At 38.4% G+C, this 144179-nt stretch overlaps 2 protein-coding genes across 3 annotated transcripts in view; both read left to right on the top strand.

The window, feature by feature from the left end:
- LOC137249673 (transcription factor grauzone-like) overlaps window positions 1-5915 on the top strand; it is a 23319-nt gene extending 17404 nt beyond the window's left edge. The window contains exon 6 of one of the 2 annotated variants that reach the window (XM_067781404.1): window positions 3408-5915. In XM_067781404.1, the coding sequence (XP_067637505.1) occupies window positions 3408-3587 (180 nt within the window). In that variant the 3' untranslated portion in view covers window positions 3588-5915. The remainder of the gene's footprint in view (window positions 1-3407) is intronic. The other variant, XM_067781403.1, reaches the window with a different exon arrangement.
- Window positions 5916-59547: 53632 nt separating this feature from the next.
- On the top strand, window positions 59548-131876 carry LOC137249677 (zinc finger protein 501-like). The gene is made up of 7 exons (XM_067781409.1): window positions 59548-59561; window positions 59620-59738; window positions 123466-123829; window positions 123891-124326; window positions 130893-131093; window positions 131153-131531; window positions 131587-131876. The coding sequence occupies exons 3-7, from the start codon at window positions 123763-123765 to the stop codon at window positions 131782-131784; spliced, it is 1281 nt and encodes a 426-aa protein (XP_067637510.1). The 5' UTR covers window positions 59548-59561; window positions 59620-59738; window positions 123466-123762; the 3' UTR covers window positions 131785-131876.
- The last annotated feature ends 12303 nt before the right edge of the window (window positions 131877-144179 follow it).

Raw genomic sequence — 144179 nt, 5'->3', positions numbered from 1 at the left:
AAACGCCTATCCTCGCTTAGATAATGCTTAGAAGACCCATCTAGCGGCTGTGGTTAAACAACTAGCTACAGCAACAGGGTGTACCGAAAAGCGGAGACACAACCCTCTGTTGTATTTCTATGTATAGAATATAGCTGAATCAATTGTGATAAATAGTGGACGCGCATAGAATACATAGAATTAGTGCAGAGGGTGAAACATAGACACATATTTCAGTTACATCATAGTGTAATGCGTATTGAAATTTAGTAGTACTAATTTTATACGTAGCAATTTCAGAGGTGTATTTAAAGTTTTTCGCTTAGCAGTCCATATTAAGGTTAAGCGTAAACGTATATAGATAGAAAAAAAACACAGCTTATGTTTCCGTTGAGCTAGAAACGTGGAACTTGAGGTATAATACGGAACCAGTGGACAGTACAGCGCAAACAAAAAAACCATATTGCTTTGGCAGCGCAGTGGTCAAGCTATTGGAAAAACTCGTAATTAGGAATCGATCATATTCATGTATAAGCTATACCGGAAGAATAAAAATATCGAACCAAATTTCGCTCTTAGGTGTTGCTAGGATCAAGATATTGAGAAAACTCGATTCTCAAAAAGGGTCGACAAGAAAAGATTACCGCTAGATGATGTTGATTAATTATTATCAATGTTTTTAGATCAATTAACACATTTGTCGCACTGATTTTAAAATTTTACGCACTTAACACATATTTCCACTGGCTTCTGAACCGTCATTATTGATAACTCGCTTACAAAAAATGCACACTAGGTAAGCATGATGCTGAAGTTTTCGAAAGTGCAGTTAACTCAGTTTTGGTCAGATAGGCACTTAGCACAAGTATGTACTCATCCATCAATATATGCATTCTCAGTCATGCCGGTGGGGGGGGGGGGGGGGGGGGGTAGCGATTCGAATAACCGATTAGGAAGTCATCGAGTTGTGACATATTCGACTATTCGAATCGTTATTTTTTTTTTATTTTTTGTAATTTGAACTGAGTTCTGCCATTTTTTAAGGACGGTGTGAAAATATTGTAGCCATCTGCAGCTCAAAAATTTTGAACTTTACTTCTTTGGCTATCACGCAACTAGAAAAAACGTTCCATATCCAGCTACGTTTCCCGAAACTCATTCCGCAGCAAACTGACATAAGATTTAATTTCTCAAGGGCCGTTTTCTCATCCACCCAATAAAGCTCAATTAACTTACCAGGCAGATAAACTATTCCCCACTTTAAAGTCAACATTAACGATTTTCATTTTCTCATGTAAATAAAACCTTTCATTTGATGAAGATACGGCAACGTTACATGAAAACTGTAATAAGTTAACATTAAAAGTGTACTACTTTTTTGTTGCATACTTTTAAGCTTGACGTGATATGCTTTAGTTTAAACCTAAGAATAAATTTTAAGAGGGAGGTAATTTTTTCCGCCCGGTGATTTAAAAAGAACTCAAGCAAACGAAAATTCACTTATAGGCAGGATAAAGTGAGCGCTAAAATTAATTAGATTAAGAGAAAACGGCCCTAAATTTTAAAATTGAATTTTTTACCGACAAAAACTTGAGTTCATGGAACCTTCAGTATTCAAATAATAACAGTTAGAGCCGTTTTCTCATCAAGCCTTTAATTTTAGCGCTCACTTTATCCTGCCTATAAGTGAATTTTCGTTTGCTCAAGTTCTTTTTAAATTACCGGGCGGAAAAATTTAGTGTCAGCCCATCTGCCGTTTAGAAATTTTTCTTAGGTTTAAATTGAAGCATATGTCAAGCTTGAAGGCTCCATTACTGATACTTAGCATAGACTTGACTTGGCTTGCGAACTGTCACTTACAGTTCTGTTAAATTAACATTGAATGTTACTGATTACTCAAAACTTAACTTGACTTTGAAGTCTGTTGAATTTTGATTTTCTATGTAAGTTCTAAGTGACGTTTACATTTTGAAATGCCATTTGTTTGTTTCCATTTCATTTTGACATTTTGTCATACAAATTGACATTTATTTAAAAATAAATTTCAACGCTGATTATGATGCCAGATTTTATGCGCCAAGTGGAGTATAATCGTGGCTAAGTTGCCAAGTTTACGCCAAGTCAAGTCAAGTCTATGCTAAGTATCAGTAATGGAGCCTTAAAAGTATGCAACAAAAAAAAGTAGTACACTTTTAATGTGAACGTATTACAGTTTTCATGTGACGTTGCCGTATCTTCATCAAATGCAAGGTTTAATTTACAGAGCAGATGAGAAAATGAAAATCGTTAAAGTTGACTTTAAAGTGAGGAATAGTTTATCTACCCGGTGAGTTAATTGAGCTTTATTGACTGGGTGAGAAAACGGCCCTTAGTCGATTATGATGAAACCGAAACCAGTTAGGCGATTTTCATTCAATGCAAAAGTTGCCATTCGACTAATACACTGTAATAACCAAGAGCTCTAGGCACCAGCCCGACAACTTAGGGAACCATTCAACATGAGCACATTGAACCTTCTAAGCCATGACGCTCCCCTCCTTCTAGTTTGTTGAGGCACTTGTGGACGCCAGAACCTCGCCTGCTAAATATGTGTATGATACATTCATATTTGTAACAGGATTCTCCTTGGGTAGGTGTGGTAGACAATTGGGTTGCGTTGGCAGTGAAGCTATAAACCTTTGTATTACGCTTATAAAACCCTTGAATCCCTATGAATCAGTCTTCCTAATCTGAGCTTGCTGTTATTGTCAACTATAGTACTATCGATTTTGGGTATTAAAAATGAAAAAACAAAGTTTTAGATTTGAGTCTCTACAGAGCAATTTTAACTTTGACCTCTATGCGATACCATTCAACCGTCTCCAATCGAGAACACTGTCTGAAGGGTGAGACTGGGAAAAATCGATTATTTGATTTATAACACTGCGTTACAAAAACGAGCTTTAGTTCTGTCCTATGAACCAAATATACTTTTTCGGAAAGGGGAGAAAAAATAAAAATATACGTGTGTAAAGTATAAAACTCTTAGTGTCCGTTTGTCCGCCATAAACAGTTTAGTGTTAGCAAGTTACTATTGATAAACTACAAATATGTATATGAAGTAGGATGGGACGAAAAACATTTTTTTTCGGAACGCCTTAGTAGTTTAAAAATTCGATCACGGAAAAAGGGTTAAAATCGATCCAAAGTCTTTCACACAGGCGGATAGACGGACACTACGAGCTTTATACTTTATACATAAAAAAAAATTCTGACGTGTACATGAAAATCGCCGATACACGTGTATTTTTATTTTTTCTCCCCTTTCGGAAAAAGTATATTTGGTTCATAGGACAGAATGTGTGTAACGCGGTCTAAGGCCCTCCCAGGTCTACATACTACATATTTATTGTGTGCCATTTAATTTTTTTCATTTTGATTTTTTTCAGGAACATGAAACTATACACACTGGCACTCACCTGTACACATGCTCCTTTTGTCCTAAAACATTTCGATCGCATGGCAATATGCATAAGCATAAAGTCAATAATCATTCGCAAGAGTATGTACGTAAACGTTCGCAGCCAAATGATGTTACCAAAAGTTTACTCAATATATTACCAGAATAGATTTGGAAGAACAGCCCTAATTATGAGTTTGTTATTTAATATTATTAGCTGTGTTTTTTTACTTCTATATACGTTTACGCTTAAACTTTATATGGATGCTAAGCGACACACTTTAAATACACCTCTGAAATTGCTGCGCATAAAATTTGTCCTACTAAATTTCAATACGCATTATACTCAGATGTAACTGAAAAATGTGTTTATGTTTCACCCTCTACACTAATTCTATGTGTGTCCACAATTCATCGTAACCGATTAAGCTATATGTTATACCCTATAGCCATCAGTGGGTTGTGTCTCCGCTTTTCGGTACACCCTGTGATGTAGCTAGCTATTTAACCACTGCCGCTAGATGGGCCTCCTAAGCATTATCTAAGCGAGGATAAGCGTTTTTTTTATGTGCAAACGTAAACGTATACGCGTGTGTAAAAAAACACGGTTATTATTAATTTGGCGTGTATACAACTTAAGGAGTTCTGGGCCAAGCATGTCCTCTAATTTTGGCGTAGTAAAAATATACATTCTTCATTAGTGGCATGGAAGTAAAAGGGAACTCTGAAAATTCAATAGAAATCGTTTTGAAACATCGTTAAAGTAAAATTGGATGAAGTACAAAACTGCGTTCTCAAAGCATCTGAAATTACCAGCTCTTGGTCGGGAAAAATCCCGAGTCGCTCCGGTATAGAACCGGCTGCCTTGGGAATCAGGGGTGCTTGCAATGTGTCCCCACATTATACCAACCATCTTTTCAATTGTATTGTGGAACCAACGCCTCTAACACCCCTCTCATTGTGCTCCACCTCTGTTGAAACGGCAAGTTTCCTTGGACTCGCGTTAGAGGACATTGATGACAATTTGTGATTGGTCACACCTATTGGATTGGACGAAGCACTGATACAACAACAACATAACAGCTGTAAGAAGTGATGGTTGCCGGATGTAACGATCGATCACGTTCTGTGCTAGTGTCTCTAGGACTGTTTAATGTGAATTAGGATAATATAATACTTCTTTAAACTGCCAATGATGTCAATTGAACGGTCGGCAATAAAAAATTGATTTATTTTAAGAGTGATTGAAAAGTAAAACTATAAACATATCATGTTGCATTTTCATAAGGTTGTGAAATATTTTTCTTAGCTTCAATAAAGTAGCTCTACGGAAAGTTACTCAAATAGCAGTTGCAAGATTCAACTTGTTGTAAATAGACTTTTAATATCTCGATCCCTGTCCCATCGAGAAAACTTTTTTATTCTAGAAATTGCAACGTAGTAAAGCCCGAAGTACCTTTAAACTCGAAAGCAAAGTTCGGAAGATTTTTTGAAATTTAACGATCCGTGGACCACCTAGCAAAAATTGTTTTCACTCGTGTTGTATTCTAATCGGGTTCTGAAGTATGTATTTAGTTTAATAGCTAAGCTAAGCAGCTCTACGGGAAGTTAGCGATCACATGATTCCAAATTTTGTAAGAGGACTTTCCAAAGAGAATTTTTATCCTAAATATGACAACCTAGTAGAGCCAAAATCATCCTTCAAAGTTTCAGAGCTATGAGTTATCGGGAAGTTCCTTAAAAGTTTAAAGCAAAATTTTTCGAACATTTTTTTTAGAGTTTCCACGATCTCTGAACCACCTAGCAGTTTTTTTCTCTCACTTTAAAATGTCACCGGGTTCCAAGTTTCAGGACTCTAGCTCTCCGGGAAGTTACTCAAAAATGGATTGCCAAGAGTGTTGTATTCTGTATAGAAATTGGCGGAAAACATCAAACGAAACTAATATAAAGGAATTAAAAATACTTGATTCCTTTTTAATATGAGCAAAATTGTTTCAACGAAAGTAAAATTTTTTCCAAAAAAATGCTTTGAGTGTAACATTATGCGTAACATACGTTCGTATATAGTATTCGCTTGCGTTCCCAGCAAAAACTGGCATAAGCGATTGTAAACAATAAGGAACACTGGTTTGACTCCTGACACCGAACTACTACCAAGGAGTCACCTTGTATAAAAAACTAAAACAGTACTTTTAATGTTACTTGTCCCGTAGTTTGAATATTGTTATGGTCCGCTTGGGATTGTCACATTTGGAACGCACCTAGTGGCAAGTGATGGCAAATAAAAGGTGCCATGGGAATGTTGATCGAAATGGACACTAGAGGTCGCCACGGCCGCGTGAAGGATGACCTCTAGGTGGAGACACGCTGTTTCCGGAAAAAATTACTTTTTGGCTTAAGTCTGGGGCAATACCACCGTTCATAACTTAAGACATCACTTAAATCTTAAATGATTATAGCAGAATATTTGGCTTACAACAGTTCAATTATTTTTATTTCGGAGTACAATCCCATATCGATCGGTTATTGATAAGATGCTTCCTAAGTGGTAAAATATGCGAATGTTATAAACTGTATAAGCAACATTTGCAAATGATCGTGCAAATATGAAAATTCGCGCATGGAGGAACAAATTGCTGGCGCTAAAATGAACAACACAATCTCTGCTGCAAGATTTCTAACAAAATTATAACAAGTCAGGAAGGAATTTCATAGTATATGAAATATTACCGAAAATCCGCAATGAAATATATAACCCAAGAGAACGGTGGTAACCACAACCAGCAGGGCGACTCATATAGGCCGCTGCAATAACATCTACCTTGGTAGCAACAACCAGCAGGACGACTCATATAGGCCGCTGCAATAACATCTACTTTGGTAGCAACAACCAGCAGGGCCGACTCATATAGGCCGCTGCAACACCAACTCATTAACATCAACCAGCAGGGCCGCCGCATATAGGCCGGCTGCCACATCACCTACTTGGACCACAACAGCAGGGCCTCGAACACCGGCCTGCTGCAACGAACCCCGTATAGGCATGCTGCAACAGCGGCCACAACCACAAGAATAGCCCCTATGGCGCAGCGGTGAGTCTGTTCCAATTACGATAAAACCACAATTTTTTTTTTTTTTAAATAAATGAGTATATTTTGTTTTGGGTATTAAGGTTTTTGATTTGCTAAAACTAGAAAACAATAGCGAACATTTCATACCTACATAACAAAAATATGTCCTTTACAGTAAATTTGTATATCCGCCACTTTAAATTTTGATTATTTTATACGTATATACTTTTATACCTTTTTAATTTTATATACACCTGCGAGAAAGAAAAAAGCAGCAAAAAAATTATTTGCAAAATTCATTATCCATGTTCCTCATTTTGGTTTTGTCGTGAAATTGAGTAAATAAAACAAATTTAACAGTTATAATGTAACTCACCTTTGAAAAGAAAAAAAACTTTATAAACTTTACTTTTACCCTGATTTTTGTATTGTCTAATTCAGTTAGGCCCAAACCAGTATAGGAAATAATAAAACACAAAATGTGCTCATTAACGCATTCTACTTATATCTAATACTATATACGTTTGTAATTTAATGCATTCAACCAAATTCCTACTTTGTATGTAGTATACTTACTTTACATAAACATATTTATTTACCTATTTTTCTCATACAAAGTGTTTATACTGATTATCAAAAACATAAATATTTGTATAATTTGAAATATTACAAACAAAAAACCCCAACAGAGCGAGCTTAGCCAGACTTAAGTATTCATATTCCCATTTATCCCCACATACCTTCACGCATTAAATAATAAAAGTTAATATGCAATGGTCTTGTGAGTTATCATGTTATATTACCACACTTAACAATTTTTACGGTTTAGGAAGAACCAAAGGTTTCATTTTCACATTGAACCTTCTAAGCCATGACGCTCCCCTCCTTCTAGTTTGTTGAGGCACTTGTGGACGCCAGAACCTCGCCTGCTAAATATGTGTATGATACATTCATATTTGTAACAGGATTCTCCTTGGGTAGGTGTGGTAGACAATTGGGTTGCGTTGGCAGTGAAGCTATAAACCTTTGTATTACGCTTATAAAACCCTTGAATCCCTATGAATCAGTCTTCGTAATCTGAGCTTGCTGTTATTGTCAACTATAGTACTATCGATTTTGGGTATTAAAAATGAAAAAACAAAGTTTTAGATTTGAGTCTCTACAGAGCAATTTTAACTTTGACCTCCATGGGACACCATTCAACCGTCTCCAATCGAGAACACTGTCTGAAGCGTGAGACTGGGAAAAATCGATTATTTGATTTATAACACTGCGTTACAAAAACGAGCTTTAGTTCTGTCCTATGAACCAAATATACTTTTTCGGAAAGGGGAGACAAAATAACAAGTAAGGAAGGCTAAGTTCGGGTGTAACCGAACATTACATACTCAGTTGAGAGCTATGGAGACAAAGTAAGGGAAATCACCATGTTGTAAAAGGAACCTAGGGTAACCCTGGAATGTGTTTGTATGACATGTGTATCAAATGGAAAGTATTAAAGAATATTTTAAGAGGAAGTGGGCCATAGATCTATAGATGGACGCCATTTAGGGGTATCGCCATAAAGGTGGACCAGGCCTGACTCGAGAATTCGTTTGTACGATATGGGTATCAAATGAAATGTTTTAATGATAAAAACGATAAAAGGGAGTGGGCCTAAGTTCTATAGGTGGACGTCTTTTCGAGATATCGCCATAAAGGTGGAGCAGGGGTGACTCTAGAATTTATTTTGTACGATATGGGTATCAAATAAAAGGTATTAATGAGTATTTTAAAAGAGCGTGGGCCTAAGTTCTATAGATGTACGCCTTTTCGAGATATCGCCAAAAAGATGGACCAGGGGTGACTCTAGAATTTGTTTGTACGATATGAGTATCAAATGAAAGGTGTTAATGAGTATTTTAAGAGGGCGTGGGCCTTAGTTTTATATGTGGACGCCTTTTCGAGATATCGCCATAAACGTGGACCAGGGGTGACTCTAGAATTTGATTGTACTATATGGGTATCAAATGAAAGGTGTTAATGAGTATTTTAAAAGGGAGTGGGCCTAAGTTCTATAGGTGGACGCATTTCGGAATATCGTTATAAAAGTGGACCTGGGTTGACCCTAGAATGCGTTTGTACAATATGAGTGTCAAAGGAAGTGTAATAAGTGTTTTAAAAGGGAGTGGGCCTTTGTTCTATGGGTGGACGTCTTTTCGAGATATCGCCATAAAGGTGGACCAGGGGTGACTCTAGAATTTGTTTGTACGATATGGGTATCAAATGAAAGGCGTTAATGAGTATTTTAAAAGGGCGTGGGCCTTAGTTCTATAGGTGGACGCCTTTTCGAGATATCGACATAAAGGTGGACCAGGAGTGACTCTAGAATTTGTTTATACGAGATGAATATCAAATGAAAGGTGTTAATGAGTATTTTAAAAGGGAGTGGGCCTTAGTTCTATAGGTGGATGCCTTTTCGAGATATCGCCATAAAGGTGGGCCAGGGGTGACTCTAGAATTTGTTTGTACGATATGGGTATCAAATTAGAGGTATTAATGGGGGTTTTAAAAGGAAGTGGCCCTTAGTTGTATATGTGAAGGCGTTTTCGAGATATCTACCAAAATGTGCACCAGGGTGATCCAGAACATCATCTGTCGGGTACCGCTAATTTATTTATATATGTAATACCACGTACAGTATTCCTTCCAAGATTCCAAGGGCTTTTGATTTCGCCCTGTAATACTTTTTCATTTTCTTCTACTTAATATGGTAGGTGTCACACCCACTTTACCAAGTTTTTTTCTAAAGTTATATTTTGCGTCAATAGACCAATACAATTACCATGTTTCATTCCTTTTTTCGTATTTGGTATATAATTATGGCATTTTTTTTTTATTTTTCGTAATTTTCGATATCGAAAAAGTGGGCGTGGTACTAGTCGGATTTCGGCCATTTTTTACACCAATACAAAGTGAGTTCATATAAGTACGTGAACTGAGTTTAGTAAAGATATATTGATTTTTGCTCAAGTTATCGTGTTAACGGCCGAGCGGAAGGACAGACGGTCGACTGTGTATAAAAACTGGGCGTGGCTTCAACCGATTTCGATCTTCTTCACAGAAAACAGTTATCGTCCTAGGAGCTAAGCCTCTACCAAATTTCACAAGGATTGGTTAATTTTTGTTCGACTTATGGCATTACAAGCATCCCAGACAAATTAAATGAAAAAGGGCGGAGCCACGCCCATTTTGAAATTTTCTTTTATTTTTGTATTTTGTTGCACCATATCATTACTGGAGTTGAATGTTGGCATAATTTACTTATATGCTGTAAAGATATTAACTTTTCTTTTAAAATTTGAATTAAAAAATTTTTTTTTTAAAAAGTGGGCGTGGTCGTTCTCCGATTTTGCTAATTTTTATTAAGCAGACATAAAGTAATAAGAGTAACGTTCCTGCCAAATTTCATCATAATACCTTCAACGACTGCCAAATTACAGCTTGCAAAACTTCTAAATTACCTTCGTTTAAAAGTGGGCGGTGCCACGCCCATTGTCCAAAATTTTACTAGTTTTCTATTCTGCGTCATAAGCTCAACTCACCTACCAAGTTTCATCGCTTAATGCGTATTTGGTAATGAATTATCGCACTTTTTCGATTTTTCGAAATTTTCGATATCGAAAAAGTGGGCGTGGTTATTGTCCGATATCGTTCATTTTAAATAGCGACCTGAGATGAGTGCCCGGGAACCTACATACCAAATTTCATCAAGATACCTCAAAATTTACTCAAGTTATCGTGTTAACGGACGGACGGACGGACGGACATGGCTCAATCGAATTTTTTTTCGATACTGATGATTTTGATATATGGAAGTCTATATCTATCTCGATTCCTTTATACCTGTACAACCAACCGTTATGCAATCAAAGTTAATATACTCTGTGAGCTCTGCTCAACTGAGTATAAAAATATACGTGTATCGGCGATTTTCATGTACACGCCAGAATTTTTTTTTTGTGTGTAAAGTATAAAGCTCTTAGTGTCCGTTTGTCCGCCATAAACAGTTTAGTGTTAGAAAGTTACTATTGATAAACTACAAATATGTATATGAAGTAGGATGGGACGAAAAACATTTTTTTGTCGGAACGCCTTAGTAGTTTAAAAATTGGATCACGGAAAAAGGGTTAAAATCGATCCAAAGTCTTTCACACCGGCGGATAGACGGACACTACGAGCTTTATACTTTATACATAAAAAAAATTCTGACGTATATATGAAAATCGCCGATACACGTGTATTTTTATTTTTTCTCCCCTTTCGGAAAAAGTATATTTGGTTCATAGGACAGAATGTGTGTAACGCGGTGTAAGGCCCTCCCTAGTCTACATACTACATATTTATTGTGTGCCATTTAATTTTTTTCATTTTGATTTTTTTCAGGAACATGAAACTATACACACTGGCACTCACCTGTACACATGCTCCTTTTGTCCTAAAACATTTCGATCGCATGGCAATATGCATAAGCATAAAGTCAATAATCATTCGCAAGAGTATGTACGTAAACGTTCGCAGCCAAATGATGTTACCAAAAGTTTACTCAATATATTACCAGAGTAGATTTTTATTTTTTAGCTGTGTTTTTTACTTCTATATACGTTTACGCTTAAACTTTATATGGATGCTAAGCGACAAACTTTAAATACACCTCTGAAATTGCTGCGCATAAAATTTGTCCTACTAAATTTCAATACGCATTATACTCAGATTTAACTGAAAAATGTGTTTATGTTTCACCCTCTACACTAATTCTATGTGTGTCCACAATTCATCGTAACCGATTAAGCTATATGTTATACCCTATAGCCATCAGTGGGTTGTGTCTCCGCTTTTCGGTACACCCTGTGATGTAGCTAGTTATTTAACCACTGCCGCTAGATGGGCCTCCTAAGCATTATCTAAGCGAGGATAAGCGTTTTTTTTTATGCGCAAACGTAAACGTATACGCGTGTGTAAAAAACACGGCTATTATTAATTTGGCGTGTATACAACTTAAGGAGTTCTGGGCCAAGCATGTCCTCTAATTTTGGCGTAGTAAAAATATACATTCTTCATTAGTGGCATGGAAGTAAAAGGGAACTCTGAAAATTCAATAGAAATCGTTTTAAAACATCGTTAAAGTAAAATTGGATGAAGTACAAAACTGCGTCCTCAAAGCATCTGAAATTACCAGCTCTTGGTCGGGAAAAATCCCGAGTCGCTCCGGTATAGAACCGGCTGCCTTGGGAATCAGGGGTGCTTGCAATGTGTCCCCACATTATATCAACCATCTTTTCAATTGTATTGCGGAACCAACGCCTCTAACACCCCTCTCATTGTGCTCCACCTCTGTTGAAACAGCAAGTTTCCTTGGACTCGCGTTAGAGGACATTGATGACAATTTGTGATTGGTCGCACCTATTGGATTGGACGAAGCACTGATACAACAACAACATAACAGCTGTAAGAAGTGATGGTTGCCGGATGTAACGATCGATCACGTTCTGTGCTAGTGTCTCTAGGACTGTTTAATGTGAATTAGGATAATATAATACTTCTTTAAATTGCCAATGATGTCAATTGAACGGTCGGCAATAAAAAATTGATTTATTTTAAGAGTGATTGAAAAGTAAAACTATAAACATATCATGTTGCATTTTCATAAGGTTGTGAAATATTTTTCTTAGCTTCAATAAAGTAGCTCTACGGAAAGTTACTCAAATAGCGGTTGCAAGATTCAACTTGTTGTAAATAGACTTTTAATATCTCGATCCCTGTCCCATCGAGAAAACTTTTTTATTCTAGAAATTGCAACGTAGTAAAGCCCGAAGTACCTTTAAACTCGAAAGCAAAGTTCGGAAAATTTTTTGAAATTTAACGATCCGTGGACCACCTAGCAAAAATTGTTTTCACTCGTGTTGTATTGTAATCGGGTTCTGAAGTATGTATTTAGTTTAATAGCTAAGCTAAGCAGCTCTACGGGAAGTTAGCGATCACATGATTCCAAATTTTGTAAGAGGACTTTCCAAAGAGAGAATTTTTATCCTAAATATGACAACCTAGTAGAGCCAAAATCATCCTTCAAAGTTTCAGAGCTATGAGTTATCGGGAAGTTCCTTAAAAGTTTAAAGCAAAATTTTTCGAACATTTTTTTAGAGTTTCCACGATCTCTGAACCACCTAGCAGTTTTTTTCTCTCACTTTAAAATGTCACCGGGTTCCAAGTTTCAGGACTCTAGCTCTCCGGGAAGTTACTCAAAAATGGATTGCCAAGAGTGTTGTATTCTGTATAGAAATTGGCGGAAAACATCAAACGAAACTAATATAAAAGAAGTAAAAATACTTGATTCCTTTTTAATATGAGCAAAATTGTTTCAAGGAAAGTAACATTTTTTCCAAAAAAATGCTTTGAGTGTAACATTATGCGTAACATACGTTCGTATATAGTATTCGCTTGCGTTCCCAGCAAAAACTGGCATAAGCGATTGTAAACAATAAGGAACACTGGTTTGACTCCTGACACCGAACTACTACCAAGGATTCACCCTGTATAAAAAACTAAAACAGTACTTTTAATGTTACTTGTCCCGTAGTTTGAATATTGTTATTGTCCGCTTGGGATAGTCACATTTGGAACGCACATAGTGGCAAGTGATGGCAAATAAAAGGTGCCATGGCAATGTTGATCGAAATGGACACTAGAGGTCGCCACGGCCGCGTGAAGGATGATCTCTAGGACACGCTGTTTCCGGAAACAATTACTTTTTGGCTTAAGTCTGGGGCAATACCACCGTTCATAATTTAAGACATCACTTAAATCTTAAATGATTATAGCAGAATGTTTGGCTTACAACAGTTCAATTATTTTTATTTCGGAGTACAATCCCATATCGATCGGTTATTGATAAGATGCTTCCTAAGTGGTAAAATATGCGAAAGTTATAAACTGTATAAGCAACATTTGCAAATGATCGTGCAAATATGAAAATTCGCGCATGGAGGAACAAATTGCTGGCGCTAAAACGAACAACACAATCTCTGCTGCAAGATTTCTAACAAAATTATAACAAGTCAGGAAGGAATTTCATAGTATATGAAATATTACCGAAAATCCGCAATGAAATATATAACCCAAGAGAACGGTGGTAACCACAACCAGCAGGGCGACTCATATAGGCCGCTGCAATAACATCTACTTTGGTAGCAACAACCAGCAGGGCCGACTCATATAGGCCGCTGCAACACCAACTCATTAACATCAACCAGCAGGCCGCCGCATATAGGCCGGCTGCCACATCACCTACTTGGACCACAACAGCAGGGCCTCGAACACCGGCCTGCTGCAACGAACCCCGTATAGGCATGCTGCAACAGCGGCCACAACCACAAGAATAGCGCCTATGGCGCAGCGGTGAGTCTGTTCCAATTACGATAAAACCACAATTTTTTTTTTGAAAAAAATAAATGAGTATAGATATTTTGTTTTGGGTATTAATGTTTTTGATTTGTTAAAACTAGAAAACAATAGCGAACATTTCATATCTACATAACAAAAATATGTCCTTTACAGTAAATTTGTATATTCGCCACTCTAAATTTTGATGATTTTATACGTATATACTTTTATACCTTTTTAATTTTATATACACCTGCGAGAAAGAAAAAAGCAGCAAAAAAATTATTTGCAAAATTCATTATCCATGTTCCTCATTTTGGTTTTGTCGTGAAATTGAGTAAATAAAACAAATTTAACAGTTATAATGTAACTCACCTTTGAAAAGAAAAAAAACTTTATAAACTTTACTTTTACCCTGATTTTTGTATTGTCTAATTCAGTTAGGCCCAAACCAGTATAGGAAATAATAAAACACAAAATGTGCTCATTAACTCATTCTACTTATATCTAATACTATATACGTATGTAATTTAATGCATTCAACCAAATTCCTACTTTGTATGTAGTATACTTTACATAAACATATTTATTTACCTATTTTTCTCATACAAAGTGTTTATACTGATTATCAAAAACATAAATATATGTATAATTTGAAATATTACAAACAAAAAACCCCAACAGAGCGAGCTTAGCCAGACTTAAGTATTTATATTCCCATTTATCCCCACATACCTTCACGCATTAAATAATAAAAGTTAAAATACAAATGGCCACCGTGGTGTGATGGTAGCGTGCTCCGCCTATCACACCGTATGCCCTGGGTTCAACTCCCGGGCAAAGCAACATCAAAATTTTAGAAATAAGATTTTTCAATTAGAAGAAAATTTTTCTAAGCGGGGTCGCCCCTCGGCAGTGTCTGGCAAGCGCTCCGATTGTATTTCTGCCATGAAAAGCTCTCAGTGAAAACTCATCTGCCTTGCAGATGCCGTTCGGAGTCGGCATAAAATATGTAGGTCCCGTCCGGCCAATTTGTAGGGAAAAATCAAGAGGAGCACGACGCAAATTGGAAGAGAAGCTCGGCCTTAGATCTCTTCGGAGGTTATCGCGCCTTACATTTATTTTTTTTTTTTTAATATGCAATGGTCTTGTGAGTTATCATGTTATATTACCACACTTAACAATTTTTACGGTTTAGGAAGAACCAAAGGTTTCATTTTCAATTTATAGTCGATAAAGTGTGAACGGTTGAATTAGTTTTTCTCTCACTTATACACTATATACATATTCGTAGTGAAAATAGCTATTCCGCATACTATGAATATATTGGAATTATATTATTTACCCGTTTGCAAACAATACTACAAAGTAACGACTGAAAATGATATGAAACAAACACCCAAAATGAAACCAAGTTTAGCATTTAGTTATACCAGTTAGTTACTAAAAAAAAAACAACAGTCTAGTATACACACATATATACAAAATACAAAAAGATGAGAAACGACCATATTAACTTATAATTAACTTAACGCTATAGCGTTTTTTTTTTGGCAACACATTCATATACATACTTTAAAGCAAGCAAAAAAAAAACCTACATAACTAAATTACATAGTAATGCAGAATACAAAGCAACCAACACGTAATATTACAATTTATTATCTTACCACATACCTACAATGTACTACTTTTAAATTTATGTAAAATTAATCGTAATCGTAATGATAACTAATTTAAAAAAAAGCAACAAATTTACACATATTTGATAGAACGACTGCTAAATTACAATTACAATAAATATACAAATACAAATAAATTTAAATACATAAAATAAAGAAAATAAAAAGTAAAATCAAATCGAAGTTAAATTCTTATGTGTAATCAAATAAAATAAAATAAGTAAAGAAACTAAGTACATATAAGAACGCCTATTTAAAACAGGAAAAAGACAAATAAATTGAAATAATATGATATTAATAAAATAAAACGAAATAAAATAAAACGAAAAACATTAAATTAAATGAAATAAAACAAAAAAAAAACAAAAATGAGTATGTAATAAAACCAAGTTAAGTAAAATCGAACCGAAATAAAATAAAATTAAATAAGTATACCAAAATAAAATAGATTAGAATAAAACTAATAAATAATAAATGATTCTAATTCGAGCTAATTGAATATCTAATTGCATTAGCAGAAGTCAATTAGATTTCTAATTGTAAAGGTAAACGAATTTTTTTGCTAATGGCAACTAATTGCAATTAGATTTACCATTAGAAAAAAAATTTCAATTATCTAATGGGAATTAGTTGAACTATTTCTAATTGTTTAATGAATTGGAGATTTTCGCAAATGAAGGTTAATTAGCAATCATTAGCATTATCTAATCATTACTAAACATCTGTGGTTTGAACATCTTTCGATACGATTATCGAAGAAGCATCATTGTAGTTATTTGCGCGAATTTTTGTTCCCTCACGCTAAATTTTTTATATATATATATATATATATATAGATACATTTTTTTTTTGCAAACGAATCATCGTCTAGTATATAAGGTAAGGAGTGGTGAATTCTGACCTTATCCCTAACCCCTAACTGCCTTACGTGTTGCAGTATATAAAAGTTTTTTTAATACCAATATAAGGATTTACCAATTACATCTTTTTCCCTGATTATAATGTCGCGTGACCAGTCATTTGGGCACCCGGGCCGGAATACTCCGTTCGGGAGTGCGGGGAACTTTAGAGGGCACCAGAATTGGGGCGGAAATAATAGGGGGGCTTTTCCAAAGACCAAGCGTCCCCTGGTGATGCATACGCCAGTAGGTGGCCAGTATGGTGACCCCGCTAGGACGAATGAAGGCTCGGACCTAAACGACCCCCGCGAAAAATTGGATAGACCGGGAAGCACCAGTAATTTGAACGCGCCCCTACTAAACGCGCATGATATCTCGGGGCTAATGACCAATGTGTCGACCTACGCACCGGAGGGAGCTGGTGCTTTACCACCAAATCATGGAATCGGAAATTTTAGAGAAGCTGCAAGCGACAGGACGAATACGCCAGGGATCTATAACGAAGCTCCTCGTGAGGACTCGGAGGTGGAAGTGTTACACCAGCTGTTCAGGACCTCGCAGGAAGAGATGCGGAGGGAGATGGGGACGATCCGAAGCAATATGGACCAGCTCAACGCCACTCTCGAATCTGCGCAGCAATCCATGTATTTGAACCAGAACGCGAAAAGAAAGGAACGCAACCCACTTCCCGCAGTAGTACCACCAATGAACCCTGCTCCGAGCAGCATAGTAGTGAAACCTCAAGAGTGGAGATATCGTTCGACGGCACTGGAAGCGTGGGGGATTTTCTGTTTAAGCTAAATACCCTGTGTGAATGTACACAATGCACCGACGACCAGATAATGGCTAGCTTCCACCTATTCCTTTCTGGGCGGGCCGAAGACTGGTACTGGCTGTTCACGAAACAAAACCCAAATGCGACTTATGCCTTTTTGTGCTACTTCTTAAAAAGGGAGTTCGGTACTTTAAAAAGTGACCACGAGATCATGATGGAGATCTCCATGCGGAAGCAAAAAGCAAGTGAGTGCTATGACGTATTCCACACGGACATAATCTCCTTGAACGCGCGCTTAAGAGAACCCATGTCAGAGGTATTGCTGATTGACATCATAAAGAGGAACGTCAACAGTAGCCTTAAGCTGATGCTTTTCAACGCGGATGTAAGAACCCTTCATGATCTACGCGATGTAGCACGCAGAGGAGAACGAGTGCTGAAGGAAAGCAAGCTGTTGGGAGCCACTCACCTAGGACGGCATGTGAACGAAGCCCGTGTGACAACTCCGGACATGAGGATGGAAAACGAGGACTGCGAAGTGGATCCGCAGATAGAGGCGCTGGAATATCGACGCAACAGGAGACCGGACTATTCGGGAATCCAATGCTGGAATTGTCAGGCAATGGGCCACTCATATATATATTGTGAGGAACCCATTAGGAATACTTTTTGTTTTAAATGTGGGTATAAAGGAGTACTTACTCCTAAATGCCCTAGGGACCATCGCAGGCAGGGAAACCAGTACCCGAGCGAGAAGGCGGGGAACCTCGTTCGGCATCATAGCTCCCACACCAGCCGGTGCTCCAGGCGTCATCCCGTGCACCGAACCAGAGGGTGAATCTCTGCATGGAGGTGGTGAGCTGCCGAGGTGCAGTAGTACCCTGGCGAAAGAACACGCAAATGTAATCGGAACCTTCCTGAATCAGAGTCAAACGTCCTCATCCGCGATGGGCGAGCCGATCAAAATTCTGCGACGCCAGCATAGGGATGTCGCTTGCCAGACGCATTTTTCACCAAGTCTAGAAGAAAGGGAACATAGGTACGAACAAATAAGAAATGGTATTTTTGAACAATACCCGGTATCAGAAAGTATTTTGAAGTGCAGGAAAAGATACCACAGGAGAGTACAGGAGCGTAGACTGCTGCAAGCCACCACGTTAACGCTTACAGAGGATGAAAGGCCTCTCGTAAAGGCTAAAATAAAAGATAGTTTCATTGTAGGGTTGTTGGACTCGGGAGCCAACGACTCCATCTTGGGAAAAAATGGAGTAGAATTCCTAAGAGATAACGGCTTCGATTATCAGCCCTTACATGCATTCGTATATACCGCGGGTGGCAGCAAACAAAAAGTCTTAGGCTCAGTATCCCTACCGCTCACTTTCAAGAATACCACGAAGGTTATTCGTTTTTACCTTGTTCCTTCACTTCTCCAAGAAGCTTACTTCGGGGTAGATTTTTGGAGAGCATTTGCGTTAGCTCCCGAAATATTCCCAAGCGTAGAGTGCATAGAGGTTAGACTTGAAAAGGAAGAAGAAATTAACATCCATGAATTGTCACCAACCCGGAAAATAGAGTTGCAAAAGGTCATAGAGACGTTTCCTTCGTACGAAAAGTTATGCCTGGGGCAAACTAAAATAGTGGAGCATCACATTGACACCGGTGATGCCGTTCCTATAAAAAGCAAACATTTCCCTCTTTCGCCACCGAGGCATTCCGGAGCTTTTAGCAAATTAGACAGGTTACTCGAATTGGGAGTTATAGAAGAATCAAACTCTCCGTGGTGTAGTCCTGTGGTACTGGTCCGGAAACCAGGTAAAGTTAGGCTGTGCATAGATTCCAGGAAGGTCGACGCGGTGACTAAGAAGGACTCATACCCCCTGCCTCACATCAACGGCTTGTTGAGCAGACTGAAAGATACGCATTTTATTAGTGGCATTGATCTGAAGGACGCGTTCTTCCAGATCAAATTGACAGAGTCCTCCAAGGAAAAAACAGCATTTGCAGTTCCGGGGAGGCCTCTGTACCACTTCAAGGTAATGCCCTTTGGTCTGTGCAATGGACCGCAGACTATGAGTAGGCTGATGGACAAGGCAATCCCCTCGCGCCTGCGGAAAAATGTCTTCGTCTACCTGGACGACCTGATGGTATGTAGTACAAATTTTGAAGACCACCTGAAATTGCTGGCGGAAGTGGCAAAATGTTTGACAGACGCAGGTCTGACAAACGTAAGGAAAAGTAAATTTTGTCAGAAGGAAATACGATACTTAGGGTACTTGATAGGCAGCGGGCGTTTGAAAGTGGAACCAGGGAAAATAGAAGCGATGCAAAACTTCACGATCCCTAAATCCCCTCGGCAGGTGCGAAGGTTTTTGGGCATAGCGAATTGGTACAGGGCATTTATTACCAATTTTGCTGACTTGGCAGGTCCCTTGACCGACTGTCTCCGTAAATCATCAGGCCCGTTCAAGCTTACCTCTGAAGCTATTGAGGCCTTCGAAAAACTAAAAGTAGCTTTGAGTTCCGCTCCTGTCTTGGCCCAACCCGATTTTTCCAAAGAATTTGTAATCCAATGCGACGCTTCCAAAATAGGTGTTGGGGGAGTGTTGTTCCAGGTCGATGATGAGGGCGCTGAGCATCCAATCGCGTTCGTGTCGAAAAAGCTGAATAATGCTCAACGCATTTATACAGTAACCGAGCTGGAATGTCTCGCCGCCATAATCAGCGTAAAGCGCTTCCGACCCTATGTTGAGGGATTACCGTTTCAGATTATCACGGACCACTCCAGTCTCAAGTAGCTGATGACGCAAAAGGACTTGAGCGGGAGGTTGGCGAGGTGGTCGCTCCTGCTGCAAAGATACGATTTTAAAATGGAACATCGTAAAGGCACCCTGAATGTAGTACCCGATGCACTTTCGCGGTTTGATGCCGATGAGTTAACTTTCACTACCACACCCGGGGAAATAGATTTAGTCTCTCCCGAATTTAGCAGTAACGAATATTTAGACTTGATTCGGACCGTCACCGAAAACGAGGAATCGATTCCGGATTTAAGAGTGGTGGACGGTGTAATTTTGAAAAGAGTCAAATTTCTTAAGGGGGTGGAAGGGGAAGAAGACTCGCTGTGGCGTTTATGGTTGCCGAAAGGGTTGACTGAGGAAGCAGTGAGGTTAGCACATGACGCTAACCAGAGTTACCATGGCGGGTGGCAGAAGTACTGCTGGCCGCAGCAGGCTAAGGACGTCAGGGACTACGTCCAGCGTTGTGACACCTGCAAAGCAGTAAAACCCACCAATCAGCAGTCGAGACCGCCTATAGAGAACACCTTTGCATCCGAGAGACCATTTCAACGATTACATTGCGATTTTCTGGGGCCTTATCCAAGATCTAAACGACGCAATCAATTTCTTTTTATAGTACTACACCATCTGTCAAAATACTGTTACGATTATTAGCAAAACTAAGAGGTGCTGCTATCTCTAAGCCGATGCTAAGCAGTGACGCGAATTCACATCAATAATTCAATCATTATGTATCTACATAAACGGAACAATAATTGCGTCTACACATATGTACCATGTACGTATACGAGCAGCAGAGAGTCAATGCCTATAAGTATGCAATGAGAAAAACTATAAAATTGTGCAATTGTAGTTACAGCTGAGAAGTTTGAGAGCTGCTGGACTAGTAGAATCTGGAAGCGCCTAGAAGATGTATAAAATTGTGCAATTGTAGTTACAGCTGAGAAGTTTGAGAGCTGCTGGACTAGTAGATTATGGAAGCGCCTAGAAGATGCGAAGGTTGAAATCAAAGAGTATAAAAGGCGACAATTGTAGAGGCGCTGGAATTCAGTTTGATTTGAGTTGTCAAGCAGTTACGACTAAGACGATATCTAGCGAGCAATAGCAGTATTATTTTGAAAGTCAGTTTCATTTAAGCTATCAGTTTGGTTATTATTGAGTGTTATTGTGAAGTATTTTAATAAAGGCCATTTTTCCATTATTCAATATTGGAGTTATTTATTCAACAGTTTATCGATACGAACCTAGCAAAAGGGCAAATAAGAGGAATTGCAAGTAAAATCGTTACAATACGTTTGGCTCAAACCCACGCAAAGAGCCACCACTGTTAACGTCATAAATTACTTCGCTTCAGAAATTTTTCCAGCTGTAGGGGTCCCTGAGTTTATTCATAGTGACAATGGTAAACATTTTATCTCACGTGAGGACGGGATTATATTCTCCTCAAGCGAACGCATCCGAGCGCGTTAATAGAGAAATTGTTTCAAAGATTAGAATTTTCCTGAAAGATAAACCTGACCATACCTATTGGGATAAGCATATACCCAAGATTTTATCAGTTTTGAGAAGTGATTTTTATACGGCGATTCAGTGCTCTCCATACTTTGCATTATATGGCCAAAATATGGTCCAACACGCCCCCGCGTACAGTATTTTAGAGAAGCTCGGCAGCCTTCGGAAGACCAAGTTACGATAGTAGGCAGAGCTGACGAATTGACCAATATTCGTGAGCAAATTCGCAGGAAATTAGATCAGGCAAAAGATAGGGGGATAAGCACATATAACAAGCGCTCTAGGCAAGTCAACTACAAGGAAGGCCAAGAAGTTTTCCGGAAAAACTTTGCTTTAAGTAACTTCAAACAGGGCATTAACGCCAAATTCCTGCATAAATAGTTTAAGTGTCGAGTACTCCGAAAAATAGGCAATGCATTGTATGATCTCGAGGACGTAAACGGGAAATTGATAGGTCGCTTCCATGCTTCGGATATTCGTCCACAATGAACCAACAAAAACATTTTTTTTTTTCAAATTAAAAATTGACTTTTTTATAAACCTACCAATCGGACTTTCTTTTTTGTCTGGGCGTTTTGGCGGTCGGGGACATCTCGCCCTGTATTCTCCCCGAGCAATGACCTCATGGGATGTTCACACGCGTACTCACCGAGAACCGTGAACAGCCTGGCAGTCCAAGCTTGGGTTGGACTAGCCTTTAGGAGTTTGGACGAGTTCTCTTTATCAAAATATCTACACCCATATTTTTGTTTTTGCCTTTCGGTGGGGGCGATAACCACTAGAACCATACGGAGTTTTGACGAGTTCTCTATAACAAATGTCTAACTGCCGCAAAGCCTTTTAAACTAAGAAACAAAATTAATTCCCTACTAGACTCAACTTTTTGATGGACTATGTTGACCGGCTAGCTTCGCGGTAGAACTTTGAGACCCTTATCTTAGGGGTGAGTCGTGCCCCACGTTGCTTGTCATCGGAGGTTCCTGGCATTGCCTTCCCACAGATGATCCGGTTTCCTGTTCGCTTCATCGTCAGGTCTTCAAAGCGAAGCAGGTTTGTTATGGTCCGCTTGGGATAGTCACCTTTGGAACGCACCTAGTGGCTAGTGATGGCAAATAAAAGGTGCCATGGCAATGTTGATCGAAATGGACACTAGAGGTCGCCACGGCCGCGTGAAGGATGATCTCTAGGAGGAGACACGCTGTTTCCGGAAAAGTTACTTTTTGCTTACGTCTGGCGCAATACCACCGTTCGTAACTTAAGACATCACTTAAATCTTAAATGATTATAGCAGAATATTGGCTTACAACAGTTCAATTATTTTTATTTCGGGGTACAATCCCATATCGATCGGTTATTGATAAGATGCTTCCTAAGTGGTAAAATATGCGAAAGTTATAAACTGTATAAGCAACATTTGCAAATGATCGTGCAAATATAAAAATTCGCGCATGGAGGAACAAATGGCTGGCGCTAAAACGAACAACACAATCTCTGCTGCAAGATTTCTAACAAAATTATAACAAGTCAGGAAGGAATTTCATAAAAAAAAAAAAAATGTAAGGCGCGATAACCTCCGAAGAGATCTAAGGCCGAGCTTCTCTTCCAATTTGCGTCGTGCTCCTCTCGATTTTCCCTACAAATTGGACGGACGGGACCTACATGATTTTATGGCGATTCCGAACGGCATCTGCAAGGCAGTTGAGTTTTCACTGAGAGCTTTTCATGGCAGAAATACACCCGGAGCGCTTGCCAAACACTGCCCAGGGGCGACCCCGCTTAGAAAAATTTTCTTCTAATTGAAAAACCTTATTTCTAAAATTTTTGATGTTGCTTTGCCCGGGGTTTGAAGCCAGGGCATCCGGTGTGGTAGGCGGAGCACGCTACCATCACACCACGGTGGAATTTCATAGTATATGAAATATTACCGAAAAGCCGCAATGAAATATATAACCCAAGAGAACGGTGGTAACCACAACCAGCAGGGCGACTCATATAGGCCGCTGCAATAACATCTACCTTGGTAGTAACAACCAGCAGGGCCGACTCATATAGGTCGCTGCAATAACATCTACTTTGGTAGCAACAACCAGCAGGGCCGACTCATATAGGCCGCTGCAATAACATCTACTTTGGTAGCAACAACCAGCAGGGTCGACTCATATAGGCCGCTGCAACACCAACTCATTAACATCAACCAGCAGGGCCGCCGCATATAGGCGGGCTGCGACATCACCTACTTGGACCACAACAGCAGGGCCTCGAACACCGGCCTGCTGCAACGAACCCCGTATAGGCATGCTGCAAAAGCGGCCACAACCACAAGAATAGCCCCTATGGCGCAGTCTGTTCCAATTACGATAAAACCACAATTTTTTTTGAAAAAAATATGTGAGTATATTTTGTTTTAGGTATTAAGGTTTTTGATTTGGTAAAACTAGAAAACAATTTCATACCTACATAACAAAAATATGTCCTTTACAGCAAATTTGTATACCCGCCACTCTAAATTTTGATGATTTTATACGTATATACTTTTATACCTTTTTAATTTTATATACACCTGCGAGAAAGAAAAAAGCAGCAAAAAAATTATTTGCAAAATTCATTAGCCATGTTCCTCATTTTGGTTTTGTCGTGAAATTGAGTAAATAAAACAAATTTAACAGTTATAATGTAACTCACCTTTGAAAAGAAAAAAAAACTTTATAAACTTTACTTTTACCCTGATTTTTGTATTGTCTAATTCAGTTAAGCCCAAACCAGTATAGGAAATAATAAAACACAAAATGTGCTCATTAACTCATTCTACTTATATCTAATACTATATACGTATGTAATTTAATGCATTCAACCAAATTCCTACTTTGTATGTAGTATACTTACTATACATAAACATATTTATTTACCTATTTTTCTCACACAAAGTGTTTATACTGATTATCAAAAACATAAATATATGTATGTATAATTTGAAATGTTACGAACAAAAACCCCAACAGAGCGAGCTTAGCCAGACTTAAGTATTCATATTCCCATTTATCCCCGCATACCTTCACGCATTAAATAATAAAAGTTAATATGCAATGGTCTTGTGAGTTATCATGTTATATTACCACACTTAACAATTTTTACGGTTTAGGAAGAACCAAAGGTTTCATTTTCAATTTATAGTCGATAAAGTGTGAACGGCTGAATTAGTTTTTCTCTCACTTTATACACTATATACATATTCGTAGTGAAAATAGCTATTCCGCATACTATGAATATATTGGAATTATATTATTTACCCTTTTGCAAACTATACTACAAAGTAACGACTGAAAATGATATGAAACAAACACCCAAAATTAAACCAAGTTTAGCATTTAGTTATACCAGTTAGTTACTACAAAAAAAAATAACACTTAGTCTAGTATACATACATATATACAAAATACAAAAAGATGAGAAAATACAAAAAGATGATTAACTTATAATTAACTTAACGCTATAGCATTTTTTTTTTTTTGGCAACACATTCATATACATACTTTAAAGCAAGCAAAAAAAAACCTACATAACTAAATTACATAGTAATGCAGAATACAAAGCAACCAACACGTAATATTACAATTTATTATCTTACCACATACCTACAATGTACTACATTTAAATTTATGTAAAATTAATCGTAATCGTAATGATAACTAATTTAAAAAAAAGCAACAAATTTACACATATTTGATAGAAAGACTGCTAAATTACAATTACAATAAATATACAAATACAAATAAATTTAAATACATAAAATAAAGAAAATAAAAAGTAAAATCAAATCGAAGTTAAATTCTTATGTATAATCAAATAAAATAAAATAACTAAAGAAACTAAGTACATATAAGAACGCCTATTTAAAACAGGAAAAAGACAAATAAATTAAAATAATACGATATTAATAAAATAAAACGAAAAACATTAAATTAAATGAAATAAAACAAAACAAAACAAAAAGGAGAATGTAATAAAACCAAGTTAAGTAAACCGAAATAAAATAAAATTAAATTAAATATACCAAAATGAAATAGATTAGAATAAAACTACATAAATCAATTAAAGTAAATAAATACAGGCAGCAAATAAATAAAACAATAACTACGTAAATACCATTGTTACATAAGTTAATATCTATTGTATTGTATTCATTCGTAGATTAGGCAGGAATAAGGGAGATACAATTAGCGAATAGGTTAGTAATCGCCATGAATAAATAAATCTGTAATTTGAAATGGGAATGCTGGCGTCTATATTTATTTAGAAGGCACTTAGGTATTTCAGGTAAGGGGCCACCGAAATTCAGGTGCGTCGGTGGCCATGGTCTTGAGGGTGGGCTATGCACCGGGCGTCGCAACACCACCCGCGGCGCCCCCAAGTTATATTCAGCTCTTTTTGTTTATCCCCCTTGTGTATATATTTTTTTTCCAGCTTTTTTTTAATTTCTTTTATTTTTAGCGTTATAATCGGTCGTTTCCGGTTCGATTTTTTTTGCGGTTAGATTTTGTTTCGAATTTTAAATTTTGAATGGTTAGCGGTCTGTCCGTGGCATCCGGTTCGACCGGGTGTCGTTTTTATTTGAATTTCAAGCGTTTTGAGTCGGCTCTGCGCTTTTTTGTCAGTTTTTACGGTTATTTTAAAGGAATGATAGGAAATTTTTTCTGCTTATGGCGCAGGACAGTAAGGTTGGCAAGAACCCCGCCCAGCCGACATGACTAGCCACTGTGCACCACCAGATCATGCCGACTGCCTTCCTTACTGCTCCATTGTAGATGCGATTCCATAACAAGGTAGGAACTGAAAATTAATTTTCGATCTATACTTAAATAATAATTGATCACCAGACAGGTGAAATCATTAGCTGTGTTTTTTTCACGTCTATATGCGTTTACGCTTAAACTTTATATGGACTGCTAAACGACAAACTTTGAATACACCTCTGAAATTGCTACGCATAAAATTAGTACTACTAAATTTCAATACGCATTATACTCAGATGTAACTGAAATATGTGTCTATGTTTCACCCTCTGCACTAATTCCATGTATTCTATGCGCGTCCACTATCTATCACAACTGATTCAGGTATATGTTATACACAAAAATACAACAGAGGGTTGTGTCTCCGCTTTTCGGTACACCCTGTAGCTGTAGCTAGTTGTTTAACCACTGCCGCTAGATGGGTCTGCTACGCATTATCTAAGCGAGGATAGGCGTTTTTTTTTCACGCGCAAACGAAACGTATACGCGTGTAAAAAAAAACACGGCTATTATTACAAAATGGAGTCGCACTTGACAATACCCTCCCTCATAATTCTAATAGAGTTTCCTTTTCTGAAATAAATTGTTGCCTAGGTAAATGGTAAAGCCTTAATAGAGTTACTCCTACCCCAGACAATTTTAAACATTTATAGTGCATACAAAGAACATTTCAACTCACCATATTCACTCATATTAACAGAGTATATGTGGAACTTAAGAGCAAATTGAGAGTTTCACAGAGTTGCACTGCCACACCGCCATTTTATACAGGTTAAAAGTGTAACGCTTTTGCGTTGCGAGCAGGTACCAATTTTCACAAAAGAACGAAATACCCCGTAAATGCCTGTTTTTAGAATAGAACAACAACCCTTGCGCGGCGTCCAAAAAGCGTAACACTTTAGCCAGAAAAGAAAACGCTATAAGGAATATGAAAATAGACTTTTGACGTGAATGAGATAATGGACGATCTGGAACAATGTCATGAAATTGTGGATGAGTATCTGGGAGGCTTTTAATACGAAAGCTAGGGATCGGCGGTACGGGGTTCCGAGACCCAACATTTATGTATTTAAACGAAGCGTTAAGAGGTAGTTTCATTGGGCAGAGAAAGGTGGCTGGCATAAAAGTATAAAGCAGAGCTTATAGAAATTGAAAAAAAAGAAATATGTTGCTTATCAAAGCTTTATTTTAAACAGCTCTGGCTGACCCTGGAAACGTTTAGACAAACCTGAAACAAACGTATGATCAAACCCGACAGACATGGTTCCGCCTGCCTCCCCTCTGGCTAATCCCCTCTTATTTCCTCACCACTTTGCATTTTCTAGTTAACCTTAATCGGCCCATTCAACTTCATTCTTCCGCAAATCTTCCCGTTTTTCCTCTTACTCTTCCTGCTCTTGCTCTTATGCAAGTCTAACTATCACCATTAATCTTAATCTTATACTTATATTATTCTTACTCTTCCTGTAAAGTTCTTTTTACTACTTTATCTTAAAACATTACTTTTTCTAACTTTTAGTCTCACTCTCCCTCTTCCTCTTCTCTTTACTTTTCCCACTTCCCCGCAACTTCCTATAATTTTTCTTCCTATTTCCTCTGTGTTTCTCATCTCCTTTCTTTCATGTTCCCGTTTCTTATGTATGAGATATATCGAGTTTGACTCTTCCGCACATTAAATTGCTAAGGTACTAAAAAAGTACCAAAATAGTAACAAAAATTGTGAAGAAAGTGACATTCGCCAGAAAACAACATTCGAAAATAGTCACTAAGATATCAAACCAATTCAGATATCAAAAACAATCATATATATTATTTCTAATTGCTGTTTTTATGTACGGGTCCTTTTTTCGCTCTTATTTGGAATCCAAATCTAGAAATAAAGTTTTGGTTGTAAAGATGGAGATTCGGGCTATTAGCGAGCTTTGGGCAATTTTGGTCGTAGAGCTTTTGTTTAGCTATATTTTATTTATAAATGTATTTGGCGACCTTTATGTTACTAAACTTTGTTGTTAGGCTGGCTTTAGGTCAATTTTCGTAAAAAATAAAACAAAAGTGTTTTTCTTCTAACCAATATATTTCGGTTACTCCACGGTAACCGTCTTCAGGGTAAAAATTAATTTTCACGTCTGTCCTGTGTGACGCGGAGTTTGGTACTCAATTTTTATTTAAATAATTTGTTAAAAATAAACACACAAAGAAATCTATTTGTACTATGGCACTATTGTGAATATTTGAACTGCATTACTGGCAGTTGCTATCATACGCTAGATGGCAGCGCAAACTGTACGTTTTAGAACAGCTGATTTTTGTTGATATTTGATAAGAGACTTTTATATTGGTTGCACAAGATGCGCACGGGTCTGGCTCGTGAAAGATGTAATGACAGAAACCAAGATCAACAAGAAAGGAAAGTTCGAGGAGATTCCAGCACGCACGCGGTAGATGATCTAAGCGCGCAAAAATACACACTATACTTTTGCAACAATCCAATTTTATATTAAGTAAATAAAGCGTCACGCCAACATAGTAAATATTACAAAATCACTGTCGAGGGGCGAGCGACTCCGCTTAGAACAACTTTCTTCTCATTGAAAAAACCTGTTGCTAAAATTTTGATGTTGACTTGCGCGGGGTGTGAATCCAGGGCCTTCGGTGTGATATGCGGAGCACGCCACAATCACACCACGGCGGTCGCCAGACATATGTATGTATGTGCATATTTATGAGTGTTGCCAAGTTAATGCAACATAAATGGTTAAGAATGCATACATATTGAGAAATATTCTGCCATTAAAAATATTAAACGTTTCGTTAAAATTTTTAAACATAAGTCTACCGCCATATCTAAAGTAAGTTTATATTCAGAAATAAGCCGTATTTGTTCAATCTATTCACTGTGTTTGTCTTTAGATATATGTATACACATAAACAATTAAAACAATTTCATTATTGTAACTTTTTTATATTTCTTCACTGAAAGAAAAAGACTGGTAAAATCAACCGAAATACGGGTCAATTCAACTGAAATTTCTGTTAATTTTTATCCATCGCAACAAGATGTTGAATCAACTGCGCACAAATCGTTGATTCGTAATTGACCGTTTTAGTAGTCAAATGAACAAAAAAAGTTGTTGTGACAAAGTACCTATGTTGACATATACATAAATAAATAAATAAATGTAAGGCGCGATAACCTCCGAAGAGATCTAAGGCCGAGCTTCTCTTCCAATTTGCGTCGTGCTCCTCTTAATTTTCCCTACAAATTGGCCGGCGGGACCTACATGTTTTATGCCGACTCCGAATGGCATCTGCAAGGCAGATGAGTTTTCACTGAGAGCTTTTCATGGCAGAAGTACACTCGGAGCGCTTGTCAAACACTTCCGGGGGGCGACCCCGCTTAGAAAAATGTTCTTCTAATTGAAAAACCTTATTCTAAAATTTTGATGTTGCTTTGCCCGGGGTTCGAACCCAGGGCATACGGTGTGGCAGGCGGAGCAAGCTAACATCACACCACGGTGGCACTTACTAACCGAACGTCAATTGGGCTACATCAAATATGCTGGCACACATTAAACATTATACACTTTATTATTTTGTTTTATTAAACGCACTTTCACCAAATTTTATATTTTATAATTTATTTAATTTATAGTTCTGAACTTCGCTTTGCAAATAGAAATGAAAATAGTAGTCACAAAACTGATTCTCAATTCTTTCAGTTGCAGCTCAGCTCATTCTCAATTTCTTCTCTCGCATGTAGTTGCCACATTTGATTGTTTCGAACAAAACTTTAAAAAGAGAACTTGTAAGTTATAGAAAAGTAAAGAATCCAATCGTAATTCACCACTGGAGTAACTTTACATGTAATTCGGCAAGTTTAATTTTCATAACACTTTCAGTTGAAACGATTCCAAAACAACTCAAACTTTTATGTTGTAGGAAACATCAACATTAAAAAAGGATGTTTTTATTATCTTATTAAATTCGTTCGCATGAGTGAAAATTCGTAAAAACTTGAACAAAATGTTACCAACTTTGGAAAAATCCTGTGCGTTCAAACAAAACTTTTGCAATTAGAGGGCGCGATTTTGCATTTCGCTTGGACGAGAAGTTGCAAAATTTTACCCGATAGATAGGTGTCCCGGTATCTCATAATTTTTGCACAGTAAATTCAAAAAAGGGTTTTTCCTTTTGTATTGATAACTGAAAAACTAGTTTTTTGTTGTTTTCCCATTTTGTGTTTTTTCGATTTGATGGTTTTCTTATTTTGGTGTTTATTTTTAACAAGTGGCACCATACCCAAAAAGTACAAAGTAGAGAGCGCAGTGAGCGTAAAATTCTCTTTGAAATTTGTTCATGTATTGACAGTTGATCGCCGTTGAAATAACCTGTAAGATCAGTTGTGTTAATAGAAAAATCAGTTAGATTGACCAGGAATCTGTCAATTTTACAGAATTTTGTTAACTTAAGAGCGACAATTTCTCTTCTGTTGAAATGACTAAACTAATTTCTTTCAGTGTTGTTGTTTTTATTAACCCTAGAAGGGTAAGACAGTTTTAACCTACGATGTTGGTAATATACGTAAATTTTACGTACTACATCATTCTGAGTGTTATTTTAAATAAATGTTTAATAAAACACTTATTTGTCTTCAGTGTTGATTTAATTGAATGAAAATACAAAGTTTTTGGTTTCTTAAACTAGGTTATAGAACAATTTATGGGAAATTATTCATACATTATGACATATTTTAATTTGATGCTCACCACACAGGTCGAATTCATAGCCATACTTTTTCCGCTAATACGATGCACGGGATTGCTACTCCAAACATGACCATTATTTCCCAAAAGCGTATGAGCATTGCTTACATCTTTATTCTCGTTTCATTCTACTTGTTCTTTTGATGCTGATCGATTTTTTTTTTTCCTCTCCAAAAGCATTTTCCTCGCGAACTCAGGAGAATAGTCTGGACCATCCAAACTATAGTCACTATAAAAATCTCTTCAATTATGTCATTAGAAAACTTTTATCGCTGTCAATATTGTTCAAAAGAGCTTCTATTTCTGTATCCTCAAGCCAACGACTTGAGTTTTCCATTTTTTTCTTTTAATTTCAATTGAAATTCACGGAATTAAAATTTCATCCACAAATATTTAGAAATTATTAACAATCCCACGTCAAAGTTACGTTCAAAATTTTATAAGTTATTAGTAACACTACGTAAAATTTACGTGCACACTTTTTTTGTCACACCGATTAAAGGTAACCGTGAACTGATAATTGACTAATTATTCACTGGTTTATGCCACAATAAAACAAAGAAAGCACTGCCCAGCGCTGGCAGCCATAGGGCATAACGCTAAAATGTAACTGGACTTTTTATGCGACATACACGTAAAATTTACGTATATTACCTTTGTAGGGTTAATAAAATAAATATAATTTTACGCCCCAGATGATGCCAAGGAAATTTGGCAAAGCGTTGGGCCGTAAGGTGGAATAAACCTTGTTTTTATTCGCACTTTAACGTAATAGATCAGGATAGCTTAAAGAAACTTTATACATAAGTTCTTTTTTTGGTATGTTTGCATGTACATACATATATGCTAATGTTTGTGCACTAAGAAGATTTAATTCTTCAATATATTTTTTATACTAATTTGTATGCAGGTCGTAAAGACAAAATAACGGAGTTTCAATTTTTAATAATATTTCATGGAAGGCCTAAATGAGTTGTTTTAGAATAGTCTAAGGGCCCGTGACTGCCAGACCTTTGTCATTTTATAAAAGTTCAAATTTCGTCAGTGCATACTTCCAACTGAAGCAGGATCGTTGGTCTATTATAAAACTTGAGTCATAGTAGCTTTAACAGATATCGTGCAAAAATTTTGCAGAAAAATATACCTTTCTTAAGTCATTTTATAAAGACCGATTTTCATACATGGTCTTCGTCACGATATAAGAAGCAACTAGCCTCATTGCCAGACACTTTCCATAGTGGATTTGTCCAGCCACACACTTTTTATAATGCAAAACAGTACTTTTTCATAAAGCTAAATACTTTTTCATAAGCTGAAAATTTTTTACCGCAAGCAAACTTTCAAAAGTTTTTTTTTTTAATTTTGTATTCGAATTTCAATTTTATACTGCTTCGATGTTCTCTGAAGTTAGAAGGATTAAAAGTGTATGGCTAATCAAAGCCACTATGGAAAGTGTCTGGCAATGAGGCTAGTTGCATCTTATATCGTGACGAAGATCAGTCTTTATAAAATGACGAAAAAAAGGTCTATTTTTCTGCAAAATTTTTGCACGATATCTGTTAAAGCCACTATGACTCAAGTTTTATAATAGACCAACGATCCTGCTTCAGTTGGAAGTATGCACTAACGAAATTTCAACTTTTATAAAATGACGAAGGTCTGGCAGTCACGGGCTCTTGCTCTAGAAGGATTACTTACTTTTAACGAACTTTCTTATTAAAATTTGTACGTTAATTGTGTAAGGTGTGCTCATAGTGAATTAATTTAAAATAAAAACAAGTGTGGTATTTTAAACAAAAATAAATAGCCCGAACGAGCTGACTACTAATTGCAAATGTTTGTAATGAACTTTTCTTATAGGAAAAAGGACGGACAAGAAAGCGAAATAAAGGGATGAAAGGAACCGAAAGGAGAGGAAAGGAAATAAAAAAAAAACTGAGAAAGAAATTGAGTTATATGAAGATAGGGATAAATGGAGTGGGAGGGAGAAGGGGCGCATAGCCGACGAGAAGAGAGAACGGTTATATACTTCATTTGTGTTTTTATCATGATGTCAACTAGGTATCTTTGTTGTCGCTTCCGATGTATTTCATAACCAGTCCAGCATTCTTTTCAAAGTCGCTTGCAATTCTCGAGAATAACTTCAAAACAACCATTTTAAAACCGCTTTACACGCTATTAGTAAAATTTAATGAGTTTTATTTGCGAAAAATGTTAAAATGGCCACTTTGTAGAAAAGACACCACCCCGTGGCATAATTCTTCTGAGTATTGAGGCTTCGACCCTAAATTTAACCAACGCTTGCCGACCATTTAGATAATTTTCGGTCCATCTTTTGGACAAATGGGAAGGGGTTAAACCTTGGAGCCTTGGAATAATGTGCCGTGGTTGACTGTGTTAAAAGCTTTGAGAGGTCAAGTGCCATGAGCACTGTCCTATGAAGGGGTTTTGGCTGTTCATAAAGTTCGTAATTTATCTAGGTGTTTATGGCGTTTAGTGCGGTGGAAGTGCTATTCATATTGCGCACGCCATGCTGATTTGTGGCTAAGTGAAGGTTAGTTTAGGTTGAACTGGCTGGTCCGTGATGAGCTCACATTAACTGAATGAGTCCATAGTGTTACTAGAAGTTTGTTTAACGATCAAACTTAAAACCCCTATCATGTATGTAGGGATTCCGCTCGAAATTTAGCACTCAACTACTTTTTAGATGCTCTGGATTACTGTGCATGTCATTTCGATACGGTTTTTTTGAAATTTTATTTAATTCGCTGCTTTTTTTTATCCTTTTAGCTTTGCGTGTTAGCGTATAAGCAGTCTCTGGAGAGAATCGGGACAGGGAGAGGCATACATCTATATTGGGTACCAGGGCATATGGGAATAAATGGGAATGAAAAAGCGGATGAACTAGCTAAAAAGGGCGCACCCTTTGAAGCTTGCTGCGTAGACGTCCCAATTAGACTGGGCGAGATTAAGCGAAGGCGAGAGGTGCACATGATCGACCAAGCAGGAAAGGCGTGGTTTCAAGCGCGGTTCTGTAAAGTGTCTAAGATTATGTGTAGGTCTTACGACCTTAGACTAACAAAGCTCTCATTAAAAAGAGAGGACTGTAGGCTCATGACGGGTATTGTGACTGGACACTGCCTTCTGGCGTCACATGCCTTTAAATTTGGCTTGTCAGTGATAAGAGATGTAGAAAGTGCGGGCTGGAGGAGGAAAATTTCGAGCACGTTCTGTGCTCGTGCCCTGCGCTTGCCAGGCTAAGGCTCCAGCTATTAGGAGTGATACAGCTGTTAGATCTAGAAGCAGCGAGTGGCTTAAGTCCTAGGAAGCTTCTAGTATTTGCCAAGAGGACGGAGTAATTTTATAACATAGGTCCTGGTTTTTGATAGTTTTTTTCAGTTTCGTTGTTAAAATAAACTTCTGGTAACACTAAGCACTTATTCTGTCTATATGTGGTCCTCATGGGCCGGCCAGTTCAACCTAACCTAAATCATGATCCGCTTTTGGCTTCTATGAGTACTCCGCTTTTGGATTCTATGAGTACTCAAGTACAGGATTCGAGTCCGTGTATCCGAATACTAAACTTTGCATATTCGAGTACTGTGATTTTTGGAAAAGGAATTAATTGATTAATTAAATACAGTCGAAAAATTAACACAAATACCCCACGAAAATGTATAGAAGACATTTTATGCACATCTCGCCTAAAAAAAACACCAGCGACTACCTCAATGAAAACATTTAGCAAATGACTACGAGTAACGAGTGACGTCTCTTATTATATTTGTCCTCTTTGGTGTCACAACTTAATTCATTTAAATGCTTCACACTTTCATAACATAAAATAAAAAATATTTATTTTGTAAATTATGCTGCATTGCGGAAGGCATTAGTGGCTGAGTTTGATATAGCAGTATCAAGGCAGGAGGTTTACAAAATGCTTGCCCAAAGGCGATTGCAAAAGAGAGAGAGAGTCCTTACACTGCTATATCTTGAACATGCAGGCACTCGCAAAGCGTGCAAACATTACGGAAACTGAAGTAATCGATTTTATAATCGATGGTGTTGGTACTTCGGTCCCGAACGTTTATATTTTGTTGACGGCACGTACGCTAGACGAAATGAAGATGTTGATTGCAAGACATGAAAACAAATTCCTTTTAAATAACGTAATGGGAGCGAACCCGAGACTGTCATCAGCCGCAAAACAGCCGACAAAAAATCAGAAGTCTACTGGTGGCAAATCAAGAAACGAACAAATCCTATGCTTTAACTGTTCGCGTACCGGGCACAAGAAGCCCAGTTGTCCATACCCGCTGCGCCCAGATGGATCATGCTTTCGGTGTTGGCGAATGGGGCACGGCCATCGGTCATGTCCAAATCCAGCAAAAGTGCTCAAACCTCGGGAGGATGAGGCTTTCGTATCTGATGATGCCGAATATGATAACGCTTTAGGAGCATTTAATTACGTAAGTTTAGCATTTAAGATAGACAGGACAACATTAGTTAGTAATATATTGTAACGAATGTTAGCATGTCGCGTACGTAACCGTACTTTAGCTTATATCCAGCGTTTTAAAAAGAAATTTCAGATTTCGAAAATCTACGGGCATTGGGTCTTTATTTTATCTTATGTGTCTCATTTAAGGAACGTAAAATTTCCCCTTAGCTTCGTTAAGTGTTGCATACTTTCACAAGCATTAAAAAATTACTTCTCTTTCTTGTCGCTCCGAGCCTCATTATATATAGTCATACATATATATGTACTACCATTTTTGAGGTACTCATAATTTTTGCCTTAATATTGTAATATCCGCTCACGCCGCTGCTCATGTTGTTTTTTATGCAGGTGGAAATGCTTGCGAATGTCGCGTCCGTTACTATGGACTTGCCCACATGTATTTGCAAAGTTTAATTGCGTTATTAAGTTGACACGTGTATAAATAAATGTGTTTTTAATGAAAATTACAAAAGGTACACGTAATTAGTTTCTGTTTCCGAGCTGGTAATTTTCCATCGAACACCGCTACAAACCCAGTGCACTAAATTTTGAGCAACAACACTTACAACTTAAGTGGGCTGACATATTACGATATATGCTTAACGTGATTACCCGGCAGTGGATGAATCAATCCCACGGTGCAGACACGGATCTAATTGCATGATCAGTGGCCTAACTATTGTATCCATGTTGCCTTCTTCAACACTTCTTAGCCGAATCATTGGTGCCAACTTAGCTTCTAATTGGATGTTTCAATCACAAGTTTTTACTTTGGTATGATGTGAAGTCTATCAAGCTCCCGCCATTTTAAGGACAGTGGCATACGGTTGTAAGCAAACACACCTTGAATTCCACTACGATTCTATTCTACGAACAAGTATTTCGCTGCACATGTTCTGCGTCAGATAAATGATATCATAGGTTAGGTTAGTTTGAACTGGCCGGTCCATGAGGACCTCACATAGACTGATTGAGTCCGTAGTGTTACCAGAAGTTTGTTTTAACGACCAAACTGAAAAACCCTATCGAAAACCAATACCTATGTTATAAAATAACTCCGTCCTCTTGGCAAATACTAGAAGCTTTCTAGGACTTAAGCCACTTGCCACGAGCATAGAACGTGCTCGATTGTTTCCTCCTCCAACCCGCACTTCCTACATCTGCTATCACTGACCAAGCCTAATTTAAATGCATGTGACGCCAGAAGGCAGTGTCCAGTCAGAATGCAAAGTTCAATGGATTCATTATATTCGTAAATTTTTGGAACGCAAAATTATATATGGCCTCTCTAAAGTTTCGATTTACTTTGTACTTTTGTTCTATTTCTTCTATATTACTAACATTTGCTAATCGTTAGAAGCACAAGAACGCACTCTATTCAATGACCTAAAATTTATCGAAGAATAAACAGAGGGAAATTTATATACAATAATACGTCTCCGCTTATGAAAAGGGAGTTTTGACCCCTTAGCCCGGACTTTGAGGGCGTATTCGAAATTCCAGGTATGCACATTTTGTTTACTGTACTAGACCTAATAATAATTTTCAATGTCATATAGTGTTATTCGCTGAGAAAAAAATGTCGCGTACGTAACCGTACTTGAGCTTATATCCAGCGTTTTAAAAAGAAATTTCAGATTTCGAAAATCTACGGGCATTGGGTCTTTATTTTATCTTCTGTGTCTCATTTAAGGAACGTAAAATTTCCCCTTAGCTTCGCTAAGTGTTGCATACTTTCACAAGCATTAAAAAATTACTTCTCTTGTCGCTCCGAGCCTCATTATATATAGTCATATATATGTACTACCATTTTTGAGGTACCCATAATTTTTGCCTTAATATTGTAATATCCGCTAACGCTGCTGCTCATGTTGTTTTTTATGCAGGTGGAAATTTGCCACACTTTCGTTAGCTCCCATATAATTATACTCAGGTGAGCAAAGCTCACAGAGTATATTAACTTTGATTGGATAACGGTTGGTTGTACAGGTATGAAGGAATCGAGATAGATATAGACTTCCATATATCAAAATCATCAGGATCGAAAAAAAATTTGATTGAGCCATGTCCGTCCGTCCGTTAACACGATAATTTGAGTAAGTTGTGAGGTATCTTGATGAAATTTGATATGTAGGTTCCTGAGCACTCATCTCAGATCGCTATTTAAAATGAACGATATCGGACTATAACCACGCCCACTTTTTCGATATCGAAAATTTCGAAAAATCTAAAATTGCGATAATTCCTTACCAAAAACCGATAAAGCGATGAAACTTGGTAGGTGGGTTGAACTTATGATGCAGAAAGAAAATAAGTAAAATTTTGGACAATGGGCGTGGCACCGCCCACTTTTAAAAGAGGGTAATTTAAAGCTTTTGCAAGCTGTAATTTGGCATTCGTTGAAGATATCATGATGAAATTTGGCAGGAACGTTACTCCTATTACTATATGTATGCCTAATAAAAAATAGCAAAATCGGAGAACGACCACGCACACTTTAAAAAAAAATTTTTTTTAAGTCAAATTTTAACAAAAAATTTAATATCTTTACAGTATATAAGTAAATTATGTCAACATTCAACTCCAGTAATGATATGGTGCAACAAAATACAAAAATAAAAGAAAATTTCAAAACGGGCGTGGCTCAGCCCTTTTTCATTTAATTTGTCTAGGATACTTTTAATGCCATAAGTCGAACAAAAATTTACCAATCCTTGTTAAATTTGGTAGGGGCTTAGTTTCTAGGACGATAACTTATTTCTGTGAAAAAGGGCGAAATCGGTTGAAGCCACGCCCAGTTCTTATACACAGTCGACCGTCTGTCCTTCCGCTCGGCAGTTAACACGATAACTTGAGCAAAAATCGATATATCTTTACTAAACGTTGCCGATGAAGGAATTTAGCAGTTCCCGAAATGGATCTATACAACGAGCTTTGGCAGTTGTCTAAATTTTTTCTTTCTTCTATTCTAATTTAAAAAATTTTTCAATTAAGAAAAAATGTATCATAATAATAATGATAAAAAATTATTGTTAGGCCTTGAGCTCGATTCGAACCCGCGATCTTACAAATCAGTAGGCCGATATAACAACAAAATTTTTTTTTACTAAACTCAGTTCACGTACTTATCTGAACTCACTTTGTATTGGTATAAAAAATGGCCGAAAACCGACTATGACCACGCCCACTTTTTCGATATCGAAAATTACGAAAAATTAAAAAAATGCCATAATTCTATACCTAATACGAAAAAAGGGATTAAACATGGTAATTGGATTGGTTTATTGACGCAAAATATAACTTTAGAAAAAAACTCTGTAAAATGGGTGTGACACCTACCATATTAAGTAGAAGAAAATGAAAAAGATCTGCAAAGCGAAATAAAAAACCCTTGAAATCTTGGCAGGAATACTGTTCGTGGTATTACATATATAAATAAATTAGCGGTATCCAACAGATGATGTTCTGGGTCACCCTGGTCCACATTTTAGTCGGATCCGGAAAACGCCTTCACACATACAACTACCACCACTCCCTTTCAAAACCCTCATTAATACGCGCGTGAAAAAAACACGGCTATTACAATTTATATAGTACTACAATTAAAAATATTGTAAATTTGCAAAACAACCGAAAACTTTCTTTAAAATACACAGAAAAGGTATTTTAAAACCAAAAAAAATGGGAATTAGAACACGAAGTTATATTTTATAACCACCAAATACAAATACATTAACAAATTTTACTTTCCCAGTTTTCTTGGCGATAGTCGTATGCGAGCTCGTTTGCGAATCTTTTGCAGGAACCTATAGATACTTTTTTTTATTTATTTGTTGCAAGTAAACAATGTTGGTTTTAAAACAACATTTAGAGAAACTACTACCTTATACGAGGGCTATTCATTTGCACACCTAAATACAATCTTAATATAGTTTTCATTACATATAGTTTTTTTTCCATTACATAATTTGTAGTACATAATTATATATTATATCCATACTAGGCGTGTGAGGGATTTAATGAAATAATTAAACGTACAAAAAGAAATATAGATATATAAGCTAATACCCATACATATACAGGTATATATATAATAGTATTGGACATTTTCAAGAATGCGGTATACGTTTAACGACAATCGCAAATAGTTGAATCCATAGTCTATGAACTATTTTGAAATGAATTTTGAATAAACTTTTGTAATTACAATGGGAATGCTGGCATTCTTTTGATTTAGAAGGCTTAGGTAACACAGGTAAGAGGCCACCGAAAAATTAGGTGCCTCGGTGGCCATGGTTTTGAGGGTGGGGTCAGTACCGGGCGTCGCAACAACACCCGCGGCGCCCCCTATGTATATTCGGCATTTTTATTTTTATTTTCAGCTTTTTTTTTGTCATTTTGATTTTCAGCGTTAGCAACCGGTCATGTCCGGTTTGTTCCTTTTTTTATTCCGTTTAGTTCTTTTTTGAAGTTTTAGTTTGTTTTAAATTTTGAATGTTTAACGGTCTGTCCGTGGCATCCGGTTCTGCCGGATGTCGTTTTATTTTGAAATGTAAGCGTTTTGAATGAGTTCTGCGCATCTTCTTCATAAGTTATTTTGAGATCACTGGAAAAACATAAAGTGATTACATGATTGAAGTCAAGTTCAAGCATCCCAAAGAACAAGAACTTCGCAAGATATCCACTTTCTCAAAAGTGTTCGACACGCGTTTCCTGCAAAGCCGTGTCCGCCATGAATAAACTGCTGGCTAACATTACATTTTTTAGCCCATTCAGCAGCATCTTTTTCGAACTCCTTGCTCATATGCTTATAAAGTGTGTTGATGACTCCTAACATTAAATGAAGTTCAGGTGGAGGAATAATGTCTATTATTTGTGTATCTTTTTTACTAGAAATAATGGTTACATGCACACAATTTTCATGGTTTTTTGCTTGAACTTTCTTACTACCACTCTCCCGCCAAGCAGTATAATTTTTAGCCCAAGTTTCTACAGTTCTGTATTCTCCGCAAATATCTAGGTGGTCCTTGTGAGCAGAACACCATGTACACCTGAAAGAATAAGAATGGGACGCAATTCCTGTGAGAATGTTGGCTAATTTCAAATTCGTTGCTATAGTCGCCTCATATCCACCTATTTGTAGTAATGACCACAACATATCTACGTTTTCATAATTTTCTTCAGTATGAGCGACAATTCCAAGCAAAAACAATTTCTTTACGCCAATATCCTTAAAGTTGGATAGAATACCAGCTCCCTTGTACAAAGTTCTTCGTCCTTCATTGGTGAGATTTCTATTCGTCGCTTGGACCGAAAGACACATTTTCAAAAATCCACCTCCACCATCAATTCCAAATTTCAAGTGCGTTTCATTTACACTTCTCTTTTCACGAATCATAAAAGACATTCTAGGGGTACCCGGGTCCACGTTTTGGCCTATATCTCGAGACGCTACACTCAAAAAAAAAAGTGTCACTATTAATTTAATACACGATGTGCAAACATGAAACTATAAACGGTATCACTTCGTGGTATCAATGCAACGATAAATATTATAAAAAGTATAATTAAAAGTATCAATTTTGTATCTTGACTATTGATATGCCCATGAAAAATATTTGTTTCGCCCTTAAAATGTATCAAAAGATACCTGTATATGGGGTATTCCATCCCATTTCGACCAACTTTGAAACCGACCCCTTTATAATTGGCTGAAAGTTTTTCTTCTTTTTCTAGCTTACGAAAGACGTTTTTCAGAATTTTTTCAAATTTTTTCATCCAACTCAAAAAAAGTTATGAATTAAAAAAAAAAAACACCGTTTTTCTTTTCAAAATGTTATAACTTTTTCAAAAATTGACCGTTTGGGATCTTTTTTTTTTAAATTGTTTTTAAATGTACTTTTCGGAAAAAATACAAAAAAATTTTTAAAGTTTTTTTTTCAAATTTTTCAGTTTTTCGAGATTTTTCGAATTTCGCCATTTTGTTTTTTCTCATAAAAAACTTCAATCAATTCTCGTACATTTAAAAACAAATTTAAAAAAAAAAAAGATCCCAAACGGTCAATTTTTGAAAAAGTTATAGCATTTTCAAAACAAAAACGGTTTTTTTTTTTTAAAATTCATAACTTTTTTTGAGTTGGATGAAAAAATTTGAAAAAAATCTGAAAAACGTCTTTCATAAGCTAGAAAAAAAAAAACTTTCACCCAATTCTAATGGGGTCGGGTTCAAAATTGGTCGAAATGGGATGGAATACCCCATATATTTCCTAGTTTAATTATGATAACATTTAATACTAGATTGATTATAAAACGCATTACATTTGTATGTAGTCTATTAACTTGACAAATACAAGTATCAAACTAATATTTCGAAAATGTCAATAACATGAGATCATTGATGACGAAAAAAAGATAAGCAAAAATTGCACATTGATGCCTAGATGGCATCGCCTTGATGATAACTTTTTTTTGAGTGTAGTCACCCAGGAACGCGTCTTTTGATAGCACGATAATTTTTGATTAAAATTAGGTGGTGCAATAAAGGCTCTCGATCATTTAAACATGGAGATATATTTGTGTACGCTCATAGCCTGCATTTATATACATACATATTCTTTATGTTAACTCTCTAGCACTACATAGTACATTACTTTGTAAACTATTGGTTACAAGAGCTTGTTGAGATCGCCTCTGTTCCCACTCTTTCAAATGATTGGACGCCCTATGTTTGTGCAAGTTAATTTAGACTGCACTAAATTGTTTAAAAAAATATTTTTTTCTACGGCAGGAAGCCGTATGTTTTTATTTAATGTCAAAAATAGAACTGAATTACAATTTGAAATATGCTTAATTATATACCCTGATCTTCGCTGTCGCGTCACTTCTTGGTGAATATTCTTTGTTGCGCCGCAGCTCAGAAAATATGGCCTTGATTCAAGATATCTGGTGTCCAGACATGCAGTCAGCAGTTTTGGCGATTGCGCGTTAAGGCATCTTGTGTAGACATGCCGTCAGCACTTTTGGCGATTGCGCGTTTAGAATTGCAATATTTGCATCTGGATACTTTGTATCAGCGTGAGAGAATGAATTTCTGGTTCTTAAATGTTTGCTATGTTAACTCCTCCCTCCTTAAAAACGCTTGTCTCCAAGCGTCTGAAAAATTTGAAACGCTCTTGTTGAGGGTGTGGGAACTTCTGACATAGCCTCTTCTTCTTGATCTGCCTGTCCAGTAGTTTCCGATGACTGTTTTAACGGCTTACTTGTTTTGTGCCTTTTATAGCAATATTTGCCAAAACTAACCATCAGGACAATAATTAATATAAGGGTAAGCCCTGAAGAAAATCGGTTTATTACACTTTCTGTTTGGAGTGACTGGATTTCAATGGTATTGTTTATGTGTAGCTCACTGAGCGCTTCTAATGACAGAAGTTTAGTCAGGCTCTCTTCTATTGGATTTGGTTGTGCTATCGCTGGCAATATCCTTAAAGGGGGTGCTTCGAAATTCCTATATGTTCTCCCATTGACTACAATTGTCTCATTTTTAAAATTTACGATGTAGGTCCCATTCATGTATCTCACGTCGCTGCTTGTGGTAATATTGCCGTTGTAGTTGTTTAGGAAAAGCATTCCGGGCGCAACAAGTTCGTCCTTTGGGATGTGGTGGCAGTTGATGAAGTGACACGAAGAGTTGAGGCTTTTTATTAACTTAGGTATACAAGAATCATTACCTAAATCTATTAACTCATTTTGCTTACATATGCTTATTTTTTTATACTTTCTACAATCATTTGTTATGCCGTATATACGGTCTTTATTTTTTATGACATTATTATATTTTAGGTCAATTATAATATTATTCCTTATAACAGCTTTAATTATTAAATTTTCATATATATTCATGGTGGTTAACGGTATTTTAACAATATATAAAATTGATGAAATATTTCTAAGTACACTTACTTCAGCTAGTTCTAATGCCTCCTCGGCAGTATCAAATGGCATATGTTCTTTATTCATTTCTCCTATAGCTAAACCAATTTCCAATTTATTTAATATTATTGGGCTTACAATTCCAATTCTTGCCCATTGTATGGCGTACTTAACATTTACGATTTCTTCTTTGATTAATCTTAGCTTATTTTGGAGGCTTACTGCTACCTCATTTGTTATGACATTTTTCTTTTTTATAGCATTTAACAAACTATTAGTAATTTCAGTAATTTTATTTACTTGGTGTTTCAACACATTATTTATAATAATTTGTTTATTATTGTTTATAATCAATTTTCCCAAGTTAGAATTTATAATATTGAGGTCATCATGGTCGGGGCTTCCCGCTATGTACTTCCAAGCGGTACCGAGAAAATCTAGGGATCTTCGGGTTTTAGTATTTCGGATGGGTTCAATGAGTTCCAACATCTCAATAGCTTGTTGGGCCTCATGCTGCAGGGTAGGATATAAAGGATTCGATGGTGGTAAATTTTTTCCTATGGTCACCGTTATATTTTCCAAAAGGTTTCTGTATGTTTGGGTGTTAATAATGTGGATGAAGTTGAGGGTGCCATCTTTGATTTTTGAGAGGCCGTTATCTATAGTTATTAAGTGGGATGATGAATAATCGTGGATTTGGATATCCGCATGTGCCATGCAGGCAAGGAGACTGAAAAAGGGGTTTATTTTTTTTTAATGACCATGAACACTCAATTATTGCTTATATCTAAAATCGTACGCCTATGGCATATAGCTCGACTTGACTTAAATTATTGCTGGAATAGATCACGAGCCTATGGCATTTTTCTCGATTTGACTTAAATTTAAGAAGATTAATTGTATTGAACTTAAACTTCTCTATATTAAATATTTATCATTATTATTATCAGTAATTATGTTTCTTTGGTCATATAAGACCCGCATAATCAGAGCATTCCTTAAACCTTCCTGTACTATCCTTTTTATTATTATTATAATTTGTATTTTTTATTTTTATTCCTTTAACTGATTAATTTTTAGAAGACAAAAACTTTCTTCTTCCTTCTTCTTTTGTTTCTTTGCTTTTTGAAAAGTGTGTTTACTCTTTTTTAATTTTTTATTTATTTTTTTTTTTTGTTTTTTGTTTTTTTTTTTATTGGGCCTTAATATGGCTTTTACGTACCGACTTTCCCGACTGAGTCGTAATTGTATTTCCCTGGTCCTCAAGTACCATTTCCTTCCTGTAATGGGGTGACAATTTATTTCCTTTTCGCTTGTTTAATTTTACATAAACAACGCCATTGGCACTGTATGTCCTGAAATCTGTTCTTTTCTTATTGTGGACCTCTAAATCCCTTCCCTGTGTAATTCTCAAGTTTTGTATGTTTTCCTCTTTGTCCAGGTCGACTGGGTGCGGTCCAACTGTCCGTCCAAAAAATAATTCTATAGGCTTTCGTTTAGTAGTGGAATGAATTGAGAAATTGTATTTGTATAGGGATCTATCAAGGAGATCGCGGAAATCGGAGTGAACATTTTCTGCTTTGATACATCGCAATAACTCCGACAAGGTGGAGTGGAATCGCTCTATCTGTCCGTTCACTGTGCTTTTATATGGTGGGGTTCTGAATATTTCTATTCCAAATCGATTTTGCAGCATGAAGGTTATGGGAGCCGAATTCAGTGATTTTTCATTATCTATCACAATGTTTTCGGGAAATCCAAATATCTCCACCAAATCTCTTAAAGGGGTTTTTATATCTTCGGATGATCTGGACTTTACAATCTTTGCTTGGGCGTATTTTGAGAATTTGTCTATTGCTGTTAACACTATTTTATTGCTGGTATAATACAGGTCTACGTGAACAATATGTCCTGGGTAATTGGGGATTGGAGTGGCTTTTAGAATGGGGTTCACTGGGTGTCGCTCGTACTTATTTTCAAGGCAAATCCTACACTGCTTCGCAATTTTTTTTATTTTCGCGTTCATCTGGGGAAAATAGCATCTCTCCAAAAGTTGAGTTTTATTTTCTGTTGGGTTGCGATGAGCTCTGTTGTGTTCGCAGATAATTTCTCTTTCCTGTTCAGACTCGGTAAGGATATCCTCCACAAAATTTCGCGTGTAGCGCACCCTGTATCTACTGAAGTGGGTTTGGTAAATGGTTTGGATTCTTCCTAATATACTGTCTTCTGTCTTTATGCAATTTGTAACCGAGGGATTCAAATATCTTTTTAATAAAGCAATAATACTATCTTCCGTGAATTCCGTGGCATAATTCTTTTGAGTATTGAGGCTTCGACCCTAAATTTAACCAACGCTTGCCGACCATTTAGATAATTTTCGGTCCATCTTTTGGACAAATGGGAAGGGGTTAAACCTTGGAGCCTTGGAATAATGTGCCGTGGTTGACTGTGTTAAAAGCTTTGAGAGGTCAAGTGCCATGAGCACTGTCCTATGAAGGGGTTTTGGCTGTTCATAAAGTTCGTAATTTATCTAGGTGTTTATGGCGTTTAGTGCGGTGGAAGTGCTATTCATATTGCGGACGCCATGCTGATTTGTGGCTAAGTGAAGGTTAGTTTAGGTTGAACTGGCTGGTCCGTGATGAGCTCACATTAACTGAATGAGTCCATAGTGTTATTAGAAGTTTGTTTAACGATCAAACTTAAAACCCCTATCATGTATGTAGGGATTCCGCTCGAAATTTAGCACTCAACTACTTTTTAGATGCTCTGGATTACTGTGCATGTCATTTCGATACGGTTTTTTTGAAATTTTATTTAATTCGCTGCTTTTTTTTATCCTTTTAGCTTTGCGTGTTAGCGTATAAGCAGTCTCTGGAGAGAATCGGGACAGGGAGAGGCATACATCTATATTGGGTACCAGGGCATATGGGAATAAATGGGAATGAAAAAGCGGATGAACTAGCTAAAAAGGGCGCACCCTTTGAAGCTTGCTGCGTAGACGTCCCAATTAGACTGGGCGAGATTAAGCGAAGGCGAGAGGTGCACATGATCGACCAAGCAGGAAAGGCGTGGTTTCAAGCGCGGTGCTGTAAAGTGTCTAAGATTATGTGTAGGTCTTACAACCTTAGACTAACAAAGCTCTCATTAAAAAGAGAGGACTGTAGGCTCATGACGGGTATTGTGACTGGACACTGCCTTCTGGCGTCACATGCCTTTAAATTTGGCTTGTCAGTGATAAGAGATGTAGAAAGTGCGGGCTGGAGGAGGAAAATTTCGAGCACGTTCTGTGCTCGTGCCCTGCGCTTGCCAGGCTAAGGCTCCAGCTATTAGGAGTGATACAGCTGTTAGATCTAGAAGCAGCGAGTGGCTTAAGTCCTAGGAAGCTTCTAGTATTTGCCAAGAGGACGGAGTAATTTTATAACATAGGTCCTGGTTTTTGATAGTTTTTTTCAGTTTCGTCGTTAAAACAAACTTCTGGTAACACTACGCACTTATTCTGTCTATATGAGGTCCTCATGGGCCGGCCAGTTCAACCTAACCTAAATCATGATCCGCTTTTGGCTTCTACAGGATTCGAGTCCGTGTATCCGAATACTAAACTTTGCATATTCGAGTACTGTGATTTTTGGAAAAGGAATTAATTGATTAATTAAATACAGTCGAAAAATTAACACAAATACCCCACGAAAATGTATAGAAGACATTTTATGCACATCTCGCCTAAAAAAACACCAGCGACTACCTCAATGAAAACATTTAGCAAATGACTACAAGTAACAAGTGACGTCTCTTATTATATTTGTCCTCTTTGGTGTCACAACTTAATTCATTTAAATGCTTCACACTTTCATAACATAAAATAAAAAATATTTATTTTGTAAATTATGCTGCATTGCGGAAGGCATTAGTGGCTGAGTTTGATATAGCAGTATCAAGGCAGGAGGTTTACAAAATGCTTGCCCAAAGGCGATGGCAAAAGAGAGAGAGAGTCCTTACACTGCTATATCTTGAACATGCAGGCACTCGCAAAGCGTGCAAACATTACGGAAACTGAAGTAATCGATTTTATAATCGATGGTGTTGGTACTTCGGTCCCGAACGTTTATATTTTGTTGACGGCACGTACGCTAGACGAAATGAAGATGTTGATTGCAAGACATGAAAACAAATTCCTTTTAAATAACGTAATGGGAGCGAACCCGAGACTGTCATCAGCCGCAAAACAGCCGACAACAAATCAGAAGTCTACTGGTGGCAAATCAAGAAACGAACAAATCCTATGCTTTAACTGTTCGCGTACCGGGCACAAGAAGCCCAGTTGTCCATACCCGCTGCGCCCAGATGGATCATGCTTTCGGTGTTGGCGAATGGGGCACGGCCATCGGTCATGTCCAAATCCAGCAAAAGTGCTCAAACCTCGGGAGGATGAGGCTTTCGTATCTGATGATGCCGAATATGATAACGCTTTAGGAGCATTTAATTACGTAAGTTAAGCATTTAAGATAGACAGGACAACATTAGTTAGTAATATATTGTAACGAATGTTAGCATGTCGCGTACGTAACCGTACTTCAGCTTATATCCAGCGTTTTAAAAAGAAATTTCAGATTTCGAAAATCTACGGGCATTGGGTCTTTATTTTATCTTATGTGTCTCATTTAAGGAACGTAAAATTTCCCCTTAGCTTCGTTAAGTGTTGCATACTTTCACAAGCATTAAAAAATTACTTCTCTTTCTTGTCGCTCCGAGCCTCATTATATATAGTCATACATATATATGTACTACCATTTTTGAGGTACTCATAATTTTTGCCTTAATATTGTAATATCCGCTCACGCCGCTGCTCATGTTGTTTTTTATGCAGGTGGAAATGCTTGCGAATGTCGCGTCCGTTATCATGGACTTGCCCACATGTATTTGCAAAGTTTAATTGCGTTATTAAGTTGACACGTGTATAAATAAATGTGCTTTTAATGAAAAGTACAAAAGGTACACGTAATTAGTTTCTGTTTCCGAGCTGGTAATTTTCCATCGAACACCGCTACAAACCCAGTGCACTAAATTTTGAGCAACAACACTTACAACTTAAATGGGCTGACATTACGATATATGCTTAACGTGATTACCCGGCAGTGGATGAATCAAGCCCACGGTGCAGACACGGATCTAATTGCATGATCAGTGGCCTAACTATTGTATCCATGTTGCCTTCTTCAACACTTCTTAGCCGAATCATTGGTGCCAACTTAGCTTCTAATTGGATGTTTCAATCACAAGTTTTTACTTTGGTATGATGTGAAGTCTATCAAGCTCCCGCCATTTTAAGGACAATGGCATACGGTTGTAAGGCAAACACACCTTGAATTCCACTACGATTCTATTCTACGAACAAGTATTTCGCTGCACATGTTCTGCGTCAGATAAATGATATCATAGGTTAGGTTAGTTTGAACTGGCCGGTCCATGAGGGCCTCACATAGACTGATTGAGTCCGTAGTGTTACCAGAAGTTTGTTTTAACGACCAAACTGAAAAACCCTATCGAAAACCAATACCTATGTTATAAAATAACTCCGTCCTCTTGGCAAATACTAGAAGCTTCCTAGGACTTAAGCCACTTGCCACGAGCATAGAACGTGCTCGATTGTTTCCTCCTCCAACCCGCACTTCCTACATCTGCTATCACTGACCAAGCCTAATTTAAATGCATGTGACGCCAGAAGGCAGTGTCCAGTCAGAATGCAAAGTTCAATGGATTCATTATATTCGTAAATTTTTGGAACGCAAAATTATATATGGCCTCTCTAAAGTTTCGATTTACTTTGTACTTTTGTTCTATTTCTTCTATATTACTAACATTTGCTAATCGTTAGAAGCACAAGAACGCACTCTATTCAATGACCTAAAATTTATCGAAGAATAAACAGAGGGAAATTTATATACAATAATACGTCTCCGCTTATGAAAAGGGAGTTTTGACCCCTTAGCCCGGACTTTGAGGGCGTATTCGAAATTCCAGGTATGCACATTTTGTTTACTGTACTAGACCTAATAATAATTTTCAATGTCATATAGTGTTATTCGCTGAGAAAAAAATGTCGCGTACGTAACCGTACTTGAGCTTATATCCAGCGTTTTAAAAAGAAATTTCAGATTTCGAAAATCTACGGGCATTGGGTCTTTATTTTATCTTCTGTGTCTCATTTAAGGAACGTAAAATTTCCCCTTAGCTTCGTTAAGTGTTGCATACTTTCACAAGCATTAAAAAATTACTTCTCTTGTCGCTCCGAGCCTCATTATATATAGTCATATATATGTACTACCATTTTTGAGGTACCCATAATTTTTGCCTTAATATTGTAATATCCGCTCACGCCGCTGCTCATGTTGTTTTTTATGCAAGTGGAAATTTGCCACACTTTCGTTAGCCTCCATATAATTATACTCAGGTGAGCAGAGCTCACAGAGTATATTAACTTTGATTGGATAACGGTTGGTTGTACAGGTATAAAGGAATCGAGATAGATATAGACTTCCATATATCAAAATCATCATAATCGAAAAAAAATTTGATTGAGCCATGTCCGTCCGTCCGTCCGTCCGTTAACACGATAATTTGAGTAAGTTGTGAGGTATCTTGATGAAATTTGATATGTAGGTTCCTGAGCACTCATCTCAGATCGCTATTTAAAATGAACGATATCGGACTATAACCACGTTCACTTTTTCGATATCGAAAATTTCGAAAAATCAAAAATTGCGATAATTCCTTACCAAAAACCGATAAAGCGATGAAACTTGGTAGGTGGGTTGAACTTATGATGCAGAAAGAAAATAAGTAAAATTTTGGACAATGGGCGTGGCACCGCCCACTTTTAAAAGAGGGTAATTTAAAACTTTTGCAAGCTGTAATTTGGCATTCGTTGAAGATATCATGATGAAATTTGGCAGGAACGTTACTCCTATTACTATATGTATGCCTAATAAAAAATAGCAAAATCGGAGAACGACCACGCACACTTAAAAAAAAAAATTTTTTGAAGTCAAATTTTAACAAAAAATTTAATATCTTTACAGTATATAAGTAAATTATGTCAACATTCAACTCCAGTAATGATATGGTGCAACAAAATACAAAAATTAAAGAAAATTTCAAAACGGGCGTGGCTCCGCCCTTTTTCATTTAATTTGTCTAGGATACTTTTAATGCCATAAGTCGAACAAAAATTTACCAATCCTTGTTAAATTTGGTAGGGGCTTAGTTTCTAGGACGATAACTTATTTCTGTGAAAAAGGGCGAAATCGGTTGAAGCCACGCCCAGTTTTTATACACAGTCGACCGTCTGTCCTTCCGCTCGGCAGTTAACACGATAACTTGAGCAAAAATCGATATATCTTTACTAAACGTTGCCCATGAAGGAATTTAGCAGTTCCCGAAATGGATCTATACAACGAGCTTTGGCAGTTGTCTAAATTTTTTCTTTCTTCTATTCTAATTTAAAAAAATTTTCAATTAAGAAAAAATGTATCATAATAATAATGATAAAAAATTATTGTTAGGCCTTGAGCTCGATTCGAACCCGCGATCTAACAAATCAGTAGGCCGATATAACAACAAAATTTTTTTACTAAACTCAGTTCACGTACTTATCTGAACTCACTTTGTATTGGTATAAAAAATGGCCGAAAACCGACTGTGACCACGCCCACTTTTTCGATATCGAAAATTACGAAAAATTAAAAAAATGCCATAATTCTATACCTAATACGAAAAAAGGGATTAAACATGGTAATTGGATTGGTTTATTGACGCAAAATATAACTTTAGAAAAAACTCTGTAAAATGGGTGTGACACCTACCATATTAAGTAGAAGAAAATGAAAAAGATCTGCAGAGCGAAATAAAAAACCCTTGAAATATTGGCAGGAATACTGTTCGTGGTATTACATATATAAATAAATTAGCGGTATCCAACAGATGATGTTCTGGGTCACCCTGGTCCACATTTTAGTCGGATCCGGAAAACCCCTTCACACATACAACTACCACCACTCCCTTTCAAAACCCTCATTAATACGCGCGTGAAAAAAACACGGCTATTACAATTTATATAGTACTACAATTAAAAATATTGTAAATTTGCAAAACAACCGAAAACTTTCTTTAAAATACACAGAAAAGTTATTTTAAAACCAAAAAACAAGGGAATTAGAACACGAAGTTATATTTTATAACCACCAAATACAAATACATTAACAAATTTTACTTTCCCAGTTTTCCTGGCGATAGTCGTATGCGAGCTCGTTTGCGAATCTTTTGCAGGAACCTATAGGTACTTTTTTTTATTTATTTGTTGCAAGTAAACAATGTTGGTTTTAAAACAACATTTAGAGAAACTACTACCTTATACGAGGGCTATTCATTTGCACACCTAAATACAATCTTAATATAGTTTTCATTACATATAGTTTTTTTTCCATTACATAATTTGTAGTACATAATTATATATTATATCCATACTAGGCGTGTATGGGATTTAATGAAATAATTAAACGTACGAAAAGAAATATAGATATATAAGCTAATACCCATACATATACAGGCATATATATAATAGTATTGGACATTTTCAAGAATGCGGTATACGTTTAACGACAATCGCAAATAGTTGAATCCATAGTCTATGAACTATTTTGAAATGAATTGTGAATAAACTTTTGTAATTACAATGGGAATGCTGGCATTCTTTTGATTTAGAAGGCTTAGGTAACACAGGTAAGAGGCCACTGAAAAATTAGGTGCCTCGGTGGCCATGGTTTTGAGGGTGGGGTCAGTACTGGGCGTCGCAACAACACCCGCGGCGCCCCCTATGTATATTCGGAATTTTTATTTTTATTTTAAGCTTTTTTTTTGTCATTTTGATTTTCAGCGTTAGCAACCGGTCATGTCCGGTTTGTTCCTTTTTTTATTCCGTTTAGTTCTTTTTTGAAGTTTTAGTTTGTTTTAAATTTTGAATGTTTAACGGTCTGTCCGTGGCATCCGGTTCTGCCGGATGTCGTTTTATTTTGAAATGTAAGAGTTTTGAATGAGTTCTGCGCTTTTTGACAGTTCATGAAAAAAGACAGCATGAACCTTAGGAGTGACAGAAATCGCCAAATCTTTGTAGCTTTTTGCAAATTTTTTTATATCTTCTTCATAAGTTATTTTGAGATCACTGGAAAAACATAAAGTGATTACATTATTGAAGTCAAGTTCAAGCATCCCAAAGAACAAGAACTTCGCAAGATATCCACTTTCTCAAAAGTGTTCGACACGCGTTTCCTGCAAAGCCGTGTCCGCCATGAATAAACTGCTGGCTAACATTACATTTTTTAGCCCATTCAGCAGCATCTTTTTCGAACTCCTTGCTCATATGCTTATAAAGTGTGTTGATGACTCCTAACATTAAATGAAGTTCAGGTGGAGGAATAATGTCTATTATTTGTGTATCTTTTTTACTAGAAATAATGGTTACATGCACACAATTTTCATGGTTTTTTGCTTTAACTTTCTTACTACCACTCTCCCGCCAAGCAGTATAATTTTTAGCCCAAGTTTCTACAGTTCTGTATTCTCCGCAAATATCTAGGTGGTCCTTGTGAGCAGAACACCATGTACACCTGAAAGAATAAGAATGGGACGCAATTCCTGTGAGAATGTTGGCTAATTTCAAGTCCGTTTCTATAGTCGCCTCATATCCACCTATTTGTAGTAATGACCACAACATATCTACGTTTTCATAATTTTCTTCAGTATGAGCGACAATTCCAAGCAAAAACAATTTCTTTACGCCAGTATCCTTAAACTTGGATGGAATACCAGCTACAAAGTTCTTCGTCCTTCATTGGTGAGATTTCTATTCGTCGCTTGGACCGAAAGACAAATTTTCAAAAATCCACCTCCACCATCAAAACAAATTTAAAAAAAAAAAGATCCCAAACGGTCAATTTTTGAAAAAGCTATAGCGTTTTGAAAACAAAAACGGTGTTTTTTTAAAAATTCATAACTTTTTTTGAGTTGGATGAAAAAATTTGAAAAAAATCTGAAAAACGTCTTTCGTAAGCTAGAAAAAAAAAAACTTTCACCCAATTCTAAAGGGGTCGGGTTCAAAATTGGTCGAAATGGGATGGAATACCCCATATATTTCCTAGTTTAATTATGATAACATTTAATACTAGATTGATTATAAAACGCATTACATTTGTATGTAGTCTATTAACTTGACAAATACAAGTATCAAACTAATATTTCGAAAATGTCAATAACATGAGATCATTGATGACGAAAAAAAGATAAGCAAAAATTGCACATTGATGCCTAGATGGCATCGCCTTGATGATAACTTTTTTTTGAGTGTAGTCACCCAGGAATGCGTCTTTTGATAGCACGATAATTTTTGATTAAAATTAGGTGGTGCAATAAAGGCTCTCGATCATTTAAACATGGAGATATATTTGTGTACGCTCATAGCCTGCATTTATATACATACATATTCTTTATGTTAACTCTCTAGCACTACATAGTACATTACTTTGTAAACTATTGGTTACAAGAGCTTGTTGAGATCGCCTCTGTTCCCACTCTTTCAAATGATTGGACGCCCTATGTTTGTGCAAGTTAATTTAGACTGCACTAAATTGTTTAAAAAAAATATTTTTTTCTACGGCAGGAAGCCGTATGTTTTTATTTAATGTCAAAAATAGAACTGAATTACAATTTGGAAATATGCTTAATTATATACCCTGATCTTCGCTGTCGCGTCACTTCTTGGTGAATATTCGTTGTTGCGCCGCAGCTCAGAAAATATGGCCTTGATTCAAGATATCTGGTGTCCAGACATGCAGTCAGCAGTTTTGGCGATTGCGCGTTAAGGCATCTTGTGTAGACATGCCGTCAGCACTTTTGGCGATTGCGCGTTTAGAATTGCAATATTTGCATCTGGATACTTTGTATCAGCGTGAGAGAATGAATTTCTGGTTCTTAAATGTTTGCTATGTTAACTCCTCCCTCCTTAAAAACGCTTGTCTCCAAGCGTCTGAAAAATTTGAAACGCTCTTGTTGAGGGTGTGGGAACTTCTGACATAGCCTCTTCTTCTTGATCTGCCTGTCTAGTAGTTTCCGATGGCTGTTTTAACGGCTTACTTGTTTTGTGCCTTTTATAGCAATATTTGCCAAAACTAACTGTTCGTCCGGGGTGCGTGTGCTCCTGGAGGTAGGTGGGCGCACCGGGGTCGATCTCAGTGGGAATAAGCGGGTTGGAAATGAAAATAAGCAAATAGACGAGATTTCTCGTTATAATATATGTGATTTATTGGGTAAATGTAAAACTAGCAATAGTTACAATATTACCTGAATAAACGCAGAAATACGGCAGAGATCGCTGGCGGCAGATGTTAACTGGTTGGCTGTTGAAATCAAAGAGGCCGGTTGTATAGCAAGCTACAACCGTTGACCCGCAAAATCCTCCGTTTTGGAGGGGAAAGGCACCCACACATCAACCCCGACATGCATATGCATGAGTGCCGACAAAAAACACACATACACGTACATGTACATGCATGCACATGCATGTGGCGGTGATGGTGTGGGTGGTTACAAATTAATTCGAGTATCGAGTATCGATTCGCAGGGTTGCATTGGGGGGATCGCAGACAGATGCGGAAAAAGTTAGGCATCCTGCCTAAACATTCCGGCCCCCCTTGCGATGCGCAACATCGTTTTCCGCCAACGACCTCCACTGAAACGAGAAAAATGAATATAAATGAATATAAGACTTACACACTAAACTTAATCTAGATGAGGAGTTCGTCTGACGACGCAAAATGGCCGGGAATCCCTTCCGACTTGCTTCGCATGCCACCTGAGCTAAGATTTGTAAAATTAGCGGTTATGAACAGTTAACAGTGAATATTTCTTGCCATTGAATTATACATAAATATAGAAATTCAGAATGTAATATGTGTATAGTCGATGGCCAGTAAGGCTGGACGAAGAGGCCGAGGTCTCCGTTCCAGAGTGGCACCATTTTTTGTTATTCTTTGGTTTTTTGTCGTTCCGGATGGAGAGGCCGAGGTCTCCATTCCAGATTTGCGGTTTTTTTGGTGGTTGGACGAAGAAGCAGAGGTCTCCGTTCCAGACTCGAGGGTTTTGAGGTTTTTCTGGGCTGGACGAAGAGGTCGAGGTCTCCGTTCCAGCGTATAACGTGTCGTGTCGCTCTCAGGTCGACTGTGGCATTTTATGGATGTGCCAGGGCGAGTGGCCATGAGGTTGGTTGGGTGAAGCGAAGGTGTTTTATTGCAAAAACGTATATTAAAATAGATGAATAAAAGCCGACGAAGGTATGTATTTAATTTTGCGCGAAAGCTCATGACGAGCAGCGCAAATCGTAGTTAAATTGGAAAGTGTACCAACTGCCGGTGCTTGCATGCAGATTGGCGATGCGTTCTCAACGACGCGTTCTATCTGCACGTACCATTTTGAGATGGCGTGCAACCCTGTCGTGTATTTATTGGTCAGCGGACAGCTGGTATGGTGAATTTGTGGCGTGCGAATATATATACATATATGTATTTGCTTGCCCTTGAAAAAAAACTAGGTCACTGGGGCAGTAGCACACTAGGCCGGTAGAAACAGTTGACTTTTTTCCATTTCGGGATTTTGTCGTGTCGGGATTCTTTTATTTCGGGACCCGTATTGTTTTTGTACCGAGCCCTTATAATGACTGTTTGTGATGTTTGTTGTTGAAAAACAACAAGTCCTGCCCCCAGCCAGAAAAGAATAAGCAGTGCCGACGGCAAAAGAAATCAGGAAAAAAAAACTAAAAAAAACATTTTTTTGTTTTTTTCTTTTTGTTTTTTTTGAATGAGGGTGTAATTAATTTTGAATGAGATTTCTTCCTTCATTTTTGTGCGTAAGTATGTTTTCGGACTGCCCGATGTGTCAGTATGGGTCAAAAAGGCCGATCCCGATTTTGTGTTTTGCGGGCTTTCGGTACCTGCCTGCACATTTTGTGCAGCACTACATCGTGTGAGAGACAACGTATACAAACATACATACATAATTATGCCCACGGCGAAATACAAAAACAAAATCAACAATCATTTCTTGTAGAGACTGGAATTTTCAACTGAATTGAAGTAAACGGTAAACCTCTTTGCCGTTTCTTCATTCAATTAATTTTAATGCGTGGCTGGAGTACGGTGCTGGTGATTAGTGAGGAGGAAATATGGTAAGTAACTTTTAATATTTTCTTTTATTTCTTGTTATAAACAAATTTTCTTTCGTTTTCTTATTAGTAATTAATTTCCTTACATTTTCAGGTGCAGATGGGACAGGACATCGGGGTTATCGTTTGTTTGTTTTTTTTTTTGATTACCGGCATCGCAAAAGAGGTGCTCCAACTGCGGCGCCGGCCACGCTGTCAGTTGTCACATTTTTTCGATGCCCATTTGTGCACTTTATTAATGAATTTTTTCTTTGCAGGTTAGGGATGTTGGATATCCTATATATTTTATGCTACGTCACAGCATAGTTAATCATGTCAAGAAGACATACCATTGTTTTACCACATTGAAACTGGTGACTTGCATCCTAGCGGCTTTAATGCCTTTAACATTCTTCTATTTCTATGCATTCGAAAAATTTTTTTTTTATGTCCGATCGTACAATAGTACATACATCAGCGGTATTGGATTATGGACGTAAAGGGAATTTATATTTTGGCTGGTCAGAGAAAACCTGAACATTCGCCATGGTGTGATAAGACATTTCCATTCCCATATTCATATATACAGTCGCATTATTGGAATGTTGGTTTTTTACGTTAATATGAAGTAAACCAATTACCAGGTTTTATCTTAGCACTACCGGTGCTTGCGTTCCTTCTCTATCACTGCGTCAAATACTTTAAGAGTTTTCCTAAGCACATTATTGCCAAATTATCCTATTGTGCAACTTTTAAAGAATATAAATCGCTGACGTTGGTGCTGCGTGCGCTACTGCTTACGGTGTTTTTCACATTCTTCGTACAGTGCAGATATCGACGCTTTTATTGTGCTCACCTGCACCATGCCTTTATTGGTTTGCGGTGTATCAGTTGCCCAAGACATTTGATCAAAAAAAATTGCGTTCGAAGGCTGGTTCTGTATTAGTTTGCTTTACGCGTTATTACTTGATTGGTACAGCACTATTTTGCAATAATCTGCCGTGTACGTAAGGTAGGAAATGAAACTAACAACAAACTATAGACAAAATGCAATATACAGCGTGTTATTTGAAATATGTGAATTGGCGGTGGAAATGCTTTTTCATACCATCACTGGTTTACTAGAACATAATGACTTACAAGCTTTTGGCCTGCGAAATTCTTCATTTGATTGTCAGCACAAGTCCCATAAAATCATCAAGAAGAAGAAAAGCAAATACCAAAACTCAACCATTAAACTAAAATTAATTATTTACAAGGCATGTTTTTTTTTCGCTGATAAGGCAAAAAATGAACATTTATATAAAGTGGCTTCTGAATTACGTGAAGCTATCGACCGGTGGCTGAAAATGGGATAAAAACGGGAAAACTACGAAATCCAATCACTTAATGTTGCTAGCACTTGGATAAAATTAAATGATCTTTTAAGTACGCGCTTAGCATATGGTACAGCCGGCCTACGTGGTAAAATGCGAGCTGGCTTCAATGGTATGAAAATCTTGTCATAGCACAAACCGCGCAAGGCTTGGCCACTTATATGAAAGTTCAATTCAATGATAACGAACGAAAACACACGCGCTATGGGTTTTGGCTATGATGGACGTCATAATAGTAAACGATTTGCTGAGTTATCTGCAAATATATTTATAGACGCCGGCTTTACAGTTGACCTCTAAACGATTGGTAGCAACCCTTTAGTGCCCTTGCCAATACGTCATTTCAATTGTTTAGGTGGTGTAATGGTTACTGCGTCGCATAGTCCAAAAGATGGGAATGGTTATAAAGTGTATTGAATGATAGTGCACAAGTTATAATACCGCATGACAAAAATATAGTCAAATATAATAAGCAATTTAGAGCCAAGGGCAGACAGTTGGGGTACATCAAATGCGTATGAATCGGAACTTTTAATTGCTCCATAAGAGGCTATTGAGGCTTATGTTGTTAGAGTACGTGAGACTTTACCCTCGTCGATTATGGAGGTGAATAGTCAAAGCAATGTACTTGTGGGTTATAGGGCGATGCATGGCGTGGGATTATGCTGGAGCTACAGATTCACTTAAGCCATCATCAAGCACCGGTATGAGGTAGATGAAAAGTTTTCGATTCCCGACTGTTGTCACCGACTGACAAATTTGCAGTCTCTAGCCTTACAAGAGCATATTGATTTACCCCATTCCGACCACTCTACCGTCAAATAAAAAAAATGTTTGATTTTTCCACCGTTCAAACTAGGTAATATTATGGATCACTTACGCAGTGAGCACCCTGAAGCGTATCATAAAACCTTTTCCTCAGAAGAAACACCAGAGCATGAGTTAGTCAAGTCGACATCATGGCAGTGTGGCGTAGACGCGTTATTGGAATCCCGAGTGGACGGGTTCAGATATGCGACATCAGGGCGCGGGTACAAGCTTCAAAGCAAAAGATTATGTGACACGTGAGCATACAATAGCTTGATGGAAGAATGCGGTTGAAAGTGGCGCAGATATGGTAGAATTCGATGTACGGCTACGCAAAGATTCGGTGCCGGTAGTGTATCAAGAGTTTATGATTTATGTGTCGCTGAAAGCAAAAGGTAGCAAACTATTGGGCTATGATGAGACGCGCCCTATGGACAATGTGCGTGCATTTGGGATTGGTCTTAGGAGGCCAAATGTTTGAACTTAGATGAGTGCGTTCTGGAATCCAATTTGAGCGTGACGGTATGATCACCAGGCATGATGTTTTATATCGCAGTGAATCGGGGCAGCGTTATACGGTAAGATGTGGAAATATATACAGCTTTTATGTGAAACTTGGATGTGTTCCTTTTTTAGGATTTAGTTCATCGTTTATTGATCACACGTACATTCCCGTATTCCTCACCCGAAATGGAGCAAATTGCGCGCTCGTATCGGAAGTCTGCAATTGGAGGAAACAGCTTACGCCCGTTTCGGTGAGTGGTTGAGTTAGAATTATTGTATTTACTTTGAGCTATTTGACTCAAGTTCAAAACTGCGGTCGATTTTATAAAATCAGAAATAAGAAAAAAAGGGTGGGGGTTTTTTTTTTTTTTTTTTTTTTGGTGGTTCTTGTTCGGTGAAACGATAATTTGGAATCTGTCACTCCAGTCGTTCATATGAGTAGTCGCTATCTCACGTATTTCCTTAATCCGATTCACCATCTAAGAGCTATTGCCCACTCAGCACTTGGGTGCTTAACTTTTGATTACTCCTTCCGAATACATAATTAATTATCATACAAGTTAACAGAAGAAATAATCAAATATGAATACTTTTAATGATCAAAAAGGAAACTGAGTATCGCCTTCCAATCACAGTTGGGACTCATATTGGAATCAAATGTGTTTGCTTTTGGTGATCGAGGATTTCAAATCGTGTTTCCTTCAACTCTCTGAATATTTCCGCCCTATTTTGATTGACTGAATAATGGCTTTATACTTGTTAAAAATATGTTGACGAATATGATCAGAAAGGGACTGTCCACCCATTAACGTTAAATTTTGTAATGATATCCAGTAGGAAGGAAAGCGTTTTGACATATTGATCGTCAATGATCATTCAAGAATCCTCACAGGTACGGTCCATTTTCCTCCCGATGATACATGAATTTGCGAATTGAAAATACTTTTAAATGTGAACGTTTTGATCATCTTGAGGTAGGACATTTGGATGTATTCTGTGATCCCATTTTTCAAGGGGGGAAAAGTAGTGGATAAATCAGCGCCTTTTGAGCTTAGTGTTCATTTCTGGAAGGTTCCCCCCCTTTTTAATAGTTATTTCAAGATTTTGGGTGATGGGATGGATCTTGATACAGTCTGTTGGTCTCGCGCCTTTTGGTGATGCATAGGTGTTCTGTGTCAGATCTTGGGTCTGCGTTAGGTTTGCTATGGGCCTCGTTGCGCGCCATCGAGTGCAAAGGTTGTCTATGGCAGATCGGTTCGCCCTTCTGCGGTAGGCTTTCTAGTGTCCTCGTTATGGGATAACGAGTGAATTTGGGTTGACTTGTTGGAAGTTTGAAAATATGAAAGGCCGAAGGCCCTTAGCTTCTGTGGCAGATCGGTTCGCCCTTCTGCGGTAGGCTTTATGATGTCCTCGCTCTGGGTGAGCGAGTGAATTGGGGTTGTTTCTTGTGTCCTCGTTCGAGGTGAGAGAGTGAATTTGGGTTGGTTTTTTTTTTTTTTTTTTAATTAAAAACTAAGTGTTTGGTGGCAGATGGGCGATCTGATTAGGATAGTTGGTTGGCCTCGTTCCGGGTGAACGAGAGCTGGGTTTGATTTTTTTTTGAAAGTAGGGATATGGAGGAACGGAAGTGTTTGTTAGGAGCTCGTCACCTTCTCGCAATCCGTATCTTCCGGTGGAAGAAGGATCAGTTTGACCAAAGGTCGTCTGACTTGACCCTTCTCGGTTTTGAGGTCGACTACGCGTACTCGGTCATCTTCGCTGGGGTGTACGTTGACAACTCGACCTAACCTCCATTCGTTGGGAGATAAGTTGTCCTCTTTGAGGACAGCGAGATCTCCTACTTTTATATTCTGTCTGGGATGCTTCCACTTCACTCGTTTGTGAAGTTCGGATAGATATTCGGTTTTCCATCGCTTGCAGAAAGTGTGATGGAGGGCTTTGAGTTTCTGCCACCGATTGATCATCGAGGCAGAGCTCTCACTAGCATCCGGCTCCGGCGGAGCCAGTAGATGGCTGCCAGTGAGGAAATGGCCTGGGGTAAGTGGCTCTAGGTCCGTTGGGTCATTCGACCCTGGGTTGAGTGGGCGCGAGTTGAGGCACGCCTCAATCCTGCACAAAAGGGTTTGGAACTCCTCCATGGTGTACTTATGGGGAGACGCGATCTTTTTGAAGTGGCTTTTGAAGCTCTTCACTCCCGCCTCCCACAAGCCGCCCATATGTGGAGCAGCGGCGGGAATAAAATGCCAGCTTAATGCTTGATGGTTGTACTTTGAGACTGTTTTGTCTCGGCTTTCTGCCAGGAAGGCTTTAAACTCGGATCGTAAAGATCTTGACGCTCCGACAAAGTTTGTACCATTGTCGGAGTAGATGTTTTTCGGACATCCTCTTCTCGCGACAAAACGCGCAAAGGCTGCGAGAAAGCATGGAGTACTAAGGTCACTAGTGGCTTCTAAGTGGATAGCCTTAGTGGAGAAACAGACAAAAAAGCATACGTAGCCTTTTGACAGTCGACATCCCCTACCGCGGTAGCTTTTGATGTCGAAAGGCCCCGCAAAGTCTACCCCGGTATTGGTGAATGCGCGGGTAAAAGTAGTCCGTTCGCAGGGAAGGGTACCCATGAGTTGGGACTGCGCTTGTTTTCGGTGAATAGTGCAGGTTTTGCAATTATGAATGGTTGCCCTAATCATGGTTTTGATGTTAGGTATCCAGTATTGGGTGCGTATCAGACGCAACATGAGTTGATTTTCCCCATGCAGACTTTGTTGATGCAACATTAGGACTGTAAGACGGGATAACCTGCAGTTGTATGGGAGGAGGATTGGGTGGCGTTCGTTAAAGGCTAAGTCCTTTGACGCCCCGAGTCGCCCTCCTACCCGAATGATGCCATCTTGGTCTAAGTAGGGATTAAGTGAAAGTATTGCACTTTTCCCTGCAATTGGTTTTCCGGCCTTTAGATAATTATATTCGGAACTATAATGTTATTTCTGATAGATTTTAATTAAAAGTCGTGTAGTGGCCTTAATTTCATCAGGGGAGATTAGGTGCGACATGACCTGGAATGAATTTTTTGTTTCGGGGTGGGTTCTTCGGTAGAACCTCATAACGTATGATAAGACCCGTAGAGCCCTAGGTAGGTCGGAAAAGCGTTGAACAATATCGGTAGGATTGACGGTTGTTGTTGCGCAGGTCTTTGCCCTCTTTTCCTCTACGGAGGTGATGTAGTCACTTTCTTGTGCTGGCCATTGGGAAGTGTCTTCTTGCAGCCAAGAAGGTCGCTGCCACCACAACGAATTGTTGACCAATTCAGACGCAGGTAATCCTCTGCTACCTAAATCTGCTGGGTTGGACTCTGAGTTCACGTGCAGCCAGTCCCTATGTCCGACCATGTCGATGATCTTGGTGATCCGATGTGCGACGAAGGTTGACCAGGAACAGGGCGGTTTCCTTATCCATGCGAGGACGATCGTTGAATCCGTCCACAGGTGCACTTTCACTGGTCCCAACTTGAGATTCCTGAGAATTGATTCGGTGATTTCCGCTAACAGCACGGCTCCGCAAAGCTCCAATCGTGGAAGAGAAAGAGTTTTCATCTCTGGCTTTAATAGTCGATGTGATCGTATGTCCACCCGCTAACACGTCATCTACATACATGTATTCTCGTAGTATGTTAGCCGCTGTAGGGTGTGAGTTTGACACGTCGTCTGCCAGCTGTAGGAGCGTTCTTATCGCGAGATATGGAGCGCAATTCACTCCGAAGGTAACCGTCTTTAATTCGTAAAGACTAATAGGGTCATTCGGGGAAGTGCGATGCACAATACGCTGAAATTTGGTGTGATTTTCGTTCACCCAAATTTGTCGATACATCTTTTCGATGTCGCTATTGAAGACGAAACGGTATAGTCTCCATCGTAAGATAAGGATGGGTAGATCGGCTTGTAGAACTGGGCCTGGGAGTAGAATATCATTTAAGCTATTACCGTTGGCCGTAGGGCTCGAGGCATTGAATACGACGCGTACCTTTGTAGTGGTACTTTCCGCTTTAATAACGGCGTGGTGGGGCAGGAAGTAATTATCCGAATCGTCGGATGGGATATTCTTTTTTAATTTTCTCATATGTCCAAGCGTTTCATATTCTGACAACACTCGAGAATATTCTTTTCCTAAATCTGGGGTTTTTATTAGCCGCCCCTCATTCCGGAAGAATTGAGAGCATGCACGCTTCAGGGATGGTCCTAAGTTAATATTGTTAGGGTAATCCTGCCGGAATGGTAGTGACACGGTGTACCTTCCATTCTCACTTCGCTGCGTTGTTTCTTTAAATAGTTGTTCGCAGTACCTTTGATCCTCATTTAATATTTTATTTTTGGGTACATTTTCTACCTCCCAGAAAGCTTTGAGTTGATTGTCTAACGCAACCTCGTTGTAAAAAGACATAATGCTCTTCGTTGGATTCGGTGATTCGATACGACCGGTTAGTATCCAACCGAACACTGTCTCTTGGGCTAAGAGTGTGTTTAGTACATTCTTTTTCAGACCGCTCAGTATAATTTGGGGATATATGTCTCCTCCAAGTATGAGGTCTACGTCTTCGTTGATGTAGAACCTCTTGTCTGGCAACACCAAGTCTGGGAATGCCTGCATAGTCATGGCGTTGATATGGCAGGATGGAAGATTCCCAGTGAGTTTGGCTAGGACTAGAACGGGTGTAGTCAGGCTGAAGCAAGCATCCACTGGTGAACGTAATTCAATTTTGGATGCCTCTTTCACCTGAGCTGACACCGCATTTGTGATGCCTGAAACTTGGGCATGCATTTTCCTCGCTGGCAAATTGATTCTGCGTTTCAGTCTTTCAGTTATAAAGGAACATTCAGACCCTGAATCAATTAATGCCCGCGCGGAGAAGTCGGTACCATTATGGTGAATGTGTACGCGAGCAGTTCCTAATAGCACACCTGTGCTGGAATTCGTATGACAGGATGTCACATTTTTGTTCCCGTTTGAACCTGGTTTTTCTGTTTCCTGTCTCGCTAATGCCTGTCTAGAAGTAGAGGGCCTATTATCGTAGGAGTTTTGGGGCGGGTTGTAGGTGGTGTTTTTCTGCAGGGTATCCGCATGCAGGAGCGTATGGTGACGAGAGTGGCACGTATTGCAGTTGTAGGAACTGGTGCATCTGGTCACTGTGTGTCCTGGGGATAGACAATTCAGACAACCACTTGTAGATTTTATGAATTTAATCCTTTCTACCGGGTTTAAATCGCAAAAACGTGAACAGTTGCGTAATCTGTGCTCCGTAGATTTGCACATTTTACACATTGATTTTGTTGTTTGCTTGGTTACTTTGGTTTGAAAAGCACCAAGTCTTTTTGTAGGGTTTTCCGTCGACTGGCGCGACGTGTTTGATTTTTGCACCTTAGAAGTGGCATTCCCTGTAAAACCAGACACGGTTTCAAGTGTCTGGAAACGATTTGACAAGAATTTGTCTATATCCTCCCACTTGGATATGTCCGTCTTGTGGTCAATGCTCTGCTCCCATAGAGCCAACGTATTTTCAGGTAATTTCGTCGAACATAAATAGGTAATAATCGCATCCCAATTTGAAACATCGATCTGATGTGTTTTTAAAGATGCCAAGCGATTATTTATGTCGCGCTGTAAGGTTTTGATAGAGCTGCCGCACTCGCTACCTATCTTTTTTAGATTAAACAAAATTTGTAGTTGTGAGTTTACGAGAATCCGCTTATTCTCGTATCTCTCACATAGGTTTTTCCAGGCTGTTTCGAAGCCTTCATTTGTCAAGGGACATTTCTTGACGATGTCCTTTGCCTCACCTTGAGTTTTTTGATTGAGGTGGAACAACTTTTCTACCGGGCTTAGGCGACTGTTGTTTTTGTATATGGCCGTGAACAGGTCACGAAACGTTGGCTAAGATAGGTAGTCGCCCTTGAACACCTCAGTATCACAAGCTGGCAGGCGGATACTATGTTCGCGTGCACGTTCTCCCTCAGGTTTGACTGCCCTATCTTTTTCCTCCTTCAATTTGGCTTGAAGTTCAGCCATGTTCGACATGCATCTTAGGAATACGGCATATGCCGCTTTATGCTTGAACTTGACCGCTGCAATTTTCTTTGCGTCGAGCGTGTCAGAGCCAAGCAACTCCTCTAGGGCGTTCTCTGCTTTTTCCCACTTAGCTTGCAACTCTTTTTGCTGTATTGCAAGAGTGTGCACAGTGTGCAGAGCCGCATTGATGTCATTAAAATCGGCCTCGAATTCGATTATTCGATCGGCCAATCTAATATATGATTCCATGTTCATGGATTAAAATTTGTGATCAAATTAAAAAGGGGTTGTAAAACTGAAAAAACCTGTGCGAATCACCCAACCAACAATGATTAAAATATAGAAAAACTCTTTATTTAACGCTTTCAATTTGTTTATTTTTTCACTGACTTTGCAGCTTATTTGTGCCGTAAAACAGGGAGCAGGGGGAAGCAACACCAATGTGTTTTGTGTAAATAAAGGGGGCCACTCGCCACTTCCAAGTTAAATTGTATTGTATACTAAGTGCGCGCGTTGATATAAACTCGACGAAAAGTGTGAAACCGTGAAATAGATCTTATGCAACAGAGAACAAAAAACTGTGTAACAAGATTGATTAAGGAAATTAGTGAAAATAATAGTGACGCAAAAGAAATTAAATTTTGCCGCAGTCAAATGGCGTGAAATTTTTGTGAAAGTGAGGTTATGTGCACCTCTTCCCTGTGCTGTGTCTGGAGAGCCTTACCGCTGGTGGGGGGACAGACCAGATAGTCACAAGGAATCTTAACCGACGTTAATGCAACGCGTTTGCACTTATTTTCTTTTTTGGCACTACACAGTTTTTTCAAACTTTTCGCGGTTAACTACAATCACGTATGGCACTTTAAATGATTTTTCGCACTTTTTATTTATTGTTTTTAACCAACCAAAAAAAATGTGGCAAGAAATATTGCACTTACTCTGGCTTTTTATGGCGATTTGTATAGTGGTGCTTATGTGGTAAGATGGCTTGATGTCTTGCAGTGGCTTCCGCTCGCTGTCGATTGCTCAGTGATTGACGCTGATGTGAAAATAATACCTTTTTCCCGGATAAATTTTTTATGAGGAATTTTTAAGTGTGTGCGATCAGCTATGATTTTAATGTCACCAAAAGAATTTTACCACCAAAGTGTACCACCAAACGTGTATTTCAGCTTCTTAAAAGAATTTTACCATCAAAGTGTATATAGAAGATTTTGTGTGGATGTGGACTGTATATAGGCGCTCTGTTCTAATTCCTGGTGAGAAGGACCAAATGTTCGTCCGGGGTGCGTGTGCTCCTGGAGGTAGGTGGGCGCACCGGGGTCGATCTCAGTGGGAATAAGCGGGTTGGAAATGAAAATAAGCAAATAGGCGAGATTTCTCGTTATAATATATGTGATTTATTGGGTAAATGTAAAACTAGCAATAGTTACAATATTACCTGAATAAACGCAGAAATACGGCAGAGATCGCTGGCGGCAGATGTTAACTGGTTGGCTGTTGAAATCAAAGAGGCCGGTTGTATAGCAAGCTACAACCGTTGACCCGCAAAATCCTCCGTTTTGGAGGGGAAAGGCACCCACACATCAACCCCGACATGCATATGCATGAGTGCCGACAAAAAACGCACATACACGTACATGTACATGCATGCACATGCATGTGGCGGTGATGGTGTGGGTGGTTACAAATTAATTCGAGTATCGATTCGCAGGGTTGCATTGGGGGGATCGCAGACAGATGCGGAAAAAGTTAGGCATCCTGCCTAAACACTAACCATCAGGACAATAATTAATATAAGGGTAAGCCCTGAAGAAAATCGTTTTATTACTCTTTCTGTTTGGAGTGACTGGATTTCAATGGTATTGTTTATGTGTAGCTCACTGAGCGCTTCTAATGACAGAAGTTTAGTCAGGCTCTCTTCTATTGGATTTGGTTGTGCTATCGCTGGCAATATCCTTAAAGGGGGTGCTTGGAAATTCCTATATGTTCTCCCATTGACTACAATTGTCTCATTTTTTAAATTTACGATGTAGGTCCCATTCATGTATCTCACGTCGCTGCTTGTGGTAATATTGCCGTTGTAGTTGTTTAGGAAAAGCATTCCGGGCGCAACAAGTTCGTCCTTTGGGATGTGGTGGCAGTTGATGAAGTGACACGAAGAGTTGAGGCTTTTTATTAACTTAGGTATACAAGAATCATTACTTAAATCTGTTAACTCATTTTGCTTACATATGCTTATTTTTTTATACTTTCTACAATCATTTGTTATGCCGTATATACGGTCTTTATTTTTTATGACATTATTATATTTTAGGTCAATTATAATATTCCTTATAACAGCTTTAATTATTAAATTTTCATATATATCCATGGTGGTTAACGGTATTTTAACAATATATAAAATTGATGAAATATTTCTAAGTACACTTACTTCAGCTAGTTCTAATGCCTCCTCGGCAGTATCAAATGGCATATGTTCTTTATTCATTTCTCCTATAGCTAAACCAATTTCCAATTTATTTAATATTATTGGGCTTACAATTCCAATTCTTGCCCATTGTATGGCGTACTTAACATTTACGATTTCATCTTTGATTAATCTTAGCTTATTTTGGAGGCTTACTGCTACCTCATTTGTTATGACATTTTTCTTTTTTATAGCATTTAACAAACTATTAGTAATTTCAGTAATTTTATTTACTTGGTGTTTCAACACATTATTTATAATAATTTGTTTATTATTGTTTATAATCAATTTTCCCAAGTTAGAATTTATAATATTGAGGTCATCATGGTCGGGGCTTCCCGCTATGTACTTCCAAGCGGTACCGAGAAAATCTAGGGATCTTCGGATTTTAGTATTTCGGATGGGTTCAATGAGTTCCAACATCTCAATAGCTTGTTGGGCCTCATGCTGCAGGGTAGGATATAAAGGATTCGATGGTGGTAAATTTTTTCCTATGGTCACCGTTATATTTTCCAAAAGGTTTCTGTATGTTTGGGTGTTAATAATGTGGATGAAGTTGAGGGTGCCATCTTTGATTTTTGAGAGGCCGTTATCTATAGTTATTAAGTGGGATGATGAATAATCGTGGATTTGGATATCCGCATGTGCCATGCAGGCAAGGAGACTGAAAAAGGGGTTTATTTTTTTTAATGACCATGAACACTCAATTATTGCTTATATCTAAAATCGTACGCCTATGGCATATAGCTCGACTTGACTTAAATTATTGCTAGAATAGATCGCGAGCCTATGGCATTTTTCTCGATTTGACTTAAATTTAAGAAGATTAATTGTATTGAACTTAAACTTCTCTATATTAAATATTTATCATTATTATTATCAGTAATTATGTTTCTTTGGTCATATAAGACCCGCATAATCAGAGCATTCCTTAAACCTTCCTGTACTATCCTTTTTATTATTATTATAATTTGTATTTTTTATTTTTATTCCTTTAACTGATTAATGTTTAGAAGACAAAAACTTCCTTCTTCCTTCTTCTTTTGTTTCTTTGCTTTTTGAAAAGTGTGTTTACTCTTTTTTAATTTTTTATTTATTTTTTTTTTTTGTTTTTTTTTTTTTTATTGGGCCTTAATATGGCTTTTATGTACCGACTTTCCCGACTGAGTCGTAATTGTATTTCCCTGGTCCTCAAGTACCATTTCCTTCCTGTAATGGGGTGACAATTTATTTCCTTTTCGCTTGTTTAATTTTACATAAACAACGCCATTGGCACTGTATGTCCTGAAATCTGTTCTTTTCTTATTGTGGACCTCTAAATCCCTTCCCTGTGTAATTCTCAAGTTTTGTATGTTTTCCTCTTTGTCCAGGTCGACTGGGTGCGGTCCAACTGTCCGTCCAAAAAATAATTCTATAGGCTTTCGTTTAGTAGTGGAATGAATTGAGAAATTGTATTTGTATAGGGATCTATCAAGGAGATCGCGGAAATCGGAGTGAACATTTTCTGCTTTGATACATCGCAATAACTCCGACAAGGTGGAGTGGAATCGCTCTATCTGTCCGTTCACTGTGCTTTTATATGGTGGGGTTCTGAATATTTCTATTCCAAATCGATTTTGCAGCATGAAGGTTATGGGAGCCGAATTCAGTGATTTTTCATTATCTATCACAATGTTTTCGGGAAATCCAAATATCTCCACCAAATCTCTTAAAGGGGTTTTTATATCTTCGGATGATCTGGACTTTACAATCTTTGCTTGGGCGTATTTTGAGAATTTGTCTATTGCTGTTAACACTATTTTATTGCTGGTATAATACAGGTCTACGTGAACAATATGTCCTAGGTAATTGGGGATTGGAGTGGCTTTTAGAATGGGGTTCACTGGGTGTCGCTCGTACTTATTTTCAAGGCAAATCCTACACTGCTTCGCAATTTTTTTTATTTTCGCGTTCATCTGGGGAAAATAGCATCTCTCCAAAAGTTGAGTTTTATTTTCTGTTGGGTTGCGATGAGCTCTGTTGTGTTCGCAGATAATTTCTCTTTCCTGTTCAGACTCGGTAAGGATATCCTCCACAAAATTTCGCGTGTAGCGCACCCTGTATCTACTGAAGTGGGTTTGGTAAATGGTTTGGATTCTTCCTAATATACTGTCTTCTGTCTTTATGCAATTTGTAACCGAGGGATTCAAATATCTTTTTAATAAAGCAATAATACTATCTTCCGTGAATTCTCTCTCCACCACAGTGTGCCAATGATAGGTTGGGAAAATTATTTGAAACTTGTATGAGGAGGTTTCACCTATGGAAATGAAAAGTTGGTTCTTGAATGCGTTGATGGGTGCGTCTGTATAGGGTATCAACGTTTGAACTGAGCTGTCGTCGCTATGACGGGTTGCTGTTAGGGAATTTATCTGTTCTTGTTGCGGTGGTCTAGATAGTCCATCCTCAACTACGTTCATTTTGCCAGGTTTGTAATTCAATTAGTAATCATATTCCTCAAGTATAGCTTTCCAGCGTTTCATTTTATTGTTGTTATTTTTGTTGCTTAGAGCATAAGTTAAGGGCTTTTGCCGAACCGTAAAGATAGTTACGCAGAGATTTCAATGCCCATATAATGGCAAGCATTTCCTTCTCGTTGGCTGCGTAATTTTCTTCTGTTTTTGAAAGGGTCCTGGATATGAATGTGATGGGTCTGTCTTCCTGCGACAGGACTGCGCCTATTGCGTAATTGGAGGCATCGGTTGTCAACTCAAAGCCTGTGCTCAAGTTGGGGTAGGTCAGCATTACTTCTTCTGAGACAAGAACATTTTTAAGTTTCGTAAACGCCACCATTGCGTCCTCATCAAGGGTAATCTGTTTTTTTGCCGATTGATTTTTGGACACGCGTCCCTCCTCCCCTCTTAAAAGGGCTGTAAGGGGTTTAGCTAGCTTCGCATAATCTTTAACGAAGCGCCGGTAATAACCCGACAGACCCAAAAAGGATCTGAGCTCTTTGAGGTTCCGTGGAACTGGGAAATTTTGAATAGCCTCTATTTTTGAAGGATTTGTTTTGATTCCTTCTGGCGTTACAATGAATCCCAGAAATTCGACCTCCTTTTGAAAGAACTTGCACTTATCCAGTTGTACCTTCATGTTCGCATCTTCGAGTGTGCCGAAAATACTCTTTAGATGAGCTGTGTGATCCGCATCAGTTTTGCTGAATATTATGATGTCATCTATGTAAACGTAGCAGCAATGTCCTATGTAGTCTCGTAAAATGTCGTCCAGCGTTCTCTGGAAAATTGAAGGGGCATTCTTTAAGCCAAATGGTCGCCTGGTGAACTCATACTTCCCGTTATTTATGGAGAAAGCGTTCTTTTCTATATCTGAATTTTTTTAAAGGAATTTGATGAAAGCCGCTCTTCAGGTCAATGACCGAGAAAAGTTTATTGCTCCCCAGTTGGGAAAGGACCTCGTTAATTTCGGGAATAGGGTAACGGTCTGCTATTGTTACAGAGTTCAACTTCCGATAATCTATAACCAGTCTGTATTGCTTGTTGCCCAAGGAATCTGGTTTTTTATCCACTATCCAGACAGGCGAATTATAGGGTGATCGTGATGGCCTTATGATGCCGTCCTCCAGGAGTTTATTAATTTGTCTTTCGACCTCTGATTTTAGGAACATTGGGTATGGATAACTTCGCGAGTAGACAGGGTTGTCGGTCGTCGTCCTAATTTCTGCCTCCACTACAGTGGTATATGTCAGTTTTTCATCGGGTTCTGCGAAAAGTTTTGAGTGCTGGTTACAGAGATCATGAAGCCCTCCCCTTTGTTCTTCTGTTAGGTGCTCAGTTTTTATTTCCAGATTATTTACCGATTTTGATAACAATTGCTTTATTCTGATTTTTTTACCATTTTTAATAATCATGTAATCCCTAGAGGTATGAATTACCGCATTCAATTGTTTGAGGCTGTCATTCCCAATGATGCCGTGGAATGACACCAATGAAGGCAAAACGAAAAACTTAAGGCGTTCCTCGTTCAAACCGAAAAGATTCAAAAATATATGATGCGATACTCTTACTTTACCTCCGACAGAGTTCGCGTAAAAAATGTTTTCGTTTGGTAAGGGGTTTTTCGCCAATTAAGGCTGTATGTAGTTTTTATTGGAGCCAGTGTCTATAAGGAATTTTAATACCTCTCCATTGCCGGTTTTGCACTGGATGTAGGGAAATGTCGAGCGCGTCAGCCTAAAAAATGAACGTCGCAAAACTCTTCGCCTTCTTTTTCGCTGTCATGTGCGTACCGCGAATAATCCTGATAGTAGTCTTCCCAGGATTGTGTTTCTTCTGCGTTCCGTTCGTCAGTTTCGCGTCCGTATGTACCTGCTTCGTATTGCTGTGCTTCGGGTACGGCAGCATCAGGTGATGGTTCTATGTGCTCTATCCTTCGAAGTTTAGGAGCAGCATTTCTATTGAATTACCCTGTGTTCGCCGGGGGTGGTCGTTTCGACGCCACGTTGCTGTATCCTGGCCTGTTCATGTAATTGATATTTCCTGTTCGCATCGATTGGTCCACGTCCATAGGTGTGGGTGGTTTTGGTTGTAATGGCCTTGGCGGTGGATTACCGTAATGCATGGGTCCTTGGGTATTCGGTGTATTTGCGTACTGTAGATATGGGCGTTGATATTGTTGGTATTGAGGTTGCTGATACTGTTGTTGCTGATGGTATTGAGGTTGCTGTGGAAATCGGGTAAATGGAGATACTGATTGGGGGAAATGTGCAAGGTGCGGGTAAAATGGTTGATTGGGTTGTTTCCTCGGTGGAAGTGCAGGCTTTTGTTGGTATGTGCCAAATGATGCTGCAGGTAGCATTGGTCTTCTGGGTAAATTGTACTGGCTGTTAGCGTGAGCAGCTCTAAAGTTCTGGTTTTCCAGCTTAATGCATAAATTCAAGGCTTCGGGCAAATCAGACGGCTCCTTCATGCCGAGGAGTCTGGATAGGTCACCCGATAGTCCTCGAACAAAGGTATCTAATGCCTTGTCACGGTATGTATGTGAGGACACGCATGGCCTCCCCGCCAACATCCATGCAGGATACTTTGTTGAGTATCAGCGAAAGGTGGGAATACACCTCCGCGTAGAACTCCTGTACAGATTTCCTGCCTTGGACCAAACAAGTCATCTGGTACTCCAGGGTGCTTAAGTCCCGCTTGTCAGCATAGTGTGCTGTGAGGCACTGGGAAATTGCTTTCCAATTTAAGGGGGTGTTGTAGGATTCGAGTGCAGCGTCTGCACTGCCTACAATCTTGTTGCGAATCACGCTTAGAATGCCAAAGAACTTGGGTGAACCTATACTTGGTTCATAAATCTTCAGGATTCGCTCTACACTTTTTTCCAGCTACTGAAATCTGCTGGGTTGCCACCGAACTTGCGCAGGGATCTCACAACGTCGGGCACTTTGTCCATGTCTGAGAGGTTACTTCGAAATTGTTCGTCAATTAGTTGGTCCGTTAAGGGTTGTTGTGTGGGATGAAGTACGCTCCTAACTATGTTATTCTCGTCCGTCACCAGAATTTCAGTTATTAGATCCTTAATAAGGTTCCTAAACTCAGGGGAGGCATCTACCGATTGGGGAATGCCAGCTCGTTGCAGCTGAGGTTGTGGTTGCACTGGTGCCCCTGCTGGAGGTGCACCTGCATTGCCCAACAAAGGTGGTCGTAGCACATTATTTTGCGCCATTTTTGCTCTAAGATATTAATGTGTTTTCCTTTAACAATCTCTGGAGGGTCCCTTTTCAGGTGAATCGCAGAGTTGGATTTGTGTTATTTTTATTTGCCTATTTAATTTATGAGCTGTACGAGCTCTTTGTTATTCAGTGCAATTAGGGATAAAAAAACTGAAATGCAAATGTTAATAACCTATTTGCAATATCTCCCTAAAACTCTTAATTTTATACAATTAAAATACCTATTTTTCTTTTTTTTTTTAAATAATTTCACTTAAATATTCTTACGATAAGACAGCAAGCATGGATTTTCGATTTCTTCTCTTTTCCTTCCGGGTACTAAAGATCGGCTATTCCACTTGAATTACACTCGCTTGCTGCCCCTTCCTCAAGCGTGGGTAAGGGGGTGAGTTCTTGGTCCTTTGTCCGATGGTAACGGCGAGCCTTTTTGGATCGACTTATGCACTTTTTATTTCGCGACTAGACCCTTTGACGTTGGGCGCCAGTTAATTTAGACTGCACTAAATTGTTTAAAAAAAATATTTTTTTCTACGGCAGGAAGCCGTATGTTTTTATTTAATGTCAAAAATAGAACTGAATTACAATTTGGAAATATGCTTAATTATATACCCTGATCTTCGCTGTCGCGTTACTGCTTGGTGAATATTCGTTGTTGCGCCGCAGCTCAGAAAATATGGCCTTAATTCAAGATATCTGGTGTCCAGACATGCAGTCAGCAGTTTTGGCGATTGCGCGTTAAGGCATCTTGTGTAGACATGCCGTCAGCACTTTTGGCGATTGCGCGTTTAGAATTGCAATATTTGCATCTGGATACTTTGTATCAGCGTGAGAGAATGAATTTCTGGTTCTTAAATGTTTGCTATGTTAACTCCTCCCTCCTTAAAAACGCTTGTCTCCAAGCGTCTGAAAAATTTGAAACGCTCTTGTTGAGGGTGTGGGAACTTCTGACATAGCCTCTTCTTCTTGATCTGCCTGTCCAGTAGTTTCCGATGGCTGTTTTTATGTCTTTATGTTAACTCTCTAGCACTACATAGTACATTACTTTGTAAACTATTGGTTACAAGAGCTTGTTGAGATCGCCTCTGTCCCCACTCTTTCAAATGATTGGACGCCCTATGTTTGTGCATATTGCCATGTGATCGAAAGGTTTTAGGGCAGAACGGACAGGTGTATAGGTAAGTGCCAGTATGCGTACTCTCGTGTTCCTTAAAATAAAACATTTCAATTTATTTTTAGAGCTTCAATAATAATCACCAGTACCCGTAATGCGCGTGCACGTTTGAAATCTTTACCACACATTTTGCATGTAAACACTTTAGCTGAATGATGGTAGCTTATATGAGAAGCAAGGGCATGTCGGGTGCTCTTTACCCTGTCACAATGAGGACAGTTAAATTCTTGTCCAGATTCTTGATCTCTATGGGAAACCATATGCTTATTTAAGCAACGTATATTCTTCAATCGCTTCGAACAAATTTTACATTGTACTCCCGGGCGATGTGTTTCATGTAAGGATTCCAAGTGTGTCGCAAGATTTTGAGCTGTCTTAAAACACTTCCCACATATATCGCACACAGAACCATATGTATTCAAATGCACGGCTTTTTCATGTTGCTTTAAAAGTTGAGATGTTTTAAATCTGCAAAAAGGATACAGTAAAAAACAACCGGACCAAAGACGTAATTTGGTAAGTATTACCCTTTCGTACAAGTTTCGCAGATATAATTTTTGGTATTCGTATGTCTAGATTTAATATGATAGTCCAAAATATATTGCTTAGCAAATTTTCGGGAACACATTTTGCAAGGAAATAGCAAACTTTCGGTATCGGGATGAACGGTGTACATATGATTTTGATAATTATGTCGACTCGCTAATTGTTTATTGCATTTTTTGCACCTAAAAATATAGCATTAGTAATATTTTTTTAATCTCTAAATAAGGCCATCAGCGCAAAAGTTGTGTAGCACCATACTTTGTTGTCATATCTTTCTAAAAAACTGGGAATTTGAAGTGGATTTATCTTCTATTGGTATTAACTTCTGAACGGTTAAAGATAGTTTAACCATTTTTATTTTAAATAAATGCTAGAAATCCATAAAGTTGCTCTTGTGCTTAAAGTATAGTAGAGTTCTACAATTTATTCGAAACAAAAATGGTTAAATCAGCTAAAGCTAAAAATTTTTTTATATTAAATTGCAATTCACAATATGCACATGTACAAAATTGTATTTACACTGGAATTTTAATATTTGAAAAAATACAAATTATAATTTTAAAAATTTAGAAAGTTTTGATTTCAAGTTACAAAACGTCGATATCAAGGCCAACAAACTTAATTCTCAAACATTATTCTTTGGCCACAGTTTATGACCGAACATACTTTTTATAAAATTTAATATCACAGACATGGATACTAGGCTATATTTTGTCCAACATAACAAGTTTCCTAAGTGAATTGTTACGAAGAAGCGAAAGCAATAAAGAATTAACAAGTTTCTATAATAACCTAGACAATTAAAATACTCGATTTCTTCTAAGCAAATGTACTCTATCATTCGTTTATTTATTTATTTATTAAATAGATTATTTATTGTTAACCTTTTCTTAGCCATAGTCATTAGCTTTAAGTTTCAAGTTTAAATTGTTCCTATTTTATGCCTTTTACCGACTAGCACTATAAAATAATTTTTGCCAAATTGTTGTGCTGGGATGAATTGCCTAATAAATACAAATACAAAAAATACAATCAAAAATAATGTATCTTTTTTAAGAAATTAACCAGGTGCAGGGAAATCGCGAGAACCATAACCGCTATTACTGCCATAGTTAGAAAATCTGTTTATCCATTCCGTAACAAAGGTTTCTATGATTGGTGCTTACAACGTTTGTCGCTATTACCGTGATAATAATAACCAGTTTGCGAGGAAGGAGGTAAGTTAGTCTGCAATTAATTGCACTACTGAGACTTTAGGCAGTAGTACATACACTTCGACAAGAATTTAGTTTTAAACAGTCAAATTTTAAACTTATAACTTCACTTTAAATAACTAATCCATGTTTTATACGAATTGTTATGCTATTTATATATTTCTGCGTAAGTTGGTAGAATGCATTACAAAGTGCTCGCGCATTTTTTCGCATCCGACAGCACTTTATCGCCGAAGGCGATGGATATTTTCTCAGTGTGCTTAGTAGGGTTGGAAAGGGACTTTGCGGTGGACCATAGCTTACCCACACCGGCAGAGGGGTTACAATTTAAGTGCTCTCTGGTTGTTGTTGTAGCGATAAGGAAACTCCTGGAAGGCCTTGGTGTGTGTTATCGAGTTGATGGTCCTTTGCCGGATGCAGATCCGGTACGTTTCGGTACCACGTCCGACCATCTCGGGAGCGATTTGTTATGACCACATGCGACCTTCAAGGCCATCCCGCCCTCCACCCCCTAGATCCATAAGGAGTTCGGGGTCGCCAGAGCCTCGGCTGTTAATGAAACATGATTCGCCACTGATAGGTGGGGTTGACAGTTGGGTTTGGAGAAGCTATATATTGCGCTGGCAACCTGAAAAGGTTGCGCTATACAACCCCTTGAATCTCGTAATTTAGTTGCCTCTTACGACAGGCACACCTACCGCGGGTATATTCTAACCCCCTAACCCGCTGGGGGTTCATATATCCTTCAGATACATTTGGTTCGGATTTGTTCGTTCTGTTCGATTCTAATTTTTTTCATAAGTCATCTTTCATTTAATTTTTCAGTGCCATAATATTTTGAACAATATTTAGTTGTTAATTAGTTAGTGTAAACTTGTTTTTCATACCCAATTGTATGAGCTTCATTGTGCATTTTCTAAGTGCATTTTCTTAACACTTTGTTAAGAAACTCAAAAACTCAAGTGCTTATGGGCGTCTTCTTTTTTATGTAGGTCGAAATGTGAAAGATTGGAAACTCTTATTTTATGATCAATCGCTTGATAATTTTGGCTTTTCCAGCGCATTTGCTTGAATAAGATTTTAGAACTATAAAAAACATATTATGTATTATTTACTTGAAAAAGTCTGGATCCTTATGAAGTTTTAGATGATCTACATATGCTGTTCGTTTGATGAACCGATTATTACAACATGGTATATAGCCCACGTAATTGTGGACTTCACGAAAATGTTTTTTCAAATTACTGAAGTCTGTAAGCGATTGCGAGCACAAGCAACAGCTTAAATGTGTATTCTCAGCTAAATACTGATCAAGCTCCCGTGCTAATAAAGTTTTCGCAGCTCTGAATGTACAGAAAAAAATTTAAATTTTTCGAAGAAAATATATAGTTAAGTTGTTTTGCTGCCGAGCACAATTTGCCATTTGCAATTATGGATCATTTAAATATGCTTATGAAAAATGGCATAACTTATTCTAAAATTGTGAACAAATTTTTCATCAATAGAATTAAAGCACAGAAAATAATAACTCAAATAACAGGGCCAGAAAATTATAAATCCATAATTGCATTTTGTCAGAAGAATTATTACTCTCTAATAATCGATGAATCGACTGACATAGCATTGATGGTAGCATTTCGCAATGAATGGGTACATTTGTCCTCATTTAGGACTTCGGTTACCGCTGAAAATATCATCGACTATGTTGCGAAGAATGCTGCTATTAATGCGAATGAAATTTCATGTTTCGCTTTGGTGAAGAAAGATGTGGCTCCGGATTCGTTAAAACGTATAACCTTCAAATTGGGAGTACCGCCTAATTATTATAACAAGCTGTTCGACCATTCGCTTTGGCCATCTGGAGTGAACGTGAGACCCTTCCGGAATTTTCTTTAATTGGGGGAATAAGCTCCGGAAATCTATTACCATCCTCCCATGTACCGAGCTCAGTATTATGTCCTAGCATTAAATATTCTCTGTACTACCAGAATGTGAGTGGCATGCGTAGTAAATCCCTCCAGTTTCTTCGCTGCACATCATTTCATGAATTTGATATTATCGCCATCGCCGAGACTGGCTTGCTGAAAATTTGTCATCGTCTGAATATTTCGATAGCTACTACAAGGTTTATAGAAAGGATCGCTGTCCAATCGCATCAGGGTTATCTCGAGGGGGCGGTGTTTTATTGGCTATTAGGTCTGACTTTTGTAGCCAAATGATAACATTGCCTCAGCCAATGGTTCATGTGAACAGATCTGTTTGTGCATTAAAATGTCATGTAACAAATTTTTAGTTATAGTATTATCCTATATTCCACCCAATAGCAATATAGAATTATATAACGAGCATTTGGATAATCTCATATACATTATTGATATCGCTAAGGATAACGGTGAAGTAGTTTATCTTGGTGATTTTAATTTATGTAATATTTCCTGGCTTAATAACAACAGAACTCTAGCTCCAGTAAATCTGAAGTCAGACATTGATTTGTTTTTTACGAGTACACTGTTATCTAATGGGTTTAGTCAATGTAACGCCGTATTAAATAGCGGTGGAAAAGCGCTAGATCTGGTGTTTGTATCAAGTGACCTTAAGGCTATCTGTAGTTAACACTTTTCTCCTTTTTCCTTAAATTGTTTTCACCATAAAGCACTTAATATCAGTTTTGAATTTTATAACTTTGATCGCGTTACAGTTGACTCAATACAGCAATACGAGTTTTTAAAAGCCAATTATTCTGCAATTAATGATTTTCTAAACTCAGCTGATTGGTTATTTCTGAACACACCAAATAGTCCGCTGTTATCTTATAAAAACTTTCTTGCCAATAACTCAAGCAATATCAAAATATGTTCCGCTAAAACGCATATCCACAAATAATAAACCACCTTGGTTTAATAAACGTTTATGTAATCTAAAAAATAAAAAGAACAAAGCCTTTAAATGATTCAAATTAAGTCAAAACGAGAGGGACTTTCAATACTTTGAGCGACTTTCAATACTTTGAGCGACTTCGTATTGACTTTGATTGCCTTCACACATTTTTGTTCAAGCAGTATATGTTTAAAGTTGAATCAGGTCTCAAATCTTATCCATCATCTTTCTGGCAGTACATTAATTCAAAAAGAAAGTCAAATGGGTTTCCAACTACATTTATGTTTAACGGGTTAGTTTCTGATAACCCACAGGCTTCATGCAATCTGTTCGCTGAATTTTATCAGGGGGTCTTCGAAGTGCACGACAATCAATCTCTTCCTACTACGGCTCTCCCATCATTACCGCCGATTTGTTGTGGATGAGTGTGATGTGACTCTTGCGATTTCGAACCTTAAGTTCAGCACAAAGTTGGATAACGAGGGACTTTGTTCCGCAGTTTTCAAAACTTGTTCACAAGCTTTAGTGGGTCCAATTACTAATATATTTAACCCATGTCTTTCCAACGGCGTTTTTATTGATGCCTGGAAGGTGTGCTCTTTACACCCAATTTTTAAATCAGGTGAACGACATAACATTTGTAACTATAGGCCTATAGTGAAACAGAGCACAGTGGCAAAGTTGTTTGACAGTGTCATTCAATCAAAACTCTATCTTCACGTACGTAATATACTTCATCCCTGCCAGCACGGTTTTATGCCTGGTAGATCTACGTGTACTAATCTACTCCTAGTCACGCACGAGATCGTTAAGGCATTCAATTGCCAGTCCCAACTTGATGTGATATACACAGATTTCTCTAAGGTAGACCATGAAGTTTTGTTGCATAAATTAAAAATGTACGGCATTACTGGTCAGCTACTGAAATTTTTCTCTAGTTTTCTTACTATTTGTGAAAATGGGGTCCACCACGTCCAGCACTTGTGTTAATGCGTGGTCAGGTATTCCGCAGGGAACCCACAGCGGCCCTTTATTGTTTCTACTATTTATTAATGATTTACCCTTTCACTTTAAATATTGTTTAATGTTTGCTGACGATGTCAAACTCTTTCTGAAAGTTGATAGTACCTCTGATAGCGTTAAGTTGCAGCATGATTTAACTTCTTTCGAAGCGATGTGTAGTTTAAATCATTTATATTTAAATATCACAAAATGCTCTATAGTAACATATGCTAGGAAGCCGGATATTGTTCTCTTCAACTATCAGTTGGATACTAATGTGCTTAATCGTCTGCCAGATATGAAGGACCTGGGTGTGATATTTGACACCAAGCTCTCTTATAATAAACATATCGATTTTATAACCTCCAAATCGTTTGAACTGATAGGTTTCATTCAAAGAAATACTAGGGATTTTAGAGACCCAAATACCCTTAAATCTTTGTTTACTGCTCTTGTACGGAACCGGTTAGAATATTGCTCCTTGGTTTGGAGTCCGTACTACGATCTATACTCAGAAAAAATTGAAAGAGTTCAGAGAGTCTTTACGAAATATGCTTTATATAAAACTAACTTCGAAGGTGGTCGTCCGCCTTACATTGGCAGAAGGAAGCTTCTCGGCCTGCAGTCTTTACATGACCGAAGAATTTGCTGCTCATTACTATTTGTATATAATGTAATTAACCATAATATCAATTGTGATGACATAAAGGCTTTGTTCAATGTTTATATTCCGCGCAGATCGCTAAGAGCTAATCGCTTATTTGCTAATTCAGTTAGTAAAACTAATTACTCGTTGAATGAACCCATTAATAGGTGTATCCGCCTTTGTAATAGTTACGCTAATGTTATTGATCTCAATTCAATTTTCTATACGTTTAAATTAAGCTTGTTTACACGGTAAGATTTATAAATCAGTAGACTGAAACTAAATAAATAAATATATGTATATCAAAAAATTTGGCAGTTTCGATTCGAATTTTTGATAAATAGTGAATTGATAGATTTTTAGATTTGATACCCTTGACCGATAGTAGCACGAATGCCATTATTAAATCTTTGAAAGACCATTCAATACCACTTGAAAAAATGATAGGTGTCACTGCCGATAATTGCTCGGTTATGATGGGAGCAAAAAGCGGAGTGCAAGCAAGGCTGAAGCAAGTTGTTCCAAATATGCATGTTAATGGATGTGTTTATCACATTTTAAATTTAGCTTCAATGGCCGCTTGTGATGTATTTCCCAACAAAATGATAAATTAGGACGACAGACTTTCAGAGTTTTAAAGAACATTTCGGTACAGAAATGCATGTTATACGAAAGTACGCCCCCAGAAGGTGGCTTTCGAGACAAACAGCCATAGATAGAATTCTTGATGAATGGTGGTGTCCTCTCGCTTTTGTTTAACTTCTACATATCAAAGCTACCTTGGCTACCAGAAGGAGTTACTATCGTTTCCTACGTCGATGACTGCACAATAATGGTCACAGGCCCAGGCCCACAGATCGATGAGCTTTGCAACAGAATAAACGAATATCTCCCTGACCTCTCAAGTTTTTTCGCCTCGCGAAACCTGGCATTATCACCGACTAAATCCTCCGCGACCTTATTTACAACATGGACGTCCCAAATGTCGACCATTTTGAACATCCACGTCGATAGCACTACGCTACCGACTGTCCTACACCTCAAAATCTTGGGTGTGAAGTTTGATCAGGATCTACATTTTGGTGAGCATGGAGCCACAATTGTACCGAAAATCCAGAGCCGTTATAAAATCCTCATATCTCTTGCTGGCAGTAATTGGGGAAAAGATAAAGAAACGCTCATTACCACTTACAAAGAAATTGGCCTGCCGATTGCATGCTACGCGTCCCCGATATGGTCGCCAAGCCTAAAGACTACTCACTGGAAGAAGCTACAGGTCTGCCAAAATACTGCCCTCAGAACCGCTACGGGTTCTCTTCTTTTGTCCCCAGAACACCGTCTACATAATGAGGCGAGAATACTCCCCATTAGGGAGAGAAATGAAATGCTAACCAAACAGTTCCTGTTGAATACCCAGAACCCTGGGCATCCCAACAGACATTTGATTGACGAGCCAACACCGCCCAGGGGCTTAAGGAGTCATCTCCGTAAGCATTATGAGGAAATACGGCACCTGAGAACTCAGCCATATGAAGCCAAAAACACAAGCAGGTCCTCAGTGAACTCCACAAAGAGGCGTCGGACCTTTATGCCAGGAATTTCCCGGTGAATCTAGTACTCAAAGAACACTACCCAAAACTTGCGGAAGAGGAACGCACACTCCCCAGGGAAACGCGAGTCACTCTAGCTCAACTTCGATCAGGATACTGTAACAGGTTAAACTCTTACCTATCCAGAATCAACCCCGAGATACAAAATGTATGCCATGCTTGCAATGTGTCCACACATGACACCAACCATCTCTTTAACTGTAATGTGGAACCAACGCATCTAACACCCCTCTCATTATGGCCCACCCCTGTTGAAACAGCAAGTTTCCTTGGACTCCCGTTAGAGGATATTGATGACAATCTGTGATCGGTCGCACCTATTGGATGGGGCAAAGCACTGCTACAACAACAACATGAGAGCCTTAAAAAATTCAAGGATTTAAATATATGCAGCTTTTGGAAACAATTAAGATCAGTTAAAAATAAATTAAATGCGCAAATGTTTTCCAATATTTATAGAATAGTTCAAGGCATATTGTCGATTCCACAATTATCCACAAACGTAGAAAGGATATTTTCTATACAAAATTTAATTAAAACTAAGTGTAGAAATAGACTTCAAATAAACACAGTTTCGAATTTAATAAAAACAAAAAACTTGATGAAATCAACTAACAATAGTTGTCATAATATAGATACGACAAAAAGATTTTTGTCAACTGAGGTATTTAAAGAACTCAAAGAAGAAGAACTGTTAATGCAGTGATTGAAACATGAGTTATTAGTATAGATGTAGGCGACAATTTGTCAACTTTTATAGCTGAATCAAAATCTTTTGTACCTAAAATGTTTTTATGAAATGTTTTTGCATTGAATGCAGCTGTTATTTTTTTTTTAATATTAATTTTATGTTCCTTACTGGTATTCAATAAAGAAATGTACACTAGAAGACCCGGCAGACGTTCTCCTGCCCTAAATTTGGCCTATCTGCATACATTTTAATAAGCTTTTTCCGTCTGACTCTGCCCTCCCCCCTATTCACTTTTTCCTAATCCTTTTATTCACTCCTCCCTCCGTCTTTTTCACTTCATCTATCTCCATCTTCGTCTCATTCTCTCTTTCACAATCTTCTTCTCTCTTTTCTCTTCTCTCAATTTCTTCTCATTCTTCTGCATCCCTTATTGCCTGTCCCAGAGGGTGGTATGTATTTCATTCCAGTCCCAGTCGCAGTCCCAGTCCAACTCCGAGTCTCAGTCGCAGTCCTAGTCCTAATACCAGTCCCAGTCCGTCTCTGGATAATATATTACTCTGTACTAAAGCACTCATCAACAGCTTTCATTTGATATCCATATTGTATAAACACTGCCTAGGCATTCACTGGCCCACGTTTTGGCCTATATTTCGAGACCCTAGTCACCCAGGGCCATCTCGCCCTCCCCACCCCCTAGTTCCATGAGGAACTTGAAGGCGCAAGAGCCTCGCCTGCTAAATATGTGTATGATACATTCATATTTGTAACAGGATTCCCCTCGCGTAGGTGAGGTTGGCCATGTAAATAAAATCCTAGGTAATGTTTATTTAATTCTAAGTCGTTTAAGAATGTCCGCCTGTTGTTGTTGTTGTAGCAGTGCTTCGCCCCATCCAATAGGTGCGACCAATCACAAATTGTCATCAATGTTGCTGTTTCAACAGGGGTGGACCATAACACTGTGCAACAACCCGTTGGTATTGGACCAAACCCACTTTTTTGTAGAGATTGAGGCTTAAGTAGACAAAGTACTATCTCCATTTTTCGAAGTTATCCTCCAAAAAATATATATCGGCTTTCGAAGTTCGAAATTCTACATTTCGAAATTTTTTTTTTTTTTTTGTTAACGCGGTCAGCAAATTTAATAGTAAAAATCTGGTCGTGGTCCGCTCTTTTCCCTTATTTGAATGGCTGAATTCTTTTTCTGAAAAATTACAGTACGAGCAATTCCAGTGGAGAGTATGTGCAGACATGAAAGTAGTAGCCACTATCATGGGACTACCTGACTTTTCATCTCGTATAACAGTTGTTATACTAAATTTCTCAAAAAAAAAATTCAGCCCTCAAATATGGGAAAAGAGCGGACCACGACCACATTTACTTTTTAATTTGCTGAACGCGTTAACAAAAAAATAAAATTTTGAAATGTAGAATTTCGAAAGCCGATATCTATTTTTTGGAGGCTAACTTCGAAAAATGGAGATAGTACTTTGTCTACTTAAGCCCCAATCTCTACAAAAAAGTGGGTATGGTCCAATACCCAGAAAAAAATTTGATTTTTTCGCATAGTGTAATGAGAGAGGTGTTAGAGGCGTTGGTTCCACAATACAATTGAAGGGTTGGTGTCAGGTGAGGACACATTGCAAGCAGGGCATACATTTTGTATGTCGGGGTTGATTCTCAATAGGTATGAGTTTAACCTGTTACAGTATCCAGATCGAAGTTGAGCTAGAGTTGCTCGCGTTTCCCTAGGGAGTGTGCGTTCCTCTTCTGCAAGTTTAGGGTATTGTTCTTTGAGTACAGGATTCACCGGTCAATTCCCGACATAGAGGTCCGACGCCTGTTTGTGGAGTTCACTGAGGGCCTGCTTGATTTTTTTTTTTTTGGCTTCATACGGCTGTGTTCTCAGGTACCGTATTTTCTCATAATGCGTACGGAGATGACTCCTTAAGCTCCTGGGCGGTGTTGGCTCATAAATCAGATATTTGTTGGGATGCCCAGGTTTCTCGGTATTCAACAGGAACTGTTTGGTTAGCATTTCATCTCTCCCTAATGGGGAGTATTCTCGCCTCATTATGTAGATGGTGTTCTGGGGACATAAGAAGACAACCCGTGACGGTTCTAAGGGTATTTTGGCAGGCCTGTGGCTTCTTCCAGTGAGTAGTCTTTAGGTTTGGCGTTCATATCGGGGACGCTTAGGCCGGCCAATTGCTTTGTAAGTGGTAATGAGCGTTTTTTATCTTTACCCCAAATGCTGCCGGCAAGAGATTTCAGGATTTTATTACGGCTCTGGATTTTCGGTACAATTGCGGCTGCATGTTCTCCGAAATATAGATCCTGATCGAACGTCACAGCCAAGATTTTAGGGTGTAGACAGTCGGTAGCGAGTTGCCGTTGACGTGGATGTTCAATATGGTCGACATTTGGCGCGTAGGTGTTGTAACTAAGTTCGCCGATGATTTTGTCGGTGACAATATCAGGTTTCACGAGACGAAGAAACTGAAGAGATCAGGGAGATAGCTGTTTATTTTGTTGCAAAGCTCATCGCTCTGAAAGCTTTCAAGGTGGGATTCAAGGGGTTGTGTAGCGCAATATATAGCTTCTCTAACCCAATTGTCAACCTCACCTTCGAGCGACGAATCCCGTTTCACTAACAGACGAGGCTCTGACGACCGCAGCTCCTCATGGAACTTGGGGGTGGCGAGGGAGGGATGGCCTGAAGGTTTAATGTGGCCATATAAATTGTTCCCGAAATGGTCGGGCTAGCACCTTAATGGTGCTGTGTTACCGGAGCGTACCGGATCTGTATCCGGCAAAGGACCATCACATCGATAACACTCCCCAAAGCCTGCGGAGAGCAACCTTATTTTTTTATTATTATTTATTTATTATTACGGTCTTTAAAACCTAGTTTAGGTTAAAATTAAAAGATTAGCATAAATACTCATGTCACATTTAGTGACGTACAATATAAAAACAGTTTTTCTTTGAACTTACTAATATTTTCACAGTCTTTTATCTCAGACGGTAACTCGTTGTACATTTTATACCCTAAATATTCTAGAGATTGTGGAATTGTGGATTTCATGATTATAATGTATTTTACTACTCAGGTAATTCGGTAACATTCCTAACATAAGTTGGTGTATAAATTTCAATGTGAAATAACTAACTGACTGTTTAATACTAAGCCAGTTTAATCTATTGAGCATTACGATTTTTGGCGTTCTTGGAGGACATTTTAAAATAAATCGCATTGCCTTGTTTTGCTGTATTTGAAGTTTCTTAATATATATATCATTACTTAATAGCAGAATAGTAGGACAATAAATAAAGTGTGGTTCAATAATTGAAGGATTATGACTTTGACTGATGTGTTTACATGTTCTATACATGAAGCCTATTTTCTGTGCAATTTTCCTTTCCAGATAAGTTACATGCTCTCCAAAATTTAGATTATCATCAATCAAAACTCCTAAATACTTAATTTTGTCCACTCTTTGGATTTCCATGTTTTTTACCTTCAGCGTAATATTATTTAAACTATTTTTACCTATGATATTAGTGTTTTTACAAAATATCATGAACTTAGTTTTTTCGACATTTAAATTCAGTTTTCTAAGGCATAACCATTTGTATAGCGAGTCCAGGTCTTCTTATACTTTCAGCATGGCACATTCTGCATATTTTTCACTTATGATAAGCAATTCATCATCCGCAAATAGACGTATTTTACAATATTTTAAGCATCTTTTCATTGATATACAGTGTAAACAATATTGGCGCCAAGACCGAGCCTTGTGGTAAACCAATGTTAACATCCACCACTGATGAAACTTCCTTTCCAATTATCGTTCTCTGCTTTATGTCGCTCAAATAACTCTGGAACCATTCCAACGCCTTTTCTCTTATACCAATTTTAAACATAACGTCCAATAACTCAGATCTATCGACAGTTTCAAAAGCCCGTTTTAAATCCAAGAAGACAGACACCGTAAATTTTTCGCTCTTCTTTCCAATCTGCAATTACCATATTCAACGCTTTTTCACAAGAATGGCTCTTCCTGAATCCCGATTGTTCTGGGATAATCACATTGTGCCACAAGTTGATTCTTCACCACTGTCTTCATCTGTAGGTAACGTGTTAATTGGACGTAGTTCCTCAAGTTTCATTGTATTTTTTACTTTTTCCACAGGTATTATTGTTGAAATTTTCCAGTAACTAGGTACAATACCGCTGTTTAAGGACTCGTTAATTAGATCTTTGTAGAAATTAGCAGTATATACCATGGCATCTTTAAAGACACCCTCCGATAAAAGATTGTCGCCGCCATATTTGTTTTTAAGTGATTTTGTGATAATAATAATATCGTCCACTACAATGTCAGTAAATTTAAATGTTTTAAATGGATTACTGTGATTTGCGCTTATTTCATCCCCATTTACAATTTCTTCGATGCTATCATTAATTTAGGCAATACTTTGTATAAAAAAGTAATTTAGGGAATTAGCCATATCATATTTATTTTCCAAGCATTCGTCGTTAATTACAATTTTTAGACACTTCCACATACGTTTCATATCGCCATTGTTATTATTTACTGTATCTTCCATGTATTTCTTTTTTTTTTATAAATTATGGTTCTTTTATATATTTTCTTAATGGCGTTATATTCGTCCCAAAATCCAGTATTTCGAGCAGTTTTATAAGATTATATTTTTCTTTTATGCAGGTTTGTTAATTCGCGGTCGTACCACTTATTTCTTATCTGTATTTGGGTCCTCTTTATATAAGTCAGTGCTTGCATAGCCTCAGTTAAAACTTCGTTCAGGGCTTTAGCTTTAGTTTCTACTCCGGAAATTGAAAAAAAAAAGCTCAAATCGCATGTTCGTAGCAAAGTTAAAAGATTTTCAGCACTATAGTATTCCCAACATGTAACAGTGGCATATCTTCTCATTTTACAAAGCTTTGTTGTTGGCACTTCGATGTGGATTCACTGCTTTAACTTTATCATTGTTACTGAATAGCAAATCAATCCTTGTAGACGAGTACTCTGTTATCCTCGTGTCGAAGTTTATCCTTTGTATCATTGTCATTTGTGCAAATAAACTTGTTAGCTGGTTTGAGTATGTTGACGATACAATTACGTTGATATTAAAATCACCAATTATTAAATTATTATCCGCCGCCTTGAGATGTTCAGTGATGATTTCATTTAGATAAGTAATAAAGGTGGAGTCACTGCTACTTGGTGAGTGATATAGTACACCGATTTTCCATTTAACGCACATTCATGTTGATGGCTTTATTACAAACTATGCTAGATTGTATATTTTCATACACATACATGACAACACCGCCAGTATGCCTACTTTGAGAGTCACAACGAATGCATTTGTAGGTCGGAATACTAAGTTCAGAATCCAAGATATGTTCTGTTGTACACGTTTCCGTACATAACACAATACTTGGTCTTCTTATTTCAATAAGACGTTCCAGCTCGATTTTATTTGCTATAATACTATTAATATTAAGATAAATGCATTCCAAGTTGTATATATTGCTATCTCGATTTAAATAATATTTTGAATTTTGTGTTGCATTAAGGATCTTCTTTGGTTGCTAATAAAGAATTTTCTTTTTCCTTGCATCTAACTTTTGTTGGTATACGGGACAAGTTCTATCCAGGGTATCATGGTTTTCGTCAAGTCCTAGATTCAGCTCCTTATTTGCTTTTATGCAGTTAATGCACTTGTTTACTGCATCTTTTATGCATTGTGTATGTTTATGCTCACCCAAGCATTTTGTGCATACTTCCTTTTCCTTGCAGTTAGCCGCTTTGTGATTGAAGCCTCTGCATTTAAAACAACACAATACCTGCACTGCATCATATACTCGGCAACGTTCCCAACCTACATTAAGCCTCTCTCCAGCTAGTACATTTGCGAACGCTTCAACATTCATTTCTATCGCAGCATTATAGTAGTTTTTCGGGTTCTTTTTCACTTCATATTGCTTAACAATGTTGATGTCCGTTTCACTTAAACAAATGTTTTGTCGTTGAATTCTTTGCACCAGTTCCTCGTCGCTATATTTAAAATTTATACCAGTCACCATGACTGCTGGTTTAACTTTTTTGGGAATCTTAACCTCATAGTTATTTCCCAAATTGTTCTCAATGCTATTTTTTATTTTGTCGCTTTCAACAATAACAACTCCGCTTTGTCTTGCTACTATATTAGTTATTTGCAGCTTTTTAGGATCAACTTTCGAGTTTAGGTCAGTTTTGGTTTTTTCAATATTTTGCCTTTTATTCGGCTTGACAATTAAGGGATGATTATTTCTAATGTCTGGCAACACTTCTTTTTTTTTTTTGTCTTTCATATTTTGTTATCGCTGCGTATGACACTTTGGCTTCAACACTATTAACATTTTTCTTTATTTCATTGCACATTTTTTTATTCTCTTTACTTATTTCTTCAATCATTCTTATTGTCATCTTTGTTTGTTTTCAACTCATCACAGACCTGCTCGCTGCTTCGCTTGAAGCCTTCAGCAATTTCCCGTATTTTGTTCACTTCTACAACACTCTTTTCGCATGATTCTTGCGCTTTTTGCATTGCCTTAATTCTGTCGCTAAATGCAACTTCCACTGCTTTTAAAACTTGCTTTATTTCTCTTTCATTTTTCTTGAGAGCATTATCAAATTCCCTACAAGAATACTGACTATCATCTGATTATCAGCAATGTCAACCTAACGATCAGCGCCTCATACAAACTTTCTATCACAAACTTAAGGGGACTTGCGCAAATGTGATGTAAACAACTGTGTACGTGTGAGTTTTTGTCTCCTTCTTATACACTAACATGGCCTACTGATTAAGTATATAGCCGTACTGCTCACTCTCATTCCTTTTCCTGGATCAGTGCTGACACTCTAACTATCAAAAAGTGTCATAAATGATAGTTTACTGTAGATATCAGGTTTGACTGTTATACTATCATAAATGACCATTGTTAAATTCCGACAAAAATGAAACAATGCTTTTTATTTACTTTATTTCATTACGTTTTTAATTTTGTACGTGATAAAAGCATACGTGTTTGTTATTTGTTTAAAATAAATAGTTTTATAAGAATTCGAGTTCAGAATGTTTAAATTCAGAAAATAACAAAACAACAGAAGAGCGCTTTCCTCATGCGGAAACACATTTAAAAATGAATTATTTTTCGCGTATCAATTTTTTGAGTGCGCCCCATACATTCCGACAGCTTTCGGTATTTTTTAATATTATTTTTGATTTTTTTTCTTTTAGCATGGAGCTTTGAAATGCTCTCTTTTTCATTTTTTAAACTTATTTTTTATATGGTTTTCGTCGGTTGAAAATGGCGGAATTTAAAAAATAACAAAACAACCGTGATAATCATTTGATTGTCATACGACAGTCAGTAGTGACAACATGATTAAATCGGATAAACTGTTCTCGCATACATAAAATTCCGTTGAGAATTATGTATCTGTCTCACATGCATAATGGTATCTGCTGTATGTTCTTTTGTTCTGTACCAGGTGTCCGAAGCTTTCCTAGTTTGAGTCCTTTTTCATGATTATAGCCTTTCGTCGGGAACATGCGGACATGCGTGAGCGAACAAAGGAACATACATAAATTTGAATATCAATGTTTACGTCATCGCAGGATTAGCATTGTCAATTACAAGTGTGAGTGTATTAGTAAAACTGTCAGCGTTTCTTGTAGGGTTCATTCCGCTACTCAGATCAGTGATGATAATCATGGTACATTTGTACTTTTTTTGGTACATTTCGCTTCCCGAAAGTACGTTGGTACTACATTGACATATTTGGTACATTTTTGTAAAATACAGGACTACACTTTAAGTCATTTGCAAAGCAGCTCTGAATGTACAGAAAAAAATTTAAATTTTTCGAAGAAAATATATAGTTAAGTTGTTTTGCTGCCGAGCACAATTTGCCATTTGCAATTATGGATCATTTAAATATGCTTATGAAAAATGGCATAACTGATTCTAAAATTGTGAACAAATTTTGCATCAATAGAATTAAAGCACAGAAAATAATAACTCAAATAACAGGGCCAGAAAATTATAAATGCATAATTGCATTTTGTCAGAGTAATTATTACTCTCTAATAATCGATGAATCGACTGACATAGCATTGATGGTAGCATTTCGCAATGAATGGGTACATTTGTCCTCATTTAGGACTTCGGTTACCGCTGCAAATATCATCGACTATGTTGCGAAGAATGCTGCTATTAATGCGAATGAAATTTCATGTTTCGCTTTGGTGAAGAAAGATGTGGCTCCGGATTCGTTAAAACGTATAACCTTCAAATTGGGAGTACCGGCTAATTATTATAACAAGCTGTTCGACCATTCGGTTTGGCCATCTGGAGGGAACGTGAGACCCTTCCGGAATTTTCTTTAATTGGGGGAATAAGCTCCGGAAATCTATTACCATCCTCCCATGTACCGAGCTCAGTATTATGTCCTAGCATTAAATATTCTCTGTACTACCAGAATGTGACTGGCATGCGTAGTAAATCCCTCCAGTTTCTTCGCTGCACATCATTTCATGAATTTGATATTATCGCCATCGCCGAGACTGGCTTACTGAAAATTTGTCATCGTCTGAATATTTCGATAGCTACTACCAGGTTTATAGAAAGGATCGCTGTCCAATCGCATCAGGGTTATCTCGAGGGGGCGGTGTTTTATTGGCTATTAGGGCTGACTTTTGCAGCCAAATGATAACATTGCCTCAGCCAATGGTTCATGTGAACAGATCTGTTTCTGCATTAAAATGTCATGTAACAAATCTTTATTTATAGTATTATCCTATATTCCACCCAATAGCAATATAGAATTATACAACGAGCATTTGGATAATCTCATATACATTATTGATATCGCTAAGGATAACGGTGAAGTAGTTTATCTTGGTGATTAATTTAATTTATGTAATATTTCCTGGCTTAATAACAACAGAACTCTAGCTCCAGTAAATCTGAAGTCAGACATTGATTTGTTTTTTACGAGTACATTGTTATCTAATCGGTTTAGTCAATGTAACGCCGTATTAAATAGCGGTGGAAAAGCGCTAGATCTGGTGTTTGTATCAAGTGACCTTAAGGCTATCTGTAGTGAACACTTTTCTCCTTTCTCCTTAAATTGTTTTCACCATAAAGCACTTAATATCAGTTTTGAATTTTATAACTTTGATCGCGTTACAGTTGACTCATTACAGCAATACGACTTTTTAAAAGCCAATTATTTATTTATATTAATGAATTTCTAAACTCAGCTGATTGGTTATTTCTGAACACACCAAATAGTCCGATGTTATCTTATAAAAACTTTCTTGCTACTAACTCAAGCAATATCAAAATATGTTCCGCTAAAACGAATATCCACAAATAATAAACCACCTTGGTTTAATAAACGTTTATGTAATCTAAAAAATAAAAAGAACAAAGCCTTTAAATGATTCAAATTAAGTCAAAACGAGAGGGACTTTCAATACTTTGAGCGACTTCGTATTGACTTTGATTGCCTTCACAAATTTTTGTTCAAGCAGTATATGTTTAAAGTTGAATCAGGTCTCAAATCTTTGTCACGTACACGTTGCTTTGGTTCCAGATGGTGGCCCTAGCTAGCTCAGTATTTTTGGCAGGCCGTGGTTCTCAACCCGCCATCTTGGAACCGGACGCACACATATATTTATTTTCTTCCGTTCAACCTCTTCGGATTCACTTACCCACCGCACAACAGGAATCCCACCCAACCTTGGACCGCTCGCATCGTGCAACCTACTCTGCGGTCACCCTAATGCCATGCTCCATACTCCTACTTACCTCCTCATCATTCCATCCTTACATCCCGCCCCAAAAGAAATTAGCCAGCCATATTACTTCTCTTTTCACTTCAATAACGCATTTTTAATAAACATAATCTTAAAATCTATACACGATATGAAATAAAATCTTATACAAAAAATCAAGCTTCGTTTATATTCAATAATATTTTTCTTCAAACACCTTAATTTATATATATACATATATGTAAATTTTAATTTAACACATATGGGTTCCTTCTTCGCAAAAAAAAAATGTATATCCTTATGCAAACATATGAAAATAAACGTATTACAAACAGTATTTATGCACGCGTAAACAGGCCTATAAATATTATCAACCTAAAAAGAATCAAAATGCGCACATGAATTCCGTATAAAAAAAAACTGTATGACAAATGTTCAAATATATTTCTGGGTCTTTCTGTCGCCAAAATCACCAAACTCTTATCTACTCAAGTGGAGTTATATAAAAAAAGTAGTTTTAAACACACCCTAATGCCTGCCTAAAAGAGCTCTTTTATGTGGGGATTGGGGGGCATATTGGTGTAGGGTTCATACCCTCTGCAAAAAAAAAGGTACGACAAAAAAAACAGCTTAATTAATCGTTCTGGTATATTTTGTGACTCATAGACGCCTTACAATTTTATAAATTTTGGTTTAATCGAATATTACGTTTAAGACTAAAACGGAAAAGATTTATAGTGACTCGGATATATGTCCATGCACATCAATGTAAAATTCATATTTCATACAGTTTAAAATTTGGGATAAAAAAAAAACAATTCTTAGACTACCCTGACTCGTTTGTTAATTTTCTATCTACCATAAAAAGCTTTTGTACAAATTACATTATGGTGAACTTTTTTGCTGAATGCTATAATGAGGTAGGTCGCTCCAACGTTAGGGTAAATGGCTAGGTGAATAAACAAATCCAATTGGACGCAGCTTTCCGAGACGCACATAAAAGGATTTGTTGGTGATGAATTTGCAATACCAAAAAATGTGATGAGATGCAATTACGATTTACTTGATGAAAATGTTATATGGATCTGATAAATTGGAGATTGAATGTGTAGCCAATGCTATCGAATTTGTAGGAAATTGTTGAATTTGTAAAAAATTGATATCGAATTTGTAAACATTCGTGATTTGTAAAACTTGTGATTCGCAAAAAATGTGATTCGCAAAAAATGTGATTCCCTGGCGCTTTAAAAAGGCTTCACTGGCCACCTCCGGTTCCCACTACGAGAATGAAATCTCAATTAGCGCCAATTAAATTCTTTCATTAAGGCTCCCAAACCCGATTTGGCGTTCACGCGCCTTATGTCACACATACATTATTATATTGCCCTCATACCTACACGCATTATGACACGAATGTATCCGCAAAAAAATTTATTATTTTAATCAAAAAGAAAAATCAAAGAGACAGTAAATTTTTAGAATTTGGGATTACGCAAAAAAACACTGCTTGAGTGGAAATCTTCACCCAGGATAATCCGTGCCTGCGGATTTATTGTAGAGGCTGGTGACCGAAGTCGAAATTGAGGTCGCGTGAACCCCAAACGGCGCGAAAGTCTAGATGATAATAAAAAAAAATCCTTTAGCATTTAAGGACTCACCTGATTATTAAATATTCCACATCTCTATGCCGCGAGGAATCCTGTCCTGGTGGTTGGGTTTTGTGTCGCCCTTCTCCTTACCGATTATCGACCGAAACCGCGCTTAGAATTGAAGGCAATTTGCCTTATATCAAACAACTCTAGGATTATTATTTTCGGCACTACACTGACCCTTTCTGGGTCTCCGCGCACAGGGAATTTAAAAAAAACTTAAACACACACAAAATTTCACGGATATCTTCCTTTCAGACAAGCGGCGCGCGCACTTTAGCTCGATATGCTGCTATATTTTACTTTGCTTTTGTTCCCCTTCAGTTACCCCCTTTTATACTATCCGAACCGCTGAAAAGAACCGTTTCCTTATGCCGTTTCCCACGGTCTTTCTTTTGTCTATTGCAATCATGACCACCCTATATCTATCCCTGTCCTTATTCTCACCATATCATGCACGTCCATCTGGCAATCTTCAACCTAAAGCTTTTTTCATCATTGTGAACTTACGTGAGTTCACCATGGTGTGTTTTTGGGACATTTTCATTTGACGTTTCTCGTGTTTACCTTTTTGGTAAACACAATTTTATAAATTTTATTTATGATAAAGTGTAGTTGAGGGATCGACTGCTACCCACAACATGTCGAGAGAGGTGTCAAAAGACGCGTCTTAATCTCGAAAACAATGTTCCGAAGGCGGAAAATAAGAATTGTATCTCTATCCGGAGATATTTGCAGTGTAAGTTGGTGATTTTCAGGTGACTGTTGTTCTGTTGTGCAATACCCAACAAAAAAAACTGTGAACATAAGTGCTTTGCGTGGATATAGTTTTGGTCTCCAAACCGGTGTTGGACCCACCCAGGGTACTATTTTATAAGCGCGGCCGAAGGCCGCCAACGCAGAAAGGTGTTCTGCGTAACCATACTGTGGATACCACCCCTGGTTTAGGAGGGACCCGCTGGTAACTTTTCGGTTTTTTTGTTCATATATTTTGAACGAGCAAAAAAAAATTTATTTCAATATTGCTGTTTTAACAGCGTACTCCACCTTAACATATGAGCCTCTATACATCCGAGCGGGCCAAGGTGTGAGTGAAGCCCAACGCGGGGCCGACCCACGACCTGACACTGTCTCCTGCTTCGCGAGCTATGCCGGGCATTTGTGTATATACTGGATATTGGACCTCTCCAGACGACTTGACCCTCATCGCCGGAGACAGATTTACGGGAAGTATTATTATATATAAAACTGCCATATAAGCCAGTTACTTTATGGATATTTTGTTTATCTTTCTTTCAGGTTGGCTGACATAATGGATCGGTTGTGGCTCTCCGGACGACTTGACCCTCGCCGCCGGAGAGATAGTGATTGAATGAAGGAGAACTATTGTTTGAGGTCCTTGGCATGCCACGCACCTAAGCTTCTTTCCGACAACGTTTCCAACAGGTACATGTTTTTACCTAACGCTCGCGTTACTCTGCACTTGATAAACTTTTTGCAAAACTTCGCGTTTATATTTTTATTAAAATCGCTTAATACGAAGTTGCGCTTATATATTTCTTGTCCGGGTACAAAGCGCACTTCACGGGTTCTTTTGTTGTACCGAGCCGCGTTTGTCTCATAGGTTTCGTGTAAATTTTCTTTAATTTTCTCTCTCATTAATCTTATTCTGTCGCTGTCGTTCAGCAACAGTAATTCGTTGTCATTGAGGGAAATTAGTTTCCGAGCCAGCTTATAGTCTGCACCGCTGGTGAACATGTTCATGCCGAATAAGGCGAAATATGGCGACACACCCGTTGCGGAGTGTATGGCGCTGCGCAACGCGCACTCAATCTCTGGCAAATATAGATCCCAATCCTTCTGGTCTGTTTTTAAATATGAGCGGATAGCAGCCAAGACCGATTGGTTGACCCGCTCAGCGGCATTTGATTGTGGCGAGTAAAACGCGGTTTTCAAGTGTTTAACGCAGTACGTTTCTATCATTTTGGCAAAATGTTTAGAGGTAAACTGTTGCCCATTATCTGAGTGTATTATTTCCGGCACACCAAACTTATGAAAGATTTCCTCGGTGAGGAACTTCACGACATTGGTGGCCGTAGCCTCACGCATTGACTTTAAAAATGTAAACTTGGAAAAATGATCCACGACTACAAAGATATAGGCGTTGCCTCGTTTGGACCTAGGGTATTTGCCTAAAAAGTCTATATAAATCTTCTGAAAAGGTCGTTCGGTAACTACCTCCGATCCTATACCAGGTTTCAAAATAGCGTTACTGGGCTTGCTTTCCTTACAAACCTGACAGTCGCGGACGTAGTTTCGGACTTGTACTACCATGTTTGGCCAATAGTATAAGCGTCGCAAGCGATGCAAAGTTTTCGCCATACCGCCGTGCCCAGCAGTTTCGCAACAGTGCGCATTCTCTATTAAGGTCGATGTCAATGCTGCCGGCACCCACAACTTCCATTCATTTTCCTCCAATTCTACATCTTTTGCAATCATTTTTTTGAAAACAAACCCGTCTTCGACTTTCAGGTCCGGCAGCCGCTCAGCATTTTTTTGTATCGTGCCTATCAAATCTAAATATTCCTCCGACTCAAACTCTACCGTATCCATTCCCGCTATCGATGATTGAGCTAGCTCCTCGATGCACCGTGACAGTGTATCTGCAACCACATTTTCAGAGCCCTTCCGGTGCTCTATTTCAAAATTAAATGCTTGAAGGTGCAAAGACCATCTCGCTAACCTACCACTCAGATCTTTTAGCGACATAAGCCACTTAAGACTTGCGTGATCTGTCACCACCGTGAACGGCATCAGCTCAATATATGGGCGAAACTTTTGCACCGCCATCACAGCCGCGAGGCATTCCTTCTCGGTAGTGCTATATTTGCGTTGGCAATCGTTTAGTTTCTGAGAGAAGTACGCAATAGGGTTTTCGGAATCATCGTGATTTTTTTGAAATAACACCGCTCCTATGCCATAATCAGAGGCGTCACATTGAACCCAAAAACGTTTAGTAAAATCCGGGTGTCTTAGGACAGGCGCACAGGTAAGCGCTCTTTTCAATTTATTGAACGGCTCGACTGCTTGAGGTGTCATCTCGAATTTGTTCGTCTTCTTAAGGGCATCGGTCAACGGGGCCGCTATCGCAGCAAAATCCTTAATGAACCGTCTGTACCAACCGGCTGTTCCTAGGAAGCTCCGAACTTGCTTCATGGTTTTCGGTACCGGGATGTTCACGATCGCTTTTACCTTTTCGGGATCGGTCTTTAACATGCCCCCGCCCACGATATATCCTAAATACGGCAACTCCTTGAAACAAAACTTTGACTTTTTTAATCCTATTGTTAATCCTGCTTCTCTAAGACACATGGCAACTTCTTGCAACGCATGCAGATGTGAGTCAAAATTGGGAGCGATTATGAGTAAATCGTCCAAGTATACAAAGACATTTGCCTTCAATCTCTGTGGTATGACTCGATCCATCAATCGGCATAACCGTTGCGCCGCATTGCATAGTCCGAACGGCATGACCACGAACTGATATAAGGGACGCCCCGGGACTGTGAAAGCGGTGTATGGTTTACACTTGTCTTCCAGTTCTATCTGCCAAAAAGCGAACTTAAGATCCACGCTACTAATAAAATGGGTGTCATCTATGCGGCTAATTATGCCTTCTATATTCTGCAGCGGATAAGCGTCTTTAATGGTCAAATCATTTAATTTTCGGGCATCTAAACAAAATCTATTTTTACCGGGTTTACGTACTATAGTGGTCCGATTACTCCACGGGCTCTCACTTTCCTCAATTACCCCCAATTCTAACATTTTGTCTATTTCTGTGTAAACTATAGATTGCGTGGCAGGTGATAGTGGGTAATGGCGATCTTTCACAGGGACTGCATCTTCCACGAGTTTAATGGAGTGTTTTTCCAGCGGTGTACGACCTAAACCATCCTTTTCAAACGTTTTGAAACTTTCGACGACCTGATTTAAGCGCTGTTGTTGTTCAGCCGTGAGGTCATGAAGCACACGCCGTTCATTCCTGTCTTCCGCTGTCACCATCTGCTGCTCTAACTTGGACAAATCGATTTCATTTACATCTATGACATTCGGGGCCAATTGGAAAACGCGCCAGAAATCTATCCCGAGATAAATGTTTTGTTCCAGGTATGGACATAAGTAAAACGTTATTTTATTCTCTAAATCTTTGTATTTGACAGGTATAGTTATCTTTCCTAATACCGTATGTGCGCCACCACCTGCAGTTGTAACCTTCGAAATGAAACGTTCGATAGGTACCCCTAACTCCTCGACTAACTCACGGCATCCTCTACCTAATAGACTAACAGATGCACCTGTGTCCAGTAGCCCTCGTTTTTGGACACCGTTTATTTCGATGTCCGCGTACACCCGTGGGTCATCTCGGTCTGCCCTTTTAACCGTGGCAACAACTGCTCGACGTAGCATCTTCCGGTTTCGAAATCGATCCCTTGCCTTCCGTATCTTGCGTGACACCCTGCGACGACCTAATAACACGCCGTCTGCAAAGATTCTTTCGCGGGCTTCCTTGTACCTCCTCATACGTTCTTCAAGGGACAGTCTAGCCGGGTTATTTGTTTTGTTATTAATAGTATAATTTGTTAGTTTTGGTTTTATCCGTGATATCTGCTGTTCGTCCCCTCTCACGAGGTCTTCATCTACTGTGTTAGTCGACGCGTCTACTCTAGCGGGAATTGTGTGGAGCGCGATACCCCCGCTGTCATCGCGTTCCGTTTCGCGTTTCCCGATAGGCTACATATTGGACACTTCGGCGTGATGACGTCCGCCTTCCCACACTTAAAACAAAATATGCGCCTCTGAAGTGACATGCAATCGGTGAATGCATGTCCTTCGGCACCGCAATTCCAACACAACAGGTTTTTACGATTTGCTTGGTCGCGAGATGATGGGTGTTTGGTAACGCGCTGATAGCGGAGCTCCTCCACGGAGACTTGACCCTCATCTCCGGGAGACTCCTGCTCTTCCGGCGATGTATCAACTATTTCGTTCACTTGGTATGAACGAGGCACAAATCCACCTTGGGGAACTCGATCCCTGCGAGGAAAACACCTTTCAACTTCCTTACACTCCATACGGAGTTGCTCTATAGAGTAGACCGCAATGGGGTATACTAGTTTGGCCAACGATTCCCGCAAGTTCCCTTTGACGAGCCGAACCATTTCGTATTCGGGTATGGGGTTCCTTAGACGCGAACGCAGTATGCCGACAGCGTGAAAAAAATCATCAATCGTCTCCCCGGGTTTTTGTTTGCGTTCCGTGATCTCTCTCATTAGATCGAAATCCGTTAGCTGAGATCCGAACTGCCGTTGTAACGCGAATTGTAAACTTGGCCAGTCTAGGTTGCGATTCGTTCGGATGTACAACCAGTACCATTCACGGGCCTCTCCACTCAGCAGCCGATGAAAGTCTCTAATGATCTCAGCCCACGAACACCCATACTGCTCTTTCACATACTCCACCCTGAATAAAAAGTCCTCTATGATCATGGAATCGCGGTGACCCTGGTAACTGATCCCCCACTTTTCTATATTCAGTTCAGCTCGGTAGGTACCAGCTCTGTATTGAGGCTCAGGTGGTGATCTTTGTGAGGAAGAACGATGGTCTGGTGCTGCAGGGCCTAGGATTGGACGCTGATTCGCCTGATTATTGAACGCCGGTAAGACCTACCGCCGACCTAACAGGAATATTATTATGTGCATTACGATTGTTGTTGACGTTTTCATTAACTCTTTCGTTTTCAGGTATCGAACGCCTCGATTCTGCTGACTCGCTGCTAATGTTATGCCTCCTTTTTTTATACTGTATTCGTGGCCTATTTGTCCGACTGCCAGCTCCCACTTCGACACTGGAACTGCGTACAGTTTCAAACATCGCCTGCATGCCCGCACGCATTTCGACTAAAAGGGCTTGTTGAGTTTCTGCCATCATACTTTTTATTATTGGGGTTACTTCTTCGCGTATGTTTGGTGTTATAGGCCTACTGGCCACGACATTAGTCGTGAAATTGTGACCCGGAGGGGGGCGCGGAAAGGGTAAAGACGGTGGCCGGATGAGTACCGATTGGGTAACCTGGGCTTGACCATATTGTTTGGGCACTGTCCCAGTACTAGTTGTAACTGCTTGCATAATACCTTGTGGTGCGCCTTGCCCACTACCGCCTACATTTTCATCCCCTTTGTTTTTCGTACCTACAAACCTATCTGAAAGATCGATGAATGCGGGATCACCCTCATTCATTTGCTTATTTGCGTCTTCTGCTGGCATGTTAGCTGTCTTTGTTCTTGCTCGTGTATTATGGGCTGGTGGAGAGTGATTCATACGAGTAATGCAAAAAAAAAACAATTTTTTTAGAACAAAAAAAAACTTTATGTAACGACGCACCAAAAAAGACACACTGTAAATGTATCTATGTATATATATTAACTCTTTATGTACCCCTAAAAGGGAAAACTATAATATTAGAACACAAAATGTATGCTAACTCCTATGAGCCTTGAATGTCTACGGACACGCCTTCACGTACTAGCGCTTTAAAAAGATCAAAAGGAAATTTATGTAAAAGAAAATTTAAATCAATATAAAATATATGTATTTGTGCGAAATTATATGTACCCGTATTAAACAAACAAAATTTTTTGGTAATGAACCACTTTAAAAACCATGTATATAAGTCGAAATGACTGCGTATGTATGTATGTATATTAGATCCTATAAAATTTTAATCTCGGCTAGCCCACACCACCGTATCAGCGCCAATAGTAGTAAGCAAAATCCAATTATTTTAGTAATAAAATAGAGAAAAAAATTTGGATGTATCAAAAAAAGAAAAAAATATACGATCTAAGGACAGTAGATGCACGTTAAATTCCCTCTGAATTGACTATGCGCATAAAATATAGATCCCAATCCTTCTGGTCTGTTTTTAAATATGAGCGGATAGCAGCCAAGACCGATTGGTTGACCCGCTCAGCGGCATTTGATTGTGGCGAGTAAAACGCCGTTTTCAAGTGTTTAACGCAGTACGTTTCTATCATTTTGGCAAAATGTTTAGAGGTAAACTGTTGCCCATTATCTGAGTGTATTATTTCCGGCACACCAAACTTATGAAAGATTTCCTCGGTGAGGAACTTCACGACATTGGTGGCCGTAGCCTCACGCATTGACTTTAAAAATGTAAACTTGGAAAAATGATCCACGACTACAAAGATATAGGCGTTGCCTCGTTTGGACCTAGGGTATTTGCCTAAAAAGTCTATATAAATCTTCTGAAAAGGTCGTTCGGTAACTACCTCCGATCCTATACCAGGTTTCAAAATAGCGTTACTGGGCTTGCTTTCCTTACAAACCTGACAGTCGCGGACGTAGTTTCGGACTTGTACTACCATGTTTGGCCAATAGTATAAGCGTCGCAAGCGATGCAAAGTTTTCGCCATACCGCCGTGCCCAGCAGTTTCGCAACAGTGCGCATTCTCTATTAAGGTCGATGTCAATGCTACCGGCACCCACAACTTCCATTCATTTTCCTCCAATTCTACATCTTTTGCAATCATTTTTTTGAAAACAAACCCGTCTTCGACTTTCAGGTCCGGCAGCCGCTCAGCATTTTTTTGTATCGTGCCTATCAAATCTAAATATTCCTCCGACTCAAACTCTACCGTATCCATTCCCGCTATCGATGATTGAGCTAGCTCCTCGATGCACCGTGACAGTGTATCTGCAACCACATTTTCAGAGCCCTTCCGGTGCTCTATTTCAAAATTAAATGCTTGAAGGTGCAAAGACCATCTCGCTAACCTACCACTCAGATCTTTTAGCGACATAAGCCACTTAAGACTTGCGTGATCTGTCACCACCGTGAACGGCATCAGCTCAATATATGGGCGAAACTTTTGCACCGCCATCACAGCCGCGAGGCATTCCTTCTCGGTAGTGCTATATTTGCGTTGGCAATCGTTTAGTTTCTGAGAGAAGTACGCAATAGGGTTTTCGGAATCATCGTGATTTTTTTGAAATAACACCGCTCCTATGCCATAATCAGAGGCGTCACATTGAACCCAAAAACGTTTAGTAAAATCCGGGTGTCTTAGGACAGGCGCACAGGTAAGCGCTCTTTTCAATTTATTGAACGCCTCGACTGCTTGAGGTGTCATCTCGAATTTGTTCGTCTTCTTAAGGGCATCGGTCAACGGGGCCGCTATCGCAGCAAAATCCTTAATGAACCGTCTGTACCAACCGGCTGTTCCTAGGAAGCTCCGAACTTGCTTCATGGTTTTCGGTACCGGGATGTTCACGATCGCTTTTACCTTTTCGGGATCGGTCTTTAACATGCCCCCGCCCACGATATATCCTAAATACGGCAACTCCTTGAAACAAAACTTTGACTTTTTTAATCCTATTGTTAATCCTGCTTCTCTAAGACACATGGCAACTTCTTGCAACGCATGCAGATGTGAGTCAAAATCGGGAGCGATTATGAGTAAATCGTCCAAGTATACAAAGACATTTGCCTTCAATCTCTGTGGTATGACTCGATCCATCAATCGGCATAACCGTTGCGCCGCATTGCATAGTCCGAACGGCATGACCACGAACTGATATAAGGGACGCCCCGGGACTGTGAAAGCGGTGTATGGTTTACACTTGTCTTCCAGTTCTATCTGCCAAAAAGCGAACTTAAGATCCACGCTACTAATAAAATGGGTGTCATCTATGCGGCTAATTATGCCTTCTATATTCTGCAGCGGATAAGCGTCTTTAATGGTCAAATCATTTAATTTTCGGGCATCTAAACAAAATCTATTTTTACCGGGTTTACGTACTATAGTGGTCCGATTACTCCACGGGCTCTCACTTTCCTCAATTACCCCCAATTCTAACATTTTGTCTATTTCTGTGTAAACTATAGATTGCGTGGCAGGTGATAGTGGGTAATGGCGATCTTTCACAGGGACTGCATCTTCCACGAGTTTAATGGAGTGTTTTGCCAGCGGTGTACGACCTAAACCATCCTTTTCAAACGTTTTGAAACTTTCGACGACCTGATTTAAGCGCTGTTGTTGTTCAGCCGTGAGGTCATGAAGCACACGCCGTTCATTCCTGTCTTCCGCTGTCACCATCTGCTGCTCTAACTTGGACAAATCGATTTCAGTTACATCTATGACATTCGGGGCCAATTGGAAAACGCGCCAGAAATCTATCCCGAGATAAATGTTTTGTTCCAGGTATGGACATAAGTAAAACGTTATTTTATTCTCTAAATCTTTGTATTTGACAGGTATAGTTATCTTTCCTAATACCGTATGTGCGCCACCACCTGCAGTTGTAACCTTCGAAATGAAACGTTCGATAGGTACCCCTAACTCCTCGACTAACTCACGGCATCCTCTACCTAATAGACTAACAGATGCACCTGTGTCCAGTAGCCCTCGTTTTTGGACACCGTTTATTTCGATGTCCGCGTACACCCGTGGGTCATCTCGGTCTGCCCTTTTAACCGTGGCAACAACTGCTCGACGTAGCATCTTCCGGTTTCGAAATCGATCCCTTGCCTTCCGTATCTTGCGTGACACCCTGCGACGACCTAATAACACGCCGTCTGCAAAGATTCTTTCGCGGGCTTCCTTGTACCTCCTCATACGTTCTTCAAGGGACAGTCTAGCCGGGTTATTTGTTTTGTTATTAATAGTATAATTTGTTAGTTTTGGTTTTATCCGTGATATCTGCTGTTCGTCCCCTCTCACGAGGTCTTCATCTACTGTGTTAGTCGACGCGTCTACTCTAGCGGGAATTGTGTGGAGCGCGATACCCCCGCTGTCATCGCGTTCCGTTTCGCGTTTCCCGATAGGCTACATATTGGACACTTCGGCGTGATGACGTCCGCCTTCCCACACTTAAAACAAAATATGCGCCTCTGAAGTGACATGCAATCGGTGAATGCATGTCCTTCGGCACCGCAATTCCAACACAACAGGTTTTTACGATTTGCTTGGTCGCGAGATGATGGGTGTTTGGTAACGCGCTGATAGCGGAGCTCCTCCACGGAGACTTGACCCTCATCTCCGGGAGACTCCTGCTCTTCCGGCGATGTATCAACTATTTCGTTCACTTGGTATGAACGAGGCACAAATCCACCTTGGGGAACTCGATCCCTGCGAGGAAAACACCTTTCAACTTCCTTACACTCCATACGGAGTTGCTCTATAGAGTAGACCGCAATGGGGTATACTAGTTTGGCCAACGATTCCCGCAAGTTCCCTTTGACGAGCCGAACCATTTCGTATTCGGGTATGGGGTTCCTTAGACGCGAACGCAGTATGCCGACAGCGTGAAAAAAATCATCAATCGTCTCCCCGGGTTTTTGTTTGCGTTCCGTGATCTCTCTCATTAGATCGAAATCCGTTAGCTGAGATCCGAACTGCCGTTGTAACGCGAATTGTAAACTTGGCCAGTCTAGGTTCCGATTCGTTCGGATGTACAACCAGTACCATTCACGGGCCTCTCCACTCAGCAGCCGATGAAAGTCTCTAATGATCTCAGCCCACGAACACCCATACTGCTCTTTCACATACTCCACCCTGAATAAAAAGTCCTCTATGGTCATGGAATCGCGGTGACCCTGGTAACTGATCCCCCACTTTTCTATATTCAGTTCAGCTCGGTAGGTACCAGCTCTGTATTGAGGCTCAGGTGGTGATCTTTGTGAGGAAGAACGATGGTCTGGTGCTGCAGGGCCTAGGATTGGACGCTGATTCGCCTGATTATTGAACGCCGGTAAGACCTACCGCCGACCTAACAGGAATATTATTATGTGCATTACGATTGTTGTTGACGTTTTCATTAACTCTTTCATTTTCAGGTATCGAACGCCTCGATTCTGCTGACTCGCTGCTAATGTTATGCCTCCTTTTTTTACACTGTATTCGTGGCCTATTTGTCCGACTGCCAGCTCCCACTTCGACACTGGAACTGCGTACAGTTTCAAACATCGCCTGCATGCCCGCACGCATTTCGACTAAAAGGGCTTGTTGAGTTTCTGCCATCATACTTTTTATTATTGGGGTTACTTCTTCGCGTATGTTTGGTGTTATAGGCCTACTGGCCACGACATTAGTCGTGAAATTGTGACCCGGAGGGGGGCGTGGAAAGGGTAAAGACGGTGGCCGGATGAGTACCGATTGGGTAACCTGGGCTTGACCATATTGTTTGGGCACTGTCCCAGTACTAGTTGTAACTGCTTGCATAATACCTTGTGGTGCGCCTTGCCCACTACCGCCTACATTTTCATCCCCTTTGTTTTTCGTACCTACAAACCTATCTGAAAGATCGATGAATGCGGGATCACCCTCATTCATTTGCTTATTTGCGTCTTCTGCTGGCATGTTAGCTGTCTTTGTTCTTGCTCGTGTATTATGGGCTGGTGGAGAGTGATTCATACGAGTAATGCAAAAAAAAAACAATTTTTTTAGAACAAAAAAAACTTTATGTAACGACGCACCAAAAAAGACACACTGTAAATGTATCTATGTATATATATTAACTCTTTATGTACCCCTAAAAGGGAAAACTATAATATTAGAACACAAAATGTATGCTAACTCCTATGAGCCTTGAATGTCTACGGACACGCCTTCACGTACTAGCGCTTTAAAAAGATCAAAAGGAAATTTATGTAAAAGAAAATTTAAATCAATATAAAATATATGTATTTGTGCGAAATTATATGTACCCGTATTAAACAAACAAAATTTTTTGGTAATGAACCACTTTAAAAACCATGTATATAAGTCGAAATGACTGCGTATGTATGTATGTATATTAGATCCTATAAAATTTTAATCTCGGCTAGCCCACACCACCGTATCAGCGCCAATAGTAGTAAGCAAAATCCAATTATTTTAGTAATAAAATAGAGAAAAAAATTTGGATGTATCAAAAAAAGAAAAAAATATACGATCTAAGGACAGTAGATGCACGTTAAATTCCCTCTGAATTGACTATGCGCATAAAATATAGATCCCAATCCTTCTGGTCTGTTTTTAAATATGAGCGGATAGCAGCCAAGACCGATTGGTTGACCCGCTCAGCGGCATTTGATTGTGGCGAGTAAAACGCCGTTTTCAAGTGTTTAACGCAGTACGTTTCTATCATTTTGGCAAAATGTTTAGAGGTAAACTGTTGCCCATTATCTGAGTGTATTATTTCCGGCACACCAAACTTATGAAAGATTTCCTCGGTGAGGAACTTCACGACATTGGTGGCCGTAGCCTCACGCATTGACTTTAAAAATGTAAACTTGGAAAAATGATCCACGACTACAAAGATATAGGCGTTGCCTCGTTTGGACCTAGGGTATTTGCCTAAAAAGTCTATATAAATCTTCTGAAAAGGTCGTTCGGTAACTACCTCCGATCCTATACCAGGTTTCAAAATAGCGTTACTGGGCTTGCTTTCCTTACAAACCTGACAGTCGCGGACGTAGTTTCGGACTTGTACTACCATGTTTGGCCAATAGTATAAGCGTCGCAAGCGATGCAAAGTTTTCGCCATACCGCCGTGCCCAGCAGTTTCGCAACAGTGCGCATTCTCTATTAAGGTCGATGTCAATGCTACCGGCACCCACAACTTCCATTCATTTTCCTCCAATTCTACATCTTTTGCAATCATTTTTTTGAAAACAAACCCGTCTTCGACTTTCAGGTCCGGCAGCCGCTCAGCATTTTTTTGTATCGTGCCTATCAAATCTAAATATTCCTCCGACTCAAACTCTACCGTATCCATTCCCGCTATCGATGATTGAGCTAGCTCCTCGATGCACCGTGACAGTGTATCTGCAACCACATTTTCAGAGCCCTTCCGGTGCTCTATTTCAAAATTAAATGCTTGAAGGTGCAAAGACCATCTCGCTAACCTACCACTCAGATCTTTTAGCGACATAAGCCACTTAAGACTTGCGTGATCTGTCACCACCGTGAACGGCATCAGCTCAATATATGAGCGAAACTTTTGCACCGCCATCACAGCCGCGAGGCATTCCTTCTCGGTAGTGCTATATTTGCGTTGGCAATCGTTTAGTTTCTGAGAGAAGTACGCAATAGGGTTTTCGGAATCATCGTGATTTTTTTGAAATAACACCGCTCCTATGCCATAATCAGAGGCGTCACATTGAACCCAAAAACGTTTAGTAAAATCCGGGTGTCTTAGGACAGGCGCACAGGTAAGCGCTCTTTTCAATTTATTGAACGCCTCGACTGCTTGAGGTGTCATCTCGAATTTGTTCGTCTTCTTAAGGGCATCGGTCAACGGGGCCGCTATCGCAGCAAAATCCTTAATGAACCGTCTGTACCAACCGGCTGTTCCTAGGAAGCTCCGAACTTGCTTCATGGTTTTCGGTACCGGGATGTTCACGATCGCTTTTACCTTTTCGGGATCGGTCTTTAACATGCCCCCGCCCACGATATATCCTAAATACGGCAACTCCTTGAAACAAAACTTTGACTTTTTTAATCCTATTGTTAATCCTGCTTCTCTAAGACACATGGCAACTTCTTGCAACGCATGCAGATGTGAGTCAAAATCGGGAGCGATTATGAGTAAATCGTCCAAGTATACAAAGACATTTGCCTTCAATCTCTGTGGTATGACTCGATCCATCAATCGGCATAACCGTTGCGCCGCATTGCATAGTCCGAACGGCATGACCACGAACTGATATAAGGGACGCCCCGGGACTGTGAAAGCGGTGTATGGTTTACACTTGTCTTCCAGTTCTATCTGCCAAAAAGCGAACTTAAGATCCACGCTACTAATAAAATGGGTGTCATCTATGCGGCTAATTATGCCTTCTATATTCTGCAGCGGATAAGCGTCTTTAATGGTCAAATCATTTAATTTTCGGGCATCTAAACAAAATCTATTTTTACCGGGTTTACGTACTATAGTGGTCCGATTACTCCACGGGCTCTCACTTTCCTCAATTACCCCCAATTCTAACATTTTGTCTATTTCTGTGTAAACTATAGATTGCGTGGCAGGTGATAGTGGGTAATGGCGATCTTTCACAGGGACTGCATCTTCCACGAGTTTAATGGAGTGTTTTGCCAGCGGTGTACGACCTAAACCATCCTTTTCAAACGTTTTGAAACTTTCGACGACCTGATTTAAGCGCTGTTGTTGTTCAGCCGTGAGGTCATGAAGCACACGCCGTTCATTCCTGTCTTCCGCTGTCACCATCTGCTGCTCTAACTTGGACAAATCGATTTCATTTACATCTATGACATTCGGGGCCAATTGGAAAACGCGCCAGAAATCTATCCCGAGATAAATGTTTTGTTCCAGGTATGGACATAAGTAAAACGTTATTTTATTCTCTAAATCTTTGTATTTGACAGGTATAGTTATCTTTCCTAATACCGTATGTGCGCCACCACCTGCAGTTGTAACCTTCGAAATGAAACGTTCGATAGGTACCCCTAACTCCTCGACTAACTCACGGCATCCTCTACCTAATAGACTAACAGATGCACCTGTGTCCAGTAGCCCTCGTTTTTGGACACCGTTTATTTCGATGTCCGCGTACACCCGTGGGTCATCTCGGTCTGCCCTTTTAACCGTGGCAACAACTGCTCGACGTAGCATCTTCCGGTTTCGAAATCGATCCCTTGCCTTCCGTATCTTGCGTGACACCCTGCGACGACCTAATAACACGCCGTCTGCAAAGATTCTTTCGCGGGCTTCCTTGTACCTCCTCATACGTTCTTCAAGGGACAGTCTAGCCGGGTTATTTGTTTTGTTATTAATAGTATAATTTGTTAGTTTTGGTTTTATCCGTGATATCTGCTGTTCGTCCCCTCTCACGAGGTCTTCATCTACTGTGTTAGTCGACGCGTCTACTCTAGCGGGAATTGTGTGGAGCGCGATACCCCCGCTGTCATCGCGTTCCGTTTCGCGTTTCCCGATAGGCTACATATTGGACACTTCGGCGTGATGACGTCCGCCTTCCCACACTTAAAACAAAATATGCGCCTCTGAAGTGACATGCAATCGGTGAATGCATGTCCTTCGGCACCGCAATTCCAACACAACAGGTTTTTACGATTTGCTTGGTCGCGAGATGATGGGTGTTTGGTAACGCGCTGATAGCGGAGCTCCTCCACGGAGACTTGACCCTCATCTCCGGGAGACTCCTGCTCTTCCGGCGATGTATCAACTATTTCGTTCACTTGGTATGAACGAGGCACAAATCCACCTTGGGGAACTCGATCCCTGCGAGGAAAACACCTTTCAACTTCCTTACACTCCATACGGAGTTGCTCTATAGAGTAGACCGCAATGGGGTATACTAGTTTGGCCAACGATTCCCGCAAGTTCCCTTTGACGAGCCGAACCATTTCGTATTCGGGTATGGGGTTCCTTAGACGCGAACGCAGTATGCCGACAGCGTGAAAAAAATCATCAATCGTCTCCCCGGGTTTTTGTTTGCGTTCCGTGATCTCTCTCATTAGATCGAAATCCGTTAGCTGAGATCCGAACTGCCGTTGTAACGCGAATTGTAAACTTGGCCAGTCTAGGTTCCGATTCGTTCGGATGTACAACCAGTACCATTCACGGGCCTCTCCACTCAGCAGCCGATGAAAGTCTCTAATGATCTCAGCCCACGAACACCCATACTGCTCTTTCACATACTCCACCCTGAATAAAAAGTCCTCTATGGTCATGGAATCGCGGTGACCCTGGTAACTGATCCCCCACTTTTCTATATTCAGTTCAGCTCGGTAGGTACCAGCTCTGTATTGAGGCTCAGGTGGTGATCTTTGTGAGGAAGAACGATGGTCTGGTGCTGCAGGGCCTAGGATTGGACGCTGATTCGCCTGATTATTGAACGCCGGTAAGACCTACCGCCGACCTAACAGGAATATTATTATGTGCATTACGATTGTTGTTGACGTTTTCATTAACTCTTTCATTTTCAGGTATCGAACGCCTCGATTCTGCTGACTCGCTGCTAATGTTATGCCTCCTTTTTTTACACTGTATTCGTGGCCTATTTGTCCGACTGCCAGCTCCCACTTCGACACTGGAACTGCGTACAGTTTCAAACATCGCCTGCATGCCCGCACGCATTTCGACTAAAAGGGCTTGTTGAGTTTCTGCCATCATACTTTTTATTATTGGGGTTACTTCTTCGCGTATGTTTGGTGTTATAGGCCTACTGGCCACGACATTAGTCGTGAAATTGTGACCCGGAGGGGGGCGCGGAAAGGGTAAAGACGGTGGCCGGATGAGTACCGATTGGGTAACCTGGGCTTGACCATATTGTTTGGGCACTGTCCCAGTACTAGTTGTAACTGCTTGCATAATACCTTGTGGTGCGCCTTGCCCACTACCGCCTACATTTTCATCCCCTTTGTTTTTCGTACCTACAAACCTATCTGAAAGATCGATGAATGCGGGATCACCCTCATTCATTTGCTTATTTGCGTCTTCTGCTGGCATGTTAGCTGTCTTTGTTCTTGCTCGTGTATTATGGGCTGGTGGAGAGTGATTCATACGAGTAATGCAAAAAAAAAAACAATTTTTTTAGAACAAAAAAAACTTTATGTAACGACGCACCAAAAAAGACACACTGTAAATGTATCTATGTATATATATTAACTCTTTATGTACCCCTAAAAGGGAAAACTATAATATTAGAACACAAAATGTATGCTAACTCCTATGAGCCTTGAATGTCTACGGACACGCCTTCACGTACTAGCGCTTTAAAAAGATCAAAAGGAAATTTATGTAAAAGAAAATTTAAATCAATATAAAATATATGTATTTGTGCGAAATTATATGTACCCGTATTAAACAAACAAAATTTTTTGGTAATGAACCACTTTAAAAACCATGTATATAAGTCGAAATGACTGCGTATGTATGTATGTATATTAGATCCTATAAAATTTTAATCTCGGCTAGCCCACACCACCGTATCAGCGCCAATAGTAGTAAGCAAAATCCAATTATTTTAGTAATAAAATAGAGAAAAAAATTTGGATGTATCAAAAAAAGAAAAAAATATACGATCTAAGGACAGTAGATGCACGTTAAATTCCCTCTGAATTGACTATGCGCATATACGACCCCATATATTAACACCCCATGTAATATAAAAAAAAATAAAACGTGTATTAATACAAAAAATATTCACATATATAAAACTATAAGATAGGATATCTGTATATGCGTATGTTCAACCCTATAGGTACTGAACCTTATGAAAAAAATGTATATCTATTGGTATAATAAAAAAAAATATTTATGTAAACCAAAATATCAAGCAACCAAGTAATCTCGATGTAATCTCAAAAAGGAGAATATACGACATAGCAAAATATCTGTATGTTAAATGCTATAAACCTTGAGTGTCTACGAACACGCACCCATGTATTAGCGCTTCATACACCTCACCCAACACAAAAAAATTATATACAAAATATATATATATATCGATTAAAACAAGTGTTTGTATTGATGAATATATATATAAGTAGATATTGCATGCATATGGTATATCCGTGGGTCAAATCCTTTGTTAACTGAATGTTCATAAACTTATACTGACGTATTAACGCAACACGTACACCAAAAAAAAATCAAACCTTTGTACACTGACTCCAAAAAAATCAATACCAAATTTAAGATAAGAACTCTCCGATATAAAAGACTGTATACACAGAAAATTTACAATTTAGAATATTACGAGTTGGCGGGTGTTCGGATGGCCTGACTCCTTGAGGAGGCTTAGGGTTCTGGAGCATAGTTGTTCGTTCCTGCGTGGGTAGGTAGGTGAATCCTCACTGATAAACTAAATAACGAAACAAATTACGAAACGATTTTATGCTTCACAACATCTACCAATCGCAATGTAGTTGTGGTCACAAAATCTACTACTTATGGAACAACAAAACTCAAAACCTATGTTTTGGCTTCCCCATTTGTAGCCATATTCCTGACACTAACTCTCTATAAAAGAAACAAACCAAAAAACTGAAATCTAAAATAAACTTTTGTGTTGTAAAAATGTCGATGCTAATAGATCACCCTCATGTTTTGTGTCTATGCCACCGTTTGGTTATTGTATCTGATATGGTGGGCTTGCTCCAAACTACTGGTGCAATTAAACTTTGTAACAAGTAGACAAGCAAGTCACCTAACTAGCTTAGAAACCCGCTTACACCATAACCTTTTTCAAATGAACGTTTTTTTTTTTTTTTTTTGAAAGCTTAAATACATTTGTAAGTGCAAGATTAATTGAGTAAAAAAAAAGATAATTATATCTTTGTATTTCTACTAGATGTTACTGAAGAATATTTAATTTCTTGCGAGGGCGCCAATTCAAGCTTCATTTCATGCGCTCTGTTGATTTATAAAAAAAATTATTTCTCGGGTGCTATACTAAATATAGCGACCCCTTCATGTGTTTTTAGTTTGGGCGCCATTTATAAATATATGTCACGTACACGTTGCTTTGGTTCCAGATGGTGGCCCTAGCTAGCTCAGTATTTTTGGCAGGCCGTGGTTCTCAACCCGCCATCTTGGAACCGGACGCACACATATATTTATTTTCTTCCGTTCAACCTCTTCGGATTCACTTACCCACCGCACAACAGGAATCCCACCCAACCTTGAACCGATCGCATCGTGCAACCTACTCTGCGGTCACCCTAATGCCATGCTCCATACTCCTACTTACCTCCTCATCATTCCATCCTTACATCCCGCCCCAAAAGAAATTAGCCAGCCATATTACTTCTCTTTTCACTTCAATAAGGCATTTTTAATAAACATAATCTTAAAATCTATACACGATATGAAATAAAATCTTATACAAAAAATCAAGCTTCGTTTATATTCAATAATATTTTTCTTCAAACACCTTAATTTATATATATACATATATGTAAATTTTAATTTAACACATATGGGTTCCTTCTTCGCAAAAAAAAAATGTATATCCTTATGCAAACATATGAAAATAAACGTATTACAAACAGTATTTATGCACGCGTAAACAGGCCTATAAATATTATCAACCTAAAAAGAATCAAAATGCGCACATGAATTCCGTATAAAAAAAAACTGTATGACAAATGTTCAAATATATTTCTGGGTCTTTCTGTCGCCAAAATCACCAAACTCTTATCTACTCAAGTGGAGTTATATAAAAAAAGTAGTTTTAAACACACCCTAATGCCTGCCTAAAAGAGCTCTTTTATGTGGGGATTGGGGGGCATATTGGTGTAGGGTTCATACCCTCTGCAAAAAAAAAGGTACGACAAAAAAAACAGCTTAATTAATCGTTCTGGTATATTTTGTGACTCATAGACGCCTTACAATTTTATAAATTTTGGTTTAATCGAATATTACGTTTAAGACTAAAACGGAAAAGATTTATAGTGACTCGGATATATGTCCATGCACATCAATGTAAAATTCATATTTCATACAGTTTAAAATTTGGGATAAAAAAAAAACAATTCTTAGACTACCCTGACTCGTTTGTTAATTTTCTATCTACCATAAAGAGCTTTTGTAGAAATTACATTATGGTGAACTTTTTTGCTGAATGCTATAATGAGGTAGGTCGCTCCAACGTTAGGGTAAATGGCTAGGTGAATAAACAAATCCAATTGGACGCAGCTTTCCGAGACGCACATAAAAGGATTTGTTGGTGATGAATTTGCAATACCAAAAAATGTGATGAGATGCAATTACGATTTACTTGATGAAAATGTTATATGGATCTGATAAATTGGAGATTGAATGTGTAGCCAATGCTATCGAATTTGTAGGAAATTGTTGAATTTGTAAAAAATTGATATCGAATTTGTAGACATTCGTGATTTGTAAAACTTGTGATTCGCAAAAAATGTGATTCGCAAAAAATGTGATTCCCTGGCGCTTTAAAAAGGCTTCACTGGCCACCTCCGGTTCCCACTACGAGAATGAAATCTCAATTAGCGCCAATTAAATTCTTTCATTAAGGCTCCCAAAACCGATTTGGCGTTCACGCGCCTAATGTCACACATACATTATTATATTGCCCTCATACCTACACGCATTATGACACGAATGTATCCGCAAAAAAATTTATTATTTTAATCAAAAAGAAAAATCAAAGAGACAGTAAATTTTTAGAATTTGGGATTACGCAAAAAAACACTGCTTGAGTGGAAATCTTCACCCAGGATAATCCGTGCCTGCGGATTTATTGTAGAGGCTGGTGACCGAAGTCGAAATTGAGGTCGCGTGAACCCCAAACGGCGCGAAAGTCTAGATGATAATAAAAAAAAATCCTTTAGCATTTAAGGACTCACCTGATTATTAAATATTCCACATCTCTATGCCGCGAGGAATCCTGTCCTGGTGGTTGGGTTTTGTGTCGCCCTTCTCCTTACCGATTATCGACCGAAACCGCGCTTAGAATTGAAGGCAATTTGCCTTATATCAAACAACTCTAGGATTATTATTTTCGGCACTACACTGACCCTTTCTGGGTCTCCGCGCACAGGGAATTTAAAAAAAACTTAAACACACACAAAATTTCACGGATATCTTCCTTTCAGACAAGCGGCGCGCGCACTTTAGCTCGACATGCTGCTATATTTTACTTTGCTTTTGTTCCCCTTCAGTTACCCCCTTTTATACTATCCGAACCGCTGAAAAGAACCGTTTCCTTATGCCGTTTCCCACGGTCTTTCTTTTGTCTATTGCAATCATGACCACCCTATATCTATCCCTGTCCTTATTCTCACCATATCATGCACGTCCATCTGGCAATCTTCAACCTAAAGCTTTTTTCATCATTGTGAACTTACGTGAGTTCACCATGGTGTGTTTTTGGGACATTTTCATTTGACGTTTCTCGTGTTTACCTTTTTGGTAAACACAATTTTATAAATTTTATTTATGATAAAGTGTAGTTGAGGGATCGACTGCTACCCACAACATGTCGAGAGAGGTGTCAAAAGACGCGTCTTAATCTCGAAAACAATGTTCCGAAGGCGGAAAATAAGAATTGTATCTCTATCCGGAGATATTTGCAGGGTAAGTTGGTGATTTTCAGGTGACTGTTGTTCTGTTGTGCAATACCCAACAAAAAAACTGTGAACATAAGTGCTTTGCGTGGATATAGTTTTGGTCTCCAAACCGGTGTTGGACCCACCCAGGGTACTATTTTATAAGCGCGGCCGAAGGCCGCCAACGCAGAAAGGTGTTCTGCGTAACCATACTGTGGATACCACCCCTGGTTTAGGAGGGACCCGCTGGTAACTTTTCGGTTTTTTTGTTCATATATTTTGAACGAGCAAAAAAAAATTTATTTCAATATTGCTGTTTTAACAGCGTACTCCACCTTAACATATGAGGCTCTATACATCCGAGCGGGCCAAGGTGTGAGTGAAGCCCAACGCGGGGACGACCCACGACCTGACATCTTATCCATCATCTTTCTGGCAGTACATTAATTCAAAAAGAAAGTCAAATGGGTTTACAACTACATTTGTGTTTAACGGGTTAGTTTCTGATAACTAGTGTTGGGAACTATCGAATGAATTCAACTATCGATAGTTAGTTACTGAATGATTTTAACTATCGAACGAATTTTTTCATTCATTCATTCATTCATTTGATTTGTTCTTTAGCTTGCCAGAAGCTGTTTTAGTTACCCCTCGGGGTAGCTAAAGAACAAACCTATATAAGACAAAAAACGTCGTGTTCCAATGAAACGTGATCCAGATACGGCTAGAGATTTAACATGCCAATGCGACAACAATGTGAACCATATGGATCAATTTGTTGTTGCATTTGTATGTTAAATTTCTATCCGTACTTGGATCACGCTACATTGGAACGTAACAAAAACGTTAAATATAACTAAAATGGTGTAAATTGTGTTTGAAGTAAATAATGAAAATATTCAATTTAAATGCCTTTGTTACATGTTATGCAAAGCGCATGAATGATATGCAAATGACCTTGGTCCGCAACCCACAGAGTTTTTTGATCTCCCCCAAACCTGTGGGGAGATTTTATGCCTCTACAACAACAACAACAACAGGAAAGAAGGTTACTTAAAATGGATTTTTATCTGTATTATTCAAATATGTTTCAGAGGCATTATTGATTGCCTTAACTTATACATAAGCTACTGTTTTTTTTTTTTCAAAATTCAGGTCACATTTAATTAATATAAAAATTGCACATTAAATTTCACTTATAAAAGAAACATAAAACAAATATTTCAAGCACTTAAATACTAAAAGTCGCTATAGTTGTTCTAGCCAAAATCGGATAGTGCATGAGGGTCTATATTAAATTTTCGCCGCAGAGATGGCAACTGATTGTGTTATTAAACCCCTAAAAAAATTGATTGTAAAGTAAATAATACAAGTATGTACATCGAGTTGACATGAAAAATACCTTCAATGTTTAAATTGCTGTTCAAAAATATTATCATATCTAGTTTATCTCCTTTAAGTCGGTTTCTCCTGTCGTTAATTATTTGCCCTGCTTTCGAGAAAACTCGTTCTGACGGAACCGATGTTGCGGGTATACATAAATATTTTTTCGAAAGCATATATAGTTCCGGAAATGTTGACTGGCTACGATTCCAATAGTCTAGGGGATTATTTGAGCGATCAACAAAAATTTGCCTTAGATATTGCTCCAACTGAATATTTGCATTCACATTGGGCGCGTTTTGACAAATTGTTTTTGCTTCAGCAACTTTTTCATCGAGAAGGTCCCAGAGAGATACTTCGCTTTTATCGACCGATACTTCTCTTGGGGTGTTGGTAGAAACACTTGTGTTTTGTTGCCGTATTAGGGAAGTTACTTCTTCCACTAGCCATTTTGTTGTATTATTTGCATTAATTTCATTACCGAACGCAATTTTTTTAAACCTGGGATCTAGGAATGTTGATTTGGCGCACATTTTGGCAGACTCCAACTGCCCTAATCGTCTACAAACCACCTCTAACAATCTGCTCTTCAAACTTTCTCCCTCTACAGTTTTCATTTTGCGATTTCGTACTGCGTATTGAAGACCTCTGATTAGGGGCACTACCAGTGACATCGTGGGATAATTTTCTCCTGACAATTCGATTGTCATGGCCTCTACGGGCTTGAAAAGATTAGTGTAGTCCAACAATGTTTCCCATTCTGATGAATTGAGGAAATCAGGAGCATTTGGTAAAGAAGTTATTATGGCAGAGAGTGGTTCTTTTACCAAGCATATGCGCTCCATCATTATAAGGGTGGAATTCCACCGGGTAGGGACATCTTGTTTTAACCTCAGTTCAGTAACGCCCATTTGCTTTTGCATATTTTTTAATTTTTCCGTCGCTTGAGAACTATGGTTAAAGTAAGTGACTATGGCACGGCACTTGTTTATGAGCACAGTAACTTGTGGAACAGCTTTGATGGCATCAATTACACATAAATTTAATGTATGCGCTACACATGGGTGGTGGTGCTTATGTAGCATTTCAATTATAGCCTTTTTAATATTAGCTCCGTTATCACTTACTACAGTAACTATTTTGTCAAAAACGGACCACTCATCAAATATTAACTTCAATTCTGTAGCTATATTTTGGGAGGTATGATTTCCTAAAATTTCCTTTGTTGATAAAACTGCAGAAATCATTTTGTTATCCCGAACGAAATGACTAGTAACTGACAAAAAAGATTTTTGACTATCAGAAGTCCACATATCAGTTGTAACTAAAATATGTGTTACAATGTTGAGCAAGTCATGCAGTTTCTTTCTTACTTCATTGTATTTAAAAGGTAGCATTGTATTTGATAAAACTTTTCTGTTTGGCAAGGAATATAATGGCTGAAGCTTTTTTGTATATTCTACAAATCCTACATTGTCAACGATGGAAAGCGGCTGCAAGTCTTTTGTATCATCTTTAAAAGAGATTCATCAATATTATTTTTTTCTTGCTCTGAGAGCTCAGAACGTGTGCTGGTAACAAATAATTTTGTTTGAACAGTCCTTCTCAAACGTCCACTATTGGAAATGTCTTCGGTAGGTACTGTTAACGAACTGCGCGCTGCACTCCCTGCAGTAGTTGACGAAAGAGAAGTGGAACTACGTTCCTCTTCTGAAATTACTGGCGCTATTTCTCCTGAAGTTAGATTCCTATGTTCTGAGGAAGACGGATGCTTACGGCGTAGATGGTCATTTAAATTTGATGTGTTGCTAGAAAATTTAAAAATTCTTTTGCATATATGGCATTTAACTTCATTGCCATTTTTGGTAAAAAACTCCCAAACGGAAGATCTCTTCAATCCAGGCCGCATTATAAATATCTACACAAATCAAATCGTTAAAATCACTTCCTCAGTTAAAAATATTTAATAATTACCACGCTTAAAACGTTTGTCGATTAGGTTGACGTATGCTAAATTTATTTTAATATCTTTTTAACACTGATATATGCACCGCAAAAATTTAAATAGAACGAACGATTCGAAGAAATAGTAATGAGCGAATCATTCACACCAAAAACTAGTAGTTCGATAAAATAGTAATGAACGAATCATTCATACCTAAAACTAGTAATTCGAAAAAATAGTAATGAACGAATCATTCATACCTAAAACTAGTAACTCGAAAAAATAGTAGTGAACGAATCATTCATACCTAAAACTAGTAATTCGAAAAAATAGTAATGAACGAATTTCAAATGACTATCGAATGAATGAAAATTAGTGAACTATCGAATAACTCGATAGTTTTCATTCGATAGTTCCCAACACTACTGATAACCCACAGGCTTCATGCAATCTGTTCGCTGAATTTTATCAGGGGGTCTTTGAAGTGCACGACAATCAATCTCTTCCTACTACGGCTTTCCCATCATTACCGCCGATTTGTTGTGGATGAGTGTGATGTGACTCTTGCGATTTCGAACCTTAAGTTCAGCACAAAGTTGGATAACGAGGGACTTTGTTCCGCAGTTTTCAAAACTTGTTCACAAGCTTTAGTGGGTCCAATTACTAGTATATTTAACGCATGTCTTTCCAACGGCGTTTTTATTGATGCCTGGAAGGTGTGCTCTTTACACCCAATTTTTAAATCAGGTGACCGACATAACATTTGTAACTATAGGCCTATAGTGAAACAGAGCACAGTGGCAAAGTTGTTTGACAGTGTCATTCATTCAAAACTTTATCTTCACGTACGTAATATACTTCATCCCTGCCAGCACGGTTTTATGCCTGGTAGATCTACGTGTACTAATCTACTCCTAGTCACGCACGAGATCGTTAAGGCATTCAATTGCCAGTCCCAACTTGATGTGATATACACAGATTTCTCTAAAGCCTTCGATAAGGTAGACCATGAAGTTTTGTTGCATAAATTAAAAATGTACGGCATTACTGGTCAGCTACTGAAATTTTTCTCTAGTTTTCTTACTATTTGTGAAAATGGGGTCCACCAGCACTTGTATTAATGCGTGGTCAGGTATTCCGCAAGGAACCCACAGCGGCCCTTTATTGTTTCTACTATTTATTAATGATTTACCCTTTCACGTGATAAAAGCATACGTGTTTATTTGTTTAAAATAAATAGTTTTATAAGAATTCGAGTTCAGAATGTTCAATTTAAATTCAGAAAATAACAAAACAACAGAAGAAAGCTTTCCTCATGCGGAAACACACTTAAAAATGAATCACCACTAACCACTATTATTTTTCGCGTATCAATTTTCTGAGTGCGCCCATACATTCTGTCGGAATGGTATTTTTTAATATTATTTTCAATTTTTTTTCTTTTAGCATGGAGCTTTGAAATGCTCTCTTTTTCATTTTTTAAACTTATTTTTTATATGGTTTTCGTCGGTTGAAAATGGCGGAATTTAAAAAATAACAAGACAACCGTGATAATCATTTGATAGTCACATGACAGTCAGTAGTGACAACATGATTAAATCGGATAAACTGTTCTAGCATACATAAAATTCCGATGAGAATTATGTATCTGTCTCACATGCATAATGGTATCTGCTGCATGTTCTTTTGTTCTGTACCAGGTGTCCGAAGCTTTCCCAGTTTGAGTCCTTTTTCATGATTATAGGCTGTCGTTGGGAACATGCGGACATGCGTGAGCGAACAAAGGAACATACATAAATTTGAGTATCAATGTTTAAGTCATCGCAGGATCAGCATTGTCAATTACAAGTGTGAGTGTATTAGTAAAACTATCAGCGTTTCTTGTAGGGTAGTTAACGACTACCACAATGGCGCAGGACGGCAAGGTTGGCAAGAACCCCGCCCAGCCGACATGACTAGCCACAGAGCACCACTAGTTCATGCCGACTGCCTTCCTTGCTGATCCACTATAGATGCGAAACCATAACATGTTATTTAGCATTTGCGTGAATAAAGAAACTAATATTTCTCTATAATATGGTATGTATCATGGTTCAATTATGTACAGGTTGGCTCATCTCATCAGCTGATTTTGTTTATGTCATTGCATGGTCGAAGGGATTGTCAAAAGGAGATGGCAAACTCAAAATGAAACCAACACATTGGCAACATTTTACTTACACATACAAAAACTGCTAAGTTTTATGTTTCCATTCCATACCATTCGCACCAACACCAATACACAGATTTTCACGATTTGAACAGACATATTTTGTTGCTTTACAGATGAGCCAACCTGTATATAGTTGAACCATGGTATGTATACATAAAACCAGTGCGCAGTTGCATTTTATCAGAGTTGCCATAGTAAAATTTTATTATCAGTTATTTGTATGCAATATTTTAGTTTTGGCAACTCTGTTCGATCGTCATCGTGTCGTGATCATTAAACGAGCAATGATCGGCTGATGGTGGTCCGCAAATGCATTGCAAAGGAGTATTGTTAGAGTACTCCAACATGAAGAAAATAGAACACGTAATCCAACACTTTTTGCAGAATTGTGATATATAATGTTGTTGTTGTTGTAGCGATAAGGTTGCTCCCCGAAGGCTTTGGCGAGTGTTATCGATGTGATGGTCCTTTGCCGGGTACAGATCTGGTACCATAGCACCATTAAGGCGCTAGTCCGACCATCTCGGGAGCGATTTATGTGGCCACATTAAACCTTCAGGCCATTCCCTCCTTCCACACTCCCAAGTTCCATGAGGAGCTTGGGGTCGCCAGAGGCTCATCTGTTAGTGAAACAGAATTCGCCGCGGATAGGTGAGGTTGACAATTGGGTTTGGAGAAGCTTTATATTGCGCTGGCAGCCTGAAGGGTTGCGCTACACAGCCCCTTGAATCTGGTATTTTAGTCGCCTCTTACGACAGGCATACCTACCGCGGGTATATTCTGATCCCCTAACCCGCTGGGGGTATGTGATATATAACCAATAGCGATAGTAGCGTTTCATCTATGGTAGCGTACAAATCACACCCAGAAGATTGCGCATTCCCGAGTTCAAAATTGCTTCGTTCTGCGCATCTACGTCACATTTTACTGCTTGAGCGAATGGAAGAGAGAAAAAAACAAGAGCTAAAGGAAAATGACGTAAAAATTGCGCATAAAAAACAGCTGATCTTTTGTTTACATGCCAATGCGCAATCTTGTTTGTGATTTGTGATGGTAGCGCACTATCGATTATTATTATTATAAGCTCAAAGCCATAAGACATTGAGACTCGAATGGAGTGGAATGAAGAACAGTAGGAAGAGCAGAGTTGCATTGGATCAATCATTGCATCAATATTAAAGATAAATTTAGAAAAAATAATTAAATACTTGAGTAAACAAACATTTTCTTTCAATTACTGCTATTAAGGTACCTCAGATGCTATATATTCCAAAATTATAACATATTATATGATTTAATAGGGGATTGCCCGTATTGCTTTTTTTAAATGTATGAAAACATTTATTTGAAGCAATTTTTAATTTTTATAATTTATTTAATAAATTTTTCCCAAATTATTATATAACATATTATGTCAGTTGAAAAATTTAACTTCAATTTCCCTAAGATTTCCGTAATATGGCCATTAGTCAATTTGTATGTGTGTGTGCAAATTTTGAGCGATCAGCTGTTAGTTGCGCTACTTGGTAACATAGTGTACACTATGCTTGGTAAAGCTTACAATGCCATAAGCCGTCACTTATTTGTGCAAAGAGTAAATAAAAACATTCTGATGAAAAACGTCAACAAAATGGTATGTCGTCTTTGCCTAGAGATATCATCCAACAATCTTGAAATTTTCTCTAAAAATGGATATCTGCAAATCGCGGAGATTATAGCCAAGTATTTTCTTATAAAGGTAGGCGTGATTGACTTATACCGATACTAATTACTAAATTTTCCATTTTATTACAGATTCAACCCAATGACTTGGTTTCTAATCTTATTTGCGCCGAATGCTGGCAACATTTAGTAGACTTCCATAGATTTTGGTTATTTGTTGACAAAAAACAAAAAACGTTGCAAACTGATTTTTTATGTAAACAAATAAAAACGGTTATTGGGGACGACGAAGTGAAGGAGGTTGAAAATATACCAAGCCCAAACTCTTCCATTGGATATAGAAATAATGTGCTGCTTGAGTCCGAAATCGATATAGTTGTGGAGCAGCCTTATACATTTGCAGATAAGATAAACTTTGAAAAAGTTGAAATGGAAGATGACAAAATATCTATGGATAATAATGTATTAGTTAATTTGATTTCAACAGGTGATGACCGTAAGTACGGACATTTGTACATGTATAATAAAACAAAACTCTAATTCATATTGGTTTATAGATGGATTAGAAAAAAATGTATTAGAGTTGGAGATTACAAATACCAAAATCAGTAAAAAAGCTCTTAAAACAGCAAATAAACAGAAAATTAATACAATTTCACGGTCAATAAAAAAAAAAAATCACAATGATAGTGATATAAAAATTACGAATGAAAGCCCTAAAGATAACCAGCCTAATGAATCCAGTAAATATGTCGTTAAATCACAAGATGCGAAAACTTTATTAGCACGGGAGCTTGATCAGTATTTAGCTGAGAATACACATTTAAGCTGTTGCTTGTGCTCGCAATCGCTCACAGACTTCAGTAATTTGAAAAAACATTTTCGTGAAGTCCACAATTGCGTGGGCTATATACCATGTTGTAATAATCGGTTCATCAAACGAACAGCATATGTAGATCACCTAAAACTTCATAAGGATCCAGACTTTTTCAAGTAAATAATACATAATATGTTTTTTATAGTTCTAACATCTTATTCAAGCAAATACGCTGGAAAAGCCAAAATTATCAAGCGATTGATCATAAAATAAGAGTTTCCAATCTTTCACATTTCGACCTACGGAAAAAAGAAGACGCCCATAAGCACTTGAGTTTTTGAGTTTCTTAACAAAGTGTTAAGAAAATGCACTTAGAAAATGCACAATGAAGCTCATACAATTGGGTATGAAAAACAAGTTTACACTAACTAATTAACAACTAAATATTGTTCAAAATATTATGGCACTGAAAAATGAAATGAAAGATGACTTATGAAAAAAATTAGAATCGAACAGAACGAACAAATCCGAACCAAATGTATCTGAAGGATATATGAACCCCCAGCGGGTTAGGGGGTTAGAATATACCCGCGGTAGGTGTGCCTGTCGTAAGAGGCAACTAAATTACGAGATTCAAGGGGTTGTATAGCGCAACCTTTTCAGGTTGCCAGCGCAATATATAGCTTCTCCAAACCCAACTGTCAACCCCACCTATCAGTGGCGAATCATGTTTCATTAACAGCCGAGGCTCTGGCGACCCCGAACTCCTTAAGGATCTAGGGGGTGGAGGGCGGGATGGCCTTGAAGGTTGTTGTTGTTGTTGTTGTAGCAATGCTCGCCCCACCTAATAGCCGCGACCGATCACAAATTGTCATCAATATCCTCTAACGGGAGTCCAAAGAAACTTGCCGTTTCAACAGGGGTGGACCATAAGGAAAGGGGTGTTAGAGGCGTTGGTTCCACATTACAGTTAAAGAGATGGTTGGTGTCATGTTGGGACACATTGCAAGCGGGGCATACATTTTGTATGTCGGGGTTGATTCTGGATAGGTAAGAGTTTAACCTGTTACAGTATCCAGAACGAAGTTGAGCAAGAGTGACACGCGTTTCCCTGGGGAGTATGCGTTCCTTTTCTGCGAGTTCTGGATATTTTTCTTCAAGTACTGGATTCACCGGGCAATTCCCGACATAAAGGTCCGACACCTGTCTATGGAGTTCACCAAGGACCTGCTTGTTGTTGTTGTTGTTGTAGCGATAAGGTTGCTCCCCGAAGGCTTTGGGGAGTGTTATCGATGTGATGGTCCTTTGCCGGATACAGATCCGGTACGCTCCGGTAACACAGCATCATTAAAGTGTTAGCCCGACCATCTTGGGAACGATTTATGTGGCCACGTTAAACCTTCAGGCCATCCCTCCCTCCCCACCCCAAGTTCCTTGAGGAGCTTGGGGTCGCCAGAGCCTCGTCTGTTAGTGAAACAGGATTCGCCGCGGATAGGTGAGGTTGACAATTGGGTTTGGAGAAGCTATATATTGCGCTGGCAACCTGAAGGGTTGCGCTACACAGCCCCTTGAATCTGGCATTTTAGTCGCCTCTTACGACAGGCATACCTACCGCGGGTATATTCTGACCCCCTAACCCGCTGGGGGGAGGACCTGCTTGTGTTTTTTCGCTTCATACGGCTGGGTTCTCAGGTGCCGTATTTCCTCAAAATGCTCACGGAGATGACTCCTTAGGCCCCTAGGCGGTGCTGGTTCGTCAATCAGATGTCTGTTGGGATGCCCAGGTTTCTGGGTATTCAACAGAAACTGTTTGGTCAGCATCTCATTTCTCTCCCTGATGGGGAGTATTCTCGCCTCATTATGCAGATGGTGTTCTGGGGACATAAGAATACAGCCCGTGGCGATTCTGAGAGCAGTATTTTGGCAGGCCTGTAGTTTCTTCCAGTGGGTGGTTTTTAGGCTTGGCGACCATATGGGTGACGCGTAGCACGTAATCGGCTGGCTAATTGCTTTGTATGTGGTCAAGAGCGTTTCTTTATCTTTTCCCCAGGTACTGCCAGCAAGGGATTTGAAGATTTTATTACGGCTCTGAATTCTTGGAACAATTGCGGTTGCGTGCGCACCAAAATGTAGATCCTGATCAAACGTCACACCCAAGATTTTGGGGTGTAGGACAGTCGGTAGCGTAGTGCCATCGACGTGGATGTTCAATATGGTCGACATTTGAGGCGTCCATGTTGTAAATAAGGTCGCGGAAGATTTAGTCGGTGACAATGCCAAGTTTCGCGAGGCGAAAAAACTGGAGAGATCAGGGAGATAGCCGTTTATTTTATTGCATAGCTCATCGATCTCTGGGCCTGGGCCTGTGGCCATTATTGTGCAGTCATCGGCGTAGGAAACGATTGTGACTGCTTCCGGTGGTGAAGGTAGCTTAGATATGTAGAAATTAAACAAAAGCGGGGATAGGACACCACCCTGTGGCACCCCTTGTTTAATTCTCCTTTGTTTTGATGTTTTGTTTCTGAATTGCACCGATGCCTGCCGACCACCCAGATAATTTGCGGTCCACCTTTTAAGACATGGGGGAAGGGTAGACCCTTCCAGGTCTTGCAGTAACGAGCCATGGTTGACCGTATCAAAAGCTTTTGATAGGTCTAACGCTACGAGTACTGTTCTATGGTGGGGATATTGATTCAAACCGCAATTTATGTGGGTGCTAATGACATTTAGCGCGGAGGTAGTGCTATGGAGTTTTCTGAAGCCATGCTGATGAGGGGCTAGCTGCAAATGTGCTTGGAAATAAGGGAGCAAAATGGCTTCAAGCGTCTTTGCCACTGGCGATAGGAGAGATATCGGACGATATGATTCACCTACGTTAGCTGGTTTCCCAGGCTTTAGTAGCGGGACCACCTTGGCCATTTTCCATTTCTCGGGTATGACAAAGGTGGAAAGAGACAGGTTGAAGACATGCGCTAAATATTTGAAACCCTCTTTCCCTAGGTTTTTAAGCATCGGCATGGCTATGCCGTCTGGGCCCACTGCTTTGGATGGTTTAGCGCGACCAATGGCGTCCTCAACCTCTCTAGTGGTGATGGTAATTGGTGACGCGCTGAGTTTGTGTTTATGTGCGTGTCTATTGGCTCTCCGTCTATCTTTGTCGACCGTAGGATGCATTATATATTGTCGGCAGAAAGCGCTCGCGCATTTTTTGGCATCCGACAGCACCTTATCGCCAAAGGCGATGGAAACTTTGTCTTTGTGCTTAGTCGGATTTGATAGGGACTTTACGGTGGACCAAAGGTTACCTACACCGGTAGAGAGGTTACAACCTCTTAGGTGCTCTTCCCATTTCGCCCGCTTGTGTTCGTCCACAAGCAATCTGATGCGTTGGTTTATATCCCTTATTTGGGGGTCGCCTGGATCAAGCTGTCTTATAAGGTCGCGTTCCCTCGCTATGCTCGCGGCCTCCGCCGGGAAGTGGGCCGGATTTCGGGAATTCTCCCGGCGGGAATGAAATGTGCCGAGGCGGATTCAATGACCTTACGGAAGGCACGCTCCCCTTGGCGGGCATCAGTCGGGATAGGGAGGGCAGCAAAGCTGCTGTCTGTTGCAGATTTATATTCTTCCCACTTTCCTTTTTTGAAGTTTATGAAAGTGCGTTTTTCGGTGACGATGAAGTCGGCGGTACGCTCGAACGAAATAAGTATGGGCAGGTGGTCGAATGCCAATGTTACCATCGGCTGCCAGTTGACGCAGTTTACGAGTTCTACGCTCACGATTGAGATATCTGGCGAGCTATGACAGCTTCCAACCATACGTGTGGGGGCGTCTCCGTTTATTGTGCAGAACGTCGTTTCGTCTATTTGATCCGCCAACATCTCACCCCTACTGTCCGCCCGCAAGTTTGAATGCCATAGGTCGTGATGGGCATTGAAATCGCCTAAGATAATGCGATTGTTGCCAGTGAGTAAGGCCTCGATATTAGGGCGGTATCCACTGGGGCAACAGGTGACAGGAGGGATGTAGATGTTGATGATTTCTAGATTTGCATCGCCTGACCGGACAGATAGGCCTTGACGTTCTAAGACATTGTCCCTGCGGTCGATGCCAGGATCAAATATATAATATTGCACAGAGTGGTGTATAATAAACGCGAGGCCGCCTCCATTTCCGCTCTCGCGGTCTTTCCTGTGGACATTATAACCAGAGCAGGTCTGCAATGCAGATCTTGCTGTGAGTTTAGTCTCTTGAATCGCAGCAATGCGGATGTTGTGCCGCTTCATGAAATCGACTATCTCCGTAATCTTCCCAGTTAGTCCATTACAGTTGAACTGCAGAATTCTGAAGTGCATGAGGGGTGACGCCGCCACTCTAGGGGTAAGTGACGAGTGACTACGCCTAGGTTGTGGAAGGCCAGGACGCAATTGCTGTTGTGGCCTTGGGACTGGGCGCCCTTGGGCAAGCATTGGGGTACCCGGATGGTTTGGGTTTGCGACCTGGCAACATGGCGCGATGAAACCCGTCGAGGGGTTGCCGTCGCGGAGACCAGAACATCTAGGAAAGTGGCACCACCCAAGGCAGGAGCTGCATTGAGCGGATGTCGCAAACCTATATATTCTGTGCTGGCAGACGGTGCAAACGGAGGCAGGGACTAAGAGTCTGTTTCCCTGACCTGCACGATTGCTGCCAGAAAAGAGGGGGGGGAGAAGAAGACGGGGGCAGGGGCTGATGCTCAGCATTGCTACCAGCTCTACTACGAAGGTAGTAGTTATGAGTGGTATCAGCTGTTTGAGTTGTTGGCGCCGTGGGGCGCGAGCAGCAGCGGGTACTTGTTGTGGCTTGCTGAGCAGCGAGGCTGCTGGAAGGTAGTGGGGGGCGCTTAGGCGAAGACTACGGGACGCCCTTGGGCGTGAGCAGCAAGGAGCCACAAAAGATTTATAAAACTTACGTGGACGTCGGGTTTTGGGATCAAGCCCAGAACAACGTGTCCGATGCAACCATCCCTTGCACGAGACACACTGAACAGAGTATGACCGTCCTAAAAAGATTCTTTTCTGGCAAATGCAGCAAAACCATTTCTCAGGACCGGGGTCAGGAGACGGACCCGGATTGGGTTCGATACCTTCCCGGAGTAAGAGAATATGTAGCAGTCCTGCTGCAAGGAGCTGCTGGGAGGATGACAATTTGTGGGAGGGAAGAAACAAATTAAATGGGGACACCTTGAAGGTCGCATGTGGTCATAACAAATCGCTCCCGAGATGGTCGGACGTGGTACCGAAACGTACCGGATCTGCATCCGGCAAAGGACCATCAACTCGATAACACACACCAAGGCCTTCGAGGAGTTTCCTTATCGCTACAACAACAACCAAAGAGCACTTAAATTGTAACTCCTCTGCCGGTGTGGGTAAGCTATGGTCCACCGCAAAGTCCCTTTCCAACCCTACTAAGCACAATGAGAAAATATCCATCGCCTTCGGCGATAAAGTGCTGTCGGATGCGAAAAAATGCGCGAGCACTTTGTAATGCATTCTACCAACTTACGCAGAAATATATAAATCGCATAACAATTCGTATAAAACATGGATTAGTTATTTAAAGTGAAGTTATAAGTTTAAAATTTGACTGTTTAAAACTAAATTCTTGTCGAAGTGTATGTACTACTGCCTAAAGTCTCAGTAGTGCAATTAATTGCAGACTAACTTACCTCCTTCCTCGCAAACTGGTTATTATTATCAGGGTAATAGCGACAAACGTTGTAAGCACCAATCATAGAAACCTTTGTTACGGAATGGATAAACAGATTTTCTAACTATGGCAGTAATAGCGGTTATGGTTCTCGCGATTTCCCTGCACCTGGTTAATTTCTTAAAAAAGATACATTATTTTTGATTGTATTTTTTGTATTTGTATTTATTAGGCAATTCATCCCAGCACAACAATTTGGCAAAAATTATTTTATAGTGCTAGTCGGTAAAAGGCATAAAATAGGAACAATTTAAACTTGAAACTTAAAGCTAATGACTATGGCTAAGAAAAGGTTAACAATAAATAATCTATTTAATAAATAAATAAATAAACGAATGATAGAGTACATTTGCTTAGAAGAAATCGAGTATTTTAATTGTCTAGGTTATTATAGAAACTTGTTAATTCTTTATTGCTTTCGCTTCTTCGTAACAATTCACTTAGGAAACTTGTTATGTTGGACAGAATATAGCCTAGTATCCATGTCTGTGATATTAAATTTTATAAAAAGTATGTTCGGTCATAAACTGTGGCCAAAGAATAATGTTTGAGAATTAAGTTTGTTGGCCTTAATATCGACGTTTTGTAACTTGAAATCAAAACTTTCTAAATTTTTAAAATTATAATTTGTATTTTTTCAAATATTAAAATTCCAGTGTAAATACAATTTTGTACATGTACATATTGTGAATTGCAATTTAATATAAAAAAATTTTTAGCTTTAGCTGATTTAACCATTTTTGTTTCGAATAAATTGTAGAACTCTACTATACTTTAAGCACAAGAGCTACTTTATGGATTTATAGCATTTATTTAAAATAAAAATGGTTAAACTATCTTTAACCGTTCAGAAGTTAATACCAATAGAAGATAAATCCACTTCAAATTCCCAGTTTTTTAGAAAGATATGACAACAAAGTATGGTGCTACACAACTTTTGCGCTGATGGCCTTATTTAGAGATTAAAAAAATATTACTAATGCTATATTTTTAGGTGCAAAAAATGCAATAAACAATTAGCGAGTCGACATAATTATCAAAATCATATGTACACCGTTCATCCCGATACCGAAAGTTTGCTATTTCCTTGCAAAATGTGTTCCCGAAAATTTGCTAAGCAATATATTTTGGACTATCATATTAAATCTAGACATACGAATACCAAAAATTATATCTGCGAAACTTGTACGAAAGGGTAATACTTACCAAATTACGTCTTTGGTCCGGTTGTTTTTTACTGTATCCTTTTTGCAGATTTAAAACATCTCAACTTTTAAAGCAACATGAAAAAGCCGTGCATTTGAATACATATGATTCTGTGTGCGATATATGTGGGAAGTGTTTTAAGACAGCTCAAAATCTAGCGACACACTTGGAATCCTTACATGAAACACATCGCCCGGGAGTACAATGTAAAATTTGTTCGAAGCGATTGAAGAATATACGTTGCTTAAATAAGCATATGGTTTCCCATAGAGATCAAGAATCTGGACAAGAATTTAACTGTCCTCATTGTGACAGGGTAAAGAGCACCCGACATGCCCTTGCTTCTCATATAAGCTACCATCATTCAGCTAAAGTGTTTACATGCAAAATGTGTGGTAAAGATTTCAAACGTGCACGCGCATTACGGGTACTGGTGATTATTATTGAAGCTCTAAAAATAAATTGAAATGTTTTATTTTAAGGAACACGAGAGTACGCATACTGGCACTTACCTATACACCTGTCCGTTCTGCCCTAAAACCTTTCGATCACATGGCAATATGCACAAACATAGGGCGTCCAATCATTTGAAAGAGTGGGGACAGAGGCGATCTCAACAAGCTCTTGTAACCAATAGTTTACAAAGTGATGTACTATGTAGTGCTAGAGAGTTAACATAAAGAATATGTATGTATATAAATGCAGGCTATGAGCGTACACAAATATATCTCCATGTTTAAATGATCGAGAGCCTTTATTGCACCACCTAATTTTAATCAAAAATTATCGTGCTATCAAAAGACGCGTTCCTGGGTGACTACTCTCAAAAAAAAGTTATCACCAAGGCGATGCCATCTAGGCATCAATGTGTAATTTTTGCTTATCTTTTTTTCGTCATCAATGATCTCATGTTATTGACATTTTCGAAATATTAGTTTGATACTTGTATTTGTCAAGTTAATAGACTACATACAAATGTAATGCGTTTTATAATCAATATAGTATTAAATGTTATCATAATTAAACTAGGAAATATATGGGGTATTCCATCCCATTTCGACCAATTTTGAACCCGACCCCTTTAGAATTGGGTGAAAGTTTTTTTTTTTCTAGCTTACGATTTTCAGATTTTTTTCAAATTTTTTCATCCAACTCAAAAAAAGTTATGAATTTTTGAAAAAACACCGTTTTTGTTTTCAAAATGCTATAACTTTTTCAAAAATTGACCGTTTGGGATCTTTTTTTTTTAAATTTGTCTTTAAATGTACGAGAATTGATTGAAGTTTTTTATGAGAAAAAAAAATGGCGAAATTCGAAAAATCTCGAAAAACTGAAAAATTAAAAAAAAAACTAAAAATTTTTTTGTATTTTTTCCGAAAAGTACATTTAAAAACAATTAAAAAAAAAAAAGATCCCAAACGGTCAATTTTTGAAAAAGTTATAACATTTTGAAAACAAAAACGGTGTTTTTATACCTTTCATGAAAATGAAATGGTATATTAATTTCGTCACGAAATCGAAAATTGTAAGTCCTTAAAGGAAAATAGATAGACCCACCATTAAGTATACCGAAATAATCAGGTTGAAGAGCTGAGTTAATTTAGCCATGTCCGTCTGTCCGTCTGTCTGTTTGTATGCAAACTAGTCCCTCAATTTTTGAGATATCTTGATAAAATTTGGTGAGCGGGTGTATTTGGGTGTCCGATTAGACATTTGTCGGAACCGACCGGATCGGACCACTATAGCATATATCCTCCATACAACCGATTTTTCAGAAAAAGAGGATTTTTGTAATATCTTACCCAATTTAACAGATTGAAGCTTCAAACTTCACCATATACTTTCGTAAATTGCACATATTGTTGCCTAAAAAAATTGATGAGATCGGTCGTATATATAGTATATATCCCCCACAACCGATTGTTCAGATAAGGAACTTTTCGCAATTACTGCCCCATTTTAAGAGCTAGAGGCTTCAAATTTCAACGAATGCTTAGGTATATAGCATATATTGTTGTCTGAAAAAATCATAAAGATCGGTGGTATATATAGTATATATATGGTGGTATATATAGTATATATAGTATATATATATAGTATATATATATATATATATTTGGCAAATTTTAGCCCCATTTTAACAGCTAGAAGCTTCAAATTTCACCGAATACTTACGTATATAGCATATATTGTTGTCTGAAAAAATCATAGAGATAGGTTGTATATATAGTATATATCTCATACAACCGATTGTTCAGATAAGAAACTTTTCGCAATTTCTACCCCATTTTAACAGCTATAAGCTTCAAATTTCACCGATTGCTTACGTATATAGCATATATTGTTGTCTTAAAGAATCATAGAGATCGGTTGTATATATAGTATATATCTCATACAACCGATTGTTCAGATAAGAAACTTTTCGCAATTTCTACCCCATTTTAACAGCTAGAAGCTTCAAATTTCACCAAATGCTTACGTATATAGCATATATTGTTGTCTGAAAAAATCATAGAGATCGGTGGTATATATAGTATATATCTCATACAACCGATTGTTCAGATAAGAAACTTTGCGCAATTTCTGCCCCGTTTTAACAGCTAGAAGCTTCAAATTTCACAAAATGCTTACGGATATAGCATATATTGTTGTCTGAAAAATTATAGAGATCGGTGGTATATATATTATACACTTCATACAAACGGTCATTTTTGCCCCTTTTATACGGCTAGAAGCTTCAAAATTCATCAAATTTCATCAAATAGTTACGTTTACGTCATATATTTTTGAAATACGTGATTCTTAGTCATAGTTTTTACATGCAGACCACAAAAACCGTGAAGCTTTGCATCCTCACACAGATTACCTACCTATTTTTATACCTTTCATGAAAATGAAATGGTATATTAATTTCGTCACGAAACCGAAAATTGTAAGTCCTTAAAGGAAAATAGATAGACTCACCATTAAGTATACCGAAATAATCAGGTTGAAGAGCTGAGTTGATTTAGCCATGTGCGTCTGTCCGTCTGTCCGTCTGTCTGTTTGTATGCAAACTAGTTCCTCAATTTTTGAGATATCTTGATAAAATTTGGTGAGCAGGTGTATTTGGGTGTCCGATTAGACATTTGTCGGAACCGACGGGATCGGACCACTATAGCATATATCCTCCATACAACCGATTTTTCAGAAAAAGGGATTTTTGTAATATCTTACCCAATTTAACAGATTGAAGCTTCAAACTTCACCATATACTTTCGTATATTGCACATATTGTTTCCTGAAAAAATTTATGAGATCGGTCGTATATATAGTATATATCCCCCACAACCGATTGTTCAGATAAGGAACTTTTCGTAATTACTGCCCTATTTTAAGAGCTAGAGGCTTCAAATTTCAGCGAATGCTTACGTATATAGCATATATTGTTGTCTGAAAAAATCATAAAGATCGGTAGTATATATAGTATATATATGGTGGTATATATAGTATATATATATATATTTTCGCAAATTTTAGCCCCATTTTAACAGCTAGAAGCTTCAAATTTCACCGAATATTTACTTATATAGCATATATTGTTGTCTGAAAAAATCATAGAGATCGGTTGTATATATAGTATATATCTCATACAACCGATTGTTCAGATAAGAAACTTTTCGCAATTTCTACCCCATTTTAACAGCTATAAGCTTCAAATTTCACCGATTGCTTACGTATATAGCATATATTGTTGTCTGAAAGAATCATAGAGATCGGTTGTATATATAGTATATATCTCATACAACCGATTGTTCAAATAAGAAACTTTTCGCAATTTCTAACAGCTATAAGCTTCAAATTTCACTGATTGCTTACGTATATAGCATATATTGTTGTCTGAAAAAATCATAGAGATCGGTTGTATATATAGTATATATCTCATACAACCGATTGTTCAGATAAGAAACTTTTCGCAATTTCTACCCCATTTTAACAGCTAGAAGCTTCAAATTTCACCAACTGCTTACGTGTATAGCATATATTGATGTCTGAAAAAATCATTGAGATCGGTGGTATACATAGTATATATCTCATACAACCGATTGTTCAGATAAAAAACTTTGCGCAATTTCTGCCCCGTTTTAACAGTTAGAAGCTTCAAATTTCACAAAATGCTTTCGTATATAGCATATATTGTTGTCTGAAAAAATCATAGAGATCGGTGGTATATATATTATATACTTCATATAAACTGTCATATTGACCCCTTTTTTACGGCTAGAAGCTTCAAGATTCATCAAATTTCATCAAATAGTTACGTTTACGTCATATATTTTTGAAATACGTGATTCGTAGCCATAGTTTTTACATTCAGACCACAAAAAACGTGAAGCATTGCATCCTCACACAGATTACCTACCTATTTTTTATTTTATATTTATCTTAAAATCGTTTAGATATGTTCAAATTTCACCAAATGCTTACGTGTATAGCATATATTGTTGTCTGAGAAAATCATAGATACCGGTGGTATATATAGTATATATCCCATACAACCGATTGTTCAGATAAGAAACTTTGCGCAATTTCTTCCCCATTTTAACAGTTATAAGCTTCAAATTTCACCGATTGCTTACGTATATAGTATGTATTGTTGTGTCAAAAAATCATAGAGATCGGTGATATATATAATATATATATGATGGTATATATAGTATATATATATATAGTATATATATATTTTTTTTACGATTTCGGCCCCATTTTAACAGCTAGAAGCTTCAAATTTCACCAACTGCTTACGTGTATAGCATATATTGATGTCTGAAAAAATCATTGAGATCGGTGGTACACATAGTATATATCTCATACAACCGATTGTTCAGATAAGAAACTTTGCGCAATTTCTGCCCCGTTTTAACAGTTAGAAGCTTCAAATTTCACAAAATGCTTACGTATATAGCATATATTGTTGTCTGAAAAAATCATAGAGATCGGTCGTATATATATTATATACTTCATATAAACTGTCATTTTGACCCCTTTTTTACGGCTAGAATCTTCAAAATTCATCAAATTTCATCAAATAGTTACGTTTTCGTCATATATATTTGAAATACGTGATTCGTAGTCATAGTTTTTACACGCAGACCACAAAAAACTTGAAACTTTGCATCCTCACACAAAGTACCTACCTGTTTTTTATTTTATATTTTTCTTAAAAATCGTTAAGGTATGTAGATCTGTTCACTATATATTTCTTATCTTATACATCCGATTATTCGGAGATTACAACGGGATAAGATTATTGTTCAGCCCCATTCATGAAAGGTATGAAGTCTTCGGCACAGCCGAAGACAGTCCCGTTCTTACTTGTTTTTTTTTAATTCATAACTTTTTTTGAGTTGGATGAAAAAATTTGAAAAAATTCTGAAAAACGTCTTTCGTAAGCTAGAAAAAGAAGAAAAACTTTCAGCCAATTATAAAGGGGTCGGTTTCAAAGTTGGTCGAAATGATGTGGAATACCCCATATACAGGTATCCTTTTGATACATTTTAAGGGCGAAACAAATATTTTTCATGGGCATATCAATAGTCAAGATACAAAATTGATACTTTTAATTATACTTTTTATAATATTTATCGTTGCATTGATACCACGAAGTGATACCGTTTATAGTTTCATTTTTGCACATCGTGTATTAAATTAATAGTGACACTTTTTTTTTTGAGTGTAGCGTCTCGAGATATAGGCCAAAACGTGGACCCGGGTACCCCTAGAATGTCTTTTATGATTCGTGAAAAGAGAAGTGGAAATGAAACGCACTTGAAATTTGGAATTGATGGTGGAGGTGGATTTTTGAAAATTTGTCTTTCGGTCCAAGCGACGAATAGAAATCTCACCAATGAAGGACGAAGAACTTTGTACAAGGGAGCTGGTATTCCATCCAAGTTTAAGGATACTGGCGTAAAGAAATTGTTTTTGCTTGGAATTGTCGCTCATACTGAAGAAAATTATGAAAACGTAGATATGTTGTGGTCATTACTACAAATAGGTGGATATGAGGCGACTATAGCAACGGACTTGAAATTAGCCAACATTCTCACAGGAATTGCGTCCCATTCTTATTCTTTCAGGTGTACATGGTGTTCTCCTCACAAGGACCACCTAGATATTTGCGGAGAATACAGAACTGTAGAAACTTGTGCTAAAAATTATACTGCTTGGCGGGAGAGTGGTAGTAAGAAAGTTCAAGCAAAAAACCATGAAAATTGTGTGCATGTACCCATTATTTCTAGTAAAAAAGATACACAAATAATAGACATTATTCCTCCACCTGAACTTCATTTAATGTTAGGAGTCATCAACACACTTTATAAGCATATGAGCAAGGAGTTCGAAAAAGATGCTGCTGAATGGGCTAAAAAATGTAATGTTAGCCAGCAGTTTATTCATGGCGGACACGGCTTTGCAGGAAACGCGTGTCGAACACTTTTGAGAAAGTGGATATCTTGCGAAGTTCTTGTTCTTTGGGATGCTTGAAATATGTTTGCTGCTTTGCCGACTTCAATAATGTAATAACTTCATGTTTTTCCAGTGATCTCAAAATAACTTATGAAGAAGATATAAAAAAATTCGCAAAAAGCTACAAAGATTTGGCGATTTCTGTCACTGCTAAGGTTCATGCTGTCTTTTTTCATGTTCCTGAGTTTTGTAAAAGGACACAGCAAGGTCTTGGATTTTATAGCGAGCAAGCTATGGAATCAGTACACGCTGATTTCAAAACGATTTGGAAAAATTGCAAGGTTCCAAAAGACCATACAGATTATGGAAGAAGACTACTCCAAGCAGTGCGAGAGAATAATTCAAGGCACATATAATAATGTAATGTTTCCCCTGTAGTTAAAGTCATTGTTTCTTTTTCTCAAGATTTCTAAACAATTCTAATAAAAGAATATAATTTATGAATTTTGTATGGACACATGGTTCCAGAAAAAATTTATTATTTACATACTTTTATGTTTTCTCATTAAAAAAAAAAATTGGTAAAAATAATAGAATCCATGGATCTTATATCAAAAAAGTTGTACTGATTTTTTGTAATTTTCAAAATTTAAATCGAATTTTCCCAAAAACGGCTCGGGGGAAAAAGCTTAAATTTTGGATTCTGGCTTAATTTGGTCCATAAAATAAGAATCCACGAGAAAATCGGTTGTGCTGTGACCCTTCAATTAAACTTGTTTCAGGCATACCGTGATACGTTTGCGGACCACCATCAGCCGATCATTGTTCGTTTTTAACGACCGTGATCACGACTGTGCTGATTTGATGCTGGAGAAAATTATACTAGCTGCAGAACTTAACCGCACTGGAACAATATACTATACCCGCGCTGTTAGTTCTGCTTACTCCAAGCTGGAAAAAGAAGCGGTAAAGATGAGTTTGATGGTGAATGAGGACAAAACGAAGTACCTGCTGTCATCGAGCAAAGAGTCAACGCATATGCGCCTTGGCAACCACGCTACTGTTGGCAGCCATAATTTCGAAATAATAAAAGACTTCGTTTATTTGGGAACCAGCATCAACACTAGCAACAACATCAGCACTGAAATCCAGCGAAGAATCAATCTTGCCAATAAATGCTACTTTGGACTAGGTAGGCAATTGAAAAGTAAAGTCCTCTCTCGGCGAACGAAAATCATACTCTACAAGTCACTTATCGTACCCGTCCTGCTATATGGGGCAGAAGCATGGACCATGACAACAGCAGATGAAGCGGCTTTGGGAGTGTTCGAGAGAAAAGTTCTTCGAAAGATTTATGGACCTCTACGCGTTGGCGATGGCGAGTACCGAAGAAGATTTAATGATGAGCTGTACGAGCTATACGCAGACATCAACATAGTCCAGCGAATTAAAACGCAGCGGCTGCGCTGGCTAGGCCATGTTATGCGAATGAAAGATGATGCTCCGGCCAATAAAGTGTTTCTATCGGAACCCGCCTATGGAAGCAGAGGTAGAAGGCGGCCCCCACTCCGTTGGAAGGACCAGGTGGAAAACGATTTAAACTCCCTTGGTGTGACCAATTGGCGCCGGTTGGCGGAGCGAAGGAGCGACTGGCGCGCCTTGTTGGACGGCCATAACCGTTTAGACGGTTAAGCGCCAATTAAGTAAGTAAGATCACGACACGATGACGATCGAACAGAGTTGCCAAAAGTAAAATATTGCATACAAATAACTGATAATAAAATTTGGGGAATATTTTGAATAAGGTGCCACGATTTTCCAACTTTTTTTTCTTTCGAGGGGGCGGGGGTCCTAAAAATCACAAAATTATTATCCGCAACTCTAGGAAACTCTTAGTTTGTGAAATATAAGATTTTTAATTTCCAAATTTAGTAAAATTTCAACTTAAGTCCTGTTATGGATACGCATTTACAATGGAAGCAGTAAGGAAGGCGGTCGGCATGATGTGTTGGTGCACAGTGGCTAGTCATTGTCGGCTGGGGCGGGTCCTTGCCAACCGTACTGTTCCTGCGCCATAATCAGAAAAAAATTCCTATCATGCCTATCAAAACCAAGATCTGTCAATTCAAAAAAAAAAAACGGCAGGAGCGCAGAGACCGACTCAAAACGCTTATAAATTCAAACTAAAACAACATCCGGTCGAACCGGATGTCACGGACAGACCGTTAAACCTTCAAAAATTTAAATTCAAATTCAAAAAAAACTAAACGCAAAAAAAATTACCGAACCGGACATGACCGGTTACTAACTCTAAAATCAAAAAAAAGACTGCTGAAAATTAAAATAAAAAGCTGAAAATTAAAATGAAAGAAGAAAAGGGCCGAATATATCTTGGGGGTGCCGCGGGTGTTGTTGCGACGCCCGGTGCTTGTCCCACCCTCAAATCCATGGCCACCGACGCACCTATTTTTCGGTGGCCCCTTACCTGTATTACCTAGTGCCTTCTAAATCAAAAGGACTGCCAGCATTCCCATTTTAAATACTTATTTATTTACAATTCATTTCATATATGAAAATACATAAGCTAGGTATGTAGACACTTGTAATAGCATACAATCTAATTACTTCCAATTAAAACATTCCTTCCGATATTATGTATGTAACTTATTCTTATTAAATTCAAATGTGTAAATTTTGTTAATTTTCCCTCTTATTTTGGGTTGCCCTTATATATATATAATTTTTTTTTTTATAAATCTCTATAAATTGTCTGTGTAGGTAAACATTCAGGTATATTGTATTATACCATCTCCCTCTCTTCACGTGCATACATATATGAATGTTAAGTATTGCTGATTTTGCATCGTAAGCGCGCTTGATAATTTTATGCCATGAACTGTATATAATTAGAGTACCAAACACAACAAGTTTTCCAAAATTATAAACTTTTCAAAGGGATTATTTGTTTTTATGGCTTCAATTAAAACTTGTTGGTTCAATTAAAAAAAAATGCTGACCAAAAGAAAGAGCAATGACGGCAATCTGTTATTAGTTAATGTTTCCCTTATTTAGAATTTTATGAATAAAAAAAAAACGTTTATATGTAGTACATTTATCGATTGAATGGCGTAGTAAGGAAATTCATTGAATTGTTAGTCACTACGACAGGAATTAAGAATAAAACCTAGACCTGATTGATTCCTATAGATTGCTTACACATTCATGTATCTGAAATAAAGGGCACTGGTACACTTCATAAATATGTCATAAGTATGTGGCCACATACCCATTGCCTTATTAATGCAATATTACTATACACCTAATGGTTGTTCGGTCTTTTCTTCATATAGGTTAATTTAGGTTGTGTTGGTTTCTTCTTGTTTACAATTCATTTAGTAGCTGAGCAGCAATTTTGTTAAAATTTACATTCATTCCAATGGAGTTAGCAATGCGCATATGTGCTACCAGTTTATTAAAGTATTACATAATATAATATACTATTTCGAACATATGTACGTCGTTTTAATAATGTCCCTGAGCTCGCTTTATTTTCTATTCTTAGGTTGACGTATCTAATTTGGTTACAATAAGTTCATTTTCATCTCACTAATAAGTAAGAAAATGCAAAGAAAAATTGCATTTAAATAAATAAGTCAACCGTAGCTAAGCTCCAGTATAGTTAGACTGTAGTGTCCTAAATACGACAACGCTCGCCAGTGTGCATAAAATTATATGTATGTACTAGTTATATATATATAAATAGATTCCTAAGTTTGTGAAACTAAAAGTAAGTGTTACTGAAGCGCATAAAAAAAAATAAAAGGAACCTAACCCCTTAAATGCGAGAATTCTTAAGTAAAGGTTTAGGTACAACTTCTAAATTTTTTGTGGTCTAATCCTAATTTCCCTTTTCTGTTTATTTTAATTAAGAAAATAATGCATTTAGTTTTGTCCAATTTCTAAAGTTTACGTTCTAACTAGTGTTGGGAACTATCGAATGAAAACTATCGAGTTATTCGATAGTTCACTAATTTTCATTCATTCGATAGTCATTTGAAATTCGTTCATTACTATTTTTTCGAATTACTAGTTTTAGGTATGAATGATTCGTTCACTACTATTTTTTCGAGTTACTAGTTTTAGGTATGAATGATTCGTTCATTACTATTTTTTCGAATTACTAGTTTTAGGTATGAATGATTCGTTCACTACTATTTTTCCGAGTTACTAGTTTTATGTATGAACGATTCGTTCATTACTATTTTATCGAACTACTAGTTTTTGGTGTGAATGATTCGCTCATTACTATTTCTTCGAATCGTTCGTTCTTTTTAAATTTTTGCTGTGCATATATCAGTGTTAAAAAGATACTAAAATAAATTTAACATACGTCAACCTAATCGACAAACGTTTTAAGCGTGGTAATTATTAAATATTTTTAACTGAGGAAGTGATTTTAACGATTTAATTTGTGTAGATATTTATAATGCGGCCTGGATTGAAGAGATCTTCCGTTTGGGGGTTTTTTACTAAAAATGGCAATGAAGTTAAATGCCATATATGCAAAAGAATTTTTAAATTTTCTGGCAACACATCAAATTTAAATGACCATCTACGCCGTAAGCATCCGTCTTCCTCAGAACATAGGAATCTAACTTCAGGAGAAATAGCGCCAGTAATTTCAGAAGAGGAACGTAGTTCCACTTCTCTTTCGTCAACTACTGCAGGAAGTGCAGCGCGCAGTTCGTTAACAGTACCTACCGAAGACATTTCCAATAGTGGATGTTTGAGAAGGACTGTTCAAACAAAATTATTTGTTACCAGCACACGTTCTGAGCTCTCAGAGCAAGAAAAAAATAATATTGATGAATCTCTTTTAAAGATGATTACAAAAGACTTGCAGCCGCTTTCCATCGTTGACAATGTAGGATTCGTAGAATATACAAAAAAGCTTCAGCCATTATATTCCTTGCCAAACAGAAAAGTTTTATCAAATACAATGCTACCTTTTAAATACAATGAAGTAAGAAAGAAACTGCATGACTTGCTCAACATTGTAACACATATTTCAGTTACAACTGATATGTGGACTTCTGATAGTCAAAAATCTTTTTTGTCAGTTACTAGTCATTTCGTTCGGGATAACAAAATGATTTCTGCAGTTTTATCAACAAAGGAAATTTTAGGAAATCATACCTCCCAAAATATAGCTACAGAATTGAAGTTAATATTTGATGAGTGGTCCGTTTTTGACAAAATAGTTACTGTAGTAAGTGATAACTGAGCTAATATTAAAAAGGCTATAATTGAAATGCTACAGAAGCACCACCACCCATGTGTAGCGCATACATTAAATTTATGTGTAATTGATGCCATCAAAGCTGTTCCACAAGTTACTGTGCTCATAAACAAGTGTCGTGCCATAGTCACTTACTTTAACCATAGTTCTCAAGCGACGGAAAAATTAAAAAATATGCAAAAGCAAATGGGCGTTACTGAACTGAGGTTAAAACAAGATGTCCCTACCCGGTGGAATTCCACCCTTATAATGATGGAGCGCATATGCTTGGTAAAAGAACCACTCTCTGCCATAATAACTTCTTTACCAAATGCTCCTGATTTCCTCAATTCATCAGAATGGGAAACATTGTTGGACTACACTAATCTTTTCAAGCCCGTAGAGGCCATGACAATCGAATTGTCAGGAGAAAATTATCCCACGATGTCACTGGTAGTGCCCCTAATCAGAGGTCTTCAATACGCAGTACGAAATCGCAAAATGAAAACTGTAGAGGGAGAAAGTTTGAAGAGCAGATTGTTAGAGGTGGTTTGGAGACGATTAGGGCAGTTGGAGTCTGACAAAATGTGCGCCAAATCAACATTCCTAGATCCCAGGTTTAAAAAAATTGCGTTCGGTAATGAAATTAATGCAAATAATACAACAAAATGGCTAGTGGAAGAAGTAACTTCCCTAATACGGCAACAAAACACAAGTGTTTCTACCAACACCCCAAGAGAAGTATCGGTCGATAAAAGCGAAGTATCTCTCTGGGACCTTCTCGATGAAAAAGTTGCTGAAGCAAAAAAAATTTGTCAAAACGCGCCCAATGTGAATGCAAATATTCAGTTGGAGCAATATCTAAGGCAAAATTTTGTTGATCGCTCAAATAATCCCCTAGACTATTGGAATCGTAGCCAGTCAACATTTCCGGAACTATATATGCTTTCGAAAAAATATTTATGTATACCCGCAACATCGGTTCCGTCAGAACGAGTTTTCTCGAAAGCAGGGCAAATAATTAACGACAGGAGAAACCGACTTAAAAGAGATAAACTAGATATGATAATATTTTTGAACAGCAATTTAAACATTGAAGGTATTTTTCATGTCAACTCGATGTACATACTTGTATTATTTACTTTACAATCAATTTTTTTAGGGGTTTAATAACACAATCAGTTGCCATCTCTGCGGCGAAAATTTAATATAGACCCTCATGCACTATCCGATTTTGGCTAGAACAACTATAGCGACTTTTAGTATTTAAGTGCTTGAAATATTTGTTTTATGTTTCTTTTATAAGTGAAATTTAATGTGCAATTTTTATATTAATTAAATGTGACCTGA

This window comes from Eurosta solidaginis, chromosome 4 (assembly GCF_040869045.1).
Source record: "Eurosta solidaginis isolate ZX-2024a chromosome 4, ASM4086904v1, whole genome shotgun sequence".
In the NCBI taxonomy this organism is placed as follows: Eukaryota; Metazoa; Arthropoda; class Insecta; order Diptera; family Tephritidae; genus Eurosta; species Eurosta solidaginis.
This window is presented reverse-complemented; position numbering and strand designations above follow the sequence as displayed.

Bases quoted from the DNA above. Each gene is read 5' to 3' on its own strand.
- LOC137249677 (XM_067781409.1), top strand. From the start codon at position 123,763: ATGGAAGATGACAAAATATCTATGGATAATAATGTATTAGTTAATTTG. The intron at 123,830-123,890 runs GTAAGTACGGAC...ATTGGTTTATAG, and splicing joins GATTTCAACAGGTGATGACC to ATGGATTAGAAAAAAATGTA. The intron at 131,094-131,152 runs GTAATACTTACC...TCCTTTTTGCAG, and splicing joins TGCGAAACTTGTACGAAAGG to ATTTAAAACATCTCAACTTT.